General features: G+C 39.9%; 2 protein-coding genes and 1 long non-coding RNA gene across 17 annotated transcripts in view; 2 read left to right on the forward strand and 1 right to left on the reverse strand.

Moving 5' to 3' along the window:
* Nucleotides 1-6,005: 6,005 nt before the first annotated feature.
* On the reverse strand, nt 6,006-7,959 carry LOC135967158 (uncharacterized). Its single transcript, XR_010581061.2, has 2 exons — nt 7,820-7,959; nt 6,006-6,037 (listed from the first exon to the last, which is right to left on the reverse strand). It is a non-coding gene; the product is annotated as an uncharacterized lncRNA (long non-coding RNA).
* A 1,660-nt stretch (nt 7,960-9,619) lies between these two features.
* Nucleotides 9,620-108,394, forward strand: CCDC15 (coiled-coil domain containing 15). 5 transcript variants are annotated; one of them, XM_045370802.3, is made up of 18 exons: nt 9,620-9,842; nt 10,192-10,377; nt 14,587-14,736; nt 15,288-15,476; nt 33,025-33,138; nt 35,416-35,538; nt 44,648-44,794; nt 45,036-45,794; nt 48,662-48,781; nt 49,024-49,146; nt 50,177-50,284; nt 50,781-50,855; nt 51,168-51,290; nt 61,741-61,833; nt 62,982-63,085; nt 105,363-105,539; nt 105,857-106,005; nt 107,499-108,394. In XM_045370802.3, the coding sequence occupies exons 2-18, from the start codon at nt 10,201-10,203 to the stop codon at nt 107,618-107,620; spliced, it is 2,853 nt and encodes a 950-aa protein (XP_045226737.2). In that variant the 5' UTR covers nt 9,620-9,842; nt 10,192-10,200; the 3' UTR covers nt 107,621-108,394. The 5 variants fall into 5 exon arrangements, with proteins under 5 accessions (XP_045226737.2, XP_065385253.1, XP_065385252.1 ...); XM_065529181.2 differs by lacking the exon at nt 51,168-51,290; XM_065529180.2 differs by lacking the exon at nt 48,662-48,781.
* Nucleotides 108,395-128,477: 20,083 nt separating this feature from the next.
* The window catches only part of SLC37A2 (solute carrier family 37 member 2), a 28,674-nt gene continuing 12,972 nt past the window's right edge, over nt 128,478-144,179 (forward strand). For 3 of the 11 annotated variants that reach the window (XR_012423866.1, XM_005580047.5, XM_005580046.5), the window contains exons 1-4: nt 128,720-128,841; nt 142,261-142,342; nt 142,682-142,775; nt 142,902-142,980. Coding sequence is in view for 8 of the 11 variants with exons in the window: in XM_005580047.5 (XP_005580104.1) it covers nt 128,783-128,841; nt 142,261-142,342; nt 142,682-142,775; nt 142,902-142,980 (314 nt within the window). In the remaining 3 variants the exon portion in view is untranslated. Of the gene's footprint in view, nt 128,593-128,719; nt 128,842-142,260; nt 142,776-142,901; nt 142,981-144,179 lie in introns of those variants that run through there. The other 8 variants (XR_012423867.1, XM_074015553.1, XM_005580050.5 and 5 more) reach the window with 3 other exon arrangements.

Below are 144,179 nucleotides of genomic sequence, written 5' to 3' on the forward strand. Positions count from 1 at the left end.
GCTGGGCCATGTACTTAACCCCACAGTCACAGGTGGGGCCATTGCTAGAAAAAGTGGGAGAAGAGATGCTGGGAAGACAAATCAAAATCTTCTAAGGTTTTATGACTTCTATCTTGCTTCCTAAAAGATATATTAGCAAGCATTTACTGAAAGTCTATGATGTCTGATATATTTTACATGTGTAACATTACTTCTCACAAAACACAAACAAACCCTGAAGGGTCAATTAATATTACATATGTTACATATCTAGAAATAAAGACTCAGATAATGTGACTTGACCACAGACAGTGAATTGCAGAACTGGAGCATAAGCCCAAGTTGGTCTTTAAAACCCCTTTCTCCACTGTAATATGCTATCCCCAAAGATTTGGGATATAGAAAATGTGACTCTTAATAGTAGATAATTTAAACAATTACAGCAGAACACACACAAATGAATAACCTGGCTTTCTCCAAATAGTTATCTAGAGAGCCTTACTGCTTTTTTTAAAAAATAAAATTCTATTTTCATTTATTTTTATTGTGGTAAAATATACAAAATATACAGTTTATCATTTTAACTTTTTAAGGTATACATTTTAGTGGGATTTAGTACGTTCACACTGCTGTGCAGCCATCACACTATCTTCTCCAGAACTTTTTCCTCTTATTTTCTCTTTTAAGGCCTCATGTCTTACACCTTTTAGGGGTTACATTTTTAAAATTCCTTTTCAAAAATTGCTGTTAGAGCCGGCAAGCTATTTTTTTTTTTTTTTTTTTTTGACACGGAATCTCACTCTGGAATGCAGTGGCGCAGTCTCGGCTCACTGCAAGCTCCGCCTCCAGGTTCACGCCATTCTCCTGCCTCAGCCTCCTGAGTAGCTGGGTCTACAGGCGCCCGCCACCATGCCCAAGCTAATTTTTTGTATTTTTAGTAGAGACGGGGTTTCACCATGTTAGCCACGATGATCTCAATCTCCTGACCTTGTGACCCGCCCGCCTTGGCCTCCCAAAGTGCTGGGATTACAGGCGTGAGCCACCATGCCCAGCCCTGCAACCTATTTTTAAAGTATCTTTAATGATTAGAACTTTTATACTTCAAGAGATTTTTTTTTTTTTTAAAGTCAAGCATAGAGTGAATAATGTAAGTAACAAGGATAGATAAAATAATGTTGGCTAAAACTAGCTTCAAAGGAAAAGTCTCTCCTGACCAACATGGCGAAACCCTGACTCTACTTAACACAAAAAATTAGCTGGGCATGATGGCACACACCTGTAATCCCAGCTACTTGGGAGGCTGAGGCGGGAGAATCTCTTGAAGTTGGAGGCAGAGGTTGCAGTGAGCCAAGGTTGCATCACTGCACTTCAACCTGGGCGACAGAGAATTTGTCTCAAAAAAAAAAAGGAAAAGTCTCCTACCTTAGTCAAGCTTCTTTGGCTTTTAAGAATAGATATCCCAGTGAAGTACCATCAGACAAGAGGCATATTGCATGAATACATAAGACCTGGATCTGGAATTGGAGGGCTCAGTTTTGAGGCCACTCCAGGAACCAGTTTTTGTAGGTAGCTCTGATTCATTCTGCTTGTCTCTTTTAGTCTCCAATATTTACCAATGGACTCATCTCAGAGCTCGTTTATGGTCTACGTTACAAATCATATAAAACCTAATGCAAATTTGCATTAATAATAAATAACTTTATTGGCTCATGTATTTAGAAAGACTAGAGATGGGGTAGCATTGAGGTAATTCAGAGGCTCAACAGTGTCAACAGGGAATAGAAAGAAGGATTTATTTATTTATTTATTTATTTATTTATTTATTTCTGATAGAGTCTTGCTCTGTCACAGAGGGAGCAGACAGCCAACAAGCCCTTCCTTGGAAGATCTGGATAGTGCATCTCTCAACTATCCTAGATGAATATTTGGCAATATAGAGAGATGCTGAAATCCCTGTTAATTTTCTTTTAATCACACACCAAGAGTAAGGAGAAAAAGACTTCTGCATCCGTGGTAAAATTAGAGAATCTTTTGCAAAAAGTATACAGCAGATGCTGTTGAGAAAACTGGGCTTAACTGGAGCAATCTGCTATTGGTGCCATTTACAGTGAAATGCTACTGCAGAGACCTGGTCTGTACAGGCAAGCAGAAGGACTCCTCTAGTTATCCTAGTTAAAAAGGTTATTTTGAGAGGTGAATAAGGAGGAGGAAGAAAAAGGACAGTGCTATGGTCCATTTTCAGGAAATAGCCCAGAATATCAGTTAGCCCTAGAACACCCTGCTGAAACTTGGGAGAGGGGCTGAAAGTGGGCATGACTCAGCTGCCTGAGGCTTCATGCCCCAAAATCCAGTTCCCCTGAGAGTAGAGATAGGCAGGTTTCTCACTTCTATAGATGTTCTCCTTAGGCTATGCCCTGAGAACTGACATGTGACCAAGTTTTCTAATTTGTTACAGGTGTGGGTCAGCCAGCAACAAATAGGAAAGTAGTGACCAAAAATGCAAACTGCTCCCTCATGCTCATGAAACAATCGGTTCTGTATGGGGTGGACCGCTGCCAAGGACCCAATGACTCGGGGCTTTGTGCGGACATGTCCAGGGATCCCCCAGACACAGAAAAGGGATTATATCCAACTCTGATGAGGAGTGCTCTGGAGCAGGGCCTCAACACTTGGGTGCCAGCAGCATCCATTCTTTTAAGTTCCTGAGGAAGATAGACATTTCTAAGCAAACAGTTTCCTTGATGAGAAACCAACTCTGGTTATATAGAATATAAGCATTCCTGAAGAGGTCAGAAAAGGGGAACAGGGCCTTAGATGTGAATTCTCTGGACATATCAAGAATGTAGATTTTTGACTGGGTGTGGTGTCTCACAGTTGTAATCCTAGCACTTTAGGAGGCCAAGGTAGGCAGATCACCTGAGGTCAGGAGTTCAAGACCAGCCTGGCCAACATGGTGAAACCCCCGTCTCTACTAAAAATACAAAAATTAGCTGGGCATGGTGGCGGGTGCCTGTAATCCCAGCTACTGGAGAGGCTGAGGCAGGAGAATCACTTGAACTCAGAAGGTGGAGGTTGCAGTGAGCCAAGATAGTGCCACTGCACTCCAGCCTGGGTGACAGAGCAAGACTCTGTCTCAAAAAAGAAGAATGTAGATTATGAAACCACTGGCCCAGTTGCTAGTGGGAGGCACAGACCTTGAGGTGGAGAGTTGAAGAAAGCAAGGAGATACCTAACAACACTTCTTCCCAAGTGTTGGTGTGCATGTATGTGTCTGTGTATGGAGGTGTGCAATTCAACCTCTCTGTTGCCTTCTCAAGTATTAGGTTGGTGCAAAAGTAAGTGGGGTTTTGGTACTAGCCACTGCAAAAACATACCAAATTGTAAAGACCATAAACACTATGAAGAAACTGCATCAACTAACGGGCAAAATAACCAGCTAGCATCATAATGACAGGATCAAATTCACACATAACAATATTAACCTTAAATGTAAATGGGCTAAATGCCCCAATTGAAAGACACAGACTGGCAAATTGGATAAAGAGTCAAGACCCATCAGTGTGCTGTACTCAGGAGACCCATCTCATGTGCAAAGACACACATAGGCTCAAAATAAAGGAACAGGAGAATATTTACCAAGCAAATGGTAAAGCAAAAAAAAAAGCAGGAGTTGCAATCCTAGTCTCTGATAAAACAGACTTTAAACCAACAAAGATAAAAAGAGACAAGGGTATTACATAATGGTAAAGGGATCAATGCACCAAAAAGAGCTAACTATCCTAAATATATATGCACCCAATACAGGAGCACCTAGATTCATAAAGCAAGTTCTTAGAGACCTACAAAGAGACTTAGACTCCCACACAATAATAGTCGGAGACTTTAACACTCCACTATCAATATTAGATCAATGAGACAGAAAATTAACAAGGATATTCAGGACTTTAACTCAGCTCTGGATCAAGCACACTTAACAGATATCTACAGAACTCTCCACCCCAAATCAACAGAATATACCTTCTTCTTAGCACCACATTGCACTTACTCTAAAATTGACCACATAATTGGTAGTAAAACACTCCTCAGCAAATGCAAAAGAACGGACATTATAACAGTCTTTCAGACCACAGTGCAATCAAATTAGAACTCAGGATTAAGAAATTCACTCAAAACCACACAACTACATGGAAACTGAACAACCTGCTCCTGAATGACTACTGGGTAAACAATGAAATTAAGACAGAAATAAGTTATTTGAAACCAATGAGAACAAAGACACAATGTACCAGAATCTCTGGGACACAGCTAAAGCAGTGTTTAGAGGGAAATTTATAGCACTTAAATGCCCACAGGAGAAAGCGGGAAAGATGTAAAATCGACACCCTAACATCACAATGAAAAGAGCTAGAGAAGCAAGAGCAAATATCAGAAGACAAGAAATAACTAAGATCAGAGCCGAACTGAAGGGGATAGAGACACGAAAAACCCTTCAAAAAATCCATGAATCCAGGATCTGGTTTTTTGAAAAGATTAACAAAATAGACTGATGATGGGTTGATGGTTGCAGCAAACCACTGTGGCACGTGTATACCTATGTAACAAACCTGCATGTTCTGCACGTGTATCCCAGAACTTAAAGTATAATAATAAAAAAAAAAAGTAATTGCAGTTTTGGACCATGAATTTTAAGTGATTATAACTAGGCTCAAACACATTTTTATTAATCAAAATAGAACCATTACAATCAGCACCTTTTTGCCAATAGGAAATAAGTTCATTTATTCCTGTAGTGTAAGAAGCTGTGCTTCGGGATTCGCTGAACTCTTAAAAAGCATTTTCTGCATCCTGCTGGTTGTAGAAGTGTTTTCCCTGCAAAAAGTTGTTGAGATGCTTGAAGAAGTGGTAGCTGGTTTGGCCACAGGTCAGATGAATATGGCGGATGAGGCAAAATTTCATAGACCAATTTGTTCAACTTTTGAAGGGTTGGTTGTGCGACAAGTAGTCAGGCATTGTTGTTGTTGTGGAGAAGAACTGGGTCCTTTCTGTTGACCACTGTCAGCTGCAGGTGTTGCACTTTTCAGTGCCTCATTGATTTGCTAAGCATACTTCTCAGATGTGATGGTTTCACCAGGATTCAGAAAGCCACAATGGATCAGACGGGCCGCAGACCACCAAACGGTGACCATGACTTGTTTTGGTGCTCTGGGAAGTGCTGTGGAGCTTCTTCTGGGCCCAACCATTGAGCTGGATGTTGCCAGCTTTGTATAAAATCTACTTTTCATAGCACATCTCAATCCAAGTGGAGAAATGTTTCATTGTTGTGTAGAACAAGAGAAGACAACACTTCAAAATGATAATTTTTTGATTTTCAGTTGGCTCATGAGGCACCCGCTTATCGAGCTTTTTCACCTTTCCAATTTGCTTCAAATGCCAAGTGGCCATAGAATGGTCAACATTGAGTTCTTCGGCAACTTCTCCTGTAGCTAGGAGAGGATCAGCTTCAATGATTGCTCTCAATTGGTCATTGTCAACTTCCGATGGCCAGACACTACGCTCATGATCTTCAAGACTCTCATTTCCTTTGCAAAACTTTCTTTCTTTCTTTTAAAATTGAGACAGAGTCTTGTTCTGTCACTGGAGTACAGTGGCATGATCTCTGCTCACTGCAACCTCTGCCTCCCAGGTTCAAGCGATTCTCCCACCTCAGCCTCCTGAGTAGCTGGGATTACAGGTATGTGCCACCATGCCCAACTAATTTTTGTATTTTTAGTAGAGAAGGGGTTTCATCATGTTGGCCTGGCTGGTCTCAAACTCCTGACCTCAAGTGATCTGGATGCCTTGGCCTCCCAAAGTGCTGGGATTGCAGGTGTGAGCTGCCACACCTGGCCATCCTTTGCAAAACTTCTTGAACCACCACTGCACTGTATGTTCGCTAGCAGTTCCTGGGCCAAATGCATTCTTGATGTTGCAAGTTGTCTCTGCTGCTTTACAGCCCATTTTGAACTCGAATAAGAAAACTGCTTGCATTTGTTTTTTTGTCTAACATAATTTCCATAGTCTAAAATAAACATAAACAGCAAGAAATAAGTTATTAGCAAAAAAAAGTGAGAAATGCCCATTAAACTGATGTATAACATAACCACATTTATTCAAGCATGTATTCCAACACGAAATGGCAAATTCCAACAATGCAAAAACCATAATTACTTTTGCACTCACCTAATAGTAGCTGTTTTTTGTTCCTTGCCCCTCTGGGTGGAGGTGGGATGGGTTTCCTTCTTGCTATGCAGTTACTCAGTGCTATTGCTAAACCACCTCCTCCCTTTTTCTTAACCTCACCTACAACTTTGAATCTCATGTCACCAGACTATACCATGCTTGGGTTTCCAAGTTATACTTATCCACCAACCTCCAAGCCTTTTCAAGATTGTTGCTTCTGGCTCTCTCCAACATCATTCTTGTTATATTTTTTGGTGATTTCGGTATCCTCATGGATCATCCAATCAATGCTCTGGTGCTCGGTTTCTATCCCTTCTCCAGTGATCTTGTTCTTTAACCTACCTTAGCTTTCCCTTGTTTGGTCATACCATAGACTTTGACAGCACCAATAAGCACAGCCTCTCCATACACTCAGCTCCAAGCATCCTACTCTCAGACCACCACCTCTTATCTTAGCACATTCTTTTGAGTATCCTGTTCTAACAAACCTTAGACCACCACAGGGACCTACAACTTCTTGACTCTACCAACTTTTCACTGTCCCTTACCTTCTACTTCTCATTGTATAACAAATGACCCTCAAATTTAGCATCTTAATACAACAAACATTATCTCACAAAGTTTCTGGTTGGGCGGTCTGGCTCAGGGTCTCTTATGAGGTTGCAGTCAATTGTTGGCTGAGAGCACAGTCTCTGAAGACTTGATTAGGGCTGGAGGGTCTACTTCCAAGTTCATTCACAGGGCTGCTGTCAGAATGTTTCAGTTTCTTGCCATGTGATCCTCTTTATAGAACTGCTAATTATTTACATGACTTCTCTCAGAGCAAGAGATCTGAGAGAGAGGGAGGGAGGGAGGGAGGAAAGGAGAGAGGGAGAGCAAGCAAGTGCATGTGAGCATGTCTCTTATAACCTAACCTCTGTAGTAATACACCACGCCTTCTGCCATATTCTGTTGGTCATGCAGACCAACCTAGGTACAATGTGGGAGGGGACTACACAAAGGTGGGGATCATTAGGGGCCATCTTGGAGGTTGGCTACAATACTATTTTACAGAGAAAACAGAGTAATCAGAAGAGAATTTCCATAAGCTCCTACCACCACATTACCTAATTATCCGTTTCCTGGGTATTCTAACTTTTCTGCTATTATTATAATTAACCATACCTCCTGCTATCTAAGGCCAATCCCTCCACTTGTTCACTAGGTTCCATTTCCTCTATGAGGTTTGTACAAAGACAAATCACCTAACATTTCTCAAAATGTATCCCCATCTTTAAGTGACACATGACTGTAGATCCCCAAATTCTCTCCTATCTCTCCTGCATCATTAGTTTTCTCCTGTCTACTGGTTAATTTCCATCAATAAAAAATATATGCTATGATCTTAAATAACTCTCCAATGATCCTACCTCTACGTTCAGCCACCTCTTTCGCTGTGTCCCTTCACAACAAAACTCATGGAAAGAATTGTCTAAAATTGCTGTCTCCAATTCCTTCTCCTACTCTTTCTTGCCTAGCCCATCAGGCTTTTGCTCTCCAACTGCTCTAAAGACACTGCTCTTTTAAAAGTTATCAATGACTTCCACATGGTCAAATCCAATAGTCAATTTTCAGTCCTTACCTTATTTGATCTGTCAGCAGGATTTAACACAGATGGTCTGCCCTCAATGGAACATTTCTTTTTCACCTGGCTTTCAAGGTATCACACCCTTGTGGTTTTCTTCCTTGGTTTACTGATTAATCCTTCTCAATCTCTTAGCATTCTCCTCCTCTTTTTCTCAGCCTCTGTAATACTGAAATACCCTGGGGCTGTTTTAGGATTTATTCTTTCATCTGTCTCTATTCAACCCCTTGATGAGTCCATCCAGTCTCATGGCTTTCAATCTACAGGCTAACAACTCTTAAATTTGTATTTGCAGCCCACCACTCTTCTCTCAGCTCCCGACACTTTTTCTCATACTATCTTCTTGGATGTTGATTAGATAAATAAAACTTAATCTGCCCCAAACTGAACTCGTGATCTTCCCCTTTCCAAATCTACTCCTTCCACCATCTTCACTATTTCAGTAAATAGTAATTTCATCCTGACAGCTGCTCCGGATGAAGCCCCTAGTTTTCCTTGACATCTCTCCCTCACACAATCCATATCCAAACCTTCACAGACCCTGAAAGTTTTGCCTCCCAAATACCTACAGAATTCAACCACTTATCATCATCTCCACCACCTCCTTGATCCAAGACATTATAATCCCTTATCTGAATTATTGCAATAGCCACCTAATTGGTCTTTACAGTCTATTCTCACTACAGCATTCGGAATTTTTTTTTTTTTTTTAAATTTTAAGTCACATTATGGTGTTCCTTTGCTCCAAACCTTGCCCCAGTGGCTCCCCATCTCAACACCTATGGTGGCTGACGATATTCGATTGGATTGCCTGCTTGACCTACTGTCTCAGCATTCTTCCCCTTTCCCTCTGCTCCAGTCACACTATCCTCCTGACTTTTTCTCAACGAGCCAATGCTCCCACCTTGGGGCGTTTGTACTTGCTGTTGTATCTGGAACGTGTTTATAAAGCCTCCGTTGAAGAGCACAGTGGCCTCTTCTATTATCTCATTTAAGTCTTTGCTGAAAAGTATCGCAGTGCAGCTTTCTCTGGACATTCTAATATTTCATCCTTCCCATTCCCACCCTGCCCGCCACACTCCCTCTCCGCTTTCTTTGCTTTTACTCCACATCACAGACATTTACTTACTCATTGTTTATTCGTTTATTTCCCCTCACTCTATTGTGAATTCCCTGAGCAGGGATATTTGTTTCGTTCATAGCTACGTATCTCCGGTGCTTGGAACAGCACTGGTATATAAAAAGCTCGTAGTAATGTATGTTAACTGAATGAATAAATTACCCTACAGAGATAGTCGAGTGTCTCTGGATTACAGCAGAGCTTGCAGCAGAGAGGGAGACCACTCAAGAGGCCGTGATGTCCAAATACAATAACACGTACGAAACAGCGTTGTAAAATGAGCTGCACAGAGGATGCGAAAAATTTGTCAGCTTAATTTGTCTCCCCAGGAAGCCGTGCCAGGCTCGCCTCCCTCTTTCATTCTTTTCCCGTGGTTCCCTCTACTGGGACCCCTGGCCCGCCCAGTCTGCCAGATCACAGGCCCAACGCATCCCTTTCCGGAGGGATTTAGGAGGTCTTGGCGGTGGTCCAGCAACTACATTCCCACCACGCCTCAGATGGCGCATTACCTAGCTACCGCGCATACCCATACGTTCCCGCCCCCTCAGCCGGGCAGGAAGAGGAAGTGGAGATACCACGGACGCTCAAAACCCCACCTCTCACGCCTTCCCAGCTCCGGGAGGGGACGCGGAGTCCGGAAGGGGCGGGCATAAGGCTACGGAGGGGCGGGACGGAGCAGTCCGCCCCAAAGTGGCGGTTTACTTGAGGCGGTTACCTTAGTACACCGAGTAGACTGAGTCTGTGGCGAATTGCGGGCCGATTCCCGGCCAGTGCCATCTCAGCCGGAGTGGACCTCGGGGCCTCAGAAGCAGACTTTTATCTGGCCCGAGGCTCCCAGCCGTTCAGCGCGTCTTCCCATAACCGGATACCGATTATTGGGACTCTCAGCTGCAGACACAGGTCCCCGCCCCTCCCTCTTTCTCCGGTCTGCTGCTGTCATTCCTCCCTTCCCGCCTCGCTGCGCCCACAGCGGGGCACAGTCATCGTTCTGTCATTCCCATCCTTTCTCTTCCCTCTCATCGCCATTTCTTCCAGAAGGCAACTTAAAAACCTTTCCTTGCCTCTTTATGCTCATTTCTCTTCCCTTCTTTTCTTCCTTTTTCTCTAGAATACTTGTGTTTCCACTCCGTGCCAGGCTTCTGCCTCCAGGGCTTCTCTCCTTTTCATGGGCCTGTGGCTCATGTGTTAGGAGGTTGAACTTTTAATGCAGTCGTTTGAAGATTTTAAGCTTTTTCTTTCTCCTAACCAGGAGTCACAGATGCTGGGAAGTATGGCCCCAAAGAAACCTCGAAATACCACAAGGTTGCCCCTGGCTTTAAACCCCCTGAAGAGCAAGGACGTGTTGGCAGTGCTGGCTGAGAGGAACCAGGCTATAGTACCAGTTGGGGCATGGGTGGAACCTGCCTCACCAGGTAGCTCGGAAATCCCAGCATATGTGAGTGTCAGTTTGATCCAAATATGGTGGGGTTCCCCACCACCGTTTTTATTAGTCTTCTCTAATCCTGGGTGCTTAAAGATGAACAGTCCGAGGATGCTGTTTCTATTCTGCCATAAATAGTTTATGTTCTTGCATCAGGATTATAGAACAAACAAGTATTTGCCAAAACTTGACTGCAGCTTTAGTTGGCATAATCAAATGCTTATTACTCACCTACTATAATATATAGAACATAATCTACATGGAACAGGTTATATAGATATATATCTGTATATCAGTTTATGTCAGACTCTTGATTGCTTGCTCTGCCCAAGACATAGGCACTATACATCTTCCAGACACTGCAACTTAGTATGGATGATAGTTGGCATACTTTAAGTAACATTAATTGGTTGCTTAAGGTTTATGATAAATTTTCTAATGAGGATTCAGGCAAAATGGAGTAATAGAATAAAGGAGAAAGAGATGAACTTTGGTAATCTGAAAAAGTCTAACTAGAAATTCCACGGTTTCTAATGGTCTTTCACCAGACTGTGCCCCATAGCTATTTGTTCAAATTTAACTTGGCACTTACCACATTGTGTTATAGTAGATTGTTTATATATCTTTTCCTTATGCAGTGTGAGCTCCTTGAGCATAGAGAACAAATCTCATTTATCATCACATTCCCACTTTTATCTTAAATACTGCCTAATATAGACACTCATGAAATATTTATGAAAGGCACAAAATGTCATCTGTATGTGTAGACAAGGTGCTGAACATGGATGAAAAAAGGATAAGGTATGTTCCCTCAGTGTACTTGATCTCAGAGGAGAAATGAGACATGTTTAAATGTTAAAGCAATGCAATATACTATATTCATTCATTTTATTTATGTTTGCACATATGTATGTATATTCATTGATTTATTTCTACCCTGCCTATTTCCAAAAAGGATTTTAAGAGTCTAGGTGGTATATCTATACAAGTTCTAAGAATATAATGCTTAATCAAGAAGCTATGACATTGGGTTGATGTGACCCAGGAAAGTGTAATGAATAATTTGATCGGAGAAGGGAAGGGAAAGATTCTCCTATTAAGGAGAATGAGGAGAGTAAAAAGTAAGCAAGGTTGAGGATTCTAAGGGTAGATTAGATCGATTGGAGTGGAAAGTTTAGTAGGAGAATGGTCATTGACAGGATTATGGAAAATAGGGATGGTGGAGTACCATAGGAAATTTTGGAGAAGGAATTGACTTTTTAAAATATTTACAGGTGAATGTCATGATCAACCAGTGTTTTGATTAGATTAATTGCTTCAAAGGTTTTGAAGGATAGGGAGTGATTGGATCCTGGGGATAAATTAGAATATAATTATAACAATTTACGCATGGAGTATAGCATCAAAACTTTGTTGGGGTAAGAAATAGAGAAGAAAAGCCTTGAAAAAGGATGGTTGAAGTGCTTGAGCCACGAGTTTTAGGCTGCAGTGAGCTATGATCATGCTACTGCACTCTAGCCTGGGAAACAATGAGACCCCATCTCTGGAAAAAAAAAAAGTGGAATGAGAAGGGATGAATGCAAGAAACACCCCACAAGTCTCGATAAGATTTGGTATAAAGATATTTTGGTATTTAAGTTGTTGACACCTTTTTAATTGCTCAAGTTACATCTGTATAATATCAGTAGTGTATCAAACTTTTTCTATGTTAAGAAGTATTGAATATCGTATTCACACACATTAACTCAAAATATTAAAGTCTTGGAACATGGATAAACACATCTCCTTTTCCTGATTTAAAAATTTCTGATCAGTTCCAGCCAAAGGGAGTTTGATCAAGCATCTGATAGAACTCCTTATAGCTTTAGCATATCTAGTGTGGGTATCCACCCTTATTAATGGATATAGCTCTCTCAGCTCAAAATAAATGCTGAATAGTTACTTCTAAAGCTTGGCCCTTAGATCATGTCTGTTCTAAAGGGGAACTTCTACTCATTTTTCTCCCCAAAATTTCAGGAGGCCATCAGGATTCCTAAAAATGTCATAGCTTTAGACTACCTCCCCCCAATAATTATTAATAAATTAGCATCAAAAGACACTGCTGTTCTATCATCATATATGGGATTGCATTGTTTTATAATTTGTTCTGGTTAGCTTTTGCTGTGTAACCAGCCACCCCAGAACTTAGTGGTATAAAGCAAATAATACTATGTATCAGGAATTTGAGCAGGGTACAGTAGTAATGGCTTGTCTCTGCTCCATAGTGTCTGGGGCCTTAGCTGGGGCTCAAATAACTGGACATGTCTGAGTCACCTTGACTATTTTCTAGCTATTGGTTGGAGCTAGAAAATAATCAAGCTGTCCCAGTCATGTGGCATCTGCTGGGCTGTAATGTCCAAGATGGCTTTCTTATTCATATAGCTGACACTTGGGCTAGGATAACTAGAATGTCTGGGTGCTGGCTAGATACATTTCTCTTTTCGCATGGGCTTCTCTATTTGACTAACTTGGGCTTCCTCACAGCATGGTAATCTCAGGGTAGTATGAATTTTTATATGGTGCTGACTTCCTTCAGAATGAGCACTCTAAGAACCCTGGTGGAAGTTTCTTTATGACCTGACTTGTAATCTTGTGGAGTAAAAGAGGAGCAGAGAAAATGGAGGTAAAAGAAAGAGGCTGAATGGCTTAAACTTGTCTGGGCCTTGAGTTAAGCTGAATCAGTTGTTCAGGCTTCATTATGTATATATCTCTCCACTGGAATTTTTCTACCTAATTGTTCTTTGACAGTTGTACACTCTACTAGAATAGTTTATGGGATAGACACCTTGGAAATTTTAACTTAAATTGAAATTTGAATGCATTTGATTTTGAGAATTTAATGACAGCCTGTAAAATGATCAGAGGCACCCTTCAGAGTTAGAAGTCAGAATCACTGAGTTACAAGGAATAGGTAGGAGATATGATGATGATTTTATTTAATTTGAAAATTCCTAGTGAAAGAGAGACATATGCAGTCTAGAGTAAAGCAGTGTAGAGAGGAACATAATTGTTGGAGTCAGAAACTTCTAGTTCTGCTACTAGTTAGCTATATTAAAATTACTTTATCTTCCTGAACCCCAGTTTCCTCATCTGTAACATAAGGGATAAGAATACCTACTACCAAAGGTGGTTTTGAGAATAGAGTGCTACAATGTAGTTAAAATACTTGTCACGTAATAGATCCATAATAATGATAAGTGCTGTTATGATGATGACTATGATGATTATTATTCAAAGCACTTAGAGGAGATAAATGCAGATCAAGAACTCAAGTGGGATAAAGTGTTCCAGATTATTTAGAACAAGCTTGTCCAACATGCGGCCATGGGCCACATGTGGCCCAGGATGGCTTTGAATGCGACCCAACGTAAATTAATAAATTTTCTTAAAACACTATGCATTTTTTTGTGATTTTTAAAGTTTATTTGTATGTTTTAGTTCATCAGCTACTGTTAGTGTTAATGTATTTTGTGTGACAGTTCTTTGAACATGGCCCAGGGAAGCCAAAAGATTGGACACCCCTGGTTTAGAATATGTTTTGGAATTCAGCAATTATATAAATATATATTGATTACCCTTATAGTCAAGGCTCTCTACTACATGCCGTAGGGGAAATAAAGGAGAATTGAATACATATCCTGTCCTCAAAGAGTTCATAATCTAGTAGGGAAGTCAAGAAGTACTATACTCAGTTAACATTGGTGAAATGAGAAGTGTTATAGCATAAGAGGGTTTAGAGGAAGAAAGTATTGTGGAAGGTACTGGGGAGTGGGTATTAAATGGTTGTGAAAACTGAGTAAGCCTTTACTAGGTGGAGATGAAAGGAAGGGCATGCTAGGTTAAAAATGGAGCATAATGCCGAATATGAAGATATTTTACAACATGACATACTTGCTGAGTGGTAAGTAACCTGGTGTGTCTTGACTATTTACTCCATTTTAGAAAGTGTGTAACATATGGTAGGTTTTATTTGGTTCATTAAGATTTAATGAGACATCATTAGTTCCAGTTCAATAAAAAATTTAAGATTTGATTTGAGTACTCATACATTCCAATTTTTTTGTACAGAATGGAATTATTTTTTTTCAGGATTGTATCCTTATCCTGACTGTTCTGTGTTTAAAACAGCCCTAATGGACAAAACTGCTGACATTTAAGTTCATTTTCTATCTTTCGTCTTTAAAGACATCAGCATATTTGATTGAAAAAGAACTAAAGGAACAGCTAAGAAGAAAACAAGAAGCTTTGAAACATTTTCAGAAGCAAGTTAAATACCGAGTAAATCAACAAATTAGGTTGAGAAAAAAGCAGCAGCTTCAGAAGTCTCATGAAAGAGTAAGTTCAAAAGTGAGCCTGAGTAAAGACTGAATGGAAAATATGTATGTTATGAGATAAGCTATTAGGCAGTAACAGAATTACTTTCCTTTGATTACATGCCTAATATAATCTGATGAACTAGTGAGGACAATAGACTTTTTTTGTAGAGAAATAATGTTTTATTCCTGTGTTCTGACTCCATTTTTTACTTTTACCAAGTAGTTAAAAGCAATGTCAGAAGTTTGGGTTCAGACTTGAGTTTGAATTCTGGCTTTGCCACTTAATAGCTATTGACTTTCGGGTAATTACTTTACTTCACTGATTGTAGTTTCTTCATCCATAAAATAAGGATATGATACTTCTCTCATAGGACTGCGTGAGAGTTAGATGAGATAACCTAAATTATTAGCACATGGGAGGTGCCTGGTAAATGTTCATTCCTCTGCCAGCTAAAGCCTCTCCCCTACCCCCCACCCCAATTTAAAATCTCTTGAACTGCTTTAGAGGCATTATTTGATTGCCCTGGATTGGGGTAGAATGTTACTCTCCCCCTTTCTTTCTTTGTGTAGGCAGAAAAAGAAGGCTCTGTAGCCATGCAGTCTTCAGCAGCACGCTTAACTTCCAAAAGGACAAGTGTTTTTCCAAGCAATTTGAATGCTGCTATTGGAAGTTCTAGGTTACCTCCTTCCCTGATGCCTGGGGATGGAATAGAGGATGAAGAGAATCAGAACGAATTATTCCAACAACAAGCCCAGGCTGTAAGTACCTGTTCATTTTATTTTATGTCTATGATATTTTCCCCATCCCCTAAACTATAAATACGACATCTGGGGTATGAGGTAGGGATTAAGAGTTAGCACACTCAGCTTCACTTTTTATAATCACCTCTTATTTTTTTTAGCTTTGTAAAGTGGGGAATAGTGGGATAATGCTTTTTAAAAATTTTAAATATACATCTATTTGTGTTTGGTAAGACACTCTAAAATTATCTAAAGAAAGGTGCCAAAGTGTTAGAATTCAAAACTTATTAGAAAGCACTTTAGGTCAAGAACATGGATTTTCCCAGTTATATTGAAATTACATTCTAGGTAAGCTACTATTTGTAGTATACAGAGAGAAATAATTCTTAGCTTTGTTGCAAAGAAATTCAGTACACATAGGTGGCATTTCATTTATTATTTCTTTTTGTCTCATTTTTCTTATTGTTTTTTAATCTGATTATCACAATAAATGAATCTATAGTTGTAGGTTAAAGAATAATATAGTAAATTCTTAACATATCCAGAGTTTTTGGAAAAATGTAATTTTTATTTAATGACTCATTTGATATACCCAATATTTAAAAATTTACCACTGTGAGTAGATTCATCCATTCAAATTGCTTGACTCTGTCCATTTAGCCCCCACTTTAGTATACCTGAGCTTTTGTCCAGTTGATACAGTCTTCAACTCTGCTTCAGTAATTGTTCTTCATCTTATTTAAGATGTATTCCTAGAAATAATGAGAGGAAGAGAGAAAATGTGGAAAATTATGAGTATGTGAAAATAAAAGCTGTGTTACTGCTTAACATACTTTGTCATAATTTAATTGTGCTATTAATATAAATAGGAAAAGCTTTAGAAGCACACATTATCATGTTGAAATACTGTTAACATTTTTTTCTTTGTCCACAACTATTTGACTCTTTCTTGTCATTGTTCAGTTTGTAATAATCATTTTTATTTGTTAGCAAATATTTATTGAGCCAGGCACTGCATAAAGTACAAGGAATAGAACACTGACTTAAGATAGACACAGTCCTTGCTTTCGTGGTGCTTGTAGCTATTAGTCCCACTGTAGTGATGATTTAACTTCACCTGTGTAATACATAAATAGAACTCATCAGTCAGCAGTATTTGCATATGCTATTTGTTATGGATTGTAGCGATACTAAGGAAATGTGAACTAGGACACTCCATGGGTTTATATTTTCAGGTAGAAATACAAAACTAATAGACCACTCGTTATATTATATAATAATACAGAGAAATTTTCTGTGTTTTGCAATAAAGTTGTGCTATGGGAGTTCAGAAAATTTTAAGAAAACAGTAGGGGAAGAATTCATGGGAGAGATAGAATTGAACTACACATTTTGAGTTGGTAAATTCAAGATAATTTGTTTTTCTTAGAGACAGAGTCTCACTCTGTTGCCCAGGCTGGAGTGCAGTGGTGCAGTCTTGGCTTACTGCAACCTCCTCCTCCTGGGTTCAAGAGAATATCCTGATTCTCCTGCCTCAGCCTCCCGAGTAGCTGGATTAGGTGCCTGCCATGCCTGCCACCATGCCTGGCTAATTTTTATATTTTTAGAGATGGGGTTTCACCATGTTGGCCAGGCTGGTCTCGAATTCCTGAGCTCAAGGGATCCGCCTGCTTTGGCCTCTCAAAGTGCTGGGATTACAGGCATGAGCCACCGCACCTGGTCAAGATAATTTTTTCTTAAAAAACAAACAAACGAAAAGCCTAGAATCTGCAGTGAGCTTGGTGTATTTGGGAATAAGTGATGGAAACTTTCTAATTGATAGTTTGTAATGGAGAATAACCAAAAATGGGGTTGGATAGGGAGGAGGAAATCAGGTTATGAAAAACCTCAAATGTCACAAGATTTTTAAAAGTTTTTATAATACCCCTGCATTTTTTTTTTTTTTCTAGAAAGGATATGAACTACTGAAGAATGTTCAGTGACTTTGAGCCTGTAAACTTTGACCATATGACTCCATGACAATAGATGCTTTTTGATCTTACCACGTCTGTTGCAGTTTTAATCCACTAGATGTCACCATAAAACTAGGCAATGAGACAGTTCGGGCACGAACTCCCTTAGTTTATCTAGAACTGGTTGGGTAAATGGTACACATAATTCACTTTCTGAATGTTTAGTACACTGCTCAGTTTTCTTGTGTTGGTGTTATAGAAACATGGGATCTTGGAGTTGGAAGAGTTTTAAAAATTGATCTGACATATTGAAATATTTATGCATGAAACTGTTTGATGTCCGGAATATACTTAAATGATAAAAGAATGAGGTAAAGAAGGGAGTTACGGATGAAACAAGATTGGCTAGGATTTGATAATGCTAAAGTGAAGTATCCATATCTCTCCATGGTGGTTCATTGTAGTGTTCTGATTACTTCTGTGTGTGTTTGAAGTTTTCCATAGGTTTGAATTTATTTACACTTTTATTAAATGTTAGAAAAGGGTATTATCTGGTCCTTTCTCTCTCCAAGGAATTCTATTCTTTTTTTTTTTTTTTTTTTACTTTAAGTTTTAGGGTACATGTGTACAACATACATGTTTGTTACATATGTATACATGTGCCATGTTGGTGTGCTGGACCCATTAACTTGTCATTTACCTTAGGTATTTCTCCTAATGCTATCCCTCCCCTGCCGCTCCAGCCCACGACAGGCCCCAATGTGTGATGTTCCCCGCCCTGTGTCCAAGTGTTCTCATTGTTCAATTCCCAACTATGAGTGAGAATATGTGGTGTTTGGTTTTCTGTCCTTGAGATGATTCACTCAGAATATGGTTTCTAGCTTCATCCATGTCCCTACAAAGGACATGAACTTGTCCTTTTTTATGGCTACATAGTATTTCTTGGTGTATATGTGTCACATTTTCTTAATCCAGTCTATCATTGACAAACATTTGGGTTGGTTCCAAGTCTTTGCTATTGTCAATAGTGCCGCAATAAACATACGCATGCATGTGTCTTTATAGTAGCATGATTTATAATCCTTTTGGTATATATCCAGTAATGGGATCGCTGGGTCAAATGGTATTTCTAGTTCTAGATCCTTGAGGAATTGCCACACTGTCTTCCACAATGGTTGAACTAGTTTACAGTCCCACTAACAGTGTAAAAGTGTTCCTATTTCTCCACATCCTCTCCAGTACCTGTTGTTTCCTGACTTTTTAATGATCGCCATTCTAACTGGTGTGCGATGGTATCTCATTTTGGTTTTGATTTACATTTCTCTGATGGCGAGTGATGATGAGCATTTTTTCATGTGTCGGCTGCATAAATGTTTTCTTTTGAGAAGTGTCTGTTCATATCCTTTGCCTACTTTTTGATGGGGTTGTTTGATTTTTTTCTTGTGAAGTTGTTTAAGTTATTTGTAGATTCTGGATGTTAGCCCTTTGTCAGATGGGTAGATTGCAAAAATTTTCTCCCATTCTGTAGGCTGCCTGCTCACTCTGATGGTAGTTTCTTTTGCTGTGCAGAAGCTCTTTAGTTTAATTAGGTCCCATTTGTCAATTTTGGCTTTTGTTGCCATTGCTTTTGGTGTGTCAGTCATGAAGTCCTTGCCCATGCCTAAGTCCTGAATGGTATTGCCTAGGTTTTCTTCCAGGGTTTTTATGGTTTTAGGTCTAACATTTAAGTCTTTAGTCCATCTTGAATTAAATTTTGTATAAGGTGTAAAGAAGGGATCCAGTTTCAGCTTTCTACATATGGCTAGCCCGTTTTCCCAGCAGCATTTATTAAGTAGGGAATCCTTTCCCCATTTCTTGTTTTTGTCAGATTTGTCAAAGATCAGATGGTTATAGATGTATGGTATTATTTCTGAGGCCTCTGTTCTGTTCCATTGATCTGTATATCTGTTTTGGTACCAGTACCATGCTGTTTTTGTTACTGTAACCTTGTAGTATAGTTTGAAGTCATGTAGCGTGATGTCTCCAGCTTTGTTCTTTTGACTTAGGATTGTCTTGGCAATGCGGGCTCTTTTTTGGTTCCACATTAACTTTAAAGTAGTTTTTTCCAATTCTGTGAAGAAGGTCATTGGTAGCTTGATGGGGGTGGCATTGAATCTATAAATTACCTTGGGCAGTATGGCCATTTTCACAATATTGATTCTTCCTATCCATGAGCATGGAATGTTCTTCTATTTGTTTGTGTCCTCTTTTATTTTGTTGAGCAGTGGTTTGTAGTTCTCCTTGAAGAGGTCCTTCACATCCCTTGTAAGTTGGATTCTTAGGTATTTTATTCTCTTTGAAGCAATTGTGAATGGGAGTTCACTCATGGTTTGGCTGTGTGTTTGTCTGTTATTGGTGTAGAGGAATGCTTGTGATTTTTGCACATTGATTTTGTATCCTGAGACTTTGCTGAAGTTGCTTATCAGCTTAAGTAGATTTTGGGCTGAGACGATAGGGTTTTCTAAATATACAGTCATGTCATCTGCAAACAGGGACAATTTGACTTCCTCTTTTCCTAATTGAATACTCTTTATTTCTTTCTCTTGCCTGATTGCCCTGGCCAGAACTTCCAACACTATGTTAAATAGGAGCGGTGAGAGAGGGCATTCCTGTCTTGTGCCAGTTTTCAAAGGGAATGCTTCCAGTTTTTGCCCATTTAGTATGATATTGGCTGTGGGTTTGTCATAAATAGCTCTTATTATTTTGAGATACATTCCATCAATACCTAGTTTATTGAGATTTTTTAGCAGGAAGGTCTGTTGAATTTTGTTGAAGGCCTTTTCTGCATCTATTGAGATAATCATGTGGTTTTTATTGTTGGTTCTGTTTATGTGATTGATTACTTTCATTGATTTGCGTATGTTGAACCAGCCAGCCTTGCATCCCAGGGATGAAGCCACCTTGATCTTGGTGGATAAGCTTTTTGATGTGCTGCTGGTTTCTCTTTGGCAGTATTTTATTGAGGATTCTCACATCAATGTTCATCAGGGATATTGGTCTAAAATTACCTTTTTTTGTTGTGTTTCTGCCAGGCTTTGATATCAGGATGATGTTGGTCTCATAAAATGAGTTAGGGAGGATTCTCTCTTTTTCTATTGATTGGAATAGTTTCAGAAGGAATGGTACCAACTCCTCTTTGTACCTCTGGTAGAATTCGGCTGTGAATCCGTCTGGTCCTGGACTTTTTTTGTTTGGTAGGCTATTAATTATTGCCTCAATTTCAGAACCTGTTACTGGTCTATTCAGGGATTCAGCTTCTTCCTGGTTTAGTCTTGGAAGAGTGTACGTGTCCAGGAAATTATCCATTTCTTCTAGATTTTCTAGTTTATTTGCGTAGAGGTGTTTATAGTATTCTCTGATGGTAGTTGGTATTTCTGTGGGATTGGTGGTGATAACCCCTGTATCATTTTTTATTGCGTCTATTTGATTGTTCTCTCTTTTCTTTATTAGTCTGGCTAGTAGTCTATCAATTTTGTTGATCTTTTTGCAAAACCAGCTCCTGGATTCATTGATTCTTTGAAGGGTTTTTTGTGTCTCTATCTCCTTCAATTCTACTCTGATCTTACTTATTTCTTGCCTTCTGCTAGCTTTTGAATTTGTTTGCTCTTGCTTCTCTGGTTCTTTTAATTGTGATGTTAGGGTGTAGATTTTAGATCTTTCCAGCTTTCTCTTTTGGGCCTTTAGTGTTACAAATTTCCCTCTACACACTGCTTTTAATGTGTCCCAGAGATTCTGGTACGTTGTGTCTTTGTTCTCATTGGTTTCAAAGAACATCTTTATTTCTGCCTTCATTCGTTATTTGCCCAGTAGTCATTCAGAAGCAGAGTTGTTCAGTTTCCATGTAGTTGTGCAGTTTTGAGTGAGTTTCTTTTTTTTGTTGTTGTTGTTGTTGAGATGGAGTCTCGCTCTGTCGCCCAGGCTGGAGTGCTGTGGCTGGATCTCAGCTCACTGCAAGCTCCGCCTCCCGGGTTTACACCATTCTCCTGCCTCAGCCTTCCAAGCAGCTGGGACTACAGGTGCTCGCCACCTCGCCCGGCTAGTTTTTTTGTATTTTTTTTTAGTAGAGACGGGGTTTCAATGTGTCTGCCAGGATGGTCTCGATCTCCTGACCTCGTGATCCGCCCGTCTTGGCCTCCCAAAGTGCTGGGATTACAGGCTTGAGCCACCACGCCCGGCCATTGAGTGAGTTTCTTAATCCTGAGTTCTAATTTGATTGCACTGTGGTCTGAGAGAGAGTTTGTTGTGATTTCTGTTCTTTTACATTTGCTGAGGAGTGCTTTACTTCCAACTATGTGGTCAATTTTGGAATAAGTACAATGTGGTGCTGAGAAGAATGTATATTCTGTTGATTTGGGGTGGAGAGTTCTGTAGATGTCTATTAGGTCTGCTTGGTGCAGAGCTGAGTTCAAGTCCTGGATATCCTTGTTAACCTTCTGTCACATCGATCTGTCTAATATTGACAGTGGGGTGTTAAAGTCTCCCACTAGTATTGTGTGGGAGTCTAAGTCTCTTTGTAGGTCTCGACTTGCTTTATGAATTTGGGTGCTCCTGTATTGGGTGCATATATATTTAGGATAGTTAGCTCTTCTTGTTGAATTGATCCCTTTACCATTATGTAATGGTCTTCTTTGTCTCTTTTGATCTTTGTTGATTTAAAGTTCTATTTTATCAGAGCCTAGGATTGCAACTCTTGCTTTTTTTTTGTTTTCCATTTGCTTGGTAGATCTTCCTCCATCCCTTTATTTTGAGCCTATGTGTGTCTCTGCACGTGAGATGGGTCTCCTGAATACATCACACTTAACTCTTTTTTCAGTTTGCCAGTCTGTGTCTTTTAATTGGGACATTTAGCCCATTTACGTTTAAGGTTAATATTGTTATATGTGAATTTGATCCTGTCATTATGATGTTAGCTGGTTGTTTTGCCCGTTAGTTGATGCAGTTTCTTTCTAGCATCGATGGTCTTTACAATTTGGCATGTTTTTGCAGTGGTTGGTACTAGTCGTTCCTTGCCATGTTTAGTGCTTCCTTCAGGAGCTCTTGTAAGGCAGGCCTGGTGGTGACAAAATCTCTTAGTATTTGCTTGTCTGTAAAGGATTTTATTTCTCCTTCACTTATGAAGCTTAGTTTGGCTGGATAGGAAATTCTGGGTTGAAAATTCTTTTCTATAAGAATGTTGAATATTGGTCCCCACCGTCTTCTGGCTTGTAGAGTTTCTGCTGAGAGATCTGCTGTTAGTCTGATGGGCTTCCCTTTGTGGGTAATCTGACCTTTCCCTCTGGCTGCCCTTAACATTTTTTCCTTCATTTCAACCTTGGTGAATCTGTCAATTACATTTCTTGGGGTTGCTCTTCTTGAGGAATATCTTTGTGGTGCTCTCTGTGTTTCCTGAATTTGAATGTTGGCCTGCCTTGCTATGTTGGGAAGGTTCTCCAGGATGATATCCTGAAGAGTATTTTCCAACTTGGTTCCATTCTTCCAGTCACTTTCAGGTACACCAGTCAAACATAGATTTGGTGTTTTCATGTAGTCCCATATTTCTTGAAGGCTTTGTTTGTTCTTTTTACTCTTTTTTCTCTAAACTTTTCTTCTCACTTCATTTCATTAATTTCACCTTCAATCACGGATACCCTTTCTTCCACTTGATCAAATCGGCTACTGAAGCTTGTGCATGTGTCACGTAGTTCTCGTGCCATGGTTTTCAGCTCCATCAGGTCATTTAAGGTTGTCTCTACACTGTCCATTCTAGTTAGCCATTCGTCTAATCTTTTTTCCAGGGTTTTAGCTTCCTTGCGATGGGTTTGAACATCATCCTTTAGCTCAGAGAAGTTCGTTATTACCGACCTTCTGAAGCCTACTTCTGTCAGCTTGTCAAAGTCTGTCTCCGTCCAGCTTTGTTCTGTTGCTGGCGAGGAGCGATCCTTTGGAGGAGAAGAGTCGCTCTGGTTTTTAGAATTTTCAGCTTTTCTGTTCTGGTTTCTCCCCATCTTTGTGGTTTTATGTACTTTTGGTCTTTGATGATGGTGACCTACAGATGGGGTTTTGGTGTGGATGTACTTTTTTTTGATGTTGATGCTATTCCTTTCTGTTTGTTTTCCTTCTAACAGTCAGGTCCCTCAGCTGCAGGTATGTTGGAGTTTGCTGGAGGTCTACTCCAGACCCTGTTTGCCTGGGTATCACCAGCGGAGGCTGCAGAACAGCAAATATTGCAGAACAGCAAATATTGCAGAACAGCAATTATTGCTGCCTGATCCTTCCTCTGGAAGCTTCGTCTCAGAGGGGCACCTGGCTGTATGAGGTGTCAGTCGGCCCCTACTGAGAGGTGTCTTCCAGTTAGGCTACACAGGGGTCAGGGACCCACTTGAGGAGGCAGTCTTTCCATTCTCAGAGCTCAAACTCTGTGCTGGGAGAACCACTGCTCTCTTCAGAGCTGTGAGACTGGGACGTTTAAGTCTGCAGAAGTTTCTGCTGCCTTTTGTTTAGCTATACTCTGACCCCAGAGGTGGAGCCTACAGAGGCAGGCAGGCCTCGTTGAGCTGCAGTGGGCTCCACACAGTTCGAGCTTCCTGGACACTTTGTTTATCTACTCAAGCCTCAGCAATGGTGGATGCCCCTCCTCCAGCCAGGCTGCTGCCTCACAGTTCAATCTCAGACTGCTGTGCTAGCAGTGAGCAAGGCTCCATGGGTATGAGACCCACTGAGCCAGGCACGGGGTATAATCTCCTGGTGTGCTGTTTGCTAAGACCATTGGAAAAGTGCAGTATTAGGGCGGGCGGGAGTGTCCCGATTTTCCAGGTACCGTCTGTCATGGCTTCCCTTGGCTAGGAAAAGGAAATCCCCCGACCCCTTGCGCTTCCCGCCTCACCCTGCTTCAGCTCACCCTCTGTGGGCTGCATCCACTGTCTAACCAGTCCCAGTGAGATGAACCAGGTACCTCAGTTGGAAATGCAGAAATCACCCGTCTTCTGCTTGGATCACGCCGGGAGCTGCTAGACCAGAGCTGTTTCTATTTGGCCATCTTGGAACAGACCCCCCACAATTCTTTTTATGTTATCTCTATATATGGGCATCTAATTCCTGCCACAACACCTCCACTATTGGATAACTCACTACTTTTTCAGACTGGTCCTTTTATTTTTAGAAGACTTGAAATTATTACACTTGTTTTTTCAACATGTTGAGTCAAAAATCTTCTTCCCTATAACTTTTATCCATTGGTCTTAATTTTGCCCTCTCAGGTAATAAAAAATAAAATACCATCTGAGAGCACTTCAAGTATTTGATTATAGTTATCATTTTTCTTTTTTGGGTTTCTATATTCCTAATGCCTTGTTGATTTCTTCTGAATACTATTTTGTTTTTCAATATTCTTCTGAAATAGGACCTCAAAAACAACACAATACAGTATTTCAAATATGATTTGGCCACTGTTGCTCTTAATCCATACCCCCACCTCACCCTCTACTTGATAGTACTTGGTATTACCTACTTGTTCAAAGGTCAATTAAGATTAGTTGCCTAAAGTTAGGAGCTAAAATTATAGACTGGAAGAAATTTCAAGTGCTCTTATAAAATAGAAGCAGTATTTTCTTTTCGTTAGGACTGATACTTATCTTTAGGGATTGAGTTTCTGTGATGTCCCTTGACAGCTGCATTTTGGTGAGGAATTAAAGAACAACTGATCATTGTTTTAGTCTTAGCATATGATAACTTTTTATTGATCTGTCCCTATTCGGTTTGCTACTGTTTTCTGGCATGGTTTATTCCACTTTTTGTTTCTCACTGAATCTTTTACTATCTTATTTCTATTTTTATTCTCTCTTTACAGTGCTAGTTTTCCAGCTTTTTAAAACCATGGAAATAATTACTTTTTGTAGTAAAGCTTTAAGTAATGTGAAATAGCCTGCTAAATTCTTGTAATCTACCATTGAAAAAACCAGTATTTCAGTCAGGCACTTTTGGCTGCAAGAACTCAGGCTAACCCAAACAAGGGGAAGTTTATTTTAAGAATACACATGGGTTAATAAGGGAAGAATCAGAATCTTATACAAATCCAAACTCCCTTCAGGAATGCAACTGGAGAGTTTTTCTGGATGTGAGGTAGCTCCAGTAACCTCAAGAGCATGAAATCTTTGATCTTCACACTCATATTTAATCAGTAGCTTGATTGATTCAGTTCTTGTCATAGGGTGACCAACCTGCCCTATTAGTGTAAGATCGAGGGGTTTCCAGCACATGGTACTTTCAGTGCTAAAACTGAGACAGTTCTAGGTAAACTAGTATAGTTGGTCCCCTTGTTTCTACGTGTATGCTTCCCTCTTATTTTCTCATTTTTCTACCACCAACTGGTATTGTCATCTCTTCATCATAGCTTCATAACTTTGGTATCCTTGAGGACCTGTTAGCCTCTTTTTTCCAATTTAGGACCTTTTATGTTCAGGTCCTCTCTCTAACTTTTCTCTGGATATTTCCTAGTTTATTATCTGAGGTAATGAATATTTATTGGCCCAGCTTGCCTTTTTGCATTAGGTCTACATTACTGGCCATCTTATAGATTGATAGCAATTGTGACAAAAGAAAGATAATGCAACTCGCTGCATTGCATTGGGATTCATGGGTTATAAAAAGTGGCTCATGTGAGTTCAACTTTTAATGTATAGTATTTTCTGGTCACTGAAAAGTCTAACACATTTAAAAATCAGTATGATATCGTTTGCAAATAAACTACATCGTACTTGAATAAAATTCAACTTTGATTAGATTTTTATGGCATTAAGAATACACTTGGCCGGGCGCGGTGGCTCAAGCCTGTAATCCCAGCACTTTGGGAGGCCGAGGCGGGTGGATCACGAGGTCAGGAGATCGAGACTATCCTGGCTAACATGGTGAAACCCCGTCTCTACTAAAAATACAAAAAACTAGCCGGGCGTGGTGGCAGGTGCCTGTAGTCTCAGCTACTTGGGAGGCTGAGGCGGGAGAATGGCGTGAACCTGGGAGGCGGAGCTTGCAGTGAGCCGAGATCACGCCACTGCACTCCAGCCTGGGAGACACAGCGAGACTCCATCTCAAAAAAAAAAAAAAAAAGAATACACTTTAAATTGGTTTTGGTCTTCCATGACAATAAAGTAGGTGAAATTCTATAAATATTAGATCTCATCTATACTCTTTTCCCATGACCTACATAGTATTACTAATTGTCTCATTTATACATTACATATAAATTCTGTCCTATCCTTGATTGGCTAAAAAATTGCACAAACAAGTTAAAAAGAACTGAAGAATATATGAACAGTGTCATAGATATCCATATTTCTCAAATTTTATCCTTCATATTTGCTTGATGTTTTAAATTTTACTATCTAATCATTGTTTACTTTAGATTTTAAGATTTAAATCTTAAAATTTACATAGTACAATTTTTGTTTTGTTACAAAGAAGTGCTTTTGCTTATTGTTAAAGTTATGTTTCTGTGTGCAAAATAGACATTTTTTTTTGGTGTGCAGAAGGCATTGCATCAAGGCCTGTTTTTATTTGATATACTACTACACAACCCTTGCTCCAGTCAGCTAAGGCTAGGGAGGAAGTTGCCTAAGGCTACACCTTTAATAGGACTTGTGGGCCTGGCAGTATTCCTTAGAAGGTACTGTGATTTGGTTGTCTGGTATATCTGGGATATAGTCTCTAGGGGTCAGTGCAAGTGAAGTTTTGCTGTCATTGGTTTGTTAGGAGAACTAACAAACAGAAAGGAATAGCATCAACATCAACAAAAAGTACATCCACACCAAAACCCCATCTGTAGGTCACCATCATCAAAGACCAAAGGTAGATATAAACCACAAAGATGGGGAGAAACCAGAGCAGAAAAGCTGAAAATTCTAAAAACCAGAGTGCCTCTTCTCCTCCAAAGGATCGCAGCTCCTCGCCAGCAACAGAACAAAGCTGCACGGAGAATGACTTTGATGAGTTGACAGAAGTAGGCTTCAGAAGGTCGGTAATAACAAACTTCTCCGAGCTAAAATGTAGGCTCATGTTCTCTAGGATGTTCCTGAGGTCTGATATATGTACATATGTATTTATATATGCAATATGAGAACAAAAAATGCATTTATATGTTTATGTTGTTCATGGAGAGGAAGCTTTTTGAGAGAGATTGTCTGGGATTTTTTTTTCTCATTTTTTACACTGAGTTTTATTAAAAGTATATATGTACGTAGTTTGAACAAGTAAACAGTTGTGTGCATTGTTATTAAAAAAGATAAGTACTTTGCCCATTTCCTCATTTCTTTTTTTCTTTTTTTTTTTTTAATTATACTTTTAAGATCTAGGGTACATGTGCACAACATGCAGGTTTGTTACATATGTATACATGTGCTATGTTGGTGTGCTGCACCCATCAACTCATCAGCACCTATCAACTCGTCATTTACATCAGGTATAACTCCCAATACCATCTCTCCTCACTCCCCGCTCCCCACAATAGGCCCCGGTGTGTGATGTTCCCCTTCCCATGTCCAAGTGATCTCATTGTTCAATTCCCACCTATGAGTGAGAACATGCGGTGTTTGGTTTTCTGTTCTTGCGATAGTTTGCTGAGAATGATGGTTTCCAGCTGCATCCATGTCCCTACAAAGGACACGAACTCATCCTTTTTTATGGCTGCATAGCATTCCATGGTGTATATGTGCCACATTTTCTTAATCCAGTCTGTCACTGATGGACATTTGGGTTGATTCCGAGTCTTTGCTATTGTGAATAGTGCTGCAATAAACATACGTGTGTGCATGTGTCTTTATAGCAGCATGATTTATAATCCTTTGGGTATATACCTGGTAATGGGATGGCTGGGTCATATGGTATTTCTAGTTCTAGATCCTTGAGGAATCACCATACTGTTTTCCACAATGGTTGAACTAGTTTACAATCCCACCAACAGTGTAAAAGTGTTCTATTTCTCCACATCCTCTCCAGCACCTGTTGTTTCCTGACTTTTTAATGATTGCCATTCTAACTGGTGTGAGATGGTATCTCATTATGGTTTTGATTTGCATTTCTCTGATGGCCAGTGATGATGAGCATTTTTTCATGTGTCTGTTGGCTGTGTGAATGTCTTCTTTTGAGAAATGTCTGTTCATATCCTTTGCCCACTTTTTTTTTTTTTTTTTTTTTTTTTGAGACGGAGTCTCGCTACCGCCCAGGCTGGAGTGCAGTGGCCGGATCTCAGCTCACTGCAAGCTCCGCCTCCCGGGTTTACGCCATTCTCCTGCCTCAGCCTCCCGAGCAGTTGGGACTACAGGCGCCTGCCACTGCGCCCGGCTAGTTTTTTGTATTTTTTTAGTAGAGACGGGGTTTCACCGTGTTAGCCAGGATGGTCTCGATCTCCTGACCTCGTGATCCGCCCGTCTCGGCCTCCCAAAGTGCTGGGACTACAGGCTTGAGCCACCACGCCCGGCCCCTTTGCCCACTTTTTGATGGGATTGTTTTTTTCTTGTAAATTTGTTTGAGTTCTTTGTAGGTTCTGAATATTAGCCCTTTGTCAGATGAGTAGATTGCAAAAATTTTCTCCCATTCTGTAGGTTGCCTGTTCACTCTGATGGTAGTTTCATTTGCTGTGCAGAAGCTCTTTAGTTTAATTAGATCCCATTTGTCAATTTTGGCTTTTGTTGCCGTTGCTTTTGGTGTTTTAGACATGAAGTCCTTGTCCATGCCTATGTCCTGAATGGTATTACCTAGGTTTTCTTCTAGGGTTTTTATGGTTTTAGGTCTAACATTTAAGTCTCTAATCCATCTTGAGTTAATTTTCATATAAAGAGTAAGGAAAGGATCCAGTTTCAGCTTTCTACTAATGGCTAGCCAATTTTCCCAGCACCATTTGTTAAATAGGGAATCCTTTCCCCATTTCTTGTTTTTTTCAGGTTTGTCAAAGATCAGATGGCTGTAGATGTGTGGTATTATTTCTGAGGGCTCTGTTCTGTTCCATTTATCTATATCTCTGTTTTGGTACCAGTACCATGCTGTTTTGGTTACTGTAGCCTTGTAGTATAGTTTGAAGTCATGTAGCGTGATGCCTCCAGCTTTGTTCTTTTGACTTAGGATTGTCTTGGCAATGCGGGCTCTTTTTTGGTTCCATATGAACTTTAAAGCAGTTTTTTCCAATTCTGTGAAGAAAGTCATTGGTAGCTTGATGGGGGTGGCATTGAATCTATAAATTACCTTGGGCAGTATGGTCCATTTCCTCCTTTCTTCTTCCTCAAAAGCAACTATTTGAATTCTTTTATATTTTGGTGTTAATACTCATATTTCCAAGTAACATGCTAGTAGTATTCCTTCTTAATTAAAACAAAATTAGGCATTTTTATTGATTTTCCACTAGGAAGGATGAGGATTTATTCCTCTTGCTATCTGCTGCCACCACTACACATGCACTCTTTCCACCCAGTCCTCTCTTTATAGTTTTATTATAATTTTGCTGAGATCTATGTTAAACATTTATGTTGTTATGACTATATAAACATTAATCACAACTGATCCATGAGTAAACTATGATTACTTTTCCTTCTATGTATGGCTTTTTGTTTTATCTGGAGTTATATTGATTTTTCATTTGCTAGGTATTCTATTTATCTAATTATGAGTAATTCATCTCCATCAGGGAATCTAAGCCTTAGTCAGAGATTTAATGGTAGTCTTTGTTAATAACAGTTAACAACTACAAAAGAATCAATAGTGTGCCTAAGGTTCTAGATAGAAAAGACTTTTGGTCAAATTTTATGTTTTGAATGTTGACATACATATAACATATGCACATATGCATATGTACATTTAAACATATATATGTAAGTATACATAAAAATGTGCATATGTATACCACAAACATTCACACAGTTACACATATATGTAATGACCACCATCATCTTGAAGAGAAATGTGCTTGTCTACTTGTTCATTTTAATTATTACATAATTTAATTTATAAAATCCCTCTGGGTTCTATGTTTTTGTTAAATTGCTTGTTAACATTAACTTTAGTCTTTGTATTAGTTTCTGGTGACTGCTGCACATTAGTTCAAAGTTAATGACTTAAAAAATTACAGAAATTTATTATCTCTCAGTTCTGGAGGCCAGAAGTCCAGAATCAGCTTCACTAAACCAAAATGAAGGTGTCATCAGGGCTGTGCTCCATCCTCAGGTTCTAGGGGAAAGTTTGTTTTTTGACAATTCCAGCTTTTGGTGTCTGCTGGCATTCCTTTTCTTATGGCTACATCACATAAATCTCTGCATGCAATTTTCACATCACCTTCTCTTCTGTATGTTGAATCTCCCTCTACTTCTCTCATAAGGACACTTTTGATGGCATTTAGGACCCATATGGATAATCCAGGATTATCTTCTCAACGTCCTTAAGATCTCAAGATCCTTAACTTAATCACATTTGCAAAGGCCATTTTTTCTTATAAAGTAATATTTACAGGTTCTAGGGATTAACACCTGGTATCTTTGGGTGGCCATTATTCACCCTATGACAGTCCTCAAAGCATGTCATGGAAAAAGCCTTTCCAAGATTGAGGCTTGGTGAAGGGTTATGGTAACTGTAGAGAAACGGAAGAAAAATAGTGTATATTCTAGCTGCTGAACCAGTTGAAATATCCTGCTTAAGGGCCTATAATCAATGTGACTCTAATAGAGGTTTGGATTTGATGGGAAATGAAAATTCTGAACCCCTATTTCAAATTTATTACAATGGGGATTTTTGAATCCTTGGTCACATGGTACAGGGCAATAACACCTACCTTAAGTGGCAATGAATAAAACAGACATAGTCATGGGGCTATTTTTTTTTTTTATAATTTCAGCTACACATATCTCTTTTTGCATTGTGAACAACTCTATCTTGATTCTCTTTGGCCACTTGGCAGCTGACCAAATCTATAAGCCTTCCTCTTGGCAAAACAAAGAGTAGTATATTTCAAGCTGATTTCTCTGGGTAGAGGTATAGGCCCCTAGAAACAAGTATAAATAGAGGTGATGTGCTGTAAAAAATCCGGGCTGGTAGAGTGTTTTCATCCTTAGGTAATTATTAGCAAAAGCCATAAAGTTCATTTTATTTTTTTTTTAGACAGAGTCTTGCTCTGTCATCCAGGTTAGAGTGTAATGGTGCAATCTCGGCTCACTTCTGCCTTGATCTCCAGGCTCGAGCAATCCTCCCACCTCTCGCACCTCAGCCTCTTGAGTTACAGACTACAGGCGTGTCTGTAACCACGGCAGGTTTTTTTTGTATTTTCTGTGGAGAAGTCATAGTCATCATTTCTCTTCAAGGGAGAATTGATATTATTAAACTTTCAGTGAATGGGTTAGTAGTGGTCTTGGCTTTGCCATAATTTTACTGACTGGTACAAGATATACTTTTCCTCCACATGATACAGTGCTTATCTTTATTTTTTTATTTGTATTTTTATTTATTTATTTTTGAGATGGACTCTCTCTCTGTTGCTCAGGCTGGAGTACAGTGGCATGATCTCGTCTCACTGCAGCCTCTGCCTCTTGGGTTCAAGCAATTCTCTTTCCTCAGCCTCCTGAGTAGCTGGGATTACAGGTGCATGCCACCACGCCTGGCTAATTTTTGTATTTTTAGTAGAGATGGGGTTTCACCGCATTGGCCAGGCTGGTCTCGGTCTCAAACTCCTGACCTCAGGTGATCCGCCCGCCTCGGCCTCCCAAAGTGCTGGGATTACAGGTGTGAGCCACTGTGCCCGGCCTACAGTGCTTATCTTAAAAATGATATATATTTTATTTCTTTGTTTCCCTAATGAGATATTCTTTGCAAATTTGTGAGATATAAAATAGGCTGTGCCTCTCTGAAAAATAAATAAAAATAGCTGCATACTGAAATTACTAGAGATAAGGAATGAACACGAAATCAACATTTAATATTAGTAGTCATTTATTAGGTGTTACTTAAAGTAGTTGAAACAAATTGGTTCTTTTGAGATGTTTGAATTTGTGTTCTAAGTTAATTTAGGAAGGCTTCTTGGAGGAAGAGGAAGGGAGATTCAAGAAAAGACTTTAAGTAGCTATATATAGTCTTCAAATGTTGAGGGTGGAGAAGGGAGTCATGTAAATTGGGGATAAAAGGACTTTAAGGAAACTAGGAATAGAGTCTCCTAGCAAGCAGTGATGAAAACAATTAAGCATATATGGAGCACTTGAAGAAGTAACTCCTTATTGAAAAAGGTGGATAGAAGGTAAGGAATGTGTCTGGTCAGTGATCTTCAAGTGTATTAATTCAGACTTTAGGTTCTCATATTTTTGTGTACATGCTTTATATAAAGTATACATAATTTCTTAAAGAACTGTTTGAGTAACCGCCCTTAAACCAAGTTACGAAGTACAATCTCTAGAATAATGACAATAATATTGTACCACACTATCAGCAGATCAAAGTCTCCTTTGCAAGTAGTCTTGTTGTCTTAGATCTGACATTTTTTAAATAATAGGGACCTGTTTTCCTGTTGGCATACTTGGCGCATTTGGTATTAAAACTTACCCTGCTTTTGTTTGCTTTTTTCCCCCTTTCCCTGGCAGCTTAGTCAAACTATGAAACAGGCACGTCACCGGCTAGCATCCTTTAAAACTGTGAGTGAAAAAAAGGGATCAGTGTTTCCAGATGATGGAAGGAAAAGCTTTCCCACCCGAGAGGTAAATTAATTTCTAATACATGATTTAAAAAAAAATACAGGTAAAAAATACAGATAAAGATTTACTTATATCTCAGCATAATTTAGAACTGTAAAATAATTGGAAATAGCCTTAAATACCCAATAGTAGGGGATGCTTGAGTAAATTTTGACATATCCATATGCAGTCTTTCTAAAAATATAATTTTTAAAGAATATCTGAAGATAAGGGAAAGTGTCTGTGATATAAAGTTAAGAAAACAGTTGGATACGAAATTAAGAATGAGATGATCTTAATGAAAATATATGTATATATATTCAACAAATACTTATGGAATGTCTGTGATTGCAGCATTGTTCTAGAAACAGGACTAATAGTGGTGAAAAGATAGACAAAGATCCCTCAAGGAGCTTCTGTGCTACTAGGGAAGCATATAATCAACAAGCAAATAAATATAGAATATAATTTCAAGTGATAAGTGCTATGAAGAGAAATGCAGCAAAATAAAAAGATGAAAAGACTTCCATGTGCATAGACAAAAGCCTAGGTAGAAATGGCACAAGAGGTTAATACTGATTATTTCTGGGTAGTAGTATTACAGGTGATTTTCTTCTGTTTTTTATTTTTAAAAGTTGTCATAAAGTATGTTACTTTCTAATCAGGAAAAAAATTGATACTATTAATTTTTAAAAAGAAAAATTCTTTTGGTTCAAAACTTAAGTGAGAGTGTAGAGGTAGGCTTAGGAGGATATTTAAGTCTACACTTATAAAATGACATTGTTTTGGTGCCTACCTCAGAATTCACAAATTTGGATCCTAAATTTATGTGTTTTCCTGTGTGTACTTAGTTTTGGCATTAATTTCAATGTTTGATAGGCAGCATCTAGTAAAATAGACCATTAATTTATTTTTTAATTTTTTTTTGCCATCATCAACTGCCTCGTTTAGTTCTTTCCCAGTTTTACTTCCTAATTAGTATACTCTTATATTTTCCTGCAATGTACATATAATATATAAATATACTTATATGTGACATATGTATTTTTTATATATATAATTTTTGTATTTATTTGTGTATCTTGACACAACCATCAAAAATGTTTGTCTCGTATGTGTTGGCAGTTGGTTGAATACTAAACTGTAATGTTTTTCTCTTTAATTATAACTAAGAAATTTATAGTTAAATTTAAAAAACAAGTGGGCATAGATATGTGTCCACATATGGCAACATATCCCACATGCCTTCAGTATGGTTGTCTTTTTCTGGCTTTGCCTCATGGCTCCCCATATAGAGTTTCTTTTGTATCTCAATTATTTTCAGATGTTGGTTTTGTGACAGTTTTCATACCTCTTGTGGTTTGGCAGTACAATGGTTTGGGCCATTAGACTGACTCCAGGGTTCTGTTAGATGAGGTGATTAGACACTTTCTACTAAATCAAAAAAAAAAACAGACAGTTACAAGATCTTAGAGATGGTCATTTATATTGTTTGGAAACATGCTCAGACCTTTCAACTGGTGTTTTTCCAGAAGGTGTACTATATTCACAGTTCTGACTGAAATAATTATCCAGTAGACAGGAGGATTAAGTCTGAGATAACATCTTTGTATAAACCAGTTTTATACGTCAGAGGTGCCATTTAAGTGTAATTCTTTATTGTTATGGTGATAATGATGAATTCAGGCTACCTACTTGCTTCCAAGGAATGCATATATGTTTTTCAGGTAAAAATATGAAAAACAAATCTACTCAATACAATTGGGAATGATCTAAGAAATTGGGGAAATTTTTCTTATTACTTGTATCAAGTCTTTCCCTCAAATCTCAACAATTTTCTACCCTCTTAGTTGTGTGAAGTGGGAATTTGCAAGTCAGAAAGAACAATCTATGATTGGGTTGAACCCTGGTTTTATTTCCTTGTTAGTTTTAGTGACATTAGAACCTGTCTGGTTGTTATTGATTCGGATTTGGACATACAAGTAGAACACATACTTGCTTGTACTCTGTCAGGTCGCCAAGACTAAAATCATGAGTCTTCTGAAATTGTTACTGGCTAGAATAGGTGCCAGTTGTCATTTATAAAGTTATTATATTCTCCTGTTTCATTCCATATGTTTTTATATGTGACTGCTTTGTTTGTACAGATGAAGTAGATAGAACTCATGTTTTTTCCCTTTGTTGACTACCAAAACCTAGTAAGATAATTTTAGATCTTTCACAGAAACTCAACTTAGTCTCATGAATATGTTGCTTCCTCTAGACCTATTTATATTTGTAGTAATTTTTTTTTTTTTCCAGAAAGTGCTTTCTAGGAAACCAGCATCCACTGGGATAAATACAGGAATAAGAGGAGAGTTGCCCATTAAGGTTCATCAAGGTCTTTTAGCTGCTGTACCTTACCAGAATTATATGGAAAATCAGGTAGGGAAATATAAAAAGTAGAGGGGAAAGATACTGGCTTATTAGAACTATCCACAGCTAACTAAGGATAGGATAAAGGGTTAAGATGTCCAATATTTTTTTTTAATGGACTTTATTGAGATATAATTCATATACCATACAATTCACCCATTTAAAGCAATTGATTTTCAGTACACACAGTTTGCACAGGGTTGTGCAGCTGTACCACAATCTAATTTAGAGCATTTTATTTTTAATTTTTAAATTAATTTTTAAAAATAACTTTTATTTTAGGTTGAAAGGTACATGTGTAGATTTGTTATATGGGTACATTGCATGTTGCAGGGGTTTGGTGTACAGATTACTTTGTCACGTGACATTACCTAATAGGTAGTTTTCCCATCCTCACCCTCCTTTCACCCTCCACCCTCAAGTACGCCCTGATGTCTGTTGTTTCCTTCTTTGTGTTCATATGTACTGAATGTTTAGCTCCCACTTATAAGTTAGAACATGTGGTATTTTGGTGTTCTGTACATGAATTAGTTTGCTTAGGATAATGGCCTCTAGTTTCATCCATGTTGCTGCAAAAGACATGATCTCATTCATTTTTATGGCTGCATAGTATTCCATGGTGTATATGTACCACATTTTCTTTATCCAATATACCATTGATGGGCATTTAGGTTAATTCTGTGTCTTTGCTATTGTTAATAGTGCTGCAGTGAACATATGTGTGCATGTATCTTTAAGGCAGAGCGATTTATTTTCCTCTGGATATATACCAGATAATGGGATTGTTGGGTTGAATGCTAATTCTGTTTTAAGTTCTTTGAAAAATCACCAAACTGCTTTCCACAGTGGCTGAACTAATTTACATTCCCCTTAGTGGTGTATAAGCTTTCCTTTTTGTCCACAACCTTGCCAGCATCTGTAATCTTTTGGCTTTTTCTGACTGGTGTGAGATGTTATCTTGTGATTTTGATTTGCATTTCTCTAATGATTAGTGGTGATAAGCGTTTTTTCACATGCATTGGCCATGTGTATGTCTTCTTTTGAAGTGTCTGTTAATATCCTTTGCCCTCTTGTATGGAGTTGTTTTTTGCTTGTAAATTTGTTTAATTCCATGTAGATTCTGGATATCAGACCTTTCTTTGATGCATATTTTCTCCCATTCTGTAGGTTGTCTGTTTACTCTGTTGATGGTTGCTTTTGCTGTGCAGAAGCTTTAGTTTAATTAGATCCCATGTGTCATTTTTTTTTTTTATTGCAGTTGCTTTTGGCATCTTCATCATGAAATCTTTGCCTGTTTCTATGTCCAGATTGATATTTCCTATGTTATCTTCTAGTGTTTTTTACGCTTTTACGTTTTACGTTTAAGTCTTTAATTCATCCTGAGTTGATTTCTATATATGGCATAAGGAATGAGTCCAGTTTCAATCTTCTGCATATAGCTAGCCAAATATATCCCAGCACCACTGAATTGGGAGTCCTTTCCCCATTGCTTGTTTTTGTCAGTTTTGTTGACGGTCAGATTGTTGTAGGTGTGCAGCATTATTTCTGGGCTCTCTATCTGTCCCATTGGTCCATGTATCTGTTTTTGTACTGATACCATGTTGTTTTGGTTACTGTAGCCTTGTAGTGTAGTTTGAAGTAGGGTAATGTGATTCCTTCAGGTTTGTTCTTTTTCTTAGAATTGCCTTGGCAATTCAGGCTCTTTTTTGTTTTCATATGAATTTTTAAATAGTTTTTTTCTAATTCTGTGAAGAATGTCATTGGTAGTTTGATAGGAATAGCATTGAATCTGTATGCTGCTTTGGGCAGTATGGCCATTTTAACGATATTGATTCTTTTTATCCATGAGCATGGAATGTTTTTCCATTTGTGTCATCTCTGATTTCTTTTAGCATTGTTTTAAAATTGTTATTATAGAGGTCTTTCACCTCCTTAGTTAGCTGTATTCCTAGGTATTTTATTCTTTTGTGGCTATTGTGAATGGGATTGCATACTTGATTTGGCTCTTAGCTTGGATATTGTTGGTGTATAGGAATACTACTGATTTTGTATCCTGAAACTTTGCTGAAGTTGTTTGTCAGATCAAGGAGCTTTGGGCAGAGACTATGGGGATTTCTAGGTATAGAATCATATCTTCTGCGAACAGGGATAGTTTGACTTCCTCTCTTCCTACTTGGATGTCATTTTTTTCTTTCTCTTGCCTGATTGCTCTGGCTTATGTTGAATAGGAATGGTGAGTGAGGACATCTTTGTCTTGTTCTGGTTTTCAAGGGGAATGCTTCCAGTTTTGCCTATTCAGTATGATGTTGGCTCTGGGTTTTTGTTACAGATGGCTATTATTATTTTGAAGTATATTCCTTTGGTGCCTTATTTGTTGAGGGCTTTTAACATGAAAGGCTGTTGAATTTTGTGAAAGCCTTTTCTGCATCTGTTGAGATCATTCTGTGGTTTTTGTTTTTAGTTCTGTTTATGTGGTGAATCACAATTAATGATTTGTGTATGTTGAACCAACCTTGCATCCCAGGGATAGCTTTATTATGGTGGATTAGCTTTTTGATGCACTGCTGGATTTGGTTTGCTAGTATTTTGTTGAGGATTTTTGCATCTATGTTTATCAAGAATAATGGCCTGAAGTTTTTTTTTTTTGTTGTTGTTGTTGTGTCTCTGCCAGGTTTTGGTATCAGGATGATGCTGGCCTTGTAGAATAAGTTAGGGAGGAGTTCTTCCTCCTCAATCTTTTGGAATAGTTTCAGTAGAAATGGTACCAGCTCTTCTTTATAACATCTGGTAGAATTCAGCTATGAATGTGTCCGGTCCTAGGCTTTTTCTGGTTGGTAGGCTTTTTATTACTAATTCATTTTAAAAACTTGTCATTGGTCTAGTCAGGGATTCAGTGTTTTCCTGGTTCAATCTTGGGAGGTTGTGTGTTTCCAGATATTTAGCCATTTCTTCCAGATTTTCTAGCTTGTGTGTATAGAGGTGTTCATCATAGTCTCCGAGGGGTTTTTTTGTATTTCTGTGGGGCCAGTGGTAATGTCCCCTGTGTCATTTCTGATTGTGTTTATTTGGATATTCTCTCTCTTTTTAATTAGTATAGCTAGTGCTCTATCTTATTACTTCTTTCAAAGGACCATTTCCTGGATTAATTGATTTCTTGTGTGTTTTCTGTTTCTCAGTTTTTATCAGTTCAGCTCTGATTTTGGTTATTTCATGTCTTCTACTAGCTTTGGAGTTGGTTTGCTCTTGTTTCTCTAGTTCTAGTTTGATGTTAGATTGTTAATTTGAGACCTTTCTAACTTTTTGATATGGATGTTTAAAACTATGAACTTCCCTCTTAACACTGCCTTGGCTGTGTCCCACAGATTCTGGTATGTTGTATCTTTTTCCTCATTAGTTTCAAAGAATTTCTTGATTTCTGCCTTAATTTCATTATTTACCTGGAAGCCATTCAGGATCTGGTTGTTTAATTTCCATATAACTGTATGGTTTTGAGTGATTTTCTTAGCACTGATTCCTATTTTTATTGCATTGTGATCTGAAAGTGTGGTTGATTTTTGTTTTTTTTTTTTAATTTGCCGAGGATTGTTTTATGGCTGATTGTGTAGTTGATTTTAGAGTATGTGCCATGTGCAGATAAGAATGTATATTCTGTTACTTTGGGGTGGAGAGTTTTGTAGATATCTATAAGGTCCATTTGGTCAAGTGTTGAGCTCAGGTCCTGAATATCTTTGTTAGTTTTCTGCCTCAACGATCTCTTTTTCTTTTGGAGATGGAGTCTTGCTTTGTCACCCAGGTTGGAGTGTAGTGGCATGATCTTGGCTCACTGAAACCTCCGCCTCCTGGGTTCAAGCGATTCTCCTGCCTCAGCCTCCTGAGTAGTTGGGACTACAGGCACCCACTACCATGCCTGGCTAATTTTTGTATTTTTAGTAGAGATGGGGTTTTACCATATTGGTCAGGCTGGCCTTGAACTCAGTGATCTCTTTAATACTGTCAGGGAGCTGTTGAAATCTCCCACTGTTATTGTGTGGTTATCTCAGTCTCTCTCTCTTTTTTTTTTTTTTTGAGATAGGGTCTCACTCTGTCGTCCAGGCAGGAGTGCAGTGGCATGATCTCAGCTCACTGCAGTCTCTGCCTCCTGGGTTCAAGTGATACTCCCACCTCAGCCGCCTGAATAACTGGGACTACAGGTGCACACCATCATGCCTGGCTAATTTTTGTATTCTTTGGTAGAGATGGGGTTTCTCCATGTTGACCAGGCTGGTTTTGAACTCCTCATCTCAGACAATCTGTCCACCTCGGCTTGCCAGAGTGCTGGGATTACAGGCGTGAGCCTTCGCACCTGGCCTGAGTCTCTTCATAGGTTTCTAAGAACTTGCTTTATGAATCTGGTTGCGCTTGTGTTGGGTGCATATGTATCTAGGATAGTTAAGTCTTCTTGTTCAATTGAGCTTTTTACTGTTATGTAATACCCTTCTTTGTCTTTTTTAAAATTGTTATTTGTTCAGTCTGTTTTGTCTGAAATTAGAATAGCAACCCCTACTTTTTGATGGTTTCCATTTGCTTGGTAGATTTTTCTCCATCCCTTTACTTTGAGCCTATCTGTGTCTTTTCATGTGAGATGAGTCTCTTGAAGACAGCATACCATTGGGCTTTGCTTCTTTACCCAACTTGCCACTCTGTGCCTTTTAATGGGGCATTTAGTCCATTTATATTCAAAGTTAGTATTTGGTGTGTGCAGATTTGATCCTGTCATCATGTTGTTAGCTGGTTATACAGACTCGTTTATGTGGTTGCTTTTTAGTATCACCGGTCTATGTACTTAAGTGTGTTTTTGTAGTGGCCAGTAATAGTCTTTCCTTTCCATGTTTAGCACTCTCTGCAGCACCTCTTGTAAGGCAGGTCTGATGGTAATGAATTCCCGTAGCATTTGGTTGTCTGAAAAAGATCTTATTTCTTCTTCACTTATGAAGCTTAGTTTGGCTGGATGTGAAATTCTTAGTTGTAAATTCTCTTCTTCAAGAATGCTGAATATAGGCCCCCAATCTCTTCTGGCTTTTAGGGTTTCTTTCTGCCAACAGACTTGCTATTAACCTGATGGGATTCTCTTTTTAGATGACTTGCCTCTTCTCCCTGGCTGCCTTTAACATTTTTTCTTTTATTTCAACCTTGGAGAATCTCATAACTGTGTGTTTGGGGGATGGTCTTCTTCTTGTGTAGTATTTCGCAGGGGTTCTCTGCATTTCCTGGATTTGAATGTTAGCCTCTTTAACCAGGTTGGACAAATTTTCATGGATGATATGAAAATATGAATACATTTTGCAAGTTGCTTGGTTTCTTTCCCTCTCAGGGATGCCAATGAGTCATAGATTTTGTCTTTTTATATACTTCCATATATCTTGGAGGTTTTATTTATTCTTCTTTATTCTTTTTTCTGTATTTTTGTCTCACTGAGTTATTTTGGAGAGCCAGTCTTTGAGCTCTGAGGTTCTTTCCTCAGCTTGGTAATTCTGTAATTAATACTTACGACTGCATTATGAAATTCTCGCAGTGTGGTTTTTCAGCTCTATCAGATAAGTTTGCTTCTTAAAATGGCTGTTTTGTCTATCAGCTTCTGTATCGTTTTATTGTAATACTTAGATTCCTTGGACTGGGTTTTGACTTTCTCCTGAATGTTGATATTTTTGTTCCTATCCATGTTCTGAATTCTATTCCTGTTATTTCATCCATTTCAGACTAGTTAAGAATTATTGTTGGGGAACTAGTGCAGTCATTTGGAGGTAAGAAGACATTCTGGCTTTTTGAGTTCTTGCACTGGTTCTTATGTTTGTGGACTGTATTCCTTCAGTCTCTGAAGTTGCTGTCCTTTGGATTTTTTTAAAAATCCTGTTTGATGTCCTTGGGGGTTTGATTCTGGTATAAGGTGGAGTCAGTTGACTGGCTTCATTTCTGGAAGATTTTAGGGGCCAGGACTCAGCTCATGACTCTTGGACTGTGTGCTCTAACTCTGGGGGACTGGTATTGGCCCTGGCTTTGTTCTCTGGCCCCTTAAGGTTAGGAACCTGCCACAATGGAGGAGCTAAGGTGTTCCCAGGCTGCTGGTCCCAACACACTGATGGATGGTGCCAGCCAAAACACTTTTTTGGGTGGTGGCAGTGGGATTCATGCTTGTTTTTATGTGCCAGCAGCAGTGGCAACATGGCAGGGTGCATGCCATGGTGGGATGCTGGCAGGTGCAGGGGTACTGGCCTCATTGTAGGCATTTGCAGTCGTGGTGGTTGCAGTGCTGCACCAGAGGATGGAGCAGTGGGGGTGGGGCCTACTGGCATCATTGTGCATGTTCACTCTGGTGGCAGTGTCAGCATGTCATGGGCTGCTCGCAGGCATGGGGCTGGTGCCCTCCATGTAGGCACTCATGTGCAGCAATGGCTGTGCAGGGCAGGGGGTGGGGCTACTCGTCTCCTTGCATGCCTTTGCATTGGCAGTAGCGGCACACTATTGCAGGCAGGGTGCACTCACATTGGCAGCAGTGGCATGTGGAGTGTATGCACACTGGTGGGGAAGGGGAGGCGAGGTCTGCCTGCACACACACGTGAGCAAAATGATGTTGGGGTTGCTGTGGATGAGTGCATGCTGGAAAAGTGGCATGAGGGAGGATGCAGTGGGGGAAGGGCATAGGCAGGCTCATGCTGGTTGGTGTGGTTCGCTGTGATGGTAAGGCATGGTCTGCCAGCACAGGAGCTATTATGTGGGCCTCTGGGAGGCACCCCGGTGGGCATCTGAGGTTGTACTGCAAGCAAGTGCAGCCAGGCTGGTTCCCTGGGAGAGGCTGGTAGACGGGTGCACTCATGTAAAACTGGCCCTGTCTCACGGACAAGATTGCCCTGCACTGTTCACGTCCAACAGTTCCTCTATGGCTAATGTCTCCTAGGGGAGCAAAGTGGGCCTTGGGGGATGGGCAGCCTGACCATGCCCCACTACAGATACTCCTGTACCAAAACCTCTAGGCTTTGCACTGGCTGGAATTCTACCCCACCACCTCTCTAAGCAGCTCTCCCTGATAGCAAAGTGTCGGTGGGGGTTGTGGGGTCTCCTGCTGCCAGGATTCCAGAGGTCTGTGGAGTAAGCAGGTCGCTCCTTACTTGTTCAATTCATCCCTTCCTCAGGAGCCACTGGGGGCCAGGGACGAGTCCTGGTGCACGGTAGCCCCATTCAAGGTTCCCAGCTTCCTCCCCTTTTGGCCCAGTGTCTGTGTCTTCCCTCTGTCCACTCTTAATGCCTTCCCTCCAAAGATCTGCTAGGAGTTTACCATCTTCCTAATGTTCCAGTGTCTCGGTAGCAGATGTTCCTCTGGGCTGCTTCTAGCCAGCTATCTTGCCTTTGGGATTTGCTCTAGAGCATTTCCTTCTCTCCTTAGAGAAACCCTGTACCTCATTCTTTCCTTGCCCTTAACCTCAGTCCTGGGCAACTACTGATCTACTTTTTGTCTGTATAGGTTTGCCTATTCTGGACATTTCATATGAAAGCTATTATATGATATATTGTCTTTTGTGACTGTTTTTTTCTCTTTGCATCATATTTTAAAGTTCATCCACATTGTAGTGGATGTATCAGTACTTCATTCTTTTTATTGATGAATAATTTATTGTATAGATGTACCACATTTGGTTTATCGGTTTATCAGTTGGTAGACTTTGGGGTTTTTTGGTGTTTGTGAATTATGAATGATTGTGTATGAGCAGTTGTGTAAACATTTTTGTGTGGACATTCACTTCTTTTAGGACATTCATTTCTAGGAGTGAAATTGCTGGATCATATAGTAATTCCATGTTTAACATTTCAAAGAACTACTAAACAGTTTTCCACCAGCAATATGTGAGGGTTCCCATTTCTCTGTATCCTCTCTAACACTTATTATTGTCCTTCTCTTCTGTTATATCTATCCTAGTAGGTGTGAGTTGGTATCTCACTGTACTTTTGATTTGTAGTATATTTTCCTGATGACTCATGATCTTCAGTATCTCTTCATGTGCTTGTTGCCCAGTTGTATAACTCTCATGGATAAAACATCTATGCATGTGCTTTGCCCATTTTTAAAATTGAGTTGTCTTTTTGTTATCAAATTGTTAAGTGTTTATATATAAATTTATACATAAAATATATATATTCTGGATACAAGTTCCTTATCATATAGTTGATTTGCAAGTATTTTCTCCCATTCTATAGACTGTTATCTTACTTGATTAATAGTATTGTTTATGGCACAACATTTTTAAATTAGTCACTTCTTTTTTTCTTATGTTGCTTGTGCTTTTGATGAATTATCTAATAATAATTGTTTATCTTAAGATCATGAAGATTTACTCCTATGTGTTCTTTTAAGAATTTTATAATTTTTAGCTCTTGATTTTAGGTCTGTGATCCATTTTGAGTTAATTTTTCTGTATGCTGTAAATAAGTGGTTCATCTTCATTCTTTTGAATATAGGTATCTAGTTGTCTCAGCATCATGTGTTGAAAAGACTATTCTTTCCTCATTGAATTTTCTTGGTACTCTTGTCAAAAATCAATTGACTATAAATTTGAGGGTTTATTTCTGAACTTTCAGTTCTGTTGCATTGTTCTGTATGTGTCAGTATTACAATGTCTTGATTCCTTTAACTTTTGTGGTAACTTTTGAAATTGGGAGGAGTGAGACCCTTATCTTTGTTCTTCTTTTTCAAGAAGGTGTTTTGCTACTGTGCGTCCCTTGCATTTCCATGTGAATTTTATGATTAACTTATTAATTTCTGCCAAGGAAAAGCCAAGTGGCATTTTGATAGGGAGTGTTATAAATTTGAGAAATATTACCATCTTACCAATCTTTACTCTTGATCCATAAACATGTTATGTCTTTCCATTTATTTTGATCATCTGTCATTTCTTTCATTTATCTTTTTAGTTTTCATTATACAATCCTATACTGTAAACATTTTATAACATTTGAACATTTGACTATGCTGACCTACTAAAATTATAATAGCAGTGACCTGAAGCCTAGAATTTTATTGCAATCACATTATGTCTGTAATAGCTACATTGTGTGTGTGTGTGTACGTTTTCATTGTTTTTTTCTTTAGGAACTTGACTATGAGGAACCTGACTATGAGAAATCTTCATCTCTTGTAACTGATGAGAAAGCGAAAGAAGATTTATTTGGGAGAGACCAGCAGGACCAGCAGGATATCCTTTCTGAAGATAAGAACAAACCTTTCAGCAGAGTTCAGGTAAAGCAACAAGAAATTAAATTAACTGTGATTTGGACTAGGTATTGCCAGTAATGTTGTACTGATTTAGGATTGTAGATTTAGCTTTTGTTAAGTTGGACAAAGATTATAATTTCACATTTTATTCTAGTAATTTGCTTCACTGCCATATCATTTTGAGATTATTTTAGGAATCTTTTGGAAAACCTAGAGTATTGCTACTAACTCACATTCTGTATTTGGTGTTTATGTTCACTTTTAGAAAGTAAAATTCAAAAATCCATTATTTGTTCTGATGGAAGAAGAACAACAAAAGCAGATACATTTTGAGGGCCTTCAGGATATTCTGCCAGAAGCTCAGGATTATCTTCCAGAAGCCCAAGGTGATTTGCTGGAAACCCAGGGTGATTTGACAGGAATCCAGAGTGTTGAGCCAGATACCCAGGCTGTTGAGCTGAAGGTTCAGATTACTGAGTCAGAAGGCCAGGCCACTGAGCCAGAAGGCCAGCCTATTAAGACAGAAACTCAGGGTATTATGCTGAAAGCCCAGAGTATTGAGCTAGAAGAAAGGAGTATTGTGTTGGAAACTCAGGATTTTCTACCCCCAAATCAGGCTTTTCTAACTAAAAACCAGGATGTTTTACTCAAAGACCACTGTGTTCTCCCTAAAGACCAGAATATTCTACTCAAATATCAGGACCAGGATTTCCTACCCAGAGACCAACATGTTCTCCCCAAAGACCAAGATATTCTACCTAAATATCAAGACCAGGATTTTCTACCTAAAGACCAGGATTTTATATGTAGAGACCAGCATGTTCTCCCTAAAGACTGGAATATTCTACCCAAACGTCAGGACCAGGATTTTCTACCCAGAGACCGAGGTTATCTTCCCAAAGACCAAAATATTCTACTCATATGTCAGGACCGGGATTTTCTCCCCAGAGACCTGCATGTTCTCTCCAGCGACCAGAATAATCTATCCAAATGTCAGGACCAAGATTTTCTACCAAAATATCAGGTAAAATAGAGTGGAAAGGAGACACAAGAAGAAGAAATAAGTTACTTAGGGTTTTGAGGAGGGATTTGTAAGGACTACAAGTATACCTTGGAGATATTGTGGGTTCAGTTCCAGGCCATTGCAATAAAGCAAATATTGGAATAAAGTAAGTCACACAAATTTCTTGGCTTCCCATTACGTATAAAAGTTATGTTTATATTATACTGTAGTCTATTAGTGTGCAATAGCATAATGCCTAAAAAAAATACATACCTTAATTTAAAAATACTTTATTGCTAAAAAAAAAAGCTTACGATTATCTGAGTCTTCGGCAAGCCATAATCTTTTTGCTGGTGAAGGGTCTTGGCTCAATGTTGATATCTGCTGACTAATCAGGGTGGTGTTTACTGATGTTTGGGGTGGCTGTGGAAGTTACTTAAGACAATAATGAAGTTTGCCACATCATTTGACTCTTTCTTTTATGAAATATTTCTCTGTAGCATGTGATAATGTTTGATAGCATTTGATCCACAGCAGAACTTCTTTCAGAATTGGAATCAATTCCCTCAAACCCTGCCACTACTTTATTAAGTAAGTCTGTGTAACATTCTAAACCCTTTGTTATCATTTTAACAATGTTCACAGTAGATTCCATCTTAAGAAAACACTTTCTTTCCTCATCATAAGAAGTAACTCCTCATCCATTTAAGTTTGAACATGAGGTTGCAGCAATTCGTTCACATCTTCAGGCTCCACTTCTAATTCTAGTTCTCTTGCTGTTTCTACTACATTACTATTACTTCCTTCACTGAAGTCTTGAATGCCTCAAAGTTCATGAGTTCAAATCAGCTTCTTCCAAACTCCTGTTAAAGTTGATATTTTGACTTCCTCCCATGATTCATAAATGTTCTTAATGGCATTAAGAATGGTGGACCCTTTCCAAAGGGTATCAACTTACGTTGTCCATATCTATCAGAGGAATCGCTGTCTATGACAGATAGGTCTTAAGAAATGTATTTTATAAAAAGCAAGACTTGAAAGTCAAAATTATTTCTTGATCCACAAACTACAGAATGGATGTTGTGTTAGCAGGCATGAAAAAACAACATTAATCTCCTTGTAGATCTTCATCAGAGCTCTTGGGTGACTAGGTGCATTGTCAATGAGCCGTTTAAAAGGCATCTTTTTTTTTTTTTTTTGGAACAGTTGGTTTCAACAGTAAGTGTAAAATATTCTATAAAACATGTAAACAGACGTATTGTCATCTTGGCTTTGTCATTCCCTTCACAAAGCACAAGAAAAGTAGATTTAGTACCATTCTTAAGGGCCCTAGGACTTTTGGAATGGTAAATGAGCATTGGCTTCAACTTAAAGTCACCAGCTGCATTAGCCAATAACAAGAGAGTCAGCCTGTCCTTTGAAACTTTGAAGCCAGACATTGATTTTTTCTCTCTAGCTGTGAAACTCCTAGTCATCTTTTTCCACTATAAGGCTGTTTTGTCCACACTGAAAATCTGTTGTCCAGTGTAGCCACCTTCATCAGTGATCTTAGCTATATCTTCTGGATAACTTGCTGCAGCCTCTCATCAGCACTTGTTGCTTCACCTTGTGCTTTCATGTTATAGAGACACCTTATTTCCTTAAACCTCATGAACCAACCTCTGCTAACTTCCAACTTTTCTTCTGTAGTTTTTTCACTTCTCTCAACCTTCATAATGTTGAAGAGAGTTAGGGCCTTGCTCTGGATCAGACTTTGACTTAAGGAGATGTTGTGGCTGGTTTGATCTATCCATACCGCTAAAACATTTTCCATATCAGCAATAAGGCTTTCTTACTTACCATGTATTCACTGGAGTAGATTTTAATTTCATTCAAGAACTTTTCCCTTGCATTCAAAACAAGGCTGTTTGGTACAAGAGGTCTAGCCTTTGGACTGTCTTGGCTTTCAACAGGCCTACTTCACGAAGCTTAATAATTTCTAGCTGTTGCTTTAAAGTGGGAGACGTGGTTCTTTCTTTCACTTGAACACTTAGAGGCCATTGTAGGGTTATTAATTGGCCTAGTTTCAATATTGTTCTGTCTCAGTGAATAGGGAGGCCTAAGGAGAGGTGGGGGGTGGCCAGGTGGCAGAACAGTGAGAACACACACAACATTTATCAGTTAGGTTTGCTGTCTTATATGAGTGTGGTTATGGTGCCCCAAAACAATTAGGATAGTAACATCAAAGATCACTGATCACAGATCACCATACCAGATACTATAATAATGGAAAAGTCTGAAATATTGTGAGAATTTCCAAAATGTGACACAGAGACATTACGTGAGCACATGCTATTGGAAAAGTGACGCCAGTGGATTGACTTGACATATGATTGCCACAGACCTTCAGTCTGTAAAAAACACAGTATCTGCAAAGCATAATAAAACCAGGTATGCTGTATATTGTACCTGATTTGGAGATCCATACTTGGAAAAAATAGTTTCTTGATTGGTTTCTCAAAACTCCAAATCTCTTACTGAGTGTTATAGTATTACCAGCAGCATATTACTCCAAATAAACAATTTGCTGTTTCTTTTCTTTTTCTATCTTTAGTTTTTTAAATCAACACTCTACCCAGATTTTATGAACAATTTAACTTTTTATTTTTAATCTTCTTCATTAGGAAAAAATTTCTGGCAACAAGGAAGAAGAAAGAGAGCAACAGGAATTAGATTACTTAGGGTTGTGGTTGGACTTTTGTGCAATGGAGTGTAGTTTTTTGTTTTATTCCATAAGGTGCTCAGTTATATTCTGATCTTAGTTAACTCCAGAATTCTCACTAAAACCTAAAGTCTTAACCTGTCATTCTTAACTGAACAATTGGTATGTTGTGTTTATTCTTTTTTAGAAAGCAGATCTGAAGCAGCCAACATCCATTTTGATAGATAGGAGAGGGAGAGAGGCGCTTCCTCTGGATGTCCATCAGGATCTTCTATGCAGGCATCATCAGGCCTCCATCAGAGGCAAGGTAGAAAAGAAAAAAGAGACCAACAGGAACTGAATTATTTAGAGTGTAGTTTGAAGTTTTCAAAGGTTGTTCTTAGGTAAACTTTGGAATTGACAGAAAGTATGGGTTTCTCTTTTATTCCATAATGTCTTAAATTATCCTGAAAAAAACTACCCTTTGGCCTTCAATGAAGCCTAGAATATTATTGCTATCATGTTAGCCTTACTAGACAATTTATAGTTTATGATTATTTTCTCTTTTAGAAAGTACACTTTAAGGAGCCATACTCTGATATGACAGATGAGAAAGGGAGAGAAGACTTGTCTCTGGCAGATTATCAGTGTTTGCCTCCCAAATCCCAGGACCAGGATGACATCAGAAACCAGGTAGAGCAGAATGAAAAAGATATAAACAGGAAGAAAGTACCCGGGTTTTATACATCCCAACAACTGGTAATTTAGAATGAGGGACTTTGGAGCTAACCTAAGAAAATAGTGGCTTTTTTTTTTTTTTTTTTTTTTTTTTTTTTGATGGAGTCTTGCTCTGTCGCCCAGGCTGGAGTGCAGTGGCATAATCTCGACTCATTGCAACCTCTGCCTCCTGGATTCAAACGATTCTCCTGCCTCAGCCTCCCAAGTAGCTGGGATTACAGGCACATGCCAGCATGACCGGCTAATTTTTGTTTTTTTAGTAGGGACAGGGTTTCGACATGTTGGTCAGGCGGGTCTCGAACTCCTGACCTCAGGTGATCTGTCTGCCTCTTCCTCCCAAAGTGCTGTGATTACAGGCGTGAGCCACTGTCCCTGGCCAGAATATAGTATTTTTTATTCCTTCCCACATTAGTGGGAAGATTATCCTAAGTCCTATTAGAACAGAGGAACTGCTCTTCAGGAGCATAGAGTGTTAAACCCTAAACAATTCAGTTTCTCCTGGTTTCCTCTTTTTTTAAATTTTTTTTTATTTTTCTCTTCTACTTTGTACTTCAGTGGTACAAAAGACCCTGGTCTAGGGAACTATATGAGTCAAAATCAGTTCTGTGCTTTCTGAGGCTGATGTATCATGTTCATATCTTATTCCAGAATCAGTTGACTATTTTAATTTAACAAGATAATTATTCAGCTCTTACCAAAGCCAATAGTATTGCTGCAAGTATATGCCCCTACATGAACAATGTAGGATCTAGAAGATACTTAGGATTTGGTGAGTTCATCAGACTGTTCTGTCCATGATGGGATTAAGAATTAAGGTCTACATAGTTGAGCTAAAAGTGTAACATCTCCCTCATATCAAAATATATCAGAATATTTTTACCTAGTTTCATTTCTCTGGAGTTTTCACTGATGCTTATGATATTATGATTAGCATTACACAATTTTTTTTCTATTGTTGTTTTTCCTTTAAAACATGTTTCTCAAGCAACCTGCATCTTTTATGAGAGAAGAGAGAGTGAGAGAAGAATTGCCTCTGGACTGTCATCAATATGTTGTACCTAAAATCCAGGACCAAGACTCTCCTAGAGAACAGGTAGAACCGAATACAGTAGGAGGACTGTGTACTTTCTAAAAGAGGAACAAGGCTAAATTATATAACATTGAGGCTGAAGCCTGTCAAACCAGCTTGTTTGTGGGATACATAGAATTAAGGCCTCCAGAATTAAGCTAAGAGTATAATGTTTTTGGTTATTTCAAAATGTGCCAGAGTAATCTGGAATTTGCTTTAAAATACTCCAGGAGAAACGTTGGAGAAGAGATAGATTAAAAAGCAAAATGTTGCTAATTGTTGAATCTGTGTAATTGTTGAATCTTGAGATTCATTATACTTTTTTTTTCCTACTTTGAGGCATGTTTGGAAATTTTTATGTTGAAAAACACACACACACACACACACACAGAGCTTTAACTGTGTTCTGTTATCCTCATCTAGTGTCATTACTCTGGGATTGTCACTGAAGTCTATAATATTGTCACTAGCCCATCATTTCTGCTTAGACAATCAGTTTTGTATTTTGTTGTTCCTTTAGAACAAGCATTTCAAACCACCCTCATCTTTTGAGAAATGGGAGATTGCAAGAGGAAATACTCCTGGAGTGCCATCGGTATGTTTCACACAATATTCAAGATCTAGTCTCTCCTAGAGAAGTAGAGCAGAATATATTGAGTAAGTAGCAGAGTGTAAATTGCTTTTTTTTTGGCTGAAGATTGACAGGGCAGTGTAACTGCTTCAGGAATTTAGCATTAAGGTCAGTAATAATGGGCAAAGAATATAACATTCTTTTGTTCTGTGATGTATCACACCATTCTGACCTATTGAAACTACTTCACTCGTCTTCACTGAAGCTTTTACTATTGTCACAGGAAGGATGATCCTGCTTGAATAATTTATGTTCAGTGTTTATGTTGTCTTTTAGCACAGGAACTATGAGCAGACCTCACATGATATGACAGATGAGAGATGGAGAAAGGAGTTACTTCCCGAGCGCCATGGATATATTTTACATGAAATCCGAGATCCAGGCTCTGCCAGAGAGCAGGTAGAGCAGGGTATATTAAAGAGTAAGCAGCAGAAAGCAAATTAGTTAGAGTTGGAGTTGGGCTTATCATAGATTCATTACCAAAAAAGATCATGATGATCGTGTTATTTGTTTTTAATATTAGCAATAGTATTATTAATATTATGAATAACAGCTTACATTGATTGAACACTTACCACAGCCAAAATGGTTTTAGAATTTTATATGAAGTATCTTGATTTTCATAATAACCATAGAAGATAGATACTGTTATTATCATTGGTTTATAGATGACATTTAAGATTGCTTTGCAGGTAGAGTTAAGATCCAGAACGGTGACAAGAAGTATAATGTCTACTTTTATGCCATAATATATCAGACTATTCTGACTTACTTAGATTACTTCAGGGCTATCATTGAAGCCTACAGTATTATCACTACTGTGATACCACTGCTCACACAATTTGGGAAGTGTTTTTGTATCTTTTAGAACTTAGACTTTAGGCAGCAGCCATCTGTTTGGTCGGTCAGCTGAAAGATGGCCAGAGGATTTGCTTCTGGGTGGCCATTACCACCTTTCACCCACGCACCAGAGAGATACTTCCGGCAGACGACAGGTAGAGCACACCATAGGGTATGAGCAGTGGAATTTAAACAAGATTGTAGGTACCTACTAAACTGGGAGTGGTCAGGCTGATCAAGAAGCACATTCCTGTTTTATTTCATACAGTGCAAAATGTGTCCTGAGATTATTATCCTAATCCTAAGATTATTTGAGGTCTCTCATTGAAACCTAGGGTATTTTGGGGAGCATTTATTGCCCATTTGAAAAACTATAATTTTATATGTATTTTTATAAAAGGCATATTTCTGATGGCCATTGTCCTTTACAGTGTGAGAGGGGAAGAAATGAGCCGTTCTGAGGGCGGGGATTATGAGGATCTTCCACCCCATGGCCAGGGCTAGATCGCCATCAGTAAGCTGGTAGAGCATAAGGCAGGAGCATCAAGAAATAAACTAATCAGGTTTGGGCTGGAGCTTGTTAGGTTCCTCTTGCCTAAGGTTTGGGGGCATTGAGTTAAGATCTGTAGTTTTTCAAGAAAATGTTACAATGTCCTGGCCTACTAAGATTTTTCTGTGGCTTAACTGAAGTTTGGTTTTTATCACTGAAATTTTACCCCTTTCTGCATAATTTTTATTTTCCAGTTTTATGTTTTGAAAAACAAAGGCTTACGGCAACCAGCAGTGTTAGGCTGTATGAAAGAGCCTGGAGGGACATTTTCTCTCGGCCTCTTTACGAGAGCAGAATTCTAAGGAGGCGAAGAAGCAGAAAAGAGAGTTTGGGCTGAGGTTTTCAGGACTGAACTGCAACTCTTGGTGATTTGTAGTTTGGGTCTATAAGGTTGGCCTAAGGGTATGCTGCTGTGTTTTAGTCTACATTGTCATTTATACATCCTGAGCCCTGCCAGGCTCTTTCCTACCTCCGGTCTTTTGCATGTGTTTTTTCCTCTTGTCTGGGTAGTCTTCCCTTTTTCCTTCATAAAGTCGGTCCCTTCTTATCCTTCAGGTTTCAGCTTAAATGTCACCTCCTTGGAAAAGACCGTCCTTACCACCTTATCAAAAATAGATCTCCTCTTTTCTGTTTTTCTTTATCCTTGCATTCTGTTTGTTTCCTTTTCAGTGCAAAACAATTTGTAGTTAGTTACTAGTTTACTTGTTTTCTTATTGTCTAGAGATTTCCCACTAGCCCATAAGCGTTGTGAGAGAGGTACCATACCTGTTTTATTTACCATTATATGAACAGCACTTGGCACAGTGGCTGGTACCTAGTAGTCACTCGGTAGATATGTTTTGAACGGATTAGCCAATCAATCAAACATCTATTGAGCACCTTTTAGGTTTTAGCCATCGTTTAAATACTAAATATCAAAGATACAGTTGTGAGCAAGACACAACACTCAAATTTCAGGCAATCTAAAGAAGAGAGACTGATACATAAACATAATTATGAAGCAGCGTAATTAGCAATAGAGGACATATAGGGCATTCACAAAGCACACAAGAGGGGTACTTACTCCAGACTATTCAGTTCAGGTTACAGCTTTGGTGGTCTGAGTCTCTTGTCCTTCTGCTGTTACTGTCCCTGGAAATTTTCAACCCTGGAATAGCCTTTTCTCCTTTTTTTTTTTTGAGACAGAGTCTCACTTTATCACCTAGGCTGGAGTGCAGTTGTGCAATCTCAGCTCACTGCAACCTCTGCCTCCTAGGCTCAAGTGATTCTTGTGTCTCGGTCTCCTGAGTAGCTGGGACTACAGGCATGTCCTACCATACCTGGCTAATTTTTGTATTTTTAGTAGAGATGGGATTTCGTCGTGTTTGCCATGCTGGTCTCAAACTCCTGACCTCAGGTGACCCTTCCTTCTGAGCCTTCCAAAGGTGCTGGGATTACAGGTGTAAGCCACTGCGCCTGGCCATCTTTTCTCCTTTTACGCTGCCAAATAATCTAGCCTTTTTGAACAAAACACTTTAATAGTATAGATTTATACCATATTCATACTTAGGGTTTCCAGTCACAGCTAGGTTCCCAGGGCTGCTTAGTATTTTTTCTTGCCTATTCCCTACCACCTTGCTCTCCAGTGCTCTACACTGACTATTCTAAATCTTAAACACTCCTTAAACTTCTTGCTGCACCCGCATATTCTCAACTTTCATACAGAAAATAAAAGCTATCACACAATAACTGCCTTAACCATTTACTTTCTTTTTGTTGCTGTTATTACTTATTCTTACTATCTCGGAGGAAAAGTTTTCTCTTCAAGCCCCACCTGCTATATTCTCTGCTCTTCAAAGTTAATCACTGTCAAGAGTTGTATGCATCCTTTGAGTCCTCTTTATAAGCATTTATACACATGTAAATGTAGACACATTAAAAAATTGTGATAAAATATACATATAAAATTTCCCATTTTAATCCTTTTTAAGTATACAGTTCAGTGGTGTTAGGTACACTCACATTGTTGTGCAACCATCACCACAATCCATCTCCAGAGTTTTTTTCCATCTTGTAAAACTGAGACCGTATACACGTTAAACAGTAATTTCTCAGTCTCTTCTCCCCATGTCCCTGGCAACCATATTCTACTTTCTGTCTTCATGAATTTGATTACTCTCGGTACCTCATGTAAGTGAAATCATACAGTATTTGTCCTTTTATGCCTGCCTTATTTCACTTAGCATAATGCTATGGCATATTATAGGAGTTACTTCCTTTTTAAGGCTGAATAGCATTCCACTGAATGTATATACTACGTTTTGTTTACCCATATATCCATTGACTCTTCACAATCCGTTTTCTTTGTTCTAGACCTTCCTATACAGTATGAATCCTGTTGTGTAAGGTTCCTTTTACTCAGCATAATGTTTCTGAGATTCATTCATGTTGCTGCATCAATAATGTGTTCTTTGCATTGCTGTGTAGCATTCCATTATTTGAATATATCACAGTTTGTTTATTCAATCTCCTATTGATGGACATCTGGGTTGTTTCCTGTTTGTAGCTATTTGGTACTGGGAATGGGGTGCTGCTACAACAAATATTGAAAAAATGTGGAAATGGCTAAAAAAATGGGTAATGGATAGAGGTGAAGAATTTTGAGGCCCCTGACAGAGAAAGCCTTTATCATTTTTTAAATTATTGTTGTATTTTGAAACAGACTCTCACTCAGTTGCCCAGGCTGGATTGCAGTGGCATAATCATTGAAGCGCAAATGGGTGGCTCAAGTGATCCTTCTGCCTCCGCCTCCTAATTAGCTAGGACTACAGGTTGTGCTACCCATGCTTGGCTAATGTTTATATTTTTGTGGAGACGGGGTCTTGCTGTGTTGCCTACTCTGGTCTTGAGCTCCTGGCCTCAAGTGATCCTCCTGCCTGAGGAGGCTGAGGAGGATCCCAAAGTGTTAGGATTGCAGGTGTGAGCCACTGCTCCTGGCCGTCATTTTAGAGAATATCTTCATTTTTAGAAGCAAAATATTGGTGGAAATGTGTACATTAAAGATACTGCCAGCTGGGCATGGTGGCTCATGCCTATAATCCCAGCACTTTGGGAGGCCGAGGTGAACGGATCACTTGAGACCAGGAGTTTGAGACCAGACTGGCCAACATGGTGAAGCCCTGTCTACTAAAAATATAAAAGTTAGCCAGGCATGGTGGCATGCACCTATAATCACAGCTGCAAGGGTGGCTGAGGCACAAGAATCACTTGAACCCAGGAGGCAGAGGTTGCAGTGAGCCAAGATCGCACCACCGCACTCCAGCCAGGGCGACAAGAGCAAAACCCTGTCTCAAAAATAAATAAATAAATAAATAAATAAATAAATAAATAAATAAATAAAATAAAAAATAAATAAAAATACTGCCAGTGAAGCTCAAGGAAATGAGGAACATGTTATTGGAAACTGGGGGAAAGGTAATGCTTGTTATTTAGTGGTAGGAAGCTTAGCTAAATTGTGTCCTACAGTTGTATGGAAGGCATAACTTGCAAGCAATGAACTTGGAAATTTAGCTGAGATTTGCAAGCAAAATGCTAAAGGTACAGTGTGGTTTCTTCTTGTTATTCCCCAGAGAGGCTGCCAAGGTCTGTCTGGAATCCCTCTCTCCATGTCGTGTACTAGAAATTATTGAGGCGGTAAGCTGGGACAATTGTAGTGCTGACCACATTTGTTTCCTGTCTATGAGAAATAATTATCCTGTGCTTCCTTATAGCCAGTGTTTAAAAACCATTGTCTTATAGATTTTTGTTTGTTTTTTGTTTCTTCAGTCTTCAGGAGGAAGGTAAATTCTGTTCTATTATTGTACTGTGGCTTCAAGCAGAAGTCTCTTTATTTGAATATTACTTAATTTCATTCTAATTGACCTATTATCTTTTTGGCTCTATCTCTTCATATTATCTTATAATGGTTGCTCTGAGGATTACAGTATACATACTAAACCTTTCACAGTCTACTTTGAGTTAATAGTTTACCACATTAAGTAAATGTAGAAGCTTTATAATCAGACAGGTCATTTTACCCTTTCCCCTTTATGTTAAAATTGTCATAGGTGTTCCATCTGCCTACACTGAAAACTCCGTTTTTTTTTTTTGCCTTCAATAATCATACATGTTTTTGTGAAAAACTTGAGAGAGTCTCTACCTTTTTTTTTTTTTGAGACAGAGTCTCTGTTGCCTAGGCGGGAGTGCAGTAGTGTGATCTCGGCTCAGCAACCTCTGCCTCCCGGGTTCAAGCTATTCTCCTGCCTCAGCCTCCTGAGTACCTGGGATAATAGGTGCATGCCACCATGCCTGGCTAATTTTTGAATTTTTAGTAGAGATGGGGTTTCGCCATGTTAGTCAGGCTGGTCTCGAACTCCTGCCTGGTGATCCACCCGCCTCCGCCTCTCAAAGTGCTGGGATTACAGGTGTGAACCACTGCGCCCGGCCGAGAGTCTCTACTTACTGACTCTTTTTGTTGCTTGTCTTTCATTCCTGAAGTTTCAAATTCCTCCCTGGTATCATTTTCCAGCTAACTTTCTTTACCTTTTCTTGTGGTGCAGGTCTTGTAGCAATGCATTTGCTTAATTTTCTTTCATCTGAGAATATCTCTTTTGTCATCAGTCCTAAAATTTATTTTTACTGGATATGGATTTCTGGATTGACAGTTCTTTTCTTTCAGCACATTAAAAATACTGTTCCACTGTCTTCTGGTTTCCAGTCTTTGATAGCAAATTTATAATTATTTGAGTCATTGTTCTTCTATATGTAATATGTCTATTTCTTCTGGCTACTTTCAAAACTCTTGTTATTTTTTGGTTTCCAGCAGTTTAATTATGATGTGTCTAGGCTTAATGTTTTTTAGTTTATCCCATCTCAGGTATGATGAACATTTTCAATCTGTAAATCTGTATCTTTGACCAAATTTGGGAAGTTTTTTGCCATTATGTCTTCAAATGTTTTTTATGTACCAATTATTTTCTCCTTTCCTTCTGCAACTCCATTGACACAAATGTTAGACCTTTTGATATTGTCCCACAGATGCATCATCGACATGCTGTTCGGTTTTTTTCCAGTCTTGTTTTTTCTCTTTGTTCTTCACATTGGATCATTTATATTGATCCAGTAGATTCAAGTTCGCTGACTTTTTTTTCATTCTTCTATTGAGTCTATCCTGTGAAATTTTGATTTCACGTATTGTATTTTTCTGTCTCTAAAATTTGGATCTGTATTTTTAAATAATTTTTATTTTTGTGCTGAGAACTTCTGTATTTTCTTTCACTTCAATTGGGTTTGCCTTTTCCTCATAGATATAGTATTAATCACTGCTTTAAAGGTTTTGTCTGTTAATTCAACATCTGGGTCACCCTGGAGTTGGGATCTGTTTATTATCTTCACCCCTCAAAGTTGGTCACATCTTCCTGCTTTTTTCTATGTCAACTAACTTTAAGTTGTATCCTAGACTTTTTTTTTTTTGAGGTGGAGTCTTGCTCTGTCATCCAGGCTGGAGTGCAGTGGCGTGATCTCGGCTCACTGCAACCTCTGCTTCCTGAGTTCAAGTGATTCTCGTGTTTCAGCCTCCCTAGTAGCTGGCATTACAGGCGTGTGCTACCACTCCTGGCTAATTTTTTTATTTTTTATTTTTAGTGGAGACAGGGTTTTGCCATGTTGGCCAGGCTGGTCTTGAACTCCTGACCTCAAGTAATCCACCTGCCTTGCCCTCCCAAAGTGCTGGGATTACAGGCATGAGACACCATGTTAGCCACCAGGCTAACATTTTTAATATTGTATTTTGAGACTCTGGTTTCTGTTAAAATCCTCTGAAGAATATTGTCTCTTTTGTTGTTTATTCTAGCAGGCAGTCAGCCTGGTTAAATTCCAACTGTAAGTGATCTCTCCTGTGCACAGTGGCTCCAATGTTTAGTTAGTTTTCAAAGCTTTTAATATATTCCTATAGGTCTGTCCCATGCACGCACAGTTCAGGGGTGATTCTGAGATATGTGCGAGTTCACACACAGAATTAAGGGGTCCACTTTCTAGCTCACTTCTCTCTAGGTTACCCCCTACGCTCTCCAGATCCCAGGAGCTACATTTCCTAGAAGTCTTAGTTACAATCAATGAGAGCAAGAGAGAGAGCCCAAAGTGTGCTTCATCGTTGGCGCGTACTGGGAGTCCAGTTTTCTTTATTGAAAACAGAAAGTAATTTCATTTTTATTATAGAGAAGATAAGCACAAATGAAAAAGATAACCAAAATTTTAGAGATACTTCTCATGAACATTTTGCTGTATAGATTTTCAGACTTTTAGAGTCACAAAACAAATAACTTTTAAAATAATAATAGCTTTATTGATATAAACAATTTATTCTTGTTATTCATAGTAGTTGTGTTATATAAAGTTGTTACAAACACTGAATCAGGAAATACTGAATTTTTGCTCCTAGGGGAGATAACTGGGTTAGATTCCTGCAAGCCTCTGGTCATACAATTTTTGTTAGCTAATCACTACATAACCTTATTTTATATATATTTCTCTTTAAAACACCTTATTTAATATACATGGTTGATCTGTTAACATGAACTCACAGCCAACAGCACTGTAACTCATGCTGGAATGAAGCTTATGTAACACGCATATTTTTTCCATAAGATACACCACTGCCTTTTTGTGCTTAGTAATAATAGATAGTACTTCAGCTATGCATGGGGGCCATTTTAACAGTGAAATCACCAACATAGAACACAAACATGCAAACACGTGGCACCAAATAGACTGCAAAAAGGACACTTGTTTACAGCATGACAGCTGAAACAAAAAGGCAGAGTATCACCTTGGTCAGCCTCAGTTGGCAACATGCATGTTGGGTGACTCACATTTTTCACAACTCTGTGCATGTCTGCAAAGGCCTGCAAAAACACCTTGAGTACTGGGATTACACACAAATTTTAGTGAATAGGCAAATCTGCAAATATATAATATGCAAATAATGAATGATTGTAATTCACATACCATACAATTGACCTATTTAAAGTATACAGTGTTTTTAGTATTTATAGGGTTGTGCAAAAATCACAGGTTGTGTTTGTGGCATTAACCACAATCAGTCTCAGAACATTTTCATCACCCCCTAAAAGTCCTGTACCACTCCCCTTTTCCCTTTAGCCCCACCTCCAGTCCTAGGCAACCACTAAGCTATTTTCTGTCTTTACAGATTTGCCTGTTCTGGATAGTCTGTGCAAAGGAGACCATGAAAGATATGACCTTTTGTGACTGGCTTCTTTCACTTAGCAGATGTTTTCAAAATCCACTGATGTAGCATATAGCAGTACTTCGTTCCTATTCACTGCTGAGAAATATTCTATTTTGTGCATATAGCACATTTTATTCATCAAATGATGGAAGTTTGGCTTATTTCTTGGCTGTTAGGAATAATACTGCTGTGAACATTTGTGTACAATTTTTTTTTGTGGGCATATTTTTCACTTCTCTTGGGCGTATACCTCATAGTGGAGTTGGTGGAATGTATGATAACTGTGCTTGACCTTCTGAGGACCTGCCAAACTGATTTTTCCAAAGTGGCTGCACCATTTTTCACTCCCACCAGCAGTATGCGAGGGCTCAAATTTCTTTACATCCTCATCAACACTTGGTATTATCTGTATTTTTAATTATTGCCATCCAAGTGGGTGTGAAGTAGCACCTCACTATACTTTTGATTTGTATTTTCCTGATAGCTAATGATGTTGAACACCTTTTCATGTGCTTACTGACCATTTGTATATCTTGCTTGGAGAACTGTTAGATGCTTTGCCCATTTTGTAATTGGGTTATTTGTGTTGTGATTATTGAGTGTGAGAATTCATAATATGTTCCACATACAAGTCCCTTATCAGATACATATGATTTGCAGATGTTCTCCTGTCTGTGTGTTGCCTTTCACTTTCTTGGTGGTTTCCTCTGCAGCACAAAAGTTTTTAGTTTTGACAAAGTCTAATTTGTCCACTTTTTCTTTCATGGTTTGTGCTTTTATTGTCATATCTAAGAACTCATTACCTAAGCCAAAATCATGAAGATGTACTCCTATGCATTCTTCTAAGTCTTATAGTATTAGCTGTTATATTTAGGCCTATGATCAATTTTGAGTAAATTTTTGTGTATAGTGTTAGGGAGAGGTCCAACTTCATTCTTTTGCATGTGCATAACCTGTGTCCCAGAATCATCTGTTAAAAAGACGTTTATTTTTCAATTGAATTGTCTTGGCACTCTTATTGAAAATCAATGCATTATAAATGTAAGAGTTTATTTCTGAACTCTCACTTTTATTCTGTTGATCTATAGCATATCTATCCTTGAATTAGTACAGTTTGTCTTGATTATTGTATCTTTGTAGTAAGTTTTGATGTTAGGAAGAGTCCCCTAACTTTGTTCTTTTTCAAGACTGTCTTAGCTATTCTGGGTCCCTTGCATTTTCATAAGAATTTTAGGATCATCTTGTCAATTTCTGCCAAGAATCAACTGACATTTTGATGGAGGTTTATTAAATTTGTTGATCGATTTGGGGAATGCTGCCAATATTAGGTCTTCCAGTCCATAAGCGTGGGATGTCTTTCCATTATATAGGCCATCTTTCATTTTTTTTAAACAATGTTTTGTGTGTTTCAGAGTGTAAAATTCACACTTCCTCTGTTAAATTTCTCAGTGTTTTATTCTTTTTTAAGATATTGTAATTGTAAATTTTTTCTTAATTTACTTTCTAGATTTTTCTTTACAAGTATAGAAATACAATTGATTTTTGTATATTGATCTTGTATCCTGCAACCTTGTTGAAAGATAAATAACTTTTAAACTTTAGAGATTAAATAATTTTTAACTTTTTATTTCTAAAAGTTGGAGATCATCATTTGACCTATATAATGTCCAAGTAGATATACCAAGTTATAAGGCTTTCCCAGTAAACATGGGTGGAAATTAGCCTGTTTCCTCCATGCCATTCCAGTTGTTGATATCATATTTTCTCTCAACTCATGCACACTAAGAGGGTTTTATAAATTCAAAGTGATCATATGTGGAATTGAAATATTAAGGAATCTGGCTATTTATCCTAGATTCTATTCCAAGTACACTCATGACAGTGATTTCAAGTGACCACTTTAAAAGAATTTTCATTCTGAACATTTTAATTTTTTGTTTATTCATATTTTTGACCTGAACCCTTTTCTTCGATTTATTATTTTGTGTTTGGTTAATTCCTTCTGAAATGGCTTCCTTTCATTCTTTTTTGATTTTATTCTTTATATCCCCCTTTTTATTTGTTTATTTATTTTTTGCTTCTTTATCCAATTGAGCCCAAGTTTGCAAAAGAAAAGACTAGATAAAAATATCAAAATGGCTCATGAGGTAGTTTTTGGTAATTTTGTCACTTTGTGTGACTGGACCTTCTAACAGGCTTATGATGGATATCGATCAGGATTGAGCACTGAATTCCAAGCTCCACTCGCATTTCAGTCTGGCGTAGATAAAGAAGAAGATAAGAAAGAGGTATGTAATGATACTGCTTTTGGACACCAATATTTCTACTATGATAGTATTAATATATGAGAAATAGGAAACAATTTGTTGTGTCCTAACACATAAAAGAGCTAATACCACAAATTTCATAAATAAAATAAAAGTTGCTTCACTCGTTATAATGTGTTGAATTTCTTTTCCAAGCTCCTATGAGTTAGGGTACATTGATATGAAACCAATTATTGTATACTAATAAATTTCTCCAGCTAATGTATATTTGCCACTATAACTTATTTAAAGGAAGATAATTACTTTATGGCTTTCTTTTTTTTCTCTCTCTCTTTTCAATCTAAAGTTAGTTTAAACCAATAGTTCTTAAACCTGGCCATGCACCAGAATCAGATGGGAAGTTTTTTTCAAAATACAAATATGCCTAGATCTAAACCAGATACACCAGATCAATATCTGAAAACGGAGGTTTAGGGCATTTTTGTTTTTTAAAAATACCACTGGTGATTCTGATGCATCCTCAGTATTGAGTATAGACCTTCAATAATTTTTAGCAAAAAGCCCTGTACTACTCTGGTATATACATAGACATGCTTTTTGCTCATTGAATAGCTTGTGTATTTAAAAGAGTGTATATAAATCCAGAGGTACGAACAGATCACATACAGTCTAGTAGGACTTGCTTTTATTCTACTCATGTTGTTTATGAGTCTGAGGCTTTATTATACCTCAGCCCTTCTACCCTCCTCTGTGCCATATTAGGCTAGGCTTAGAGTATGCTTTTGTGATACTGTTTTAATTTTGAAAAGTTAAAGTAATTATTGTTCTGTTATAAAATATCTTCTACATTCTTTCTGTGGCCCTGCTTTTATGGTACTTACTACTTGGGAACACAGAATAAATATTTCAGAGTAACACAGAGTAAATACTTTCTCTGGTTTGCCTATTAACATATAATAGCTATGTGCTTGAAAATATAAAATTCTTGTGTATGTGACATCCTGAGTGACCACAGACAGAAGGAAATTAAAGACTGAATCCCATGTAACTTCTATATCATCTATTTTTGTTTGCTCACTGTTTGTTTTTGTCTATGGTATAAGAATATTTTTCTTCCTTGGAAATTCCTCTGAAAGCAGAATCTAAGTAATTTTAACTTCTTTCCTTAGCGTCAAAAGCAGTACCTGAGACATAGACGACTTTTCATGGATATTGAGAGAGAACAAGTAAAAGAACAACAAAGGCAAAAAGAACAAAAGAAGAAAATTGAAAAGTAAGTTATTTGATCTGCCCTGTGAGCCTTAAATTGCCAGTTAAGATGTTTTTGGAAGATGAAGTTTAGAAAAAGGTAATGGTTTTGCCCTCTGATCCATGTTGAAAACAGCTGTTTTTAACGATCTGGGGGAAGTATTGGAAGATGGTGAAGAGCTATGGTTTGGTTTTTTGGTTCGATTTTCTATTAGACTTGATTTTTTAAGGGCAGTTGTAGGCTCACAGCAAAATTGAGCAGAAAGTACAGAGAGTATACCCTCTGCCCCACAAACGCGTAGCCTCTCCTACTGTCACTATCCTGCACCATAGTGTTACAATTTATTAGAACTGATGAACCTACATTAACACATTATTATTACCCAAAGTCCATAGTTTACGTTAGGGTTCACCTTTAGTTTTAGGCATTCTATAGGTTTTGACAAATACATAATGTCATGTGTCTACCATTATGGTATTACAGAGAGTACTTCCACTTCCCTAAAATCCTCTGTGCTTTGCCTATTCCTCCCTCTTTACACCCTATCCTGTGGTAACCACTGAACTCTCTACTGTCTCCGTGGTTTTGCCGTTTCCAGAATGTCATATAGTTGGAATCATACAGTACGTATGTAACCTTTTCAGATTGGCTTTTTATACTTAGAAATATGCATGTGCGTTTCCTCTAGTGCTTTTTTTATGACTTGATAGCTCATTTATTTTTAGTACTGAATAATATCCCATTATCTGAATGTATCACAGTTTAGTTGTTCACCTACTGAAGGACATATTGTTTACTACCAATATTAGCAAATATGAACAAAGCTACTTTAAAATCTATGTACAAGTTTTTGTGGGGGCATACTTTTTAGCTCATTTGAGTAAATAACAAGGAGTATGGTTGCTGAGGGAGTATGATTGCTGGATCATATGGTAAAAATATATTTAGCTTTATAAGACAATACCAAACTATCTTCCAAAGTGGCTATACCCATTTTGCATTCCCACCAGCAAGGAATGAGAGTTCTTGTTGCTCGACATCCTTGCTAGCATTTGATATTGTCAGTATTTTGGATTTTGGCCATTCTAGTAGGTATTTAGTCGTATCTCATTGTTTTAATTTTCACTTCCCTAATGACATATAATATGGAACACCTTTTCACATGCTTATTTGTCATCTGTATATCTTCTTTGATGATGTGTCTGTTCAGATCTTTTTCCAATTTTTTGAGTCATTTGTTTTTCTTATTGTTGAATTTTAAGAGTTCTTTGTATATTTTGAATAACAGTGCTTTATCAGTCTTTCGTAAACATTTTTTCCCCGGTCTGTAGCATGTCTTCTCGTCTGTTGACAGTATCTTTTGCAGAGCAAAATGAAGTCCGCCTTATCAGTTCCTTCTTTCATGGATTGTGCCTTTGGTGTTATATATAAAAAAAAGTCACTGCCATACCCAAAGTCACTTAGATTTTCTCCTGTGTTACCTTCTAGGAGTTTTGTAGCTTTGCATTTTGCATTTTTCTCTGTGATCCATTTTGTTAATTTTTGTGAGAGGTGTAAGATCTGTGTTTAGAGTCATTTTTTTTTGCATGTGGATGTCCAGTTGTTCCAGCAGCATTTGTTGAAAAGACCATCTTTTATCAATCGTATTGCCTTTGCTCTTTTGTTAAAAATCAGTTGATTGCATTTATGTGGTTCTGTTTTTTGGACTCAGTTCTCTGTTCTGTTCCATTGATCTCTTTGTTCTACTCCATCGATCTATTTGTCTTTTGCCGTACCACACTATCTTGATTATTATAGCTTTACTTACATATTTTTATTGATACATAATAATTGTACATATTTATGGGATACATGTAATATTTTGATACCATGCAATGTATATGATCAAATGTGTGATGTGTAATGATCAAATCAGAGTAATTAGGATATCTGTCATCTCAAACACTATGATTTCTTTGTGTTGGAAACATTTCAAATCTTCTAGCTGTTTTGAAATATACAATAAATTATTGTTAACTAGAGTCACCCTACTGTGCTACCAATAAGTAGAATTTATTCTGCCTATCTAACTGTATGTTTATACCCATTAACCATTAACCCATTCTTCATCCCCTCCTCACTTCCCACTCTCTGGTTAACTCTCATTCTACTTTCTACCTCTACGGGATCAGCGTTTTTAGCTCCCACATGTGAGTGAGAACTTGCGATGTTTGCCTTTCTGTGCCTGGCTTGTTTGATTTAACATAATGACTTCCAGTTCCATCTGTGTTGCAGCAAATGACAGGATTTCATTCTTTTTTATGGCCGAATAGTATTCCATCGTGTATATATACCACATTTTCTTTGTGTCCCTCTGTTGAGGACACTTAGGTTGATTCAGTATCTTGACAATTGTGAATGGTGCCGCAGTAAACATGGGGGGAGGTACAGGTAGCCCTTTGATACACTGATTTCTTTTCCTTTGAATAGATACCCAATAGTGGAGTTGCTGGATCATCTGGAAGTTCTGTTTTTAAGTTTTTTTTAAGAAATCTCCATACTGTTTTCCATAGTTTCTGTACTAATTTACATTCCCACCAACAGAGTATAAGAGTTTCCTTTTCTCTATATCCTCACCAGCTTTTGTTACTTTTTGTTGTTTTGATAATTACCATTCTAACTGTGGTGAGATGGTATCTCATTGTGGATAAGATAAGTGGTTGATCCCCAGGCACCCAGATGACAAACATGAGTGCCTGCGTTGGCAGTAGTGGGTGAGGCAGTCCTGTCCTCAGGCCCTTTGGTTCTCTACCTGGGTGCTGGCGTAAGTGGGTGTGGCGTGTAGCTTTATAATAAGTCTTGAAGTCGGGTAATTTCAGTCTTTCAATTTTGTTTTTCTTCTTTAATGTTGTGTTGGCTTTACCTCTCTACATAAACTTTAAATAAGTTTGTCAATATCCTCAAAATAACTTGTTAAGATTTTTACTGAGATTGCAGTTAATGTATATATCAAGTTGGGGAGAACTGACATCTTGACAATATTGAGTCTATCCATGACCATAGATTATCTCGCCATTTTATTTAGTTGTCCTTTGATTTCTTTCTTCAGTGTTTTGTTGTTTTTGCTCCTATAGATCTTACATATATTTTGTTAGACTTATTCCTAGGTCTTCCATTTTGGAAATCATATAAATGGTATTGTGCTTTTAGTTTTAAACTCTACCTGTTCATTGCTGGTATATAGGAAAGTTCATTGCTGGTATATTTATATGGTATTACGCTTTTAATTTTAAACTCCACCTGTTCATTGCTGGTATATAGGAAAGTGATTGACTTTTGTATGTTAAACTTGTATCCTTCAACCCTGCTGTAATCACTTAGTAGTTCCAGTAGCTTGTTCAGTGACTTTTTTGTTATTATATGATCATATCACCTGTGAACAAAGATAGTTTTATTTCTTCTTCCCTGATCTGTATGCCTTTCATTTCCTTTCGTTGCCTTATTTCATTAGCACGGACTTTCAGTATGATGTTAATGAGAGGGTACATCTTTGCCTTGTTTCTTATCCTAGTGGGTAAACTTACAATTTATTACCATCAAGTATGATGTTAGCTGTAAATTTTTTGTAGATGTGCTTTATCAAGTTGAAGAAGTTCTTCTCTATCAGTTGCATTTCTTTTCTTTCTTTTCTTTTCTTTCTTTTTTTTTTTTTTTGAGATGGAGTCTCTCTCTGTTGCCAAACTGGAGTGCAGTGGCGCAATCTCAGCTCACTGCAACCTCTGCCTCCCTGGTTCAAGCGATTCTCCTGCCTCAGCCTCTTGAGTAGCTAGGACTACAGGCTATGGGTTTTTACTGTGTTCCTTAGAGCTCAACCCCATTGTCTTGACAAACTTCATTGTGCCTACTGACTTATAAACAATGCATAAAAAGTTATAATGGGCCAGGCACGGTGGCTCACGTCTGTAATCCTAGCACTTTGGGAGGCTGAGGTGGGCAGATCACCTGAGGTCAGGAGTTTGAGACCAGCCTGGCCAACATGGAGAAACCCCATCTCTACTAAAAATATAAAATTAGCTGGGTGTGGTGGCTCATGATTGTAATCCCAGCTACTTGGGAGGCTGAGGCAGGGGAATTGCTTGAACCCAGGAGGCAGAGATTGCAGTGAGCGGAGATTACGCCATTACACTCCAGCCTGGGCAACAAGAGCGAAACTCCGTCTCAAAAAAAAAAAAAAAGTTATAATGAAATCTAATATGAGGATTTACTTCATCAGATGTTATTGACATACTATGCATAACGCACTAAACAAAGTGCTAATATGTGTAATAGTTTGAAATTTGTGAAGTGCTATAAAGTATAAGGCAATAACACTTTTATTTTGAAATACTGTATATAATACTATAACAAAATCACTATAGGTTACTGTAAAGTGCTAGAAATGTGTTCAAATAGCATGATGAATAGTTTTTGGGGTCTTTTTGGTTTTGTTTTTTATAATTTCAACTTCTAGTTTAGATTCAGGGGGTACAGGTGCTGGTTTGTTATATGGGTATATTGCATGATGCTGAAGTTTCTGGTACAAATGATTCTGTCACTCAGATAGTGAGTATAGTACCCAATAGGTAATTTTCAGCCCTTGCTTCTCCCCTCTCCCTCCCTCTAGTAGTCTTCAGTGTTTATTGTTTTCATTTTTGTGTCTATGTGTACCCAAAGTTTAGCTTCCACTTATAAGTAAGAACATGCAGTATTTGGTTTTCTGTTTCTGTGTTAATTTGCTTAGGATAATGGCCTCCAGCTACATCCATGTTGCTGTAAAGGACATGATTTAATTCGTTTATATGGTTGCATAGTATTCCATGGTGTATACATACCACATTTTCTTTATCCAGTTCACCATTGATGGGCACCTAGGTTGATTCTGTGTCTTTGCTGTTGTGAATAGTGGTGCGATGAACATATGAATGCATGTGTCTTTTTGGTAGAAGGATTCATTGTACCAAATAATAGGATTGCTGGGTCAAATGGTAGTTCTAAGTTCTTTGAAAAGTCTCCAAACTGCTTTCCACAGTGGCTGAACTAATTTACATTTCCACCAACAATGAATAAGCATTCCCTTTTCTGTGCAGCCTTGCAATTATCTGTTATTTTTAGACTTTTTAGTAATACCTGTTTTGACTGGTGTTAGATGGTATCTCATTTTGGTTTTGATTTGCATTTCTCTGATGATTAGTGATGTGGAACATTTTTTCTTCTTTATTGGCCACTTGTATGTCTTCTTTTGAGAAGTATTTGTTCATGTCTTTTGCCCACTTTTTAAATGGGGTTGTTTTTTGGTTTGCTTGGTGTTTTTTTTTTTTTTTTTTTGAGATGGAGTCTCACTCTGTCCAGCAGCACATTCTCAGCTCACTGCAGCGTCTGCCTTTCGGGTTCAAGTGATTCTCGTGCCTGTCTCTCGAGTAGCTGGGACTACAGGCATGTGCCACCGCGCCTGGCTAATTTTTGTATTTTTAGTAGAGACAGGGTTTTGCCATGTGGGCCAGGCTGGTCTTGAACTCCTGACCTCAGGTGATCCACTCGCCTTAGCCTCCTAAATTGGGGGAATTACAGGTGTGAGCCACCACGCCTGGCCAAATTGTTAAATTCCTTACAGATACTGGATATCAGACCTTTGTCGGGTACATAGTTTGTAAATATCTTCTACCATTCTGTAGGTTGTCTGTTTATGCCCTTGATAGTTTCTCTTGCTGTGAGGAAGCTCTTTAGTTTGAGTCCAATTTGTCAGTTTTTGCTTTTGTTGCAGTTGCTTTTGAGGATTTAGTCATAAAGTTTTTGCCAAAGCTGATGTCCAGAATGGTACTTCCTGGGTTTTCTTCTAGGATTTTTATAGTTTGAGGTCTTACATTTAAATATTTAATCCATCTTGAGTTAATGTTTGTGTATAGTAAAGGTAGGAGTCCAGTTTCATTCTTCTGCATTTGCCTAGCCAGTTACCCCAGCAACATTTATTTAATAAAGAGTCCTTTCCCTAATAGGTCGTCATTGGACCTAAAAGTTTCCTAGTTCCTTTTCAATGCTATTTCATCTCAGTGAAAAAAAAAAACAAAAAACCTTTTAATTAGTAATCCATTTCTTCTTTTGTATTACTAATAAGTTTTCCTTCATCTTAATGGGCAGCTGTTTCTGTAATAGAAGTATTCTTTATTTAGAACAATTCATTTAAAAAAACAGTGACTGCTGGTATAGTAGCCATGTCAAAGGAAATATTTATTGTGTTATTTTAAGTGCTTTCACATGTATTTTCATTTATGTATAGTTTATTCATGGAATAATTGATTTAAACCTGCCTCTAATATTTGCGGTACTGGGCTCACGTTACAAATACAAGTTTATGTACCTTACATCTAAGTATTTAAATGTTATAAGCTGAGCTAAAAAAAACTGTTAAATGACAGATATTCTATTGTCCTACCTTGACAAATATGATTTCATAGTGACTAGAAGGTCAGACTCAAATTTGTAATTCTTGAACTCCCCTGAGTTACTTGAAGTAACATGAGTGGCAGTTTGGGGAGAGTCAGCCTCCAGTCCACCTGCTTTCTATTCTTACTCATGCCTCTATTTTGTACTCAAAGAATTTTGGATACATGCTATGGTTCAACTCAGCCCAGATTTCCAAGTTCTAAGTATATGCCTTGTAAGTAGTCACCCCTTAATGTCCCATTGAGCCTAGATGCACACGAGAGTTGCAGTCTGCTCTGAGGAAGACAAAGGTGGGGAACAGAACTGTGTATACCCTAAAAATGGCCTTGGAAAGTTTGAGTAAAGAATTCCAGGGGCCTGGGTACTTGGAGCAGAGTATAGATGGGCAGTCATAGGCTTCAGGTGCATACCTTCCCCTAGTCGCTTAGTCTCTGAGGACTATGGGAAGAGATATGGTCAGAGACAGGCCAAAGTGGGACTATTAAAAATGTGGGTCTCGTGATAAGCTCTCCCCTCTTACCCAGGTCTAAGAGGGATTCTGCATTTATTCAGAAAACATTTATTTTTTATCTTCCATATCATAGGCACTGTCCTAGACTCAGATGATACAAAGATAAAGAAAATTCATTCCTTTTCTTGAAGAACTCATAATCTTAAGTTGGGGAGGGAGGATGAGAAACAAATTATTCAAATTAGTAATATAATTAGTGCAGTTGCAGAGATAGGTACAGAGTCCATGTGAGCACAGAAGAAGGGGTTAATGATTTTATCTGGAGAGTTAGAGAAAATATTATACTTCAGTTGGGTGTGGGTGGATAAATACGTGTTTTGCAGGGAAGGGGATAAGGATGGTGAATTAGGAAAACATACATAAACAGAGTCAAGGTGAGAGGAAATAATAGTAGTATTCATGCAGAATTTTGTAATTGACAAGGAGTATCATATATTATCTTGTTTAGTACTTTTCAACAACAAAGCAAACATTTATTGAAAACTTACAACATGCCAGGGACTGTCCTATATGCTAAGAATATAAAACTAGAATATATGACAGGATAGTACATATTTACAAATGGACTTAAGTTTGAATGTATCCCATATGAACTTCGTAAACTTAAGCAAGTAACTTCATCTCTGAGCGTCAATATCCTTAATTATATAATGGAGATTATAATATTGATATTCTAGTTTGTTGATAGCATTAAATGGAGAAATGTATGTAAAGTACTTAACATTGTATCTGACATTTAATAAGATCTCAATAAAAAGTACCTGTTACTACCATGATGATGTAGTGGTGGTAGTAGTGATGATGATGAAGATTAATAGGATGAGCACCAAGAGAGGACAGATAGTAGGAGAAAAAGAGATAATAATTATAATGCTTAAAGTGAGGCAGGGATAGTCTAGGGAGGTCAAGAAATGCTTTATAGATGAGTTAATACTTAAGCTACATCTTAAGGATGTAGGATCTTAAGGATCCTTAAGGATCTTAAAGGATCTTAAAGGATGAATTGAAGTTTGTCAGATGGTCAAGGAGCTTCGTATGAAGCATAAGGTATGTCTGGGAAATAAAAATTTGGGGTGGCTAAACCCCAAGTGAAGTGAAGTGGCAGAGAATCTATAACGAAGTTGTTGAAAGATTTTAAGGCAAAAGTCCTATAATCTGACTAGAATCTTAGAAAGATCAGTCTGGCAGCTGCATATAGAATAATCTAAAAAAGAAAACTAAGGCAGAGTCCAGTTAAGAAGTTATTGTAGTAGTTGTGGGGGATGATGAGGGCACTGGGAACAGAGAGTGACATATTTAATAATATTTAAGAAGTAGAATCCATAGATTTTTGATAACCAAATTCTTAGTCTTGATGGCTTTGGTGTTGAGAGAGGGGTCAAGGGTAGTTTCTAACTTTTTTCTTAGATAATTGAATGAACGGTTAGTACCATTAACATAAATAGGGAATGTTCAAAGAACAGGTTTTTCGGGAAGCTAGTGAGTTCAGTTTGTGACCATGAGCTTAAGGAGCATGTGAAATATTAAGGGAGGTCTGATTTATATGCATGTGAAAATAACTAAAGTTCTGGGAACAATAGGAACTAAATATTTCTTAAGGAGTTTTCAAAATATGTTTCAGCATGACATTGGATAAGGTACAGGGCTGTTGCTGGATGACAGAAACAAGCAGAGATTTTGGTGGTCTTAAGGAGCTGCAGTAACAAAATTGGAGACTCGAGGGTCTCAAACATTTTATCAGTTTTCTCCCCAAGACATTTGTCAAAGTCTAAGAAAACATGAAGGCTAAATGGAAAATATGTGGAAAACAGACTAAGAATCTATTAGTCTGTGATGACAAGGAGATGTAGAGTTCAGGACCCACTGGGTTAGGGGAGGGGAGAAAGGGCTCAATGTACATACCAGGCTTTCAGGTGAGCTAGGGAGAGCATACACTAAGAACATAGTCTAGCTGGCAATAGAATAAATTGTACCTAAATTACAAAGCAGCCTTGATTCTGCTGATGTCTGGACTAGATTAAGATGATGAACTGTGTACTTTGTGCCTAGCTGAGAAAAGTATGAACTTTCTCTGGTTATGGATAATATCATTTAGAGCCTCTAAAAAATTAAAACAATATTCAGTGTTCAATCAAAAGTTTCTAAGTACATACTTGGAACTAGATGTCCAAAAGCCAAGAGAAAGAAAAGACAACAGAAGCAGACTCCAGTGACACAAGATACTAGTATTAGTAGACTTTAAAATAATTGATGAATGTGCTCAGGTAACTAGAGGAAGAGGTGGAGAAAATTGATGAAAATATGGAGAATTTCACCAAAGAACTGGAATCTATAAAATAGAATCAAATACAAAAATATAATCTTTTTTTTTTTTTTTTTTTTTTTTTTTGAGACGGAGTCTTGCTCTGTCGCCCAGGCTGGAGTGCAGTGGCCGGATCTCAGCTCACTGCAAGCTCCGCCTCCCGGGTTCACGCCATTCTCCTGCCTCAGCCTCCCGAGTAGCTGGGACTACAGGCGCCCGCCACCTCGCCCGGCTAGTTTTTCGTATTTTTAGTAGAGACGGGGTTTCACCATGTTAGCCAGGATGGTCTCAATCTCCTGACCTCGTGATCCACCCGTCTCGGCCTCCCAAAGTGCTGGGTCCAGCCAAAAATGCGCTGCGCCCAGCCAAAAATATAATCTTAAAATAAGAACTCACTATATACACAATGAGGTACCACTTCAGACTCACTAGATTAGCTTAGGGAGGGAAAGGCAACAAACTTAACAGTACCCGATAGTGGCAAGGATGAAGAACAGCTGTAACTCATGTATTAGTATCATATGTAGAAAAGAGCATAACCACTTTGGAAAACTGTTTAATATCTTATACAGTTAAATATAGACCTACTATATGACCCAACCAATTTGTGCCTAGAAATTTAAGAAAAGTGGAAACATTTGTAAAAACACTGAATCGTGACAGAATGTATTCCTATCAAGTGCCCATGGAACATTTTCCAAAGTTGATCTTACTTTGGGTTATTTTTCAGTCTGTTCTGTAACTTTAGTGATATTACACTAGAAATCAATAAGTAGTGTATTTCTAAAGGATCATGGATCAAAGAAAAAGTTATAATGGCAATTAGGAAATACTTTTGAGAAAATAATAATGAAGATAAATCATATTAAAACTTTTTAGATGTCGCTGAAGCAGTCCTTAAAGGGAATGTCAGAGCCTTGATTACAATTAATATAAAATAAAAAAGGCTACAAGTCAATGTTTTAACCTTCCATCTTAAGCTTGGGAAAAACTGCCAATTACATCAGAAAAAAAGAAGCCATAGGAATAAGTGCAGAAATCAGTGAAATTTAAAACAAATCCATAACAGAGGAAATCAAAGACAAAAGTTGGTTCTTTTAAAGATTTTGTTTTGCCAAGGATATATCACTTTTACTAATCAGTAAAAAGAAAAAACACAATTTACCAGTATTAGGAATAGAAAAGGAGCCATTACTACAGAGCCTACAGACATTAAATCACAATAAGAGAACATTATAAACAACTTTACATTTTAAAAATTTGAAAATTTTAATAAAATAAACTCCTATGGAGATAAAACAGCTAAAATGGACACAAGAAGAAATTGAATATTTGAGTAATCCCATATCACTGAAAGGAATAAAATCAGTTATTAAAAATCCTGAAAGAAAAATCCAGGTTCAGATTCAAGCTCATATATCTTCACTGGGGAATTCTTTTTAAATATATAAGGGAAAAAATAACAAAGTTTTACATAAATTCTTCCAGAGAATGGAAAGTAGAATATTTCTCAAATAATTATAGAGACCAGCATAACCTTAATACCAACGTGACAGGGACATTACAAGAAAGCAGCATTACAGACTAATTTTTCTTGTGAGCATAAATGAAAAAAGCCTCAAGTGAAATATTGGCAGTGATCTTTGAGGGGCACTGCTGCAGGCCCCTGTACTTGCAGCTTTTGCCTGAGCCTCCGCCTCTAGCCCCAGGGCAGCTTCTTAACCGCCCCTGAACTTCTCCCAAGCTGTGGACCAGATGGAAACAAAGCTTTTTGCAACAACAACAATCATACAGTGAATAACATACTGAAATAAAATATTTGAAGATGTTAAAGAATTGTCTGTGGATGATAAATCATTTTTTCCTATCTTTCCTGTATTTCTTAATTTCTCAAATATTTTATCACTAGTTTGTTTGACATTGGAAGACTAAGCAGTATCTGCATGATTGAGGGCCTCTTGCCGCTGAATATCCTGTTTATTGTGTATAAGAGGGTACAAGGACTCCTGAAATATTAATGTGGCATCCCACTAGTGAAAACAGATTTCCTGTGAGGTGTTTAGTATTCCCTTTGTGTATGTTTTTTTCCTCACATGCTTTTTTCCCCCTTGAAATATAATACCGTTGTTCTAAAAGCAACCTGACAAAAACTGTTGCAATACTAATGTAAATGACGAGTTAATAGGTGCAGCACACAAACATAGCACATGTATACATATGTAACAAACCTGCACGTTGTACACATGTACCCTAGAACTTAAAAAAATAAGTAAATAAAATATAAAAATAAACTGAGGTCATAGAAAGATTTGCGTATGCAAACTAGTTTGAATTAGACAGAAGACATTGTAATTGTACTTTATATAAAGAATAAATGGCCAATGCAAAAAGACAGTGGGAGAACTGCAAACCCACTGACCATGCTATTCATGTTATTTAATTAAAATGTCCATTAATAACTTCAGATATGGCATGAAAACAAACAAAATCCATGCTGTAGGGCGCGCCCAAGATGGCCGCATAGGAACAGCTCCAGCCTCCAGCTCCCAGCGTGAGCAACACAGAAGACGGGTGATTTTTGCATTTTCAACTGAGGTACTGGGTTAATCTCACTGGGGCGTATCGGACAGTTGGAGCTGGTCCGCGGGTGCAGCCCGACCAGCAAGAGCTGAAGCAGGGTGAGGCATCGCCTCACCTGCGATGCGCAAGGGGGAAGGAAATTCCTTTTCCTAACCAAAGGAAATTGAGACACACAACACCTGGAAAATCGGGTAACTCCCACCCTGATACTGCGCTTTACCAAGGGTCTTAGCAAATGGCACACCAGGAGGTTATATCCCACACCTGGCCCAGAGGGTCCCCCGCCCATTGCTAGCACAGCAGTCTGAGATCTAACTGCAAGGTGGCAGCGAGGCTGGGGGAGGGGTGCCCACCATTGCTGAGGCTTAAGTAGGTAAACAAAGCTGCCGGGAAGCTCGAATTGGGTGGAGCCCACCACAGCTCAAGGAGGCTGGCCTGCCTCTGTAGACTCCTCCTCTGGGGACAGGGCATAGCTAAACAAAAAGCAGCAGAAACCTCGGCAGAGGTAAATGCCCCTGTCTGGCAGCTTTGAAGAGAGCAGTGGATCTCCCAGCACGGAGGTGGAGATCTGAGAATGGATAGACTGCCTGCTTGTCCCTGACCCCCGAGTAGCCTAACTGGGAGATATCCCCTACTAGATGCAGACTGACACCTCGCACCTCACATAGTGGGGTACACCCCTGAGACGAAGCTTCCAGAGCAAGAATCAGACAGCAACACTCGCTGTTCAGCAATATTCTATCTTCTGCAGCCTCTGCTGCTGATATCCAGGCAAACAGGGTCTGGAGTGGACCTCAAGAAAACTCCAACAGACCTACAGCTGAAGGTCCTGACTGTTAGAAGGAAAACTAACAAACAGAAAGGACACCCACACCAAAACCCCATCAGTATGTTACCATCATCAAAGACCAAAGGCAGATAAAACCACAAAGATGGGGAAAAAGCAGTGCAGAAAAGCTGGAAATTTAAAAAAATCAGAGTGCATCTCCCCCTCCAAAGGAATGCAGCTCATCGCCAGCAATGGAACAAAGCTCGATGGAGAATGACTTTGATGAGTTGAGAGAAGAAGGCTTCAGTCGATCAAACTTCTCAGAGCTAAAGGAGGAACTACATAACCAGTGCAAAGAAACTAAAAACCTTGAAAAAAGAATGTATGAATGGATAACTAGAATAATCAATGCAGAGAAGACCTTAAAAGAACTGATAGAGATGAAAACCATGACACGAGAACTACGTGACAAATGCACAAACTTCAGTAATCGACTCGATCAACTGGAAGAAAGAGTATCAGCTATTGAAGATCAAATGAATGAAATGAAGCAAGAAGAGAAGTGTAGAGAAAAGAGAGTAAAAAGAAATGAACAAAGCCTCCAAGAAATATGGGATTATGTGAAAAGACAAAATCTGCGTCTGATTGGTGTGCCTGAAAGAGACAAGGAAAATGGAACCAAGTTGGAAAACACTCTGCAAGATATCATCCAGGAGAACTTCCCTAACCTAGTAAGACAGGCCAACATTCAAATTCAGGAAATACAGAGAACACCACAAAGATACTCCTTGAGAAGAGCAACTCCAAGACACATAATTGTCAGATTCACCAAAGTTGAAATGAAGGAAAAAATGTTAAGGGCAGCCAGAGAGAAAGGTTGGGTTACACACAAAGGGAAGCCCATCAGACTAACAGCAGATCTCTTGGCAGAAACTCTCCAAGCCCGAAGAGAGTGGGGCCCAATATTCAACATTCTTAAAGAAAAGAATTTTCAACCTAGAATTTCATATCCAGCCAAACTGAGTTTCATAAGTGAAGGAGAAATAAAATCCTTTACAGACAAGCAAATGCTTATTTTGTCACCACCAGGTCTGCTCTACAAGAGATCCTGAAGGAAGCACTAAACATGGAAAGGAACAACAGCCATTGCAAAAACATGTCAAAATGTAAAGTCCATCGATACTAGGAAGAAACTGCATCAACTAGTGAGCAAAATAACCAGCTAATATCATAATGACAGGATGAAGTTCACACATAACAATATTAACCTTAAAGGTAAATGGACTAAATGGTCCAACTAAAAGACACAGACTGGCAAATTGGATAAAGAGTCAAGACCCATCAGTTTGCTGTATTCAGGAGACCCATCTCACATGCAGAGAAACATAGGCTCAAAATAAAGGGGTGGAGGAAGATCTACCAAGCAAATGGAAAACAAAAGAAAGCACGGGTTGCAATCCTAGTCTCTGATAAAACAGACTTTAAACCATCAAAGATCAAAAGAGACAAGGCCATTACATAATGGTAAAGGGATCAATTCATCAGGAAGAGCTAACTGTCCTAAATATATATGCACCCAATACAGGAGCACCCAGATTTATAAAGCAGGTCCTTAGAGACTTACAGAGAGACTTAGACTCCCATACAATAATAATGGGAGAATTTAACACCCCACTGTCAACATTAGACAGATCAACGAGACAGAAAGTTAACAAGGATATCCAGGAATTGAACTCAACTCTGCACCAAGTGGACCTAATAGACATATACAGAACTCTCCACCCCAAATCAACAGAATGTATATTCTTCTCAGCACCACATCGCACTTATTCCAAAATTGACCACATAGTTGGAAGTAAAGCACTCCTCAGCAAATGTAAAAGAACAGAAATTATAACAAACTGTCTCTCAGACCACAGTGCAATCAGACTAGAACTCAGGACTAAGAAACTCACTCAAAACCACTCAGCTACATGGAAACTGAACAACATGCTCCTGAATGACTACCGGGTACATAACGAAATGAAGGCAGAAATAAAGATGTTCTTTGAAACCAATGACAACAAAGATACAACATACCAGAATCTCTGGGACACATTTAAAGCAGTGTGTAGAGGGACATTTATAGCACTAAATGCCCACAAGAGAAAGCTGGAAAGATCTAAAATCTATACCCTAACATCACAATTACAAGAACTAGAGAAGCAAGAGCAAACACATTAAAAAGCTAGCAGAAGGCAAGAAATAACTAAGATCAGAGCAGAACTGAAGGAGATAGAGACACAAAAAACCCTCCAAAAAAATCAGTGAATCCAGGAGCTGGTTTTTTGAAAAGATCAACAAAATTGATAGACCACTAGCAAGACTAATAAAGAAGAAAAGAGAGAAGAATCAGGTAGACGCAATAAAAGATGATAAGGGGGATATCACCACCAACCCCACAGAAATACAAACTACCATCAGAGAATACTATAAACACCTCTACGCAAATAAAGTAGAAAACCTAGAAGAAATGGATAATTTCCTGGACACATACACTCTCCCAAGACTAAACCAGGAAGAAGTTGAATCCCTGAATAGACCAATAACAGGCTCTGAAATTGAGGCAATAATTAATAGCTTACCAACGAAAAAAAGTCCAGGATCAGATGGATTCACAGCTGAATTCTACCAGAGATACAAGGAGGAGTTAGTACCATTCCTTCTGAAACTATTCCAATCAATAGAAAAAGAGGGAATCCTCACTAACTCATTTTACGAGGCCAACATCATCCTGATACCAAAGCCTGACAGAGATACAACATAAAACGAGAATTTTAGACCAATATCCCTGATGAACATCGATGTAAAAATCCTCAATAAAATACTGGCAAACCAAATCCAGCAGCACATCAAAAAGCTTATCCACCATGATCAAGTGGGCTTCATCCCTGGGATGCAAGGCTGGTTGAACATATGCAAATCAATAAATGTAATCCAGCACATAAACAGAACCAAAGATAAAAACCACAGGATTATCTCAGTAGATGCAGAAAAGGCCTTTGACAAAATTCAACAGCCCTTCATGCTAAAAACTCAATAAATTCGGTATTGATGGAACGTATCTCAAAATAATAAGAGCTATTTATGACAAACCCACAACCAATATCATACTGAATGGGCAAAAACTGGAAGCATTCCCTTTGAAAACTGGCACAAGACAGGGATGCCCTCTCTCACCACTCCTGTACAACAGTGTTGGAAATTCTGGCTAGAGCAATCAGGCAAGAGAAAGAAATAAAGGGTATTCAGTTAGGAAAGGAAGAAGTCAAATTGTCCCTGTTTAAAGATGACACGATTGTATATTTAGAAAACCCCATTGTCTCAGCCCAAAATCTCCTTAAGCTGATAAGCAACTTCAGCAAAGTCTCAGGATACAAAATCAATGTGCAAAAATCACAAGCATTCTTAAACATCAGTAACAGACAAACAGAGAGCCAAATCATGAGTGAACTCCCATTCACAATAGCTTCAAAGAGAATAAAATACCTAGGAATCCAACTTGCAAGGGATGTAAAGGACCTCTTCAAGGAGAACTACAAACCACTACTCAGTGAAATAAAAGAGGACACAAACAAATGGAAGAACATACCATGCTCAATGATAGGAAGAATCAATATTTTGAAAATGGCCATACTGCTCAAGGTAATTTATAGATTCAATGCCATCCCCATTAAGCTACCAATGAGTTTCTTCACAGAATTGGAAAAAACTACTTTAAAGTTAATATGGAACCAAAAAAGAGCCTGCATTGCCAAGACAATCCTAAGCCAAAAGAACAAAGCTGGAGGCATCACGCTACCTGACTTCAAACTATACTACAAGGCTACAGTAACCAAAACAGCATGGTACTGGTACCAAAACAGAGATATAGACCAATGGAACAGAACAGAGCCCTCAGAAATAATACCACGCATCTACAGCCATCTGATCTTTGACAAACCTGACAAAAACAAGAAATGGGGAAAGGATTCCCTATTCAATAAATGGTGCTGGGAAAATTGGCTAGCCATATGTAGAAAGCTGAAACTGGATCCTTTCCTTACTCCTTATACGAAAATTAATTCAAGATGGATTAGAGACTCAAATGTTAGACCTAAAACCATAAAAACCCTAGAAGAAAACCTAGGTAATACCATTCAGGACATAGGCATGGGCAAGGACTTCATGTCTAAAACACCAAAAGCAACGGCAACAAAAGCCAAAATTGACAAATGGGGTCTAATTAAACTAAAGAGCTTCTGCACAGCAAATGAAACTACCATCAGAGTGAACAGGCAACCTACAGAATGGGAGAAAATTTTTTCAATCTACTCATCTGACAAAGGGCTAATATCCAGAACCTATAAAGAACTCAATCAAATTTACAAGAAAAGAACCAAGAACCCCATCAAAAAGTGGGCAAAGGATATGAACAGACATTTCTCAAAAGAAGACATTCATACAGCCAGCAGACACATGAAAAAATGCTCATCATCACTCACCATCAGAGAAATGCAAATCAAAACCACAGTGAGATACCATCTCACACCAGTTAGAATGGCGATCATTAAAAAGTCAGGAAACAACAGGTGCTGGAAAGGATGTGGAGAAATAGGAACACTTTTACACTGTTGGTGGGACTGTAAACTAGTTCAACCATTGTGGAAAACAGTGTGGTGATTACTCAAGGATCTAGAACTAGAAATACCATTTGAGCCAGCCATCCCATTACTGGGGATATACCCAAAGAATTATAAATCATGCTACTATAAAGACACATGCACACATATGTTTATTGCAGCACTATTCACAATAGCAAAGACTCGGAATCAACCCAAATGTCCATCAATGACAGACTGGATTAAGAAAATGTGGCACATATACACCATGGAATGCTATGCAGCCATAAAAAAGGATGAATTCGTGTCCTTTGTAGGGACATGGATATAACTGGAAACCATCATTCTCAGCAAACAATCGCAAGAACAGAAAACCAAACACTGCATGTTCTCACTCATAGGTGGGAATTGAACAATAAGATCACTTGGACACAGGAAGGGGAACATCACATACCGGGTCCTATTGTGGGGAGGGGGGAGGGGGGAGGGATAGCATTAGGAGATACACCTAATGTAAATGACGAGTTAATGGTTGCAGCACACCAACATGGCACATGTATACATATGTAACAAACCTGCACGTTGTGCACATGTACCCTAGAACTTAAAGTATTTAAAAAAAAAAAAAAAAACTGTGCTGCCGTAAAATTAGGAAAAGGTTTGTACTGTAAAGATTTGAAATTCACTTGATAATGAGGCCTGAGGGGAAAGAGTATAAAGCACTAGTACAAATAAAAGCAGCTCTTAGAGCTATCAAACATAAAATGTAGACTGAAGTGTAATAGCAGGAAGCCTATTTATTTTAAGAGTCCTTTTTGAGCTTACTGCTAAAACAACAACAACAAAAATCAAAACAAAACAAAGGATTCAATTAGATACCTAGTCAGTTTCTTATATTATACAGCTTTTCTACATGGGGGTAGATTAAATTAAAAAATAAAACTATAACAAAACTATGCCACAAAATATTTAATTCATTATTACTATATTGTAATATTGAGAGCACAAGGCATACAGGTATTTTACAAAGAGGCAGGACCCATTTGACTTGGGAAAGGACAACAGCCCTGGCATTACTTATGCCCCACCCTCTACCCATTCACTCGGAGGAGGGTGCAATTAGAAAATCAAAATGAGTGACTATTCTTAATATTGTTGGGCATCAAATTAATTTAATGAGACTTTAGACTATAATCCAAAATAGGGAAGGATTTAGATTTTCTTTTAGAATAATAAAGACATAATTTAGTGCATGATGGAGGTGATCTAATGGGAAAATATATCATATATAAAACATCTGGGAACCCTTGGTAATTTGGTCAGTCAGTTCCCAAATTGCCACAAGACATCAAAGAGCAAAGTTAGCTGAACTTGGGAAAATAACACCTGTTGGATGTACGAGTGTAGGTCTGTATGTGAGACTGTTTAAATGGTCTGTGTGTTTTTCCTTCAACTTTTCTTCTCCTGTATGGTCTCAATATAATAATAAATTTTAAGTAAATAAAAAAAAGTGTGTGAAATGGGGTTGGGATGCTTGGAAAAAGAAATCTTCATCAAGTTGTCTAGTGTGACTTTTAAGCAGAATTCTCTTTAAATATTTCAAAGAACTTTTCTATTTTTAATGTTCTTTAGAGCTGTAGTATAACAATTTCAGCATCTAAGCATGTTGATGCTCAGCTCAGGAAGTTCACTCTCTCACCTAGGCCAGATTTGTCTTATGATAGCCTAATCTTTTAGCTGTAATTGTGATCTGATCTGCATCAAAAGATCTTTTCAGTTCTGTATTGCTCATATGTAAGCATTTTACAGGCTAATGGGTAAAAGACAAAATGGAAATTTAGTCCAGTTCATTTAACTGAAGCCAACACACCCCTGCTGTGGGTGTTTGATGTCTAACCTAAATCTTCTCATGACACGCCTACCACATGGCATAGTCAGTGGGAGACTTTTCTTGAGCAATACTTCTGACCTTCTTTGAAAGCTTTTCTGCTAAAGGCTTTTGTTTTATCGCCATTTCCTACTGGATAATCTTTTTCTTCTTGGGTTTATACTCTTGACCTCAGAAAAAATATGAAGGACTGATTGCTTTACAGATGGTATCAGAAGACTTAATCTTGTATTGCTAGTTGGCAAATAATTAAAAATTAATTTTGCCTTTTACTTATTGTTGAAACTAAATCATTTATGCCTTCTTTGCATGGAAGTTATATAATTTAACTTGAAGACAGAACCACCTTAGCAGCATTCTAAAATAATCATACATCTGTTTTATAAACAGTAATACTTTACCTCACTTAGTGGTTATAAGAATGAAATGATATGGTTTCATTCATTGATTTAGCAGCTATTTATTGAGCATCTGTTAATTGGTAGGGATGGTGCTAGACATAGGGTATGCAAGAAATGAAAAGACATAATCCCTATCTTCAAGAATCTAGCTAGATAAGTTTGACTAACCAATGGGGAAGTAGATAAATACTGTCATGCCCCACATAAAGATGTTTTGGTTAGTGATGGACTGCACATACACTGTTGGTCCCATAAGATAATAGTGGAGCTGAAAAATTCCTGTCACCTAGTCATGTAGCCATTGTAATGCATTCCTCATGTGTTTATGGTGATGCTTGTGTAAACCTACTGTGCTTTCAGTTGTGTAAAAGTATAGCACATACAGTTAGGTACAATGCATAATAGTTGATGACGATAATAAACACCTATATTACTAGTTTATATATTTACTGTCATATTCTAAAAGAAAAGTTAACTGTAAACCAGCCTCAGCCAGGTCGTCCTTCAGGAGGTATTCTAGAAGAAGGCATTATCATAGGAGAATACAACTCCATGAGTGTTATTGCCTCTGAAAACCGTCCAGTGGGACAGGATGTGGTGGCAGAAGACAATAATATTGATGATCCTGACCCTCTGTAGGCCTAGGCTAACATGTATTTATGTCTTAGTTTTTAACAAAATAGTTTAAAAAGTTTAAAAAAATTTAATAGAAAAAGCACATAGGACAAGGATACAAAGAAAGAAAATATTTTTGTACAGCTGTACAACATGCTTGTGTTTTAAGCTAAGAGTTATAAAATAAGAGTCAAGTAAAAAAATTCAGTTTATAAAGTTAAAAAGTTACAGTAAACCGAGGTTAATTTATTATTGAAGAAAGAAAATTAATTTTTGTAACTTTAGTCTAAGTGTACAGTGTTTATAAAGTCTACAGTACTGTATCATCATGTCCTAGACCTTCACATTCACTCACTACGTGCTCAGTGACTCACCCAGAGCATCTTCCAGTCGTGCACGCTCCATTCATAGTAAGTGCCTTATTTAAGTATACTGTTTTTAATCTTTTATACTGTATTTTTGCTGTACTTTTTCTATGTTTAGATACACAAACACTTACCATTGTGTTACAGTTGCCTACAGGATCCAGTCCAGTAATGTGTTGTACAGGTTTGTAGCTAAGGAGCAATAAGGCTATACCATAAAAACAAGAGTTTTTAAGTTGTTGAAATTGTAAGAAAATATATTTTAAATCCAGTTTCCCTTTGATGTCACCTTATTTTCATTCTCTTCGAAATGTAAATATTGACATATTTTTTAGTCTAGGTTTGTGGAAGGACACTCTATGATGTTTTCATGACAAAGATGCATTTTTTTTAAGAATGTTATCTCCATAATTGGGTGACACATGACTGGAAATAGATCATTATAATACCATATATTTAGTATTATAAGACAATACAGCACATGGTTAAGAACATAGGGAGATATGTTTCCAAGTCCCAGCTCTGCCATCTACCGGCTGTGTGACTTTGAGAGTTACTTCTGTAATCCTCAGTTTCCTCTATATACAATGAGGATAATAATGATATATACCTCATAAAGTTCCTGCAAGGATTAAATGCGGTAACATGTAAATGTGCTTAGTACAGAATCACAAGTATAGTATGTGCTCAATAAATGTTAGCTGCTGCTTATCATTAGAAGGAAAAAAGTACAAGAATATGTGGTAGCACAGAGACTGTTTTAAAGCCAAAGTTGGGGATATGGGGTGGCGGACTTCCTGAGCTGAGTTTTGAAGGATTTGTGGGAATAGTATAAGACAAAATGGGAATTTGAGAGGGGAAAGGCTGGACAGGAATTCCAGAAAAAAGGAATAGCATTGCAAAAGCAGTGCTTCATGAAAGAATGTGACACCTCTGAATCTGATGTGATTGGAGCTAAAGGAATGGCAATAGGTGAGCCTGAAGAAATAAGGATAGACATGACTGTAAAGACCTTAGTATGTCATGAGAAGAAAATTTGACTTTATCTTAAAAACAGGGAGCTCAGTGGCATCGTGGGGATAAGATGAAATGACTGTTAGGAGGTTATTGAAATAATATATGTAGAGAAGAGAGGTGAAATTAATTTTTTAAAAGATCGTTATGTAGTAAGTCCTTCCTGTGTGTCAAGCACTTCGCATAGATTATCTCCTCTTAATGGACACAGTAATCCTGCAAGGTAGCAGCAGTTAGCATTCACTGAGTGCTTACAATGTGGTAGGCGTAGTGTTGAGTGCTTTAGAGGCACTAGGTTATTTACTTGTTTCAATAACCTTTTAAGGTAGATTTTATTACGCATTTCATTTTACAGATGAGAAAATGAGCCCTAGAGAGGTTAGGTAATTTGCCTAGGATTAAGGGTACATTTAGCAAGTGGCAGAACTGGGATTCAACCCCAGATTTATTTGACTTTATCACCTAACGTCTTTGAAGTTTATAACATGGCCTGCCACATAAGACAAGGCCAGGGAGGCAAAGAGGAGGAGGTAGTTTTAAGAGTGGTTAAGAGACTTGATAGGATTTTGTCAGAGGAGAATTCAAGGATAACTACCAGATTTATGGCATAGGCCACTGGGTACATGTTGTACTATAAAACAGATTTGCCAGGAAGGTGGTAGAGGTGACGAGGATAAGTTTAGTTTGGAGCATATTGTGCTTGAAGTGCTAAAAGGAAATCCAAGTAGAGAGTACTGGTAGGAAATGTTAAATTATTCCTATTAGTGATTTCTCTCTTTTTTGATACATTATATTTGTACATATTAGTACATATTATGTGAAATTTTGTTATATACATAGGATACGTAATGATCAAATCAGGGTATTTGTCATTTCTATGTGGGGGGTACATTTCAAGTCCTCTCTTCTAGCTATTTTGAAAGATACAATATATTGTTGCTAACAGTAGTCACCCTGCTCTGCTATGAAACATTAGAATTTGTTCCATTTGAAGTCATAAGGAAGAATACTGTCAGAATCATGGAACTGGGAGACAAGAGAAAGGTTGAACAGAAAAAACAGGAACAGCAGGAAAAAAAGTTAGACTTCTAAGTTAGACCTTCATCCTGTTATATCAAAGAGGCAGATTTCTTCCACTTCCTTGGGAAGTTATTTTTCCAACAGGGCACCTCTTTCACTCCTGAAGTAAATAAGCTTGTTTCTTAATCTTAGAAGCAGAAATCCTTTTATTTGAAAGTATTGATGTTGGCAGATTTCTGTGATTACTTTGGAAATAGTCCTTGCTTTTGGTTCTAGGTCTCTATTTCAACTTGGATTGAAGGATTAGTGCTGTGGCATTATATGAAAGACAACTAACAAGAGTTTTTAAGTTGTTGAAATTGTAAGAAAATATATTTTAAATCCAGTTTCCCTTTGATATCACCTATTTTCATTCTCTTTGAAATGTAAATATTGACATATTTTTTAGTTGTGCAAACACCCAGTATAGTACTTTATAAACCTGTTTGCAGTCTTTTATATTCTTAACCTCTCTTTTACTGAAAGCCTGATGCTGGTTTCAGAATACCTTTTGGCATGGCCAGAGAATCACTATAATTGTATTCACACCATTGCTCTAGGAGAAACAGATAAATTGACATATTGATTTCTGATCTAGTCTAGTTTCTATTGTGTATCAACTAAAACATGTATTTACAACAGAGGCTTTGAAGACATTGGAGAATAGAAACTTGTTTATGGAATAATTGTTTTTTAAATCAAACAAAGCAGTGGTTCTTAACCTGTGAATCTGACCAAAGCTGTGAATTTTTTTTCCTAAGAGAATACCTGTGAGACATCAAGTGGAGATGTCCAATTCGCAGGTAGATAAATAGGCTTGACTCTCAGAGGAATGATCTGTGATGGTGCTATAGCTTTGTGAGTTATAGATGGTAGTGTATAGTAACTGAAGCAGAGGGCATACATAAAATCACCTGGGGGGAAGGTATTGAGTAAGAAAAGGAGAAGGCCTGAAATTGAGCTTTGAGGAACACCTAGTGTAGAGCAGATGAGCTTGCGAAGAACAGAGAAGGATGGTCTAAGGAAGAATATGAGGAAATTCAGGGAAAGTATTGTGTCACAGAGGCTAAAGAACAGAACAGTCTCCGGAAGGAGGGAGTGGTTAGCAATAGTAAATGTGTCTGAGAGGGCAAGTAAAATTCGGACTGAAAAAATGTTCCATCAGTGTTTCTCAACTTTTTCTTAATTATGGCCCCCCTATTGAACCTTTTTAGACATTTTTTTCTAACTGCCCCCCCAATATAATTTTAATACACAGATATAACTCTGTTTATGTACTGTGAGTTTTTGGAGAGCCACAGATTAATATCTAAGGGTTTTTTTTTTGCCTCTTTGGGGACAATATTGCACCTAATAAAAATGCATGTACTGGATGGATTAAGTGACCTAGTGACTGGTGATTAAGGTCACCAGTTGTTTTGGTGGAGTGATGGTTCTTAAGGCCATATTGGAGCAGATGGATCTTAAGGCCATATTGGAGCAGATGAAGAAGTGAGGAAATAGAGACAGAAAATCTACTCACTCCTGAGATGTTTGTGAAGAGAGGAATATCTGTGAGGAGAGGAATAGCTACAAGGAGAGGGATGGGGCTGACTCCATCGTTTCTAGTAACCATTCTGTTACCAAGACCTATGGTGTTGACACTTGAAAAACAATGGTGACATGTTCCCTTAGCCCTTAGTTTACTGGTATAGAGAATAATTCATATAGAGAATTATACCAGTAACTAAACTTTTCTGTCATCATTGACTTGGCTCTGCTTAAATTCCATCATTGAAAACTTCAATTTGATTCATTATTTACAGGAAAATCTTTTATCATTTACTTTTTTCCACAAGGTTGGAGTTACCAAACTTAACAAATATAAATGTCTTCAAAATGCTTACTCTTCTTTACTGGCTCTTACTGGAATAAGATCTCTATATATGCAGATCCCTAGCCAAGAGCACCTGTGATCTTAGGCTCGTCTTTTAACTTTTGTACTCTTAATAGTTTTCTTTCATTCTTTAACTTATTTTACACATGATCTTTTAAGAGAGCAAGATGACATATTTTAAAGTCAAGTGTGATATGTTTATATGTCTGTTTTGGCCTTTTTCTATACTGCCTTCCTCACATTCCTAGTACACTGCTTTATATGCCTTTAAATCTTTATCTTCACTAGTATAAAAGCATCTCCCTCTGCCCAAGCTGCAATAATATTTTTCACGTCTCCCCTATTACAACTTTATGTTGCTTTTGAGTTTGAATCATACCATAAAAATGATGTTTATGTCCTGTACTATTTGAGGAATAGTCAATTAGGTTTACAGTTGTTGCTCAGGAAAGACTGGTAAATATGGTAGAGTAGTTGTAAGAAAATCTTTGTTTAAAGTGGCTTTGTCACTTTGCTAGAGATGGCCAGTGATTAGCTGTCAGAATCTGGACAGACTTGGTTTCACAAATACCACTTATTGTGTGTTTTTCCAATGCCTGATCTTTCAGCCTTCGTAGGATGTCTTCCTGGTTTTTAACTTATACCTGTGTTAATTTAACAAAATGGAAGGCTGTAATTCCCCTGGAGTCAATAGCCTGCCACAAATGGATAGAGGCCCAGAATTTTCACCAGCACATAACTCAGTTATGAGTTCTAGTCTTGAGTCAGTCATATTTCTTAACAAAAGTTCTTTACGTACTTTTTTGATGATTTTCTCACTGAGCTGCTTATTTCCTCTCTACATGTTAGTAGGAATTTTTAAATAGGTATACTTGACATACAATACACTGTACATATTTAAAGGATTTGATATGTTTTTATGAATTTCTGTTTTTCAGTTTGTTCTTTTATGGATTGTGCTTTTGATGACTTATTTAACAAGTCTTTGCCTAACCCAAGGTCACAAATATTTTCTTCTGTTTTCTTCTAGAAAGATTATAATTTTAAGTGTTACATTTACTCTGTGATCCAGTTTGAGTTAATTGTCATGTATGGTGTGAGGCTTATTTTTTGTATGTGGATACCCATTTGTTGAAAAGGCTATATTTTCTTCATTGCATTGCCTTTGTGTGTTTGTCACAAATCGGTTGTCCAACAAACAATAAAGGAGAAGATTGATAAGTTGGACTTCATCAAAATTAAAAACTATCAGGAAAGTGAAAAGACAGCTACAGAATGGGAGAAAATATTTATAAATCATATATCCAATAAGGGACTTATATCTAGAATATATAAATAACTCTTACAACTCAATAATAAAAAGACAATTAATCCAATGTAAAAGTGGACAAGGATTTAAATTAACATTTCTCCCAGGAAAGTATACAAGTGGCTAATAAGCACATGAAAAAATGCTCAAATCATACTTATTGGGAAATGCACATCAAAACCATGAAATACCTGCTCATACTCACTAGATTGGCTATAATTTAAAAAAAGACAGATAGCAGTAAGTTTTGGTGAGTATGTGGAGAAATTAGAATTCCCAAATGTTCCTAGTGAGGAATGTAAAATGGTACAGCCACTTTGGAAACTTGCACCCCAGATGTCCAATAGCTGATGAATGGAAAAATAACGTGTGGCATATCTGTACAAAAGAATGTGGGCATAAAAAGGAAAGAAGTATGGCTATAATTTGGGTAGACTTTGAAACTCTTCTGCCAAATGAAAAGCGAATCCAAAAAGACCACATATTTTGTGATCCCATTTATATAAAATGTCTAAACTAGGAAAATCTATAGAGATGGAAAAATTAGTGGTTGCTAGGGCTACAGATGAGAGTGTGAGAGTGACTGCTAATAAGTATAAGCTTTCTTTATGGCATAATAAAAATGTTCTCAAATCACATTATGGTGGTGGGGAACTTTATGATATGAAAATTACATCTCAATAACATTAAAAATGAGTCATCCATATATATGCATATTTATATATACATACGTACATTCATCTCTCTATATGCATTTATTCCCAACTTTCTCTTCTTTCATTGATATATTTGTCTATCTTTATGTTAATACTATGAGGTTCTGATTAGTCCAGTTCTATAATAAAGCTTGAAATCAGATAGTCTTAGCCCTCCAATTTTTGCTTTCAGAGTTTTCTTGACTCTTCTAGGCCTTTTGCATTTTTGTGTGAATTTAAAAATTAGTGATTCCATTTCTACAAATAGCATTTTTAGATTTTGATTGGGATTATGTTCAATCTAGAAATAATTTGGGAAAATTTAGAATTGAAATCTTAGCAATGTTGAGTCTGCTGACCCATTAACATTTATATAGTCCTTCTTTAATTTTTCTCAGCCGTATGTTGTCGTTTTCAGTGCATGGGTCACTCATGTCTTTTGTCAAATCTATCCCCAAGTGTTTTATATTTTCCGTGCTATTATAAATAGTGCTGTTTTTTAAATTCCCATTTCTGGGAATTTTGCAGCCATTGAGAATGACATGCTCTGTAAATAGGTATTAGGTCCATTTGGTCTGTAGTGAAGATTAAGTCTAATGTTTCCTCGTTTTCTTCTGAGTAATCTCTCTAATGCTGAAAGCGGGGTGTTAAAGTTTCCAGCTAGTATTCTTTCTCTCTCTAGTTGTAATTATATTTGCTTTATATACCTGTGTGCTCCAGTGTTGGGTGTATACATATTTACAATTGTTATATCCTCTTCCTGAATTGACTCATTTATCATTATATAGTGACCTACTTTGTCTCTTTTTATAGTTTTTGTCTTGAAATGCATTTTGTCTGATATAAGTGTAGTTACTCTTGCTCTCTTTTGGTTTTCATTTGGATAGAATATCTTTTTCCATCCCTTTAGTTTCAGACTATGTGTGTCTATAGGTGAAGTTTGTTTCTTGTAGGCAACAAATTGTTGGGTCTTGTTTTTTAATTTGTTCAGCCACTCTACATGTTTTGATTGGAGATTTTACTCCATTTTCATTCAATGTTATTATTAACAAATGTGGGCTTACTCCTGCCGTGTTGTTATTTGTTTTCTGTTTTTATTTTTTTGGTAGTGGTCTTCTCTTCTTTCTTTCCTTCCTTCCTGCCTTTTTTTTTTTTATTGATAGTATGTTTTAATTTCTTTCTGTTTTTTTTGTGTGTATCTGTTGTATGGTTTTAGATTTGAGGTTACCATGAGACTTGCAAATAGTATAACCTATTATTCTAAACTGATGACAACTTGACATTGATTTCATAAACAAACTAACAAAAAAGCAAAAAGAAAACTAGTAAAAACTCTACCCTTTAACTTTGTCTGCCTGCATTTTAACTTTTTGTTGTTTCTATTTATATCTTATTATGTTGTCTGTGTCTTGAAAAGTTATTATTTTTGATTGGTTTATCTTTTCATTTTTCTACTTAAGATGTAAGTTTACACAGCACAATCACAATATTATAATATTCTGTGTTTTTCTGCATACTTACTACTATCAGTGAGTTTTATACCTTCAGATGATTTCTTATGGCTCATTAACATCCTTTTCTTAATGTCAAATTGAGGACGACCTCCCTTTGGCATTTCTTATAGGACAAGTCTAGTGTTGATGAAATCCCTCTGCTTTTTTTTTTTTCTGAAAAAGTATTTCTTCTTCATGTTTGAAGGATGTTTTTGTGGATCTAGTATTCTAGGGTAAAGGTTTTGTTTTCCTTCTGCGCTTTTAAATCTATGTTCTGCCACTTGGCCTTGGCCTGAAAGATTTCCACTGAAAATTCTGCTGTCAGATGTATTAGAGCTCCATTGTATGTTACTTGTTTCCTTTCTCTTGCTGCTTTTAGAATCCTTTTAAAATATGTTATTTGTTTCTTTTCTGTTGCGGCTTTTAGGATCCTTTTAAAATATTTGACCTTTGGGAGTTCAATTATTAAATGCCTTGAAGTAGTATTTTTTGTGTTAAATCTTCTTGGTGTTTTATAACTTTCTTGTACTTGAATATTGATGTCTTCTAGGTTTGGAAAGTTCTCTGTTATTATCCTTTTGAATAAACTTTCCACCTCCTCCCTCTGCCTCCTGTTTAAGATCAATAACTCTTAGATTTGCCCTTTCGAGGCTATTAGTTTTTAGATTTTGTAGGTATGCTTCATTCTTTTCTGTTCTTTTTTTCTTTTGTCTCCTGTGACTGTGTATTTTCAAATAGCCTTTCTTCAGGCTCACTAATTCTGTCTTCTGCTTCATCATTTCTGCTACTAAGAGACTCTGATGCATTCTTCAGTATGTCAGTTGCAGTTTTTAAGTTTAGAATTTCTGGTGTTTTTTTGTTTTGTTTTGTTTTGTTTTGTGTGTGTGTGTTTTTTTTTTGTTTTTTGAGATGGAGTTTCACTGTTATCGCCCAGGCTGGAGTACAATGGCATGATCTTGGCTCACTGCAACCTCCACCTCCCAGATTCAAGCTATTCTTCTGCCTCAGCCTCCCGAGTAGCTGGGATTACAGGTGCCCACTACCACGCCCGGCTAATTTTTGTGTTTTTTTAAGTAGAGACGGAGTTTCACCATGTTGATCAGGCTGGTCTTGAACTCCTGACCCCAGGTGATCCACCTGCCTCGGCCTCCCAAAGTGCTGGGATTACAGGCATGAGCCATTGTGCCTGGTTGATTCTTTTTAATTATTTCAATTTTTGTTGAATTTATCTGATAGGATACTGAATTCTTTCTCTGTGTTATTTTGAATTTCCTTGAGTTCCTCAAAACAGCTATTTTGAATTCTGTGTCTGAGAGGTCACATATCTCTATCTCTCTGTAATTGGTTCCTGGTGCCTTATTTAGTTCATCTGGTGCTGTCATCTTTTTCTGGATGGTCTTGATGATTGTGGATGTTTATCAGCGTCTGGCTATTGAAGAATTAAGTATTTATTGTAGTCTTTGCAATTTGGACTTGTTTGTACTCATCCTTTTTGGGAACGCTTTCCAGGTGTTCAGTGATACTTGCGTGTTATAATCTAAGTTTTTGATCACAGTAGCCATATCTGCATTAGGAGGTATCTGAAGCGCACTCACGCTGTGGTTCTTGCAGACTTGTGTAGGTACAACCTTGGTGGTCTTGGATAAGATCTGGAACAATTCTCTGGACTACCAGGTAGAGACTCTGTTGTTTTTTCTTAGACTCTCAAATAAATGGAGTTTGTCTCTGTGCTGAGCTGCCTGGAGCTGGGAGAGGGGTAACACAAACACCCTTGTGGCCACCACCACTGGGATTACTCTGAGTCTGACCTGAAAGCAGTATCGCACTGGGTCTTTCCCAAGGCCAGCTATAACTACTATCTGGCTACTGCCTGTGTTTCCTCAAGATCCTAGGGCTCTACAGTCAGCAGGTGGTGAAGCTAGTGAGTCTTGTGTTCTTCCCTTAAGGGTCGTGAGTTCCCCCTGGCCCTGGGTGGGTCCAGAGATGCTGTCTGGGAGCCAGGACCTGGAGATGGGAACCTTAGAAATCTACCTGGTGCTCTATTCTGTTATGGCTTGAGCTAGTGCCAAAACTACTGGATAAAGACCTTCCCACTCTGTCCTCCCCTTTTTCCCAGGCAGAGGAGTCTTTCCATGTTTACCATCACCATGGGCTCATGGGGAGTACTGCCACAGTACTGCAGTGTTCACTTAAGGCCCATGGGCTCTTGAGTCAGCTTGTGGTGAATGCTACTGGACCTGGGACTCATCTTTCAGAGCAATGGGCTCCCCTCTGGCCCAGGGTAGGTCCACAGATCTTGTCTAAGGGCCAAGGCCTAGAATCGGGAACCCCAAGAGTCGATTTAAGGCTCTTCCCCACTGTGGCTGAGCTGGTACCTGAGCTCAAGATAAAGTCCTTTTACCTCTTTCCTCTTCTTTTCTCATATAGAAGGGGATCGCTCCTTGTAGCCACCACAGTTGTGAATGTGTGCTGGGTCACGCCTGATTATTCAGGGCCCAAGGGCTCTTTAGTCAGCAGGTGATGAATCCTGCTAGTACTGGGTTCTTCTCTTCAAGGCTGCATGTTACCTTCTGGTCTAGAGTCTGTCTAGAAATATCATCCAGGAGTTATGTCAGGCCTGGAATGGAGGCCTGACAATGCCCAGTGCTCTATCCTATTGTGGCTTAGCTGGTATCCAAGTTGCAAGACAAAGTCCTTTTTACTCTTTTCTCTTCTCTCCTCAAGCAAAGATAGGGTTCTATTTTGGAGCTGTGAGCTATGCTGCCTGGGGTTGGGGGAGGGGTGGCACCTGGACTCCCTTAGCTACCCCAGCTGGCATCTCACTAGCTGGCTTTGAGCCCTGAACAGCAATAGTACTTGCCCAAGAATTGTAGTTTTTGTGACCTACACAGCCTTTCAAGTTTGTTTAGGACCCCAGAGCACTTTAGCCTGTGGTGGTGAGGTGTGCTGAAACTGAAATTCCAACCACCTGGATGGACAATTCCTCTCTGGCTGAGGCTGGTCTAAATGCACCTTCTTTGGCCACCAGCTGCGTTCTGCCTGGTGTTAGCAGCACTGTGTTCCATTACAGAGTCCCACAAATGCTCTACCTCCCGACCCCCAAGTGCATAGATTCTCCCTCTACGCCATGTGGTGTCTGTCGGGGAATGAGGAAGGAGTAGTGTAGGTAATTCAAGACTGTCTTTCCTACCCTCTTCAGTGCTTCTTTCGGCAATATGAAGTTAAAACCAGGTTCTGTGATTGCTCACCCGATTTTTGGTCCTTTGGAAGATGCTTTTTATGTAGATAGTTTTAAAATTTGGTGTTCCTTTGGGGAGGATGATTGGTGGAGGCTTCTATTTGGCTATCTTGCCCTGCTTCCTCCACATCTGAAATTCTGTACCTGTTAAGCAACTCTTCTTACCTCCAGCTCCTGGTAACTACCGTTTTATGTTGTTTGTTTGTATTTATTTATTCTTTAAATTTTATTTTATTTCAGTAGCTGTTGGGGAACAGATGACTTTTGGTTACATGGATAAGTTCTTTAGTGATGATTTCTGAGATTTTGGTGCACCCATCACCCGAGCAATGTACACTGTACCCAATATGTAGTCTTTTATTTCTCACCCCTTCCCACTCTTCCCCCAAAGCCCCAGAAGTCCATTCTATTATTCTTACGTCTTTGCATCCTCATAGCTTAGCTCCCACTTATAAGCGAGAACACACAATATTTGGTTTTCCATTCCTGAGTTACTTCACTTAGAATAATAACCTCCAACTCCATCCAAGTTGCTGCAAAAGCCATTATTTTATTTCATTTTATGGCTGAATAGTATTACATGGTATATATAAACACATTTTCTTTATCCACTCATTGGTTGATGGACATTTATGTTGGTTCCATATTTTTGCAGTTGCAAATTGTGCTTCTATAAATATGCCTGTACCGGTGTCTTTTTCATATAATGACTTCTTTTCCTTTGGCTAGATACCCAGTAGTGGGATTGCTGGATTGAATGGCATTTCTACTTTTAGTTCTTTAAGGAATCTTCATGATGTTTTCCATAGTGGTTGTACTAGTTTACATTCCTACTAGCAGAGTAAGTGTTCCCTTTTCACCACATCCATGCCACATCTATTTTGTTTTATTTTTAAAGTATGACCATTCTTGCAGGAGTAAGGTGATATCTCATTGTGGTTTTAATATGGATTTCCCTGATAAGTAATGATGCTGAGCATTTTTTCATATGTTTGATGGCTGTTTGAATATCTTCTTTTGAGAATTTCAAATTCATGTCCTTTGCCCACTTTTCAATGGGATTATTTGGTTTTTTTCTTACTGATTTGAGTTCTTTGTAGATTCTGGATATTAGTCCTTTGTTGGATGCACAGTTTGCAATTATTTTCTCCCACTCTGTGGGTTGTCTGTTTGCTCTGCTAATTATTTCTTTTGCTGTGTAGAATCTTTTTAGTTTAATTACGTATTGTATATTTATTTTTGTTTTTGCTGCATTTGCTTTTGGGTTCTTAGCCATGAATTCTTTGCCTAAGCCAATGTCTAGAACAGTTCTTTTGATATTATCTTTTAAAATTTTTATAGTTTCAGATCTTAGGTTTAAGTCTTTGGTCCATCTTGAGTTGATTTTTTATAAGCTGAGAGATGAGGATCCAGTTTTATTCTTCTACATGTGGCTTGCCAGTTATTCCAATGCCATTTACTGAATAGGGTGTCCTTACCCTATTCAGTTGGCTGTAAGTATTCAACTTTATTTCTAGGTTCTCTAATTTGTTCCATTGGTCTATGTGCCTGTACCATGTATGTACTACAGGTACTAAGTATGTACGCATACTATGCTGCTTTGGTATCTATAGTCTTGTATAGTTTGAAATTGAATAATGTGATGCCTCCAGGTTTGTTCTCTTTTCTTAGTATTGCTTGGTCTATGTGGGCTCCTTTTTTGTTTTCGTATGAATGTCAGCATTCTTTTTTTCTATTTCTGTGAAGAATGATGGTGGTATTTTGATGGGAATTGCATTGAATCTGTAGGTGGCTTTTGGCAGTATCATCATTTTAACAATGTTGATTCTACCTATCCATGAAGATGGGATGTGTTTCCATTTGTTTATGTCATCTATGATTTCTTTCAGCAGTGTTTTATAGTTTTTCTTGTAGAGATCTTTCACCCCTTTAGTTAAGTATATTCCTAAGGTTGGTGTTTGTTTGTTTGTTTGTTTGCCGCTGTTGTGAAAGGGATGGAGTTCTTGATTTGATTCTCAGCTTGGTCATTGTCGGTGTATAGCACTACATTGATTTTATATCCTGAAACTTTACTGAGTTCATTTATCAGTTCTAGGAGCTTTTTGGATGAGTCTTTAGGGTTTTCTAGATATATGATCATATAATCAGCAAACAGTGACAGTTTGACTTCTTCAAGTTTAGATGTTATTTCTTTCTCTTGCCTGATTGCTCTGGCTAGGACCCATTTCATTTTCTAATTCTATGAATTTGACTACTGTGTTAGGGTTCTCTAGAGTGACGGAACTGATGGAATAGATAAATATATATAAGGGGGAGTTTATTAAGTATTAACTCACATGATCACAAGGTCCCACAATAGGCCATCTGCAGGCTGAGAAGCAAGAACAACCACTCTGAGTCCCAAAACAAAAGAACCTGGAGTCCGATGTTTGAAGGCAGGAAGCATTCAGCACACAAGAAAGATACAGTCTGGAAGGCTAGGCTGGTCTTTCTTTTTATGTTTTTCTGTCTGCTTATATTCTAGCCTTGCTGGCAGCTGATGAGATTTTTGCCAACCCGGAGTAAGAGTGGCTCTGCCTTTCCCAGCCCACTGACTCAAATGTTAATCTCCTTTGGCAACACCCTCACAGACAGACCCAGGATCAATACTTTGTATCCTTCAATCCAAGCAAGCTGACACTCAGTATTGACCATCACAAGTCTACCCCTTGTCAACTTGAGCCCATACACATCTCCTGAGATCATACATAATCTTCAAATAAAGACAAAAATAAGATCCTAATTATGCCTAGCTTCAACTGTTCTTCATACAACCGGAAACACAAATCCCCAACCAAAATACTATTACATAAAGTTAACAATACTTAAATGCTGATGTGAAATCAATAAATCTATGTCACATGATAAAGGAGAGAGGAAATAAAATGAAGATATTTTATTAGTACAGGTGTATACTTGCACAAACATGTTTTTAACAAAAGAAGGAGGAAATACTCATGACAGTTGCAGTCCTTGTTTCTGCACTGGTCACATGATTGTAGCTGGTATGATGACCACCTTCTTCTACTTGCCTTCAGCAAGCACCTCAGAGGGTCTTGGTTTTTTCCTGGTGGGGTGACCCAAACCTTCACTCCTGAAGGGTCTGGGTCATTTGTAGTCCTGCCTGGATTGGGCTGTTGTAGTTTCCCATTGACCTTAATCACAGGGCATGGTAATACTAAGAGACGCCCTAATAGACCTCCTGTATTCCATGCATACTCCTTACCTCTGTTGAGGAGTAGTAGACTGATTTCATCTCGAAAGTCCAGGTCGGTCACCCCAGCCAACACTGTATCTCCCTTTTTAGCCTATTGACTTAAAGGCAGGAGGAGCCCAAAGTGTCCAGGTAGCCAGGTTAACTTCCAGTTGATTGTGTCTCCTGATGGCAGCATTCCTCTGGAACTAAGACCTCTAGGCCAGCAGAATGTAATATCGTGGGAACAGGAAGCAAAAATTTTGCTAGTGGATCACTAGGGGTGATGGTGAGTGGTGCCACCTCCACCCCTTGATTCCTGGACCCATTAATCCTGGCTATGGGAGGAACAGTACCATATATTGGAAGCTGATTCAGAGCATACACAGCCTTCTGGAGAACTTTGCCCCAGCCCTGCAAAGTATTGTCACCTAGTTGGCATTGTAATTGTGACTTCAAAAGGACATCCCATCGTTCTATCAATCTAGCTGCTTCAGGATGATGGGAACTGATAAAACCAGTAAATTCCATGAGCAGAAGCCCACTGCTGCACTTCTTCAGCTGTAAAGTCAGAGGTAATGCTGTGTAGAATACCATGACGGTGGATAAGGCATTCTGTGAGTACACAGATGGTAGTCTTGGCAGAAGCATTGCGTGCAGAATAGGCAAACCCATATCTGGAGTCAGTGTCTATTCCAGTGAAGACAAACCTCTGCCCTTTACATGATGGAAGAGGTCCAGTATAATCAACCTGCCACCAGATAGCTGGCTGATCACCCTGAGGAATGGTGCCATATTGAGGGCTCAGTGTTTCTCTCTTCTGCTGGCAAAGTGGACGCTCAGCAGTGGCTGTAGCCAGGTCAGCCTTGGTGAATGGCAGTCCATGTTGCTGAGCCCATGTGTAACCTCCATCCCTGCCACCATGGCTACTTTGTTCATGGGCCCATTGGGTGATGATGGGTGGCTGGGGAAAGAGGGTGAGTGATGTCCACAGAATGGGTCATCCTATCCACTTCATTATTAAAATCCTTCTCTACTGAGTTCACCTGTTGGTGAGCACTCTCATGGGATACAAATATCTTCACAGTTTTTTACCCCTCAGAGAGGTCCATTCACATAACTCTTCCCCAGATTTCTTTGTCACCAGTTTTTCAATCATGCTTCTTTCAAGTCCCTGACCATCCAGTCAAACCATTGGCTACAGCCGATGAGTCAGTATATAATGGCACATCTGGCCATTTCTCCTTCCATGCAAAGTGCACAACCAGGTGCACTACTCGAAGTTCTGCCCACTGGGAAGATTTCCCTTCACTGCTGTCCTTCAGGGATGTCCTGGAAAGGGACTGAGGTTCTGCAGCTGTCCACTTTCGGGTGATGCCTGCATATTGCGCGGAACCATCTGTGAACCAGGCCCTAGTCTTCTTTTCCTCTGCCAGTTGATCATAGGGAACTCCCCAAGAGGCCATTGGTGCAGGCTGGGGGAGAGAAGGCAGGGTGGCAGGAATGGAGACCATGGGCATTTGAGCCACTTCCTCATGCAACTTACTTGTGCCTTCAGGACCTGCCCAAGCCTGATCACGTATATACCACTTCCATTTGATGATGGACTGCTGCTTTGTATGACCTGCTTTATGGCAGATGGGTCATAAAGCACCCACTTCATGATAGGTAGTTCAGGTCACATGGTAACTTGATGATCCTTCAGTTTTCACCAAAGCCCAGTAACAGGCTAGGAGCTGTCTCTCAAAAGGAGAGTAGTTATCTGCAGAAGATGGCAGGGCCTTGCTCCAAAATCCTAGAGGCCTGTGCTGTGTTTCACCTATGGGGGCCTGCCAAAGGCTCCAAACAGCATCCTTATCTGCCTCTGACACCTCAGGCACCATTGGATCTGCTGAGTCATATGCCCCAAGTGGCAGAGCAGCTTGCCCAGCAGCCTGGACCTGTTGTAGAGCCTTCTGTTCTGGATCCCACTCTAAACTGGCAGCCTTTCAGGTCACTTGAAAGTATTAACTCACATGATCACAAGGTCCCACAGTAGGCCATCTGCAGGCTGAGGAGCAAGGAGAGCCAGTCTGGGTTAACACGCCTAAATGAGGAATGTGTCGACACCAAAATCCAAATCGGCCCACTAGGCATTGTGTCTCTTTTGTGATTGTAGGAAGGAATATCTTGACAGGCCCCACACCACTGGACCCCTAGACATTTTACTGAGGTAGAAGTTCCCTGAATTTTAGTCAGATTTATTTCCCATCCTCTGGCATGTAAATGTCTCACCAATAAATTCAGTGTGTTTGCTACTTCTCGCTCACTGGATCTAATCAGCGTAATGTCATCAATGTAGTGGACCAGCATGGTATCTTGTGGAAGTAGAAAGTGATCAAGATCTCTCTGAATAAGATTATGACAAAGCCAGAGAGCTAATACACCCCTGAGGTAGGACAGTAAAGGTATATTGCTGGCCTTGCCAGCTGAAGGCAAGTTGCTTCTGATGGACCTTACGGACAGGAATGGAGAAAAAGGCATTTGCCAAGTCAATGGCTGCATACCAGGTACCAGGAGATGTGTTAATTTGCTCAAGCAATGAAACCACGTCTGGTACAGCAGCTGCAATTGGGGTCACCACTTGGTTAAACTTATGATAATCCACTGTCATTCTCCAGGATCCATTGTCTTCTGCACAGGACAAATGGGAGAGTTGAATGAGGATGTGGCGGGAATCACCAACCCTGCATCTTTCGAGTCCTTGATCATGGCACGAATTGCTGCAATCCCTCCAGGGATGCAATATTGTTTTTGATATACTATTTTTCTAGGTAGAGGCAGCTCTAATGGCTTCCGTTTGGCCTTTCCCACTATAATAGCCCTTACCCTACCAATCAGCCAATGTGGGGGTTCTGCCTGCTGCTGAGTATGTCTGTGCCAATTATACATTCTGGCACTGGGAAAATGACCACAGGATGAGTCTGGGGACTCACTAGACCCACTGTAAGTCAGACCTGAGCTAAAACTCCATTAATTACCTGACCTCCATAAGCCCCTTCTTTAACTGGAGGACCACAATGACGTTTTGGGTCCCCTGGATTCAGTGTCAGCTCAGAGCCAATGTCCAGTAGTCCCCGGAACGTCTGATCATTTCCCTTTCCCCATTGCACAGTTACCCGGGTGAAAGGCCAGAGGTCTCCTTGGGAAAGGATGGGAGAAAGATTCACTGCATAAATTGTCGGTAATGTAGTGGGGTCCTTCCTCAAGGGGACCGGCCTCCCCTTTATCCAAGGGACTCTGGGTCTGTAAACTGGCTCAAGTCTGGAAATTGATTGAGGGGCCATGATTCTCTGTTTTTATACTTCAAATTAATCTTTTGTCCATTTGACATAGAAGTTTTCTGCTTATATAAATTAAGTAGGAATGCAGTAGGCTTCCTGTCAGTTTCACTTCTAGGAACACCATGAGTAATCAGCCAATGCCAGAGCTCTACATAAGTCAGACTATTCTAATTGCCACTTTGCCTCTGCTGTCTATTACAGTAGCTACACCCACGTTGCCTTTGATGATTGAGTGCTGCCACTTGGCCCCTGCCACTTTGGAATCCAATTATTCCCATTGTATTTAAATTTTGTAGTTAAGTGACTGTGGTTCCCACTGTTAGATCTGACATACAGAGAAGAGCAATTGCAGGACTCTTCAAAGATGTAGGTGCTGCCCTTACAAATCTGTTTCGCAAGACATTGGTCAAGGTTATATCTTCTGGACCCTCCCAGTTGGGATGAGTAGGTCTAAAGTGACTAATCCACTCCATCATCTCAATCTCCATAAGCCTTTGGATCCCTTCCTGTACATTAAACCAAGGGAGATCAGGCATTTCCAGCTCACTCACAGTGGGCCATCTTTTACTCCATATTTCAGCCAACCAAGCAAATAAGCTATTAGAACCTTTTTTAACTCTCTGAGCTGCAACATTAAACGCAGAGTCCCTACTTAGTGGGCGAGCCCAAATCAATAAATTCAGCCTGATGCAACTCTATGTTTCTTCCACCATTATCCCACACCCTTAATATCCATTCCCGTGCCTGCTCTCCAGATTTCTGTTTACATAAATTAGAAAACTCAAGCAGTTCTTTTCGAGTGTAGCACACTTCTTCATGGGTCACACTCTCAACCTGACCTCTAAGGGCCCACCGGGACTTTAATCCAGTTATAGGTCTAGAAACAAACAGGATTTTGGGGGTGGCTCCTGAGGAGAATCAACATTATCTTGCCTGGCAACTGCCTCAGGGGAGGCCATCACTGTTGCCTCATGCTTCACAGGGTTTATCTCCTCAGACAAAGGTGGAAATGCTGATGGCAGCATGGGTTGGGGAGGGGATGTTGCCACTATCCTTGGGGATGGGGAAGCTGTTTCTTCTAGCAAAAAAGGTTCATCAGAGTTTACAGGCTCAGTGTCCCCAGTGTCATCAGGGTCCTCCCACACGTCCCCATTCTGAGTTGCAGGGTCCCATTCTTTTCCAATCAATGCCTTCACTTTAACAGTAGACACCTGTCAAGGCTGTGCATGCAACTTTCATTGCAGGTCAGCCACTTGCATGATAAGAGCTTATGTCTGATTTTCCACAATTTCAGGTCTTTCTCTACAGGTGATAAGACTCTTACTCAGGGCAATCTTAGAAGATTTGAGGCTCAGTATCTGCTTCTGAAGTCAGGAGTTAGAATCCGTGAGTTCATCATTTTCTTTCATCACTTTGTCCAGTGAACTTAGGAGTAGCCAACCAACTTCATTATGTTCCTTGATGCTCCACATATGGTCAAAGGTATTTTATATAGAGTCACTAAACTCCTTGCCTCTCACGAGCGATGAATTGCGAATGTCAAATGGATTTATTTGACATAACTCTTTACACAGTTCACGCCAAGGACTATCAGTGTTCTTCATACTATTAGAAGTAGAGTCCTTAGCATTTTTGGGTTTCATCATATTAAGTAGCCAACTGCAGAAACCCCCAAACCAACAAAAGAACTCCATCTTTAATACTCTGTTCCTCTGGAACCACTCCTGGTACCAAAATCTATATTAGTCAGGGTTCTTTAGAGGGACAGAACTAATGGAGTGTGTGTGTGTGTGTGTGTGTACACTGCGCACACGCGCGCAAAAGGAGTTTATTAAGTATTAACTCACATGACCACAAGGTCCCACAATAGGCCATCTGCAGGCTGAGGAGCAAGGAGAGCCAGTCCCAGTTCCAAAACTAAAGAACTTGGAGTCCAATGTTCAAGAGCAGGAAGCATCCAACATGGGAGAAAGATGTAGGCTGGGAGGCTAGGCCAGTCTCTCTTTTCACATTTTTCTGCTTGCTTGTATTCTAGCCTTGCTGGCAGCTGATTAGATTGTGCCCACTGAGGTTAAGGTGAGTCTGCCTTTCCTAGCCCACTGACTCAAATGGTAATCTCCTTTGGCAATGCCCTCACAGACACACCCAGGATCAATACTTTGTATCCTTCAATCCAGTCAAGCTGACACTCAGTATTAACCATCACAGCTACTTTAGACCTTCATGTGAGTAGAATTATACATTATTTGTCTTTTTGTAACTGGCTTATTTCACTTAGTATTGTGTCCTTAAGGCTCATCCATGTTGTTTAATGTGACACAGTTTTATTTTTAAGGCTAAATAATATTCCATTTTATGTATAGAATATATTTTGTTTATTCATCCATCAGTGGACATTTGGACTGATTCTGCCTCTTACCTATTAAGAATTAGCACTGTTAGGAACATGTGTGTACAGACATCTCTTGGAGACTCTTGCTTTCTTTTGAATATGTACCCAGAAGTAAGATTATATGGTGGCTGTGTTTATAGTTTTTTACGGAACGTCTATGCTATTTTCCATAGGGGTTATACCATTTTATAGCTCCAACAACAGTGTACAAGGCTTTCAATTTCTCACATCCTCACCAACACCTGTTATTTTTTATTTTTTTGATAGTAAGTATCCTATTGGGTGTGAGGTGATCATTTCATTGTGGTTTCAGTTTGCCTTTTTCTGATGATTAGTGATGTTGAGCATCTTTTCGTATGCATGTTAGCCAATTTGTATATCATCTTTGGAGAAATGTTTATTCAAGTCCTTTGTCCATTTTTAATATGATTAGTTTGGTGTTATTTTGTACTCTTTTTGTCATTTCAGATTTTTTTTGTGTGTTTCACTTTGGATGGTTTCTATTGTTATGTTTTCAGATTTACTTCTGCAATATCTATGCTGGTAGTATTCCCATCCACTGTTTTTTAAATCTCGAATCATAGTCTTAAAATTGTAGTTTTCATCTTTAGAAGTTTGATTTGTCTTTTTTATATCCTAACATTTGGAACATATAAAATATATTTGTAGTAACTACTTTAGTGTTTTTCTCTGCTAATTCTAACAACTGTCAGTTCTAGGTCATTTTGATTGATTATTCTCCTGATTGTGAGTTGTGTTTTTCTGCCTCTTTGTGTTCTTAGTAATCTTTGGTTGGATGCCCAATGTTGTGAGTTTTACCATGTTAGTTGCTGGATGTCTTTACATTCTTGAACCTGGTTTTGGCATACAGTCAAGTTCCTTTGAGGACTTGCTTTTATAACTTGTCAGGTGAGTCTGGTGCAGTACTCAGTCTAGGATTAGTTTTTATTCCCTACTGCTCAGATAAGATCATTCTGAATACTCTACCTAATGTTCTGTGAAATACAAGTTTTTCAAGTTTGATTGGTGGAAATAAGGACCAATTATTCCTGGAGCTATGTGGACTCTAGTCACTGTTCTCTTTTATTTTGGATGGTTCTCTCCCTAGCCTCAGGTTATTTCACCGCATACATACACCAATCAGTGCTCTGCTGTGTACCAGGAGACTCTCTGTTCATCTCTGGGATGCTGTCTCTGGGCAACTTTCTTCTCTCTGGTACTTTGTCCTGTGAACTCTAATTGCCTTTGTCTCCCTGCACTCTTAACTCCATCTCTTCAATTCATAGAGCCCATCAGACTTCACTTCAATTTCCCTGCCCTGCGCCACTGCCTGGAACCTTCCAAGGCAGTAATCTCTGGCAGTTATAGGGTTTACTTCACTTGTTTCCCGTCTGTCAAAGAGCAGTGTCATTTGTTACCTGGTGTCCAATGTCTTGAAAACCATCATTTCTTGTATTTGTTTGATTTGTGTACTTTTTAAAACTTTTAAAATTTTTTTGGTGGCTTAAGATTGGAGGGCAAATGTGGTTCCTGTTACTCTGTTTTGGTCAGAAGCAGATTTGGTCAGAAGCAGAAGCCCTGTTTACTTGTAGTTTTAATCTGAAAAGACTGTTGTGCTACATTCTTACAGAAAAACTTTTTTTTTGGAGAATAGAAGTCTTGCTCTGTCGCTCAGGCTGGAGTGCAGTGGTGCAATTTCAGCTCACTGCAACCTCTGCCTGCTGGGTTCAAGTGATCCTCCAGCCTCAGCCTCCTGAGTAGCTGGGATACAGGCCCGTGCCACCACTGCCTGGCTAATTTTTGTGTTTTTAGTAGAGATGGGTTTTCACCATGTTGGCCAGGCTGATCTGGAATTCCTGGCCTCATGTTATCCATCTGCCTTGGCCTCTCAAAGTGCTGGGATTACAGGCATGAGCCACCACACCTAGCCTGGAAAAACTCTTCTAATAGTAGCTATTGCTCATTTCTCTTTGAGAGGAGATAAAGCAGCCAGCAGAAATTTTTGAAGATATCCTTGGGATATTAAACTGATTTCCTGACTCCTTAGTTTCTGGGAATTTCTTGAGTTATTTGGATAAAGAAGCTAATTTTAAATAATAATTTTAGGAAATTCCTAACCATGTTATGATTTTATTCTCAGAATTAAGAAAAAGAGAGAGCAAGAACGTTATGCTGAAGAGCAGAGGATCCTAAGAATGAACTTTCATGAAGATCCATATTCAGGAGAGAAAATGAGTGAGATATTAGCCCAGTTACAACTTGAAGAAATAAAAGGAGCCAGAGAAAAACAACAACAGAGAGAAAAAGAATACCTGAGGTAATTTGAAAAAGTCTTCATGATATTCTGGCTCTAGAGGAGACTTGGTAGAAAGTCATTGTTCTCATTTTCCTTAGAAGAGAATTGATTGTGTCTTTTCATACTTTTCCTCATTTAGGAGTTCATAACTTAACCAAATTTTTTGATTGCCTAATAGTTCTTGGGTGTAGCCCTGCATTTTTCCCAGTACAAAGAGGAAATATCAAGGCTCAGAGATATGAAATAGATTTAACAGTTAAAGCTGGCTGTAAAGTCAGGATTCATGCTCACTTTCTTTCTAGTAGTTCACTTTGCCTGATCATACTTTATTTTTACAGATATGTAGAAGCTTTACGAGCCCAAATCCAGGAGAAAATGCAGCTGTATAATATTACTTTACCTCCACTATGTTGTTGTGGTCCTGATTTTTGGGATGCTCATCCTGATACCTGTGCCAACAACTGTATTTTCTATAAAAACCACAGGGGTAAGTTTCTTGAAGGAATAGTCAGGGCCTAATGGCAATAAGAAAAATCAATAAGAGTAGTGGTAGTAGTAATTTACCATTTATTGAGTGCTTACTATGTGTCAGAGACTGTTATAAACCCTTTTTAAAATAACTATATGAGGCAATGAAAAAATTATAATGAGTTATATTTCTCTTGGAGATCTGTTATCTTCTTGTCTCCATTTATGCTGGGGAAATATTTTCAGCTCATTCTACTGTAGAAGGACTTCAGTTCCAGGTCCTTTAACTGAAGACTATTAGAATTTGCCTTTTATGTAAGTTAGGACTCTATCCAGTTGAATTCCCTATTATCCAAATACTTTAATGGTATGTAACATGGATGTATTACCATGTATATCCACATTAGATTGCTGGTTCTGCCAGGAGGGACTGAGGAAAATAAGAAACAGTATAAACTCTATCAGGAGCATCCCAGGTAGAGAAAACTTAGTCCTTCATATTGTCTTTAATATTTCTATTTCCTATGCATCCTTAAATACATTGATTTATATAGTGTAAAGATTATGTAGCCCTCATGTATACACTAGGAATACTGCCAGTATATATATTCCTAGTGCTTCATCTGTATGATATGAGTTTCTTACCAGCTTTATTTTAAAAAACACAAATCTAATTATGCCATTTCCCTATTCTAAAACCTCTAGGGCTCCCCATTGCGGTATAAGATGCATGGCATATTTGGTGTATTTTCTCTCTGGCTCTGGGCCCTACTCCAGCCTTATCAAAGTTGCTATTCCCAGTATGTGCCATATTGTTCACTCCTTTTGCACCTGACACACTCAGTTCTCTGTGTTCTTTCCTTTACTCTTGTTATTTCTTCAAAACTCATCTTAAGTGTTACCACTTCTGGGAGTCTTCCATCCTGTCCTAGGTAGTTGTACATTCATTCCCAGCTTCATTCTATGATGACATTTTTTTTTTTTTTTTCGAGACAGTCTTGCTCTGTCATCCAGGCCAGAGTGCAGTGGCACGATCTCAGCTCACTACAACCTCTGCCTCCTGGTTCAAGTGCCTTAGCCTACCAAATATCTGGGATTACAGGTTTGCGCCACCACATCCAGCTAGTTTTTGTATTTTTAGTAGATATGAGGTTTTGCCATGTTGGCCAGGCTGATCTCGAACTCCTGACCTCAAGTGATTCGCCTGCCTCAGCCTCCCAAAGTGCTGGAATTACAGGTGTGAGCCACTGTGCCTGGCCTATGATAACATTTTGTATATACCTCTGGTTTGGAAGTATTACATGGCAACTTAATTATTTTTGTGTCCATACTCTTTATTATCTTTTCTGTCCTCACAGAGTGCTTGTCATATAGTAAGTACTCAATAAATATTTATTCGATAGATAGTTACTTATAAGACTCTTGGTAGAGAAGCAGTACTAATAAGATGGAGGCTGGTAGAGTTGTTTAGAATTTGACTTTATTCATTGCTGTGCAAACCTTTTTTTGCAGCATATACTCGGGCACTACATTCATTCATCAATTCCTGTGATGTCCCTGGGGGTAATTCAGCTCTTCGAGTCGCAATTCATAATTTTGCTTCTGCACACAGGCGGACTTTGAAAAATCTATAATAAGAATCTGAAATTAACTGGTATTATTTTGGCTTTTACTTAAAATCAGCCCTGAGAGATTATTTAAGAAAAGCTGTTCAAGTTATAAAATATATACTCTGGAAAGAAATACTGTCTCATGTAATAACTGTCTTTATAATTAGATTGTAATCATTGTTTTAATCTGCCTTGGAACCAAGATTGAAAGCTGACTTACTCGTCTCTTCTTTCTTGTGAACCATATGGAGCCTATTATTTTAAAATATGATCAGACAAGTAAGGCTTCTCTTACTTTGCTCTGCTCTGATCAGAGAGCTCATGTGAAATCTTTGGGATTCTCTCATTTATCATCTTTCTAAAACTGTGTTTTTGAGCTTGACAATACTGAAAATGTCTGGATGAAGCAGAAAAGAAAGTGATGAAATGTGTTTCTGAACATCAGTGGCCATCTATATTGCCATTACCTTTTCTAGATGTATATAAGAATTCAAGATTATAAGAATTTAAATTTGTTGCACTTTTTTTTCTCAAAATTTTTTCTCTTGTTTTTAAAAATATATTGCCTCTTTCCCCATTCAGTGACACTAGACATAGGAATTTTTAATTGTGTAATTTTCTGTTGCAGAAAAGGTAAATAAATCCTTTGTCTTTTGAATATCCTCTATGTGAAATAATTGTGAGTGACATTTGAAAAAGTGAATCTCAAGTCAAAGTGAGTAAATTCTTTATTTCCCTATTTTTAAAATCCTGGTGAATGACATGGCTACAGGGCAAATAAAATAAAAATTGCCGTAATTTTTTGTTATTTCCTTGCAATTTTTCCTGATACAAAATATGAAAAGGTTTAATATTATGATTGAATATACATACTGACAGTTTCTTTTTTCTACTTTCTCTGATGTACGGTGCTGAAGAAGCACTTAGGCTTGTGCTCAAAATAAATAAATAAAAGCCTAAACATCTAGCCAAGGCTTTGAAAATAATTAGAATTACATGAACAAGATTGAATAGTTATGTAACCAGATTATCTAGTTCAGCCAAAATCCTTGAAGTAATTATAACTTGATTCAGCCTTTAAGCATTGTATTTTTTAACAGCTCTATTGAGATATATCATTCACATATTATATATAATTGACACATTTAATGTGTATAATTCAGTGGTTTTTAGTATATTCACTGGTTGTGCAACCATAACCACTATAAAATTTTCACTCTAAAATAAGAAGCCCCCATGATCCAGCAATCTCATTTCAAGGTATATCTCCAAAAGAATTGAAAGTAGAATCTCAAACAGGTATTTGCACACCCATGTTTATAGTGGCATTATTAATAATAGCCAAGGTGGAAGCAACTCAAATGTCCATCAGTGGATAAATAGTAAATAATATATGATATATTCAATAAAATATTCAGTCTTAAAAAGGAAGGAAACCCTGTCACACACTGCAACACTATGCTAAGTGAAAAAAGCAGTCACAGAAGGACAAATACTGTCATATGCAGTACTTTAGGTAGTCAAATTAGTAGAGACAGAAAGTAAAATAGTGGTTGCCAGGAGCTGGAAGTAGGAGGATATGGAGAGCTTTGTTTAAGGAGTATACAGTTGCAGTTTTGCAGGATGAAATGGCTCTGGAGATCTGTTTCACAACAATGTAAGTACACTTAACACTACTGAACTGTACACTTAAAAAATGGTTATGATGTTAAATTTTAGGTTATGTGTTTTTACCACAATTAAAAATTTTTTAAATAGAAAATAAAGGAATCCCTCATACCCATTGGTAGTCATTCCCCGTTTTCTCTCCCAAAATGCCCCTCCAATCATAGACAATCACTAATTACTTTCTGCCCTATAGATTGGCCTATTGTGGACTTTTCATGTAAATGGAATATATCAGATGTGATCTTTTGTGATAGATTTTTTCATTTAACATGTTTTCAAACATATCTGTCTTGTAGCATGTATCAGTATTTCATTGCTTTTCATTGCTGAATAGTGCTTTATTCTATGGATATACCACATTTTATTTATCCATTTATCAGTTGATAGACATTTGAATTGTTTCTACCTCTTGGCTATTACAAACACTGGTATGACCATTTGTTTGCAAGTTTTTCTGTCGACATATATTTTCATTTCTTTTGGATATATACCTGGGAGTGGAATTACTGGGTCTTCTGGCAGCTCTGTTTAACCTTTTGAGAAACCGCAAACTTTTCAAAATGACTGCAGCATTTTACATTTCCACCAACAATATATAAGGGTTCAGATTTCTTCACATGTTCACCAACACTTGTCATTATCTGTGTCTTTGCTTATAGCCATCCCAGTGGGTGTAAAGTGATATTTCACTGTATTTTTAATTTCCATTTCCTCATGGCTGTTAATGTTGAGCATCTTTTCATATACTTTAAGTCTTTCAGAGAACTGGCTTTTCAGATCCTCTGTTCACATTGTAGTTGGGTTACTTGTCTTTTTATTATTGAGTTGTAAGTGTTCTCAGTGTATTCTACGTATAAGTTTCTTATCATATGTATGATTTGCAAATATTTTCTCCCATTCTGGGGATTGTTTTTTCACTTTCTCTGTGATTTTCTTTGCAGCACAAAAATTTTAAATTTTGACAAAGTCTATTTTATCTACTTTTTGTTTTGTGGTTTGTGCTTCTGTTGTCTTGTGTAAGAAACCATTACCTAATTCAGGGTCACAAATATTTACTCCTAAGTGTTCCTCTAAAAGTCGTATAGTTTTAGCTCTTATATTTAGGTCTGTAGGCCATTTTGAGTAAGTTTTTGCATATGGTGTTAGGTAGTATTCCAGCTTCATTGTTTTGTATATAACCAGGATCCCAACACTATTTGTTGAAAAAGACTATTATTTGCCCCAGTAGATTGAAAATACACATGAACTTCTATTTCTGAACTCTCAGTTGTGTTCCATTGATTTATATGTTTTACTTCACGCCAGTGCAATCTGTCTTGATTACTGTAGCTCTGTGGTGAGTTTTGAAGTTTGGAAGTGTGAGGCTTCCAACTTTGTTCTTTTTCAAGATTGTTTTGCTCCTCTGAGTCCCTTGCATTTTCATATGAATTTTAAGATCACCTTCCTACAAAAAGCTGGCTGGGATTCTGATAAGGATTACATTAAATCTATTGATGAATTTGGGGACTGTTGCCATCTGACTTATGAACATAGGGTGTCTGCCCATTCATTTAGATTTTCTTTCATTTCCTTCAACAATGTTTTATAGTTTTCAAAGCATAACATTTGCATTTATTTTCTTAGGTTTATTTCTAAGTATTTTATTCTTTGATGCTCTTGTAAATTGAATTGTTTTCTTGCAGATTGTTTATCACAGGTATAAAGAAATACAGTTTACTTTTTTGCACTTATTAGTTTTTTAGAGAAAACCTTAGGATTGTTTATATATAAGATCTTGTCATCTATAAATAGCCTTTTATTTATTTTCCTTGCCTAATTGCCCTGGCTAGAATATCCAATACAATGTTTTATAGAAATGGCAAACTGGACATCCTTGTCCTGTTTCTGATTTTAAGTGGAAAGCATTTAGTCCTTCACCACTATATAGGATGTTAACAGTGGATGTTCTTTTTCAAGTTGAGGAAGTTTCTTTCTATTACTAGTTTGTTGAGTGTTTTTATTATGGAAAGGTGTTGAATTTTGTCAAATACTCTTTCTGCATTTATTATTATCATGTATTCTTTGTCCTTTTTTTCTGTTAATATGCTTTATTACATTGTTTTCAGGTGCTAAATTACTTTGCATTACCAGGATAAGTTGTATTGGTTTTTATTTCTTTCTTTGGTCTTATACAACAATTTTATTTTGCTTGTTTGATTATACTATTTTTTTTTTTTTGGTTTGGTAATCTGAAACAGGTGAATTGATTTGTTTGACATCAAGTTAGTAGTAGAATTATGATGGGATTAGATCTTGCATTAGATTAGGAGTCTTTCAAGTCTTCTTTTAGCCTATGAATATAAATTTCATCTGAGAATATGTGTGCTTTTGCATTATAATTTGGTTATATGTAGACAATGTCTAATGATTTATGTTTGTGAAGTTAGAGAATGCTGAGTAGCAGCTACCAACGAGGAAACCTGAGTCTCATGACCCTTTGTGATGGTAATATGGTGAATCCTGTTTGGATTGGATCAGTGTACTTTGGAAAGGAGCCTGGAATCTTAAGTGGTTTTTTTTTGTTTGTTCTGTTTTGTTTTGTTTTTTAGTTTACAAGTGTGTGAAATCAGAGTTGTATGGAAATATTCTACCAATTTTCTAGATTAGCAGGGGCCTATAAGAAAGAAGAGGTAAAGATAAAGAACTGAGCCAAAATGAGTAGATTTTGATTTGGGCAGTAGGAGTGCAAGGGGGACAGGATTAAATTTGAGTCCCGAATTTCAAACAGGGCAAATGGCAGGCATTTCAATTGAAAAATGATTAAGTAAAAATGAACATTTCCTAGATGACTGTTTCATCTTACTCAAACTTTCCTCAAACTTCCTATAGGTTTTTCCTTACCTTCACTACCAGTTGGTGACAGTGCTTCCTGTGTCACTGAAAAAATAAGCAATCAAAAGGAAACATCACAAGTTTCCACCATCATACCTACCCACCTACTTGCATCTGTTAATTCCTGTTAATGTGGATGAACTGTTCGTTCTCCTATCTTAGGCCTACCCTGACATGTGGCTAGATCCAATTCCCTCCCATCTACTCAAGGACATTTCTTCAGCATTTCTTCCCTCTCTCTTCTGCATCATCAGTTTTTCTTCTGACTACTAGAGTATTACTATCAGTTTATAAGCATATTTAATTTGGCCCATCTTAAAAACCAACCAACTAAAACAAAAAAAAAAAAGGAGAGAGGAAGGAAAAAAAAACACCTTTCTTTATCCCACATCTTCCTTCAGCTGCCACTGAACTTCCCTGCTTCCTTTCATAACAAAAATCCTTGAGTTGTGCGTATTTGCTGCTCCTATTCCTCTCCTCACATTGTCTCTCAGGTGCATTTTAGTGAGACTATTTGCCTTTACCTCTTAATAAAAGTACCCTTATTAAAGTCACCCAAAACTTCCACACTGCTAAATCCAATGGTCATTCTCAGACTCCATCTTATTGTCTTACTTACTTACCTGTCAACAGAATTAAACATAATTAATCAATCTTTTTTTTTTTTTTTTTTTTGAAGTACCTTATTACCTGGTTCCTACAACACTAGAGCTTTTTATTTTTCTTCCAACTTCAACTGGCTATAGCTTCTTAGGTTTTTTGTTTTTGTTTTTGTTGTTGTTGTTTTGCTGTTTCTCCCCCATCTTCAGTCCCTTAATATTGGAGTATCCTGGGGCTCAATCCTTGGACTTCTTTTCTGTCTTGCTTTTCACTTGATCTTTTGGTGATCTCTTCTTATCTCATGGTTTTAAATATTATCTATATACTGATAGCTCTCAAACTTATATATCTGGTCTGCAGCTGTTCTCTAACCTCCGGACTTATCTAACCCTGACTGCCTACTTGACATTTAGTTTTTCACAGATTTGCTCCTCCCACAGTCTTCCTCATATCAGTTAATAGCAGTTGCATCTTTCTAGTTATTGAGGCCAAAATCCTCATGAAAATCATTGACTCCCTCCTCCGCTGCTCATCTTTCATCACTCCATCAGCAAATCATTTCAGTTCTACCTTCATAATAGATCTGCAGTTCTCATGGCTCCCTTTGCCATATGCCTGATCCACCTACCATTCTCTCTCTCATGGATTATTGTAAGAGTTTCCCAAGTAATCTTCCTGTTTGCACCTTATGTATTTTCTCAATACAGCTGCCATACTTAATATTAATATATCCCAAAACCAACCTTCTGATCTCTATCATTGCACACACTCACCAATAAAACGAACCAACAAAAAAATGTTTTCCTTACTATAGTCTTCCCCATCTCAGAAAACAACAACTCCATCCTCTGTTTCTTGTGGCCAAAAAAAAAAGTGTGGAGTCAACCTTCATTCTTTTCTTAAACAACCCATATCCAATCCTTATTGGCTCCACCTTGAAAATATACTCAAAATGTAATTATTTTTCAGTGCCTTCCCCACTACAACCCTGGTCCAAGTCATCATGATATCTCATCTGAGTTCTTGCAGTAGCTCCCAAGTTGGTTTCTTGCTTCCATACTTGCCTCCTATAAACTGCTCTTAGCACAGCAGCCAAAACAGTGAAAATAATTAAGATCATGCCATTTCTCTGCTCAAAGCCTCCTTTGGCTATGCATTTTGCTCAGGGAAAACTGGAGCCCTTACAATGTCATACAGGCCCTACACAATCTGATGCCTGTTACTTCTGAGGCTTTATCTCCAACTGCCCTTCTCCTCATTCACTCTACTCAGCCACATTGACTTTATTCTTCTTTGGACATTCTAGGGACACTTTTACTTCAGGGCTTTTTCATTTGTTGTTTGCCTGGAGACATGTCTTCCTTAGAAAATTTTTGGCCACCTCCTTACCTCCTTCAAATCTTTGCTCAAATATGGCTTATCAGAGGGCCTTCCTTGACCATGCTATTTTTAAATGCAGTCTTCCCCCTGGCCCCCAAACGCAGGTACTCTATATCCCCTTTCCTTTCTTTTTCTTCATGACACTTATAGCTGTATGACATACTATATATTTTGCTAATGTTTATTTTCTCTCTGTCCCCACTAATTTGTATACTTCATGAGGACAGAGATTCTTGTCTCTTTTTGTTTAATGCTGCAGCCTCAGTTCTTAAGGCTATGCCTGCTGTGTAATAGGCTCTCGATCAATACTTGTTAAATGAATCAATAAATTTGTCTTTAAAACATTCCAAATATTTCTACATGATTAGTACTTTTACCTAATATGCTGTTTACTAAAAAGGTTATTAGGAATCATTTTACTTTGTTTTCCAGGTTTTCATTGCCATAGTGATTTGGAGCAAATAATTTGGTTTCTCTGGGCAGCACTTTCCTCTTTTGTAAAATAAGAGGGTTATACTAAGTGGCCTCCATCTACCCTATAGTTCTAACTTTCTAGGGATTTATTATTTGTTTTATAGTTTTGACCTCACTGTTTCTCATTTTTCAGTTCATTCATTCTTCATGCTGATATGTGGAGTGATGGTAGGTTTTACTTGTGGACAGTGAGATAAGGGTGGAACAAGTTTATTCTCCTCTACTGTAACTCCAGGATTGATTGTGTTGTCTGAGTAGATGCAATTTCTGTGGGTCACAGTGGAATAGAAGGGCAGAACAGACGGCTACAGGATCATGTGGACATGAGCCCACCAAGAGAGGCACAACCCCATGAAAGCTTAGCTTTAGCTCTTACCTAGAAGGGAACTTTATTAATTTCCAGAACCCATAGCAAGAGGTGAAAATGTATATGTGATAGAGTTAATTCCAGGATTATGGTAGTAGCAGGGGATATATATGCTGTACTTTTCCTATAACAACAATCAGAAAGCACGTATGACATGTTTTGCTAGGCATGCAATGTGAAACAGCTTGCTCCAGTTGCTTTGACTTAGTAAACTTCTGTGTCCTCTCCCTTCCATTGTTCCTGGATATTACTTAATTGTCCAGGCCTCACCCTTACCTATTTAACACTTTTATGATGGACAGTCAACAACTTTATTGATGACCCACTGGGTACAGAGGCTAGAAACTCTTGCTTTTATATCTTCTAGACATTTAAGGTTTGATAAAGGAGGCAGCAGGTATTATTTTTCTGTGTTTATTTACTTAGATTCTGTTTTTAGAAGTAAAATATGTCCTTCAGTTTCTCTCTGAGTGTGGTGAGCATAATTTACTTGTGCCCTATCTTAAACATTTTTTCATGCTTCTTAGAAAAAAAAACATTTGGGAGATTGCAGCTGTTATAGAGGAAGAGAAAAGCAAATAGCCTCCTGGCATGCTGGACCCACTCTGTTGGGTGAAAGAGTTTAAATATGTTGGTTCAGATTTTTATAGTTCTCTTAAGGTGGAAATGAATGGTCCATCTCTGGTCTTGTTCTCTGTATTACTGACCACTGTTTGAGGTGAGCTGTATGGAAGCTCTCTAACATAGCTCACACCCTGCCAAGGAGAAGCCAAAGTGATTCCTTTTGATTAAAACAACGTGGTGTTGTACCACATGAGTTATCTTATATAGGCACCAAGATGAGCCTACTCCTGGTAGAAGTTACCACTCAATTCTTGTCATAGATTCTCCCCATGCTCAGATGACTACAACAATAATTAATGGATGAACTTGTTAAATATGGCCATCTGATGTAATGCAGTATGAATCTTGCAGTGCCTTCTATAAAGTATTTTTGCCAAATAAAATGTCGAAACTAAATACAATCAAGCTTGTCAGTCGTTCTCACTTGGTTTTTGGGAGAAAAGCCCTAATGTTCTAAGGAATCCATTGTATATAATAAATTAACTTCTCTCCTGTTGATCTAGAATGGTACTAGTTATTTATGAACCATCCTTGAGGGAATTAAGAACATAATCACTCAACTATTTTGTGGTTTAGATGATGATAATATGTAATGAGAAAAGCCGTGAGGATTCCATTTATAGGAAATACAAGGAAACAAGTTAGATTATGCCACGAAAATGCAGAAATCCAGAATATGGGAAATTCTCTAGGAAAATTAAGCCAATTTGTTTGGCAAGTTAAGGGCTTGAATTTTAAAAATGAGGGGATGGCTCTAGACAAATGTATAGAGTTAGCAACCACTAAATATAATGTATGGACCTTGTTTGGATCCTGATGTGAAGAAACAGTCTGAAAAAAATAACTTTGAAGCAATCAGAGGAATTTGAATAGAATCTAAGTGATTCATTTTGTTAGGTACGTTGATGGCATTGTGGTTATATACAAAAAATATACAGAGATGGCTTCTGAAGTATATAGGGATGAAATTATGTTTGAGATTTACTTTAAAATAATTCAGTAAAATGGGCCAAAAAGATAGATGAAGTAAATGTGGCCACAGCTTGATGATAGTGAATCTAGGTGACAGGTTTGTGGAGTTTCATCATGCTATTCTCTATTTTTGTGTATGTTTGAGTTTTTTAAAGTTATTTACTTCAAAAAACTTAAATCTGAAATAATTTTATTGACTGTATAATTGTCTTCCTTTTCACTCTCCCAAATATTAGGAGATTTGGATGGGAAAGTGGTATCCCTTAGTTCTGGGACTTCTAACATAGTTATTATTAGGTGGTGACTAGAACCTAGAGGCTACAGTGGTTTTTGACCTTTCTATAAGAAAGACTGATTAAATAGAATTGAGGTTTATTCAAGAGACCAGAAGCTCCTTCGCATAGCTCACATCCTAAGTAATTAGATAGGCACATAGCTACCTGGTTTTATAAACTATAACTAGTGAATTCCAAGGCATATAAAAGTTGAGAAATCAGGGATGAAAGACCATGGAGAACATTAATGACAGAAAGAATGAAATGGTAATTTTGTAAAAGCAGTTTTGAAACCTTAGGGTGAGTTGGGGGTAAGAGAGAATATGTGATTCAATTCAGAGATGGTAAAAGTCCTTTGTATTTCTCTCTTCCCTCTGAATAGAGTCTGTAGAGATTGAAAAATTGCTCTTTCTTGTCAGCTTTTTCTTGCTGTCTTCAAAGGCCCTGTTTCTATGGGATAGTTTGTAACATCAAGGATTGTGGTTAGGATTGTGTTCACAGTTTAAATTCTGGTTTTATCATATATCAGCCATGTGACCTTAAGCCAGTTATTAATATTTAGGTCTGAGCCTCAGTTTTATCATCTGCAAATTGAGAATAGTAATAGTACTTACCTCATAGAGTTGTGGTGAGGATTACATGAGAAAGTAGTTAGCATAGTGCCTGGCACATGGTAAGTACAGGAAGTGTTGGAAACTAATAATCAGAATTAGTATCTTTATTATCATAATTACTACCACTATTACATGTCGTCTGTCCTGCATATGTGAATATTACTACTCATTTCTCATAGTTCTTGCTTAACAGTTCAAGAGGGGAGGCCTTCTTCCGTTACATTGGCTACATGTGGAATCCTTGATGTTTCAGATATTTTAGCCAGAATAAGCTAGTTAGGCATAGGAACACAGGGACATCCGATTTGGCTTTTTCAGTTATTGCCTAAGAGAGGTTTTCTATGTTCCTAGGTTATGATGACATTAACATTTGATTTGCATTTGGCTATTTGATCTTATTCAGTGCTCCATCCTACACTGAGCCTACTTACCACTAAAACCAGATTTTTGTTTTGAAGGTGGAGGAGCAAAGGAAAAGTTTGCCCAATGGATGGGTGTGCCATTTAGATTGCAAATTAGCATGCCTTCTTTATTGCTAAACCTGATGGTTAGATGATGCCTGTGTTTAGATCCTTCCTGGTTCAAAGCTGTAGGTACCCTCATCTGACAAGTTACACCCATCTTATCACATTGCGAGAATTGAGTTATGGTTCAGCTGGAGGAGGAGGACATGTCTGTCCTTTTTTGCCAGGTGGGCACAGTGTTTTCTCTAATGAGTTCAAAGCATTTGCCATACACATGATCAATACCACTTTTTCTTTCACACATGAAGACGTTACATCCTACACATAAACCTTGACTCTGATATAGCTCTGTCTTTTAGGGCTTAGAGTGTTTTCTCACATGGCTGTAACTCCTTGTTCTTACCTTATAAGTAACTTGGGTCAGGGATGGTAGATAAGGGGGGATCCGAAACAGAGCTAAGACTAAGAGGGGGATAACACAGATACAAGGCAAGGACCAGGACTGAGCTAAGATTAACAATGAAAAACAGAGTTTGAAGTGGAGCAAGATTGGAACTTAAGCCAACACAATAGGAATCAGTAGTTTAGCTAGACATGGGTCTCTGAAAACTGAACAGTGGCTCACGTTGGAAAAATCCATTCATCAAGGAATGTAATCTGATGCAGGTAAACCATGATAGCTGGAGACTGAGTTAATGCTTTGTGAATATGTATTTTTATATGTATTACATTTTCTGAACCCCTGACCTACCTCTTCCTTTTCACCATTAGCAAAATAGAAAGGTAGAGATGAATAGCTGTTAATACAGCTTAGTTTGACTCCAGAAGTAGGATATAATTGGATCCATATCACTACTACCTGGCCCACTGAGGCAGCAGGGATAGGGAATTTATTCAGGTTGTGGTATAGCGTGTGGTATATAGTTCTGCTATAGGACACACAGGAAGTGGGTTGTGATGCTTATTTCAAGACACATTGCTTTGGATCCATGAGCCGTTTATCCCGGTTACCATTACACGTCATGCTTCTGTGTTTCCCAGGAGCCTTTCTTCAATTGAATAGTTGGGACTGTAAGCCTTGCCAGGTAGGATGATAGATTCACTGGGATTGGTTACAAGTTGGGTATTGCCCCTGCGTGAATCACATGGGACTGAGTCCGGCCTCTCCTTGGGGACTCTAGAAGCTGGCTAGGTCCATTACCAGGAGAGTCCCTTAGGATTAACAGGCCTTTTGTTTGCCTGAAATGTTCTTCAAATTCTCAGTCTTAAAATTCTAATAACTCTTAAGGCAAAGTACTAGTACCATCGTAACTATTTAGCATAGAAGTTTTCTGAATTATATGATAATGTTTATATATCTTAAAAGATAATTTTCATAAAAAGGTAAAATAATGACTCATACAGATATAAAGGTGAACATGCATTAAACATTTAATTCATGAGGGAAATAAGTAGATGTTTCAACTGGGTCCAAGAAAAAAGGAAAAAAATGCACAAATTTATATAGATAAAGGAATGTTGGATTGAATGTGCAAATGGAGGCAAAACTGATCTTTTTCACATTTATCTACAGTTTGCAGAATTGGTAAACCAAAGAGAACTTTAGGCTAAAATCAGATCACTTTAGAGGAGTGTCCTCTAGTTAATACATTATTTTCCACTGAAACATAAATTTTTTTCTACATCCTCTCCCATTTTGATCAAAATAGTCTCAAAGAAAGACTATGCTTGATCACAAAATAAGGCTAGTCTCATTAGAGTGGATCTCATTATAAGTACGGTAAGCATGTTAATTTACCATATAAGTCTTCTTCAGTTTACATTGCTGGAAGTTTTCATAAGGAATTTCAGATTTAACTTTTAAAATACTTGTTAACTGGACTGTGTATTTGTTCATAGTGCATCTGTTTTCAACGTGATTCGATTGTTAAATTTTGAGGGGTGTGTGTGTGTGTGCGCATGCGCCTTAAATTTCATTCTGTGCAGTAGACAAGGACTTGATAAGACAAGAACTTGAAAGAAACTGAAGTGTTTTCTGGCTTTTCTAGAGATATCTGGGCATGTCCGTTTCTCTCTAGCTGAAACTCTGTCATCATAAACTAGGAAGTACTTGTTTCAATTCATTACTAAGAAGGGGGAGAAAAGGTTTAGTAACAGTGATCAGAAAATACCAGACACGCTGGACATGGTGGCTCTCACCTGTCATCCCAAGGCTGAAGGGGGAGGATCACTTGAGGCCAGGAGTAGAGACCAGCCTGGGCAACATAGTGAGACCCTTATCTCTAAAAAAGCAAAAATAAAAAAAATAAATTAATTGGGCATGATGGTACATGCCTGTAGTTCCAGCTACCCAGGAGGCTGAGATGAGAGGATCACTTGAGCCCAGGAGTTCGAGGCTGCAGTGAGCTATGGTAGCACCACTACACTCCAGCCTAGGTGGCAGAGAAAGATCCTGTCTCTAAAACAAATTATTTTAATTAAAAAAAAAAGAAAGAAAATAGAAATTAGTAGAGCATGCTTTGGCATACAGTGAACATTTGGATGTTACTTAATTCTGAAGAAAGAAACATTTGGGCTTGAGAATGAGTTTCTAAGAAGGTAGAGTGGATCAGCACTCTTTTCCCAGAAATTTCCATCTTGATCTTGATTCCTGAGTCTTGTAGCCTGGCCTTCATATATTTTACAATAAGGAATGCCAACCGTGTACTAGGAGCCAGGGCTCTCAGGCCAATGTTGAAGAGTTGTAGGGAAATTCTAGGATGAAGCTTTTGCTGGGACAAAGCAGATGGAAGAGTCAAGTTTTTCCAGATCTGGGGCCTACCTGTTGGGGCTGCTGTAGACATCTAGAGGCAGCAAGGATATCTTCAGGCTTTATTGTGTAGTGCTGTTTTGTTTATTCAGACCTTCTTTAATCTGACTAATAAAACTCTTCCCTTGAAGACCTTTCAGTCCTTGCCTGTGAAAAGCATCATAGTTCTTGAAGTCACATGCTTTTGATTTCTAAACCCATTTCCATTTTCATTTGTTCAACCTGTTCTCCCTGTTTCATTCCTCTTGCTTCATGATGTTACAATGAGAATACATTCCTAGTTGTAGACCTGAGGAGCAGTGTAAGGCAGGGAGGCATTCCCACAACTTCCTTGAGCCTATCTTAGGCCTAATGAAGCCTATCATAGGCTTAATTGGTCACAGAAACAGAGGTTAGTCCCACATGATAAGAAGGAATCTGCTCCTACAAATGGAGTGGCCCTTGGGGAGAGCTTCTATCTCATCTTTCCACCAACATCACTGTGTGAACCAGGCATGTCTGTTCTCTGCAAGTTAAATTTGTTTGTCTGAGTAATAGGAAGGAGTATTCTAGAGGTGCCGATGAAGCTGTTCGATAAAAGCGGAGTTACACCTTTAAAAAAAATAGCTCAACATCACTGATCACTAAAGAAATGCAAATCAAAACCACAGTGAGATACCATCTCATGCCAGTCCGAATGGCTATTATTAAAATGTCAAAAAACAGATGCTGGCAAGATTGCAGAGAAAAAAGAACCCTTTTACACTGCTGATGGGAGTATGAATTCGTTCAACCATTGTGGAAGACAGTGTGGCAATTCCTCAAAGACCTACAGACAGAAATACCATTTGACCCAGCAATCCCATTACTAGGTATATACCCAAAGGAATATAAATCATTCTGTTATGAAGATATATGCACAGATATGTTCATTGCAGCACTATTCACAACAGCAAAGGCATGGAATCAACCCAAATGCCCATCAGTGATAGACTGGATAAAGAAAATCTGGTACATATGTGCCATGGAATACTATGCAGCCATAAAAAGGAACAAGATCTTGTCCTTTGCAGGAACATGGATGGAACTGGAGGCCATTATCCTCAGCAAACTAATGCAGGAACAGAAAACCAAACACTGCATGTTCTCACTTATATGTGGGAGCTGAATGATGAGAACACACAGACACATGGAGAGAACAACACACTGGGGCCTGTCAGAGGCGGGGCAGGGGTGGGGGTGGCACTGGCAGGGAGCGGAGGGAGAAAACCAGGAAGAATAGCTGGGCTTAATCCCTAGGTGAGGGGATGATCTGTACAGCAAACCATCATGGCACATATTTACCTATGTAACGACCCTGCACATCCTGCACATGTACCCCTGAGCTTAAAAGTTGAAGAAAAAAAACAAGTATTACAACTTGGAATCTAAGGCACAGTACTGAAATCTGTATTGCTAGTGAGGTACTTGAGTTACTATGGGCAGCTGACCATGCTGCTCCATAGCATATTCTCCAAAGGAAAGATTTCTACTTAAAAGGTGAATTTCTCCCATCCTGTTTCTGGAATTAGAAAACTGAGAACTACTAAAAGGAAATTAAAGTTGACATAGAGCTTTCTCTTTCAACTTTGTAAGACTTTTATAAATAAGGATAGATTCACAGGGAGTTACAGAAACAGGTCAAAGAGTTTGTGGTTCCTTTACAGTTTTCCCCAGTGATTACATTTGACATAACCATAGTACAGTATGTCTGTGTCTGCTGTTTTATCACATGCATTGATTTGCGTAAACACCAATGCAAACAAAACAGAATTATTCCATCACCACAAAGACCTCCCTTGTGTTACCCCTATAAAGTTACACCCCTCTCAGCCACCACCTTCCTTAACTCCTGTCCATCTCTAATCCCTTTTCCATTTTTATGATTTTGTCATGTTGAGATTGTTATGAAATCATACAGTATGTGACCTTTTGAGATGGATTTTTTTTTCACTTGGCATAATGCCATTGTGTCAATAGTTCATTTCTTTTTATTGTTGAGTAGTATTTCATGGTATGAATGTACCACAATTAGTTTAACTTTATTGAGGGGCATATTTGTTATTTCCAGGTTTTTGTTATTATAGATAAAGCTGCTATGGACAATTCATGTACAGGTTTTTGTATGGATGGAAATTTTCAGTTATCTGGGATAAATGCCCAGAAGTGCAGTAAATGTATGGTAAGTGTATTTTAGTTTCTTAGAAAAGTGACAGCATATATTTGGGTAATGTTTTTTATCTCCTCTGCCAGGGGTGGGGGGGTGAAAGTCCAGGTTTCCCATTTGGCCTCTGTTAACATCCCTGGTGGAGGGAGGCAGGGTAGGGCACCTCATTACTGCTTGAAAAGGTGGGAGTTCTGGCTCTCCACTAGGCCTCCATTGATATTGCCCTGTATGGGCTCCTTACTGCTCCCCATGTGACCTCCAATGACACCTTGGTGGTTGGGGTGGGGTGCTCTTTGCCATTGGAAAGTGGTGAAAGTCCTGCTTTCCCATTGGAGTTCTCTGATACCAGCCAGGCGGTGGGCGGGGGGGCACCCCTCATTACAGCCAGGTGCAAGTGGAAGTCTAGGTTCCCCACTGGCCTTTGCTGATAAGGTGGGGTGGGGCTGCAGTGTTTTCTGTGAGGTTTAGTTGGAGCAGGGTGGTTATTGCTAGGCTGCCCCTTCCTTGGTCCCGTGGCTAGACAGAGCCAGCATTTCTTTGAGCTTTGGTGTTCTGTCTGTGTCATTGGTGCTTCTGGATTTCCTGGCTTCTTCAGCACCCAGTCTGAGATATATGAAGCCAAAATCAAACCCAGATAACTCACCACCGTGTCTTTCCTTAGATCTCAAGGTCCCTCACTGATCTGTCTTGTCTCCACTTTTCAGAGTTTTCTTATGCTTGCTTTATATATAATGTCCATGGTTTTTAATGGTACTTAGCAAGAAGAATAGAGAGAAGTGTATCTCTTCTGTCTTCATCCAGAACTGGAAGTCTGACAAAGCCCCGTTAAATGGCCATTTCTCCTCTGAAAACATAAATCTGATCCTGTCTTTACCCTTCTAAAGCTGTCTTATAGCAACCAACTCTCTAAAGAATACAGTTCCAACCCCTTATTGTTGACATTGAAGGTTCTTCACTGTCTCACCACATGTAATAAGTCATATCTTCTGCAGCTCCCCACCTTGCACACGTACTCACCAGCTACAAAGAATGTCTCATGCACCATTTCTTCAATGTACCGTGCTTTTTCATGATTCCTTGTTTTGCACATGCAATTTTCCGGTTCAACCTTTTTCCTCTTCGCTTGGTATGCACTTAGCTATTCTTCAAACCTAGTTCTTATATTGTCTACAGTAAGCCTTCTGAGAGTCTCCCGGAGTTATTTGATCAGTGCCACCATATGAACATTTTCTTCTTTATATAACGTATTTCTTGTTTGAGTTGATCTCTTCTGCCAAGTTGTTTGAAGTGGGATTATCTCTATACATCTCTGTCCCATTTGACTGTAAATTCTTTGGGATTAGGGACTATGTCTGACTTTTTTTTTGAGACGGAGTCTCGCTCTGTTGCCCAGGCTGGAGTGCAGTGGCTCGATCTTGGCTCACTGCAAGCTCCGCCCCTCCGGCTTCACGCCATTCTCCTGCCTCAGCCTCCTGAGTAGCTGGGACTACAGGCGCCCACCACCACGCCCAGCTAATTTTATTTTTTGTATTTTTTTTTTTTTTTTAGTAGAGACGGGGTTTCACAGTGTTAGTCAGGATGGTCTCGATCTGTTGACCTGGTGATCCGCCCGCCTCGACCTCCCAAAGTCCTGGGATTACAGGCGTGAGCCACTGTGCCCGGCCTGTCTTTTTCATTAATGTATCCTCAGCACATAGCACTGTGCTTGGCACATAGTTGTCACTTAACAAATGCTATTTACTTATTTATTTATTGAGACGGACTCTTGCTGTGTCTCCCAGGCTGGAGCCCAGTGGCACGATCTCAGCTCATTGAAACCTCTGCCTCCTGGGTTCAAGTGACTCGGCTGCCTCAGCCTCCTGAGTAGCTGGGATTACAGGCGCGTGCCAGCACACCTGGCTAATTTTTGTATTTTCAGAAGAGACGGGGTTTCATCTTGTTGGCCAGGCTGGTTTTGAACTCCTGACCTCAGGTGATCCTCCCACCTTGGCCTCCCAAAGTGCTGGGATTACAGACAACAAATGTTTATTAAGCAAGTAAGTGAATGGTTACTTTCAGATACTAGAACAACTAAAAACTGTCCCCAGCTGTGTGACCAGGCTGAGACTACCTCACTTTTGTCATTACCATATATTCCTTTTAATTTTTCCTCTAAACAAGGTGACTTTGGGAAATTTTAATAATTTAACAATTTCTCCATCCTTCTCTTCTCTTCCTAAAGACTACTGGCTGTCAGGCTGTCTTTGTATATACCTGCTGTCACTACTGGTATCCTAAGGAGGTTGACCATTTGAAAGCAGGGCTGCCCTGTCAGTGGACTGATAGGTCTCCAAAGCCCATTCTTCAGGCCATTATGAACCATCAATCTAGTCTTCAGTACATTGAAGCCCCTACTTTTGGCCAGTTATATAAGGGCTGGAATGTTCTTTGCTAAGCATTCCAGAAGTTTGACTTCTATTGAGAAATAAAATATTTTTGAATACCTTTGGTCACCTTGCTTATCTATCTTTTGACTGTGTTAGCCGGGAAGAATTTAGTAGTAATTCTTAGTGAGATTTCAGCATCCAACATATTTAAGACAATAACTTCTTTCATTTTTATGACACTCTACTCAAGCCATACACACATCCTTGTCAACCCCAAATTATTCAACATGTATTACCACAAAGCTTACAATAACTCAGTGGGTTAAGTTGTATATATATACATACATACACAGATACACACACAAGCACACGATATTAAGGATTTTGCAGGTCAAAAATTTATTTTGTTATACCCATTGGTCCTTTTTAAGAATTTTGATCCTTTAACCCCTGTATTTTGTTCTCATTTATGACAGTCATTGGTTTCTGTCAGCTGCAGTCAATATCTGACCCTAATACCAATATATTAGCTCCTGCACACGTAATTGCTCCATTTGCCAAACCTACTTAATATGGCCAGGCACTGTTACACTTTTTATATGCACGAATGTTTGATTCTTACAGCACTCTGTAAGGTAGGTGCTGTTACACACATTTTACAGAGGAGGGAACTGAGGCTTAGTGAAGTAGTAAGTATCTTGAACAGACTTGGTTCTAACTGCAAGCCAATGTTCTTTTTACTGCACCACTCTGCCTCTCAATAAAAGGGCCTAATATGAAATTGAATATTTAAAAGATTGAATAATTACAATTTATCCTAATATCCCAATTCTTACCCCCTTGATCAAGACTCTGGGTCTTGATTGTATTACGAAAAAATATGCTTTTCTCTGTTTAGTAAGACAGAAGTGGAAGGAGGCAAATATGTTCAAAAACTGATGCTTGTGGATGGGATAAAATTTTGGAGTTCTGTTACCTAGTGGCCTATTCTTATGGCATTTGTCCTCATAGACTTAAGCATTTGGATCCTTCTGTCTCTTTGAAAAAACAGGGAAGACACTTGTTGTTGTGTCTTAAAGGGCATAAAACACCAATTGGCTACCCCAACAGTCCTGTGGGTGGTCATGGAACTTGCTAGCAGTAGGGACTGTTATTTGATGGGTAAAATGGCTTCTTTCTCACCAGTGTCTCATACTGAACCATAGGAAGCATTTTTTGACAGAGTATAAGGCTATCCATATAAGAACTGAGGATCTTTTCCTTTAGCGTTTGATTCAGTAGCTCCTCCCCTCCCTCTTTATTTCCTTCAGATCCTGTCCACATTCTGCAGGGTTTGAGGAGGTGGTTGTGGGAGGGGGACCTGATAATAACAAGAAGGTGAGTTGAGAGTGGTGAGGTTGTGTAGGTGAGTGAAGGCACTCCCTGAGGCACAATATCCCTCTTTGCCACTCCCCCAAGCAGTAGGAAACAAAGAGATCGGCCAGCTCACCAACAGGAGCGAGCAGGAAAGAGTTCCATCATTGGTAGGAGTGTTCCCACTGCCACCCTGGCCCCTGAACAGGGATACTTGGCTGGAATTCACAGGAAGTAACTGTGACAAGGCAAAGTCTGTTTCAGGACCGGCCCTGCTCCCAGCTACTTGGTGCACTGTGAACAATAGCCGTACTACCATGAGGCCATATTCCTAATGCCTTTCTGAGAGTCCAGCCTCAGACAAGCATGGTCTCCTGTGAGGCAGGAACACAGCTTCCTGACAAATGAGCAGGAGTGACCCTTATTCTTGGCTTCTGTCTGTCTCAAATGGAAAGACAGATGTTCCACACTACTGAAGTCTGGACAGCACCTCTGAAGCTCTGGAGATGGTCTCTTCCCTTCCTCTGGTGATGTCCACCTACTCCTGAAATGTACCATCAAGGAACTTCAGCTGCTTGCTTGGCTCAACTGGATTCCAATTTTATCCTTCCCTTTAGTCCCTCAGAAATAAGCAGCGGAGAAATAATTCCCTTCCTGGGGATATCAGCTCATTCCTCTGGTGTATTTGCCACCCCTTAAAGGAGCACCTTAACCTGGGGTACTTGTGATTATTGACGCTAGAGTGGGTCCCTCCTAGATTCTGGGACAGCAGGTGTCTCCTGGGATTGTCCCAGGCAAACCAAGACATAGAGTCACCTTACCTAGCTGGATAATAGCCACCTAACTGACTTGTAAGAGTGAAATGAACATACCCCCAGGCACAGTGAGTGGTCTAATCAGGTTTGATTCAGTGAATCGCCACTAATGACACTGGTCCTTTGGTGTTTCAAGCCTCTGCACCTTATTTGGGCCTCCTTTCTACTTATTGCCTTTCTTCTTTTCTCTATTCCTTTACCTTTTGTCGTTGGCGTGTTACCGTCTTCATTTCTGCCACTAGACCTATGCCCCTGACTGCCTGGGATTAACAGAGGCTTTTACAACTCTGCTTACCCTCTTTTTCTTGATTCTAGGGCTGGTACCAGCCAAGCCCATTATTCTGGGTCCTAATCTGTTTGGTGGAGTTGTTACTCCACTTCTCTGACCTTGCACATAGGGCCTGGGCACTCCTAGGAATTAGGGGCAGGGTGGGGTTAGGGTTGAAACCCATTTGCTCAGACACTCCTATTTTATGTTCTATTAACTTTATTCCTCAGGGGAATACTTCCCTTTGCAGTCCTTTGTAGTTCACCCTTGGGTTCATATACAAGATCTCACAATTATCAGTGGAAACATACCCTGAAATCTTCAGTTTAGAGGCAGGCACTTTCAGGACCACAGAAGTCTCTGCCTGGTGGCTGCTTGCCTCCAGAAGGCAGAGCAGGAGTGACTGCCACATTGTCATGGCGGGAGCGCGTGAGGGCTAGTGTCTGTGAAGTGGGGGAAGAGTGGGGTCCTGTGGAATATGAGCAGGGCAGGAAGCCCCAGCCTGAACCTGTGCTGTGTTTGGGCCAAATATTGTCGCCCCCCGCCCCCGCCCACGAAAAAAACTCCTGCGCTCCCAGAAGGTGCGAGTGCTGAGATTAGTGTCATGCGGGGCCGCTGAGTGTGACTTCCAACCCTCCAGCATCTCATGTCCCACTCGTGTCGGAGCCCACGGCTTTTCAGGACAGGAAGCGCTGCGGGGTAGTGCGGGCAGGCAGGCACGTCACACCGGACAGCGACCAGATTGCTGCTTTCGGTTCCCCGGCGGGCGGTGAGGCAGAAAGCGCAGGGCGGAAAGGGGAGCCCCAGCACTTCAGAGCTGTCGGGCCGTGGCCAGGAAGCAAAGCACCGGAGCGCTGCGGTGCCAGCGGCCGGACTAGGGATGACCGGCAGGTTTGCGCTGGACCCAACCCCGAGGGCGGTCAGGCGCAAGGGGGCGGGCGCTGCCGTACTCCGGCCGCGGGGTCAGGGCGGGCCGGCCGGCGGGGCATTTAAACCCCGCTGACAGCCAGTCCCGCCCGGGACACGCGCCCAGCTCCGTAGCCTCCTCCGTCGACTCAGCCTTGGGTACCGGTCGGGCAAAATGCGGTCCTCTCTGGCTCCGGGAGTCTGGTTCTTCCGCGCCTTCTCCAGGGACAGCTGGTGAGCGGGGCAGGGGAGGGAGGCGCACCAGGACCTCCCGGGCTCGGGGCTTGCGGGGGGCCGCGAGGGGCCTCGGAGATCACCCCCAGATCGGCCCTGGCGTCGCCGCTTGGCCAGGGGTGCTGGCGGGACTTGGTCGCGGGCTCCTCCAGCGGCGCCCACCTCGGAGGTTGATAACCCTCCCTGCCTAACTCCGCCCGCCCTCCCCCAGACCCCGCGACGCTGACTCTGTGACACTGGTGAAGAACAGGCTGCCGGGGAGAGTCTCCAGCGTTTCCCGTTTCCATCCTCCCCTCCTAACACACACCCAGGGCGCTTTCAGAGCGCCTTTCTGTAGTTGAGCAGCTGGGGAACCTGGGCTCGCAGGCTGGGGAACCGAGACCAGGGGATGGTAGAGGAAAGGGGTGGCCACTGGGGTTTGTGAGTGTCCCTCTTGGTCCCCTTTAGCCTTCGAACGCCAAGGCCAGAACTCAGTGGTCCTGGGAGCTCGTCTGGAGGCCTTTCAGCGCCTGGAAAGGGCACAGCTCTCAGAGCAGAGCAGGGCAGCCCCTCAGCAATGGGCGAGGGGCTTCACAGTGATTCTCTTCCTGACCGCAGGGACCACATGTTGGGCTGCAAGGTGTGGTGGAGGGGTTTCAGCCACTCTTAGAGGCAGTCAGCCACTGGAGCAGTCCGTTTGGTCTGCACAGTTTTTAAAATATTGTGTTAGTTACCATTATTTACAAATAAAATTTAACAAAAATAGCTAGATTCCAGACTTCTCTTGAAAAACAGACGATGTGGACCGGGCATGGTGGCTCATCTTTGTAATCCCACCACTTTTGGGAGGCCAAGATGGGAGAATTGAAGGAGGCCAGGAGTTTGAGACCAGCCTGGCCAACATCGCCAGACCACCACCACCCCCCCACCCCGGTTCCCCCCTCACACCCCTCCCTGTCTCTATAAGTAAAAAAAGGAAAGAAAAGAAAAATGGATGATGTGGCAATACCGGGCCTAAATTTCCAAATTAAATGAACAGGATTGAGGAGTCCCCTTTAGATACAGCAGATGCTATTAAAATGGCCAATTTGTCCTGGTTTTGAAACAGTCTTTTGTCAGCAACCCTCTCAATCCTGGGCGAAACGAGACAATTGGCTACCCTACACATTTTTTAATTGTTGAGAGCTCTCATCAATTCTAGCCTTCTTCACTAATTTAGATTATCTACCTAGTGTTTTTTGAGTTGGAGACTGTTAAAAGTTATTTTTCAGAAAAAGGTTAAAATTCTGACTCTCACAAAGACATAAAAATGAACCCATGTTAAAGATTTCGGTTCAAAAGAGAATTTAGAGAGGGGGATTGGGGAATTATTGTTTAATGGGTATGGAGTTTCAGTTTGGGAACATGATCAAGTTCAGGAAATGGATGATGGTAATGGTTGAGAGACAATGTGAACATACTTAATGCCACTTAAATGTAGACTGAAAATGGTTAGAATGGCAAAATTTACATAATGTATATTTTACAATTTCAAAAAGAGAATCTAAAGAATATATTCATATATAGGTTAGGAATATTGAGACTAAATGGTCTTCTACAGGTTGTGAGGGAAGACTACTGAAATAATCTTCACAGGCATATTTTGCGTGACTTCTCAGTTACCTACCACTTCAAAGAATTTTATAATAGCTCAAGGTCAATTAAAAGCTGGAATCTGATAACCTGGAGGACTATCCGCTAGACAAGGCATAGTTTTCCACGGACATACATTGTTTTTCTACAGTCTCTCCTGTTTTGATTTTTTTAAAATTTCCTAGAAAGATTATTCTTGATCACAAGATAAAGCTGGTCTCATTGAATTTGACTTGATTATGTACATAGGTACTACAAGTGTGTTTTACCCTATAGCCCTTGTTAAGTTAATAAACTTGACTGGAAGTTTTCATAAGGAATCCTAGATTCGATTTTTTAAAGCCTTTAATTATTTATTGTCCTGACATTAGAAGCTGAGTCAAGAAACTGTCTCCACCAGGTTTTACCTACTGTACTGATATATTTGGGCAAATTCCTCTTCTCAGGGTCCCCAAAATATCCTAAAGTTTCTGGGCTAGCCAGGGAGTGACCTTCCTTTTGGCTTGTAAACCTGGAAACCCAGTAAGCCCATTTTCTTGGGAGGGTTTTCTTAGTATTGGCTCCATAGAGTGAACCTCAGTTTTTAAAGGAGGCTGGTTGTATCTGATTAAATAGACATCCTGATCAAATACAACATCCAGGCAAGGTCTTGGTTGAATAACCGATTTTTCTAATTATGTACTGGTTTAAAAAAAAAAATCTTACTCAGCCCGTGCAAATAACCATATTGCCATGAAAAGCAAGAAGATTCCATGAGAGTTTCTGAATTCTGAGGAGTCAGGTAGGGAGAAAAATATATTTATAAGTGTTTCATTTCAGTTTATGAAAGCAGAATCTACTAAGTTGTTATGGGTTAATATAGCCTAAGAAGAAAGAGAAAGGTCTTCCTTATATGTCCAGAAGATAGAACACTATAACAACATCAACAATATTCTGAACCTAGAAGACAGCCATCCCTCACCAGTTCATGCGGTCCAGTGTGATTAATTCTGTCCCGCTGAATCTTGGGTTAGCAATCTCAAAAACTTATCTGCTCCTTGACTAAAGAGTTCTGGAACTCCTGACTCAGTCCACTAGTACGTTCTTAATGTTGTCTAAGTGGTGCCATCAGAAGCCTATGCCCGAGAGCAATTACTCAGTAATTGCTGAGACAGTTCTCAGTTGTTAAAAACAAAAACTCTGGCCTGCCAGGCCCAGTGGCATGCTTACAGTCCCAGCTACTCCTGAGGCTGAGGTGGGAGGGTCCCTTGAGCCCAATAGTGTGGGACTGTAGTGCACTATAATCATGCCTGTGAATAGCCAGTGCACTCTAGTCTGGGCAACACAACAAGATCCCATCTCTTAAAAAACAAAAAACAAAAACTCCCCCTCTATTCTATAACTGAATACAGAGCCCTTAAGAAGCATCAGAGTAAAATAAAAACTCTCTGTAGGTGACAGAGACTTAAAAAGTGTTGATTAACTTATTACTGATAATTTTCAAGAATGAATGATCTGATAAGAATTCATGACAAGAATAATGCAACTGACAAGGAAATTTGGTTGCTTCTGTGGTATGCAAAACAAAAAGATGCTAATCCAAACAACAAAAAAATCTAGACAATGTCTAAAAATATAAGGCTAATTTCAAAAAACACAATGAACATGATATTAATTTATAAAAATGAACATGACTTTTACAGAGAAAAAATCTTATAATAGATAAAATTTCTGAGATATAATTTACATAAAATGCCAAGAATATCGACTGAAGATACTCAGTGAGCTTGAGGTAAGTCCTGAACATCTGTATTTTAATAAAACTGCATAGGAAAGGCTGATGTACAACTCCAGTTGAAAACCAGTGGCCTGGAAGATGCTAGATTTAAATTAAAGAAGGAAAGTTGCAGCCCAGTAACTTATTTTATTATTTTATTTTATTTTATTTTTTCGAGACAGAGTCTTGCCCTGTCACCCAGATTGTAGTGCAGTGGCACAATCATAGCTCGCTGCAGCCTCAAACTCCTGGGCTCAAGGGATCCTCTTGCCTCAGCCTCCTAAGTAGCTGGGACTACAGGCATGCACCACCACACCCAGCTAAGTTTTTTATTTTTATAGAGACAGGGTCTGGCTATGTCGCCCAGGCTGGTCTCAAACTCCTGGCCTAAAGCCATCCTCCTACCTTATCTTCCCACCTCATCCTCCCAAAGTGCCAGGATTGCAGGCGTGAGCCACTGTGCCCAGCCTCCAGTAACATTTTAAATAATAATTGAAATCGTGACTAGTAACACATATATACTGTTGTCATCAGGGAAGGCACCATCAGGGTGCTGATAAATAGAAACATGTCATGTACAGAGAGGGCATTGAGAAATCTGCACAACTCTCATATAGCATATAATTTCTCAAATATTTAGATAAATAATAATATTTTACCAATATAGATTTAACCTAGAGAAGGCTGAGCATCTCTTCTGACTTGACAATTATTTCTAAGCAATTGATCAATGTTAACATATTAAATAAATCTAATTATTTCTAGCACCTCTCTTTTTAAAAGATGAAAGAACAAATCTTTGTGGTTTTCCAGGAGCCCTCCCTCTTTTTAAATTAAATATTCAAACTCATCAAGATTTTGCCAACTTTGGCAAAATTTTAACGCATTTAATTGCTTATTTTCAGACTTACTGTTTGCATGTAATATAATCTAAGACAAATCAAATTTTCTTTCTACAGACCTACAGATTTATCCATTCAGATTTGAGCTTCACTGTTCTCTTTCTTATTCTGGAACAACCAGTCATTTTTCTTATGTGTAATATTTTTCCTTTTAATAAACAAAAACAGGTTTCAATACGATATATACAAAGTCATACTTCTCTGCCACTATTGCACCTAGTAGAGTCTCATTCAAGTATATTGGTTATATCTTTTAACCAAAGTAACTAACATTTCAGAGAGAATGGGGAGTGGGGAGGGTGGATCATCATAAACCATCTAGAACACACTAGCATTCTAGAAGGCTCAGTAATACACATAACATGACTTTCTCTAGCCTCCAGCACTCTTCACTTTCACACTTCTCAAGGTGTGAATTCAGCTACTGTGTTCCCCAACATCTCTGGGATTTAAGACAGACCTGGGTTGAAATCCTTTCACCACTGTGAGCCTTGAGTTTGCTGAGCCCCCGTTTCCTCATCAGTAAAAGTCAGATGGGTTCTTGAGGATAAATGTGATAATATAAGGAAATATTCTTGACGTCTTGTGGCTGATTGAGGGTACTCAATAGGTATCCTTTTACTTCCTTCCAGATAAGTTTAGGTTTGGATTCCTATCAAACACTAAATGTCACGTAGTTCTTCTGTAGGTCCATTATTATGCTGAGCTCTGAGGCCTGCAAAGACAGTCAAGACAGGGTTCTACCTTCTTGGAACTAAGAATCAAGCCGGAGAGAGGGTGTGTACACATAGTCAGCAATTTTGGAAGGCTCTGCTCTGCTTATTGAGTGCCAAAGGATGACATTTCCCATGTGCCATGTCATTCAGAGGACCAGCAAGGGGAGTGCAGAAGTCGGTTGGGGAGATTTTGAAGAAAACGACTTGTTGAGCATTTAACACATAAAAGGTTAGATATTATGTGTATACATTGCCTGGCATACAGGAAGCATGGAATACGTGGCGGCTTTTACTATCATTATTAGTGATGATGATGTTATTATTACAGATACATATTAACCCATTCACCTTTCCTGTGCTAATCAAAATACAGTCCAGGGTGGAGACAAATAAAAATAAAGACTTATAGTCTGAAAATGAGAAATCAAGTCTCTGTCACATTTAACTGCTTTCACATGTCCCCCATTTAAGAAGTGAAGAAGACAGAACAGGAAGCTGAAAGTGGATTGGCCCTGGGCCTTGGACTCCTCCTCTGTAAAATGAGGGTAATAATAATACCTGTATCACACGAGTGTTTTGAGGTTGAAATGAGGTACTATGTGTAAGGTACTTAGGTCAGTGCCAGGCTGATGTGAAGCACTGAGTAAACACTAATGATTGACTATATTCTATTTGCTTTTCCTACTACTTTGTGCCAGGCATTGTTTATTTGTAATTCTTGTGGAACTGCAAGGTGAATGTTAGCTTCCCTGTGGAACATATGAGTATAATGAGGCACAGAGCAGTTATGTAAGCCTGTCCAGCGCCACACAGCTGATAAATGACTGAGCTGGAGTTGGAATCAAGATTAGTCTGACTCGTAAGCCCATGGTCTTTCCACTGCCTTCCTAATGATAGCGTTGGGTGGGGAAAAGATTACATGGCCATTTGGCCTTGGACAAATCACTTAACATCTCCAATAAGGCTCAATTTCCTTATCTATGAAATGGAAATAATGATGTACCTATATCACAGGGTTTTGGTGAAGTTAAATGAGGAACTGCTTAAAGCACTTAGCCCAGTGTCTAGCATACTTGGTATTGGCTAGGTGCTTATATATTTCTGTGAAGGGAGAGATTCATCTCCATTAGGAGAAGGAAGTCTTTGACTTGGATCTGGAGGTGTTCTGAGCAGAGGTCACAGAGCCGGCAAAGGCATGCAAGTGGAGACATGGCCCGTCCCCTGTCTATGAAGTAGTAACATGTAGCTCCAGCTGGCAGGAACAAAGGGCACCCCTGGACGGGAGGCTTGGAGTCATATGGCGCCAGGTGTGTGGAGACAGCTGCAGACATCCAAGCAAAAGTCAGAGACGGCGGAGTTTCTGCCCAGGAAGATGTTGCTGTCCTCCTCCTGTTAGGCCTTCCTTGTCAGGATGATGATGAGTGGCTTGTCCATGGCGTTTCAGAGCCACAGAGCACCGGAGGTTCCCCAGCCCGGAGCCTGGCTGGTTCCTGCCTTTTGTGCCAGTGTCTGTGCGGGTGTGTCTGGGAGCGCCTGGCAGCATGGGAAATGACTGCGGCTGGTCCTTATGGGGCTGGGCCCATTTCCTGGGGCCCTCTGAGGGGACAGCCCAGAACGTGCATAAGAAAAGCCTGTGGGAGGAAATACCAGGGTGACCACAGCTGGATGAGCAGGAATGGGCAGGAGGGCTAATTGGGCAGGCAGGAAAAGCAGGAGCTGTGAGCTTCCCACACCTCGATCTTCCCCTGTGAGCTGGAAAAGGCCACAGCTGAGCTAGGACGGATGGTTCTGCCCTATGGAGTTAGCTAAGGGCTTTCACTGCCGGTTCCTGGTGCCCACCCTGAGGAGGACGCAGGAGAAAGACATTCAAACGCATACCGAGAGATAACCTGTGTGCCAGACACTTTCACATCCAGGATATCTCATTTAATCTTTATAACACTCTCGTTCAGCAGGAGTGTATGATCTTATTTAAAGGAAGATCAAACTGAGGCTTAGAGACGTACAACAACTTGCCCAATGTCACGTGAAGTGGCAGAACCAGAAATAAGGACTCAGCCAATTTTGCTTGAAGTCTGAGGTCCGTTTCCTTGTTCTGTGGGCTAGCTCTCTCATATCTTACTTTCCTGCTGACTGCAAAGAGGTGCATGGTAAGGGCAGCAGAAAGGGCTGCTTAAAATGAGCTTTGATGGGAAGAGGCTGCTTGGAATAGGAAATGAGGGCTCCTGGGGAGAACCTGGAGGCTCAGCCCGTGATCCCTACTCTGGCCCCCCAGAAGGGGCATGTGAGCCTGTGGAGGTCCCATCCCCCACCCCTCGTGACAGCAGCTTCTCCCCCAGCTGCTTTTTGGGCTTCCTCTTCCACCGTGCTGTTTCCTCTTTCCCTCCCTACAGTGGACTGGCGTGCACCTCACTGGCCTGGGGTGGGGCTATCTGACTCAGGCCCTGTGGGCTGGTCTGGAAGGTAGCAGCAAGGTTTTGAAATAGTCTGTATGGTTGGCCAAGGCCTTGTTTTTTCCAGTCAAGTTTCTGTATCAACTGAGAGCTGGGGTCAGAGTTGACAGTCCCAAAGTAACAGCAGAATTGAGGACAGACACCAGGCGTAGAGTCCCTGAAGCCCAGGACGTCCTATCTGAGTCACTAACAGACACAGACACTAAGTTGGTGTGTGTGTGGGGTGGGGCGGGGGTGGGGGGGCAGTGTTACTACTCTCCTGTTGGCTTTTGGCTCAGGTCTTGTCCCCTGGACCATTCCTGCTCAGGAGAAGGAAGGCCATCCTCCTACACCTCTAAGCAGGACTGCAGCTCTGCCATCATCAACATGCTTCCATCAGTGCTATTTACACAACCTTTCTTCAGAAGAGACACCGAGTTAAAACCTGTTGGCTGCCTCTTCTGAGCTCCACCAACACTCCCACCCTCCCCGTTATTCCGGCTGCTGATCAGAGCCCCTGCTGCAGCATGAAGCCTGTCTTCATTCTGCCTGACCATTCAGGGTCCCCTACTCAGCTTTCTTCCCAAAGCAAAACCATCTGTCCTGTATTTTCCTCTTTCCTAAAACAGATTGTCATCTGAGCCACCAATCTCTTCTCAAACGTCCTGAGTTCCTCGTGGCTCCTGGCCAATGGCTTCTTTCTCTGGGAAGGCTCTCGGGGCAAGCTCTGAGCCAACGTGATCTCTCTGAGCCAACTTGATCTCTCTGAGCATGCGCCCACGTCCCAGCTGGAGGAAGGACAGCAAACAGAGGGTTCCCTGAGGGGCTGGCTGCTGCCCTGAGAGAGCTTTGCGCCTCCCAGAGGGAGCCTTGTCCTGTCTTGCATGCTAAAGGCCTGGCTTAGGGCTCTGCCCCTGTGGTATCTGTTCCTGGCTGGCTTTTTCCTAGCAGGATATCTCCCAGTGCTGGTGGAGGGCTTGGCGGGGGGAGGTGGGCACTGTCACCATTGACCCCAGCCAGGTTCTTACTGTACCCAGCCCTCTATCCTTTTCAGATCTGCTTAGTCTCAGAACAGTCACATCCGAGAAGAGGCCACTGAGTCCATTTTCTCAGGACAAGTGCCAAAGTCACCTGTAGCCACAGCCAGTCCAGCCTGGGACGGGGGAGTGGCTAGGGAGCTACTGGGGAACAGGGGCTTTCTGACATCCCGGGAGCAGCGTCCCTCTGCTGGGCTGTTTCTTGGTTTTTGCTGTTGCAGTGGTGGTGGCAGTTGGTCTTTTGGGGGTTTTGTTTGTTTGTTTCTAATCTGTTGCTGCTTTGGGAGATGCCATTTCTTGATTTTTACCCCAGAAGCATTCCTAGTGCAAAGTCTCAACGAGGTCAATAAAGTTATTATCGGGCTTCTTCGAAAGAGTAGGTTGGACTGTCAGCTAATAGTTAAGAGATAGCTAGTCGACCTCTCTATCTAACTTGGTTATTCAGTAACCAGTATCCGGTGGGGGGAGGTGGGTTCTGAGAAGTGCCACCTCTTGCTAACAAAGTCTTTGAGGGCCATGAGACAGCCACCCCATCTGGAGCAGCCGGGGATCTTCCCCTCCATCCTTTGGTCATTGGCCTACTTGCCCAGCCTGGCCCAGCCTGGCCCAGCCCCTGGGTGGCATCCTCCCTGTCATAGCCACCCTGGGGCCAGCTAGGCAAGGCCTGACTCTTCATATTCTGTGCCCTGCTTCTTTTCTGGGACCTCTTGACTCATGAGGGAAGGACTGGTGACAGGAGAAGTGAAACCTGCGGGTTCTAAATGCAGGAGCGCATCAGCTGCCTTCCTGAAGCTAGTGTGAGCTTGGCAGTCTTGGCCTCCGTCTAGCCTAGCCCTTAGCCTGACCGAAGTTCCCAGTCTCCTGTGGACCATGGCACCTTGATCTTTCTCTTCGGTAGAGAAAGGGGAATGGATAGAGCACCAGACTCGGAGGAGGCCCTGACAATGGGGAATGGATAGAGCACCAGACTCGGAGGAGGCCCTGACAATGGGGAATGGATAGAGCACCAGACTCGGAGGAGGCCCAGCTCCAACTATGCCATGCCCAGCGAGTGGTGTGACTTTGAGCTCGTCCCTCCATCCCTCTGGAGGCCAGGAAGGAAGTCCCAGAAGTGGCCAGTGCCAGGCCTAGTGTCACAAAACACAGCTGAGGACCCCCTGCACCCCCAAGACTCATGACTCTCCTGCTACCTTGGGTGTGTCAGGTTTTCTACCGGCAGATCATGGGGGACTCCAGGTGGTGGATTTCAGGGAGTTGGGGTCAGAGCTGACAGGGATATCAGGCCACCACCTGGAGGAGGGCAGGGCTGGAATCTTGGAACCTACCAGGTCAGGATGCAAGTGGGGACCCCTGCTGACATTCCTGTCTGCCCAGGGGAGCAGGTGGGAGGGCCCCAGGGCTGGAGTCTCCCCTATGTCCCACTGTAGGCTCCCCAAGAAGCCCTAGAGCCCACCACAGGCAAGGCCAGAGCTCTAGGAGCCAGAGAATCCTTATGTTCATCTAGACCCAGCTATGCACAGTGGGAGGTGGGGTGGAGGGTCCCAGGCTGGCAGCCACATCTCTGCCTTCCAGGTAAATCCAGGGCCTAGAACCTCCACTTCCCAGGAGAGTTTGGTTCAGCTCCTGACCCCACTTGGCTCCCCTAACAGAGCAATGTGGGCCGCCTCCACACCTCCAGCCCTTCTTCCTCGTCTGAAAATTGGAAGCACACTAGCTGTCATCTAAGCGCTTGCTGGGCATCAGGAGCAATTTCAGACTGGTTAGGTGCATCTCACTAACCCATTAGTAGTTCTGAGAAAGGTGACAGACTCTGCTTTTCCGATGAGTAAAAAGATATAAGGAATGAAACCAACTTTTGCCTGATTCCCAAGTCCTTACTCTTTTCTCTTATAGACATCCACCACCTGGGGTCCCCTGTGATGCTGCCATGTGCCTGGGAGTGGCTGGCAGGATGAAAAAGGCCCAGGGAACTGGCCTTGAGCCTTAGTGAGGAAGCCTGTCTGCGCTTCCCACCAAAACCTACAGGGCACAGCCCTGGGTCTTCACCTGGCTTAGGCTGGCTGGGGTTCAGAGCCGCTGACCTGGGAACTCCCGCTCTCTTCAGTGGCTTCCCATCACCTCCACAGATAGCCTAAATGCCACAGCTTGGCATCTGAGGCCCTGTGCCATGCCACCTGAGGCCCCTGCCCTTCCCAGCCACCTCTGCTCCTCTGCTTGACTTAGTTTCACCCTTCAGATATCCCCACCGAGACAGAGTTCCCCAAACAGGTAGTGTCATTTCACACCTCCATGCCTTCGTGCGCGCTGCTTCCTCTCCCTGGCAGTCCTCCCTGCCCCAGCTGTGCTTGGCTTGGCCTCGTCCTGCTTGTTTTTGAAGCCTCAGCTCCAGGAATCCTTTCCCGACACTGCTCCCTCCTTCTGGCTCGGAGTCTCTCCTCTGTGTCATCTAGGGCTCTCTCTTATAGTGTCATCACACCAGGTCTAACTGTTTCCCGGCTGACCTGTGCGCCCAGGCAGGTGGAGATCCCGCTCATAGATTCTCTTGCTAGTGCTGGATTGTAGCATGGTGCCTGGTGCAGGATGGGCACAGGGATGCATGGGAGAGCAGCCTCGCTTCGGCCAAAGAGAATCAAGATGTTAGAAATGGGCACAGCTCCTCCTACTGAGGTTGGCAGGGACAGGACTCCAGACAAAAGGGCCATGGGGCAAATAAGGAAGAATACCTGGGGCCACAAGCAGCGGAGTCGGGGAGGGCAGGCTGGAGTTGACACAGTGCAGCGGGGGGAGTGGGGTGGGAGGGGAAGTGGTGCTAGCAGCAGGCTGTGCCTCCAGGCCCCCATTGGCTCTGACCAGCCCTGGGAGGGCTCAGCGTGAGTGTGGAGGTGCAGTCTGGCTTCCTAGTCAACACCAGGCTACGTAGCCAGCAAGGGCTTCACTGCCGAGCCTGTGATGAAAGAACAGTCGTAGCTGGGGCCCCGAGGCCCCCAGGGATCTTTCAGACACTGAGAGGATCTGATTTGTCACCATGATCAGTGGTCAAACATCTTGGCAAAGGCCCTGGCGCGTCCATGTGGTCATGAAGGCTGGTCCCACTGACTGGGGGGCCTCAGCGGCAGTATAACCAGGGACCTGGGGACTGGGGGAGAGTCATGCTGTGTTCTCTTGTGGGACAGACAGGGTTGATGCTAGCAGCCATGTGTAACTGATGAGGAAACCAGAGGCAAAAAAAAAAGGCTTAGGGATTCCCGGGAGGCTACACAGGCAATTAGTGAGAGGTGCCACGCAAAGCTTCCCACCTCCCCCTGAACCAGGTGCATCCCAGGCAGGGCTTGGTGGGTGCTATCTGTAGGGCTGCAGGGTTCTTCCATCCATTGCTCTTTACAGAAGGCCAGCTGGACATCCTCTTCAAAGTCTCTCAGAGGATTGCCCTCAGATTCTAGAAGTCCCTGAACTAAGAGTCATGAGCCGTATGGCAATAGGTGGAACCTGGAAAACATTGTTGCCACAAGCTTGCCCATGTCAGTCACTGTGACAGGCACTTGGAGTAGCCCCAGCTTCCCTAGACAACCTGAGTCCCTAGAGGACCTCTCTGACCCACATGTGCACCTTTGGGAACCGGTGGTCCGAGAGGCTGGGGTGTGGAGCCTCCTGGATTCCAGACTGCACTGTTGCACCTTCATGCTGGATGGGATGGAAAGGCACTGAAAGCATTTTAGCAGAGCCGTGGAGGGGGCAGGAGCAACTTCAGTCACTCAAGAAGACAGACTGTGGGGACTCAGGTAGGAAGCTCAATCCAGGGGCAAAGTGAGAAGGAGCCTTGTAGCCCAAGCCCATTCAGGCTTCGCGGAAATGCCCCTTTATTTCCCAAGTGGTAGTGGGTGTTGCTTCATGCCACATTTGGGGGAAGTGGGTTTGAAGGAGGATTCTTAGGCAGAGGGAGCATCCAGTGTCCCCCCCTTGGGCTCTCAGAGCCAGGACAGAAAGAGCTTCAGGAGCCCTCCCACCCTTTTTCCTGACCTTTCTCCATGAAGTCTTCAGTGAGCCCTGGGTCTCGCCTAACTCCTGGCCCCTTCTCCTGGACTGGGGCTCTATTCTGAGGCCTATTTTCCATGCATGTCCTGGCTCCTGGCTGCGGCAAGGAAGCAGACAGTGACTCAGCAGGGCTCTGGGGTCCTTCCCCAGGCCTCAGGCTCGGGGAGCAGCCAGGGTGCAGTGGAAATGCTGAGTGCCACCCAACTGGACTGTTCTTTCCATCCTGGGCCAGAGCATGGGATGAGACGTGAGGAGTGGGAGACAGCACATGTGTGTGAGTCACAGATGGAAAGAATGGGCTCTATCCAGTGGGATGGACAGACTGAGACTAAGAAGAAGGCTTGAGTCTGTCACCGGCTGTCCCACTGCCACCTCTTTTCCAACTACCACCTGGCTGAAAGAGGTGCTGTGTCTGCCCTGGTGGAAGCTACAGAGAAGTGTCGACCTCATTTTAAAAGCAGACACTTCTCCTGACTGACTCAGTCTCCTTCCTACCGCCAATCATTTCAGACATGTGAAAACCACTCGAACTCCCTGCCCCCACCTCTGCTGCACACACGCACACACACACGCACACACACACACGCACACACACACACACGCACACACACAGGCGTCCTGACCTCAGGGAGGCCGACGAAAAGCAGAGGTGCTGCCAGCTGGTCAGAGCAGGCAGAGGTGCTTCCTGTGGGCTGGGGCTGAGCCAGCTCCAACAGAGGCCTCAGGAGTTGGGACCAGGGAGACAGGTCCCCTGAGCACCCTGGCCTCTGGGCACTTTTTCCCAGCCTCCCCTTGGCCTCTGCACCAAGAAGGAAAGAGCTGGTGGTGCCCAGGCCCTGGGACTGCCAGAGGGGACACGGGTCGGGGATGCTGGCCCAGAACTTCCAGCCGGGGCTGACTTCCCACTAACACAGATGCCGTCCCTTCCTGCAGGTTTCGAGGCTCCATCCTGTTGCTGACCTTCCTCATTTACACCTGCTATCACATGTCCAGGAAGCCCATCAGTGTCGTCAAAGTGAGGCTGGCTGGCAGCAAGGAGGAGTGCAGAAGCATACTGTCATAACCGTCCTTACCCCTTCCCATGGCCACCGAGGGTCCTTTTGAGTTTATTCCCCAAGACAGTTGTGTGGGTGGCTGTAGATGGAATAAGCGTGCAGGGCCCCTGGGCTGTGTGGATGCTGCTCATGGCTCTGATGTGGCCGCTTTCCCCTGCAGCCAGTTCCTGCAGGAGGAGGTGCCAGTAGGGGGACATGGAATCTGGTTAGGAGGCAGTGTCTCTGGTATGGTTGGGGCAGGTGGTTGCTTGCTCCCTTCTGGGTCAACCCCTGACCTGTGTGTCCCATTGCCTCTCCAGAGCCGTCTGCACCAGAACTGCTCGGAGCAGATCAAACCCATCAATGATACTCACAGTCTCAATGACACCATGTGGTGCAGCTGGGCCCCATTTGGTAAGCACAGGGCAAGGTGCTCTTCCCATTTCCCATTCCCTCTTCCTCGAGAAGGGGGTGTCCAGGGAGGGCTTCCTGCAGGGGCATCCATGCAGTCAGCTTTCTGTTCCTCCCATCTGCTTTCAGACAAGGACAACTACAAGGAGTTACTGGCGGGCGTGGACAACGCCTTCCTTGTCGCCTATGCCATTGGCATGTTCATCAGGTAAGGACAGAGGCTAAGCCTGTGACCAAGAGGAGGATTTAGAGCTGCTGCCTCCCCTTAAGGAACCTGGGGGCAGCTGGGTTGAAGCGAACTCCCACCAGGGAGTGATGGCTCCCCAACGTGGGAGTGAGATCAGGGATGCTGCACATACAATCCACCCACAGCCATCCTCCGTGCCTTACCACGGTCGCAGGACTGCTCCTTCGCCTGGTAGACTCCCACTGGTAGCAGCTCTTTTGCCTGGAAAGGTTTTCCTGGATGTTGCCTTTGAGTCTGTTCACTCAGATAGCACAGTTGGTGGGTATGGACTGGGACCCTTTAAGGATGGCCCTGTGTGCATATATAGCTGGGAGAATCCCCGTCCTCTGCTGCATCCAAACCAGTGCAGGAAGCATGCTGTTCCTTGCCAGGAAGCCATGATCAATAAGGCTGCAAACTGCCTCCAAAGAGCTCACAGGCTAGTGGGGGCAATGGATGCATCGGCAGCTGGTGCTAAAACTGTGGCCGGCTCCATGACAGACGTGGCCATCGGGTGTTCTGGGAGCTCTGAGGTCGTTACTCAGTCCAAGCTGAGCTAGAGCAGAGGGGTCAGGGAAGGCTTCTTGGAGGAGATGGTGCCTGACCTGATGCAAGGGACTTGGGCACGGCGGAGCAGATGGAGACCTGGGCAGAAGGAATAGCAGGAGCAAGTAGGGCAAATGTGAAGAAGCAGCATGACCTACGGGAGGAACCGCGGGCAGGTGTATGGAGGGAGTGACAATGTAGGGAAGGTAGCAGCAGGGCTGAGGGCTGAGGGCTGAGGTCATTTGCACATGAGGTCCACAGGCAGAGATGCATGGAAGGGTTTTCGCCAGGGCGTCCCATCCAGATCGGCATTTCTGAGAGTGATGCTGAGGGACCAATTTGACAACAGCCCAAGCTGTTGAGCTTGTGTTACTATAGTGGTGATAGAGGTGGAAAGAGGCAATGTACTGGAGTACTAGCTGAGAGGTAGCCCGGTGAGTCTTGGAGACTGAATGTGAGGGGTGGGGAGGAGGGACGGGAGTCTGAGGGAGCTCTGAGCCTGGCTTGAGTGGCCAAGGGGTGGCATTCACTCAGATAAGGGTAGCAGGATGATGAAGGGGTCAGGGCGGTTGGCAGGAGGAGGAAGAGGAATTCGGCTTAAGAGCACTGGGTTTCAAATGCCCCAGGGGCATCTG

The sequence above is a fragment of the Macaca fascicularis genome, chromosome 14, assembly GCF_037993035.2.
Source record: "Macaca fascicularis isolate 582-1 chromosome 14, T2T-MFA8v1.1".
In the NCBI taxonomy this organism is placed as follows: Eukaryota; Metazoa; Chordata; class Mammalia; order Primates; family Cercopithecidae; genus Macaca; species Macaca fascicularis.

What these genes read in the sequence shown, in the direction of transcription:
- CCDC15 (XM_045370802.3), top strand. Translation starts at nt 10,201, where the DNA reads ATGCTGGGAAGTATGGCCCCAAAGAAACCTCGAAATACCACAAGGTTG. An exon ending in ATTTTCTACCAAAATATCAG is followed by an intron (nt 45,795 to 48,661) that starts GTAAAATAGAGT and finishes ATTCTTTTTTAG; the next exon opens with AAAGCAGATCTGAAGCAGCC. An exon ending in AAGAAGAAGATAAGAAAGAG is followed by an intron (nt 61,834 to 62,981) that starts GTATGTAATGAT and finishes TTCTTTCCTTAG; the next exon opens with CGTCAAAAGCAGTACCTGAG.